Consider the following 144,179-nt stretch of genomic DNA (forward strand, 5'->3'; position numbering starts at 1 on the left):
GCCGTGTCAAATTGCAGAGTTACTTCTGAGCCATTGATATTGACGGTCAGAAACTTCCGCTTTGTTTCACTACTAAGTTGACTTATAGCAAAAACACCTTTTACCTTGAAATTCTTCTTCGATTTACATTTACTTTGGCTGAATAGCAACCACAGTAGCCTTTCTTGTGTCCGGTTTGCTTGCAGTCCTTACAGACCTGAGTCGAAAACGAACATTCGCGAACAAAATGCATACCGCCACATTGCCAACATGGTGTCCTTGGTATACTCGATTTACCACTTGCATAGGTTTTCGGTCCAGATGAATTCGGTTGAGTCTTCTTCTGCTTGATTGCACAGCTTTCCGACTTGTGTTTCTGTTCCACCATTGCAGTATCGAACTTGAGGTTCTGAAGACGTTGACATTACGTGACTAATGTTTCTAGCTTGCAATCTTCTTCGGTATTCGTTTCGAGCTTTGAGAGTAGTCTTGTGCGGATATCGGTGTCTTTTGATGAACAGAGTCCACAAATGAAACCAAGCTCTTGAATTGGTCTGCGGTTAGTTTTTAAAATACAAAGTCTTCACAATTCTTGTTGACTATTCCCGCATAAGTGACAACATCATCAACGTTATTCTTCGAAACTTGAAAACATTTGTAGCGTTTGCTCAACAGTGAAGTCCGAACACTGAACAGCTCCTTGAGTTTCTTTACGGTTTCTTCGAAGGTGAATTCCCGTGGGTGTTTCGGGAGCACGAAATTAACATACCGGTCGAAAACATTGACGCTGAGGCTTCTCAGGAGTAATCGTACCTCCGCTGCGTCGTCCAATTTCGCACCATCCTTCAGGAAGAGATCTTCATATTTTTGATACCACCGGTCGAAAACTTGGCCGTTATCTGGATCGTAGGAGAATTCTTGAATGTTGGACGCCAGAGATTCGATAATGAATTCCGGATTGCTTGAAGGTTAGCCAGATCCGGACCCTACTTGACTGCCGAAGCGTTCCAGGATGACCATTAGCCTTGCATTTTGTTCCGCCATTTGTTGATTCTGCCGTAAGATTTGCTGCATAAGATTTTCGCCAGTTTGACTATCTCCGCCGGGTGGTGCCATCATATCGATTCTTCCTTCTTGAGCGTGTGATTCGTAATGACCTCGTCGCCAATTGTTGCATTCTTCAGGAAAAGATTAAAACAGCTTCTATATTACTATAGGAGTTCTTTATTCTATGACTTCCTATTGAAATTGATGGAAGTTTATTTGAAATAAGTCTGTACAACTTGAGAGCTAGTTTGGGAATGCCATGAAAATTTTCTCCACGAGCGCTTGACAGCTTCTCAAGGCCTACTTCTTCACCCCCTCTCGATTGTGGAGTCCTATAATCCGCCGGAGATCCTCGAATCTTTCAACGTCCAACATCTTGGTAAAAATGTCCGCCAACTGATGTTCAGTCCGAACATGTTCTACTCGTATACGTCCTGCTGCAATGTGATCCCGAATGAAATGGTGTTTGATATCGATGTGCTTTGCTCGTTTGCACTCCAGGTTCTGAGCCATCCCAATGCAGCCACCGTTGTCTTCGTATATAGGTATCGGTTTCGTAATCTTTACACCAAGGTCGCCCAAGAGTGCAGTCAACCAAATTGCTTCTGTCACACCAGCACTCAACGCAACGTATTCGGCTTCGCTGGAGGAGGTAGCCACGGTTGTTTGCTTCTTGCTTGACCATGAGACCGTGTTGCCATAAACTTGGAATAAGAATCCACTCACCGATTTCCTATCCACAGTATCCGTCGCCCAGTCCGAGTCAGTGAATCCAACTAATGACTCCACGTCCTTGCCACGAGAGAACTCCAGAAACATGTCCTTCGTACCTTTCATGTAACGTACCACTCGTTTTAGGGCTGTCCAGTGTAGTTGTTCCGGTTCTTGCTGAAATCGTCCAAGGTATCTAACTGGGAAACAAATGTCCGGCCGAGTGGACATCATAACGTACATTAAGCTGCCTAGAACTTCTCGGTACGGTTCATCAACGGTTCCAGTATTACTGCAAGTCAGCTGTAATCCTTTCTCCATGGGTGTTCTTGTTGGGTTGCAATCATTCATACCAAATTTCTTCAGCACTTTTTCAATGCTAGCTCCTTGCGAAAACTGCATCTTTCCTGGTGTCCGATCGTACGCAATTTTCATGCCAAGGAAGTGTTGCATCTCACCACAATCTGTCATTTTGAAGAACTGAGACAACTTCTTTTTCACTTCTTCAACAGTCTTGATCCTTAATCCCATGATCAGCAGGTCATCGACGTATATGACTAGGTAGACATCATCGTTCCCCCTCTCGTCGATCCGGGTGTATAAGCAATAATCATGCTGTGATCTCTTGAATCCAAGCTTCAACAATACTTTATTGAGTTTTTCATTCCAGCACTTTGGAGCCTGCTTGAGACCATATAATGACTTCTGCAGCTGGCAAACTATATCAGGTTCCGCTTCAACACCATCGGGTATGGCCATGAAAATTTTCTCTTGAAGCTCACCATGCAAGAAAGCCGTCTTCACATCCATCTGGTGTATGAACATTCCTCTCTGCAACACAACAGCTAAGGCTACTCGAATCGTCGTCAGCTTATCTACTGGTGCATAGGTTTCGTGATAATCGAGGCCAGGTTTCTGGAGAAACCCTTTCACAACCAACCTAGCCTTATGTCTCACAGTATTTCCATCAGCATCTTCTTTAACGCAGAATACCCACTTCGGTTGTAATGGCTTCACTTTTGCTGGACGTTTCACCAGGCGCCACACGTGGTTGCTTTCCATGGATTTCAGCTCATCACGGACAGCCGCCAACCATTGGTCCTGATCATCACGCCCTTCGATCTCCGCGTAGGATGATGGTGGATCTGTAGAATTAAAATTTCCAGCAGCAGAGGTTGCTCTAAATCCAGTTAGAAAGTCAAGCAACTTACCTGGGAGCCTGCGCTCCCGTTCGCTATGCCTCGTGGTTGACTCCGGACAGTCGTCACTTCTTTGTTGCGAAGGGAGCGCCCCAGGGTTTACTTTTACTTCTCCTTCTTCCAAATCCTCGAACTCGTCTTCTTCATCAGTCCCGGAATCAGGAACTGCATCTAGTTCTTGAACAGAGTTCTTCAAAACGTCCCCCTCTGGTTCGTACAATGTGGGGATCACCAAGGGAACCTCAGATGCTTCATCGAATTGGTCTGCATACGGGAAGCATTCCTCATTGAACTTCACGTCTCTTGCAATCACTATTTTTCTTTTTGCTCTGTCCCATAGCCGATATCCATTCGGAGCGTAGCCAACCATTATCGTCTCGCGGCTTTTGGGATCCAACTTCTTCCTCTGTTGGTTTGGGATCCACGCCATGGCCTTGCACCCGAAAATTCCGATCTTGTTAAGGTCCGGTTTCACAGTCATCCATCTCTCAGCAGGAGTTTCGTTTCCATCCAACGCCACCGTGGGACAACGGTTCAAGAGGTACGTCGCCGTCAAAGCCGCTTCCGATCACATGTTTTTGGGAACTTTTGAATCAATTAACATTGATCTTACCTTTTCAACCAGGGTGCGGTTGAAACGTTCAGCTACCCCCTTTTGCTGAGGAGAATAAGCTACCGTTGGTTGAACTTGAATGCCTCGCTTCTTGTAGTATTTCAATTGTTCATTCGAAAAGAATTCACGGCCTTGATCCACGGTTAACTTGAAAATCCTTGTCTGCAACTGAGTAGTAGCCATAGCTTCAAACTCTTTGAAACACCGGAATACATCCGACTTTCGCTTGATTGTATAGATCACAGCAAAATGCGACCAGTCGTCAATGAACGACACGAAGTAATTTGATCCATCCCACGTCGGCGGATCAATGGGGCCACACACATCCGAATGAACCCTCTCCAGCGGACGTGTGGCACGTTCTCGTACACCATCGAACGGTTCTCGACACTGCTTCGCCATTACGCACGTATCGCAAAAACGAATCGACTCAACTTTCTTCACAAAACCCGTAGTCATTTCGTGCTTCGCCAGATTGTTCAACGCTTGCTGACTTGCATGACCCATACGACGATGCCACAACTTACTTGTTTCGGCCACAGTGATATTAGCTTTTCCCGTAGAACTGACATCCAATTCCAGTTGGTACAAGTTTCCACGAAGATATGCCACACCTATCAGTTCTCCGTTCTTCTTGAACTCCGCACGATCTTGACCTCCACGACCAGTGAAAAGAACATCGATTTCAGCCTGCAAGAGCTTCTTGACCGAGAGCAGGTTTTCTCGTAGATCCGGCAACAGTACAACGTTCTGTATATGAAATTCAATCCCTTTGTTGGACATACCTTTAATTTCTCCAGCAAACTTCCCAACCAGTGTTACGTCGTTTTTAGCCACATCGATGATGAACGGATCTTTCAATTTTCGCACGGACTGCAGATGACTTGCATCGTTCACGAGATGATCGCTACATCCCGAATCCACGCAGAAGTGAATCTTCCTGGCTTCAGACTTTCTCTGGTCACCGTATGCCATGAATGCAACTGCCTTACTACCGACCGCAGCATTTGCGCTGCCTTTCGGTTTCTTTGAACGACAATCCTTTTTCATGTGTCCGGGCTTTCCGCAGCGGTGACACTTACCAGAAAACTTCTTCTGGTTCTGATTCTGGTTTTTTTTCCTACCGCCGACAAACGCCGCACCATTATCTTCACTCGAGTCATCCAGACGATCTGCCCGTTTGCTCTCTTCAGCCAGCAGCCGCTGCTTGACTGTCTCCAGCTTCAGGTCCTTCTCCGCCAGATTCTCGAGTGCCGTCACCAGAGGGTCGTAACTATCAGGCAGAGTTAAAAATAATTGCGCCACCAAATCACCTTCTTCCATTTTGGCTCCTGCGAACTTGAGTTGCCTGACAAGGTCATCGAAAACAGTAAAATGAGCTCGCATGGACGATCCTTCCTTCTTACGTAGCCGCGCCAACTGCTTCCTGAGCAACGTCTGGCTTGATACCGACCGTTTCGCGAAAGTTTCTTCCAGAGCCTTCCACATTTCAGCCGCTGTTTCCTTTTCCCGGACAACTTCAAGAACATCATCCGCAATAAATCCCACAAGAACAGATTTGGCCTTCTTGTTCGTTAGCTCCCACTTCGCACGACCCTCAGCGCCTTCAGTCGGAACTGGTCCCGTCAGCACAGAAGATACTTCAACTGCGTCCATGTATAGCTTGACCCGGAAACACCAATTTTCATAGTTTGGTCCGGTCAACTGCGGGATTCCTTCCTTTGCTGGGCCCATAACCTATTGAAATTGATGGAAGTTTATTTGAAATACGTCTGTACAACTTGAGAGCTAGTTTGGGAATGCCATGAAAATTTTCTCCACGAGCGCTTGACAGCTTCTCAAGGCCTACTTCGCAAGGCCTACTTCTTCACTTCCAAATACAGAATGAATCGAAAATGATGATGATTTTGGATTAAAGAGGCTTTGAACTTTTCAGTTCATTCGCCTCTGAATCGAAAAGCGCTGGTGTCATCCTTTTATAGTCGTGGTTGCTCGGGTTGTCAGGTCTATCCATGCGTGGTTACCAGGGTGGTTGTCAACACCAAGACGGGTCTATGGTACTAGGTGAGGCCGTTTCGTCACTAAGTTGGTTAGGGGAGCGGTATATGAAAACAGTACGGAAGAAAGCAGAAGGGGATTTTTTTCCTTCGAGCATGAAAGAGATAGACTGATCACGAGCGAGCTTGGGCACAAGCGTATTGTGTTTTGTTTACAAACAAAACACAGTAGACTTCCAAGACGGCTGAAGAGTGGTTTTAGCAAGTTGGCCCACCTTAGGATATACTTCTACGCGCCTTGGTCAACATATCGAGACAGTGGTTGGTTGGCTACTATGTGATCAAGGAAAGTAGAGTGGAAGGTAAAACGTAATGTCAGAATTGCCGTTCAGACGTATCCCGTAAGTTTGAACTTATTTACATAGATGGTATCCAAACAACACTAAACATTGACTACAGTTTCGCCGGCACGGTTGATTGTCGTTATGAACCAGCACAAAAAACAAAGCTGCAAATTATGCGCCAGTGGCGGTACCACGATCAAAGCACTCCCTGAATCACATTAGCCGAGCCAGCTGGCGGAAGCATATGCATAAAGGTTACTAGGTTACTATTTTCAACGACAACTGTTTATTTATTATAATGCTTCAAGTACCTTCGACGAAATCAAATGTAACCATACCAACGTAAGTAATAACATAAACAAATCCAAGCTTTTCGTCTTGCCATTCCTCAAACGTCTTTTCTAAATAGTGTAAATTACGAGCCACCTGTTAACTCCACCATCTTGCTATGTGATTAGTGATCCCCGATAATCGTTCGATTAATCGATTAATCGAATACTTCCTACAGAAAACGATTATTAATCGAACGAATACTGCACAACCAATAATCGAAGCGAACGAATAATTTACGTCGATTAATCGATCCAAACCCAGAGAGAAAAAAAAGTACGGCCGCTGCAGTTTTATCCTGGAAATCAATTATTATCTTTGATGCTCAACTAAGTTCATAACGATGCTCAATAGCGTTAACGCGAATTAAGCTTCGTTTACGACTTTAGGGGAGCGTAAAAGATAATAATTGATTTTCAGGCGGAATGAACACTTTTTTGATTCCATATGGCTTTCTAGCAAATGAGAAATATTAGTCTAACTAATTATTACTCTCAGTGTGACGATTAATCGATTAATCGATTATTTGGGGCGATTAATCGTATAGAATAACAAACTGCTGAAAACTATTCGATTAGCTGATGAACGATTAATTTCAAAAATCGGAGATCACTATATGTGATATACAACAGTAGGTAAACCCCCTTTATAGATAAATATGTATTTATGGTGGCCAGAAAATTAGAAAATTCTCAAAAATGCAGTTTTGATTCATTTTTGAATACAGATGTGAATGTGTATTCCAAAAATATTTATTGAACCTGTCCACGTAGATATCTGCAAAACATAAATGCAGGACAGACTTAATTTTGAGTAAGTATATTTTTCTAGAATATTTATTTAACGCGTCCAAGTGGACCTTATCGTTTCATCTGTAGTTTCAAGAATTAACATACTCTATTTCTAAAAAATACCCTGCATTTACTAATTTCTCTTTGGATGTGATATTCCTATCATAGTAATCTTGAGTCGCACGATTCACCCCTCGGTAACAAATTGACAACTCGACTACAAAAATGACAGCCATCGCTTCAGTATTGGGTAACAGCTACATAAGTGTGCGTGAGATCTCTTCTTTTCCAAGTGCAGTCGCTTTTCACTAGCTAAATCGCTGCTCGCTCGCAGACTGGCTGAAGAAAACCAAAATGTGTGTGAAACAAAATGGAGGTGTTTTATAATGGTGCGTAGCTTTTCCCGTTTTGCCGCAAAATAGTGCTAGTAAAAGGGTCCAAAACCGCCGAAAAATATTGCGAACCGATGTCGGAAGTGAATTGCTACAGTCTGGCGATATTATTGGCTCGAAGTGGATAGTTTTTGGACCGAAAAAATGTGATTGAAAATCTGCAGTGAAAAGGGAGATTTTTTTTCTTCTGTCGTTCCCTTCATTGAATGCTGTGCTGAGGCTTCGGGCCCAGCAGTGGAGTGTCGAAGAACAAGAAGTGCTACGCGCGGCTTCTCGACTGCCTACGGGCATGAGCGAGAGAAGAAAGCAAAGAATGTGAAGAATACGAAAAAAAACAGGAGAAACCATTCGATTCGACATATTGAAACTAATCCGCGTATTAACGCAGTCGTTTTTGTTTTTTCCGAGATATTTGTTTAGACTGTTATATAGTTTTTGTGTTTATCAGTTGATGAGAATGTTAATGGAAGATCTCAGTGAAATTGTGTTCATGGGAATTGGGGTCGATTCGAAAGTTGAATGAAAAAAAAATGTTTGACAAGCAGACGGTTCTGGACCTAAGTGGATAGCAGCCGATCGTGAGTCGATGTATCGTGGCGGCTGCTACCGAAGCCCCTCTACTCACATGGAATCAACAATTACTCACAAAACTGGTATGTAAACCTTTGTAATTAAATTGTAATCATTCTTTTTTATGTAAAATGTAACTGAAGATTGATTTTTCATGCTAGGTATGTATCGGCGCCACTAGAAAAATATAAATGCATCAAACATTGAGAAAAGAGATTAAAATATGACGATCCGGAGTGTATGCATTCCTTGCGTTGTTTACATTCATAACTTTTGTTTACTACTGAAAAGTATTTAACTTCAACAAAAAAAAAAAATCGTTTCATTAATGAGCTACTTTTTTCGCCTTATCCTGATTGTGGTGACTGGATTAGTTTTATGTCGCATTCATACTTGTAATATTATGTAATGTTTACGTAGATGCTTGAGTTAAGGAGAATCAGCTTTCTTTTTTACCCCATTCGCTTTGCTTTATTCTTTCAGGTTCATTCTAGAAAAATTTCAATTGAGTTGAATAACTTCTATTTTGTGAGCAGAATGTAAACAGACAATAAAAATTGTAATAATGCGATATCTATCGTTGTGTAAATGAGATATTATTTTTACTTGTCGATAGATTCAGCGTTGTCGCTACGACTGTATGTATGAATATTCCGTATGGATAGCAGCCAATATGATAATTTATTTTATTTGGTTTTTGCCCTGCACCGATGTGTTGCCAGCTTGACAGGTTTCTCTCGTGATAGCGAATCAGTATAACACATTTCAAAGTTTAATTGGAATCCAAGAGAAGAACGATCGTTTTGTTTAGATTAAAAGCATTTGCCAACCATTCCTCCGCGCGGTTCGGTTTCCTTCAGACACCCTCAGACCGATGAAACCTATGCGCGCCTCGTTATGTATTTGTTCAATTGCTTACTCTTCGAATCAAAAATCACACCAACACACATTTGTATGGTGGTCGCGAAGGCAGTGGAGAAAACCAAAAGTAGCGAAAAACGACCCCATAGAAGCAGCAGCATAAGTATGAACCGTCATTAAATTTGAGACGAAACCATCCTCCTCTTCGGGGAGTTGACAAAAAAGTAACAACTACAAAAAACGACCCGTACAAATTAACCGTAAAGGAAAGGAATAAGAGCATGAGTCTTGTTCTCTGAGGCAAAGAAATACTTGTTGGTACAGTTAATCTGATTGTTGAAAAATTACATATGAAAAAATATACATTGGGTGTTAGTATTATACCAACTCGAGTTGTGTGGTGATGTTACCGAAAAAAGTAATATTATGATCGCTTTTGAGTTGAAGAAAAATGAAAGTTTCAATGTATATTTTCAATTTTGAATACCTACAGAGTAAGGTGTCTCTGTACCCCTGTTTTATGCATCAGAGTAAAATCAATACGCATAGACCGATCCCAATCAATAAACAATCAATATCAATAAGTGCTCGAATCGCTTTTGCAACGAAACTAGAAAAGGTAGGAGTTGTGTATTGGAGAATGAATTGTAGAGATTAGAGAGTTATAATTTTCTTAGCGGAGAAAAATTAAGTAAATCATGCGTTTTTGGTAAAATAATTATAAAAACATCTTAGAAAATACTTTTAAATGAGGGCAACATAATCGTTCTAAGTATAGCGTAAATACAACTTTGCAAATGTCGTCTCTGTTTTTTTTAACTTCTCGTCTAACGCCATTCCTCTTCTCTAATAAAATTATCCCACGCCTGTTGGGCCAAACATATTTTTAAAATATTTTACACATTTACTTAATCCCTTGCGTAGCTCAGAATCAAAAGAACAGTTCAGAACCATTCCACAGTTGATATTTCTGTCCCTTCTGGTTGAGTACTGTTTCTTTATCTGCCACGCTTTGAATAAGACTAACGTATTATTTAAAATTTATTATTGGAGCTGATATCGACTCTGGTCACAAGCGATTACTTTTCTCCTTGAATACGTTTAAAGACGTTTTGGCTTTAGTTCCTTAGTGAAGGGCTTATCATTTCAACGTTAAAGGGAATATGGTTACCTACAGAGACGCGAACGTTGAAGGAATTAACTACGTGAATGAATAATTGATTCACGTTTATGTTCCGTTTCTCACCGTTTACCTTTATAATTTTCACGTTTAAATCTCTTTCATTAGCGTTAATTTCTTTGGATTTTATGTCAATTTCGTTATAGTTTACCTTTTATTTATTTTTTTAATTGTTTTCCTTGACATATACATTTTTTGATGTTCATTATTTACGTATATTTCTAATGGTTATGTCCTATTTCTTGCTATCGTTTGCGATTCGCGTTTGTGTTAGAACAAGATACTCGTACCTTAATTGTGTCAACGAAAACGTCAATGAAAGAGAGAAAAACTTGAAAAAATTCCAAAAACAAAAAAATATCCGTTTCATTGTTTTTTTGCATTTCTTCAAGTTTTCTTTTTTTTTAACGTTTTAGTGATCATCATCAACGTATGGATTTCTTCATCTAAAGTTTTTTTTTGTTCAAATTGAGTCATTCAGATAATTCCAAATCCATCAACGTGGTCTACATAACAAGCTCAAAGTGAATACCAAGAGATTTTGGATTTAGGTGATGATCAACGAAAAGAGTTGGATTTACTCTCTACTATATTCGACACATATCGAGACATCTGATACTGGATGTTACTGATCTGTTCCGGTCGCAGTTTAGCTAAGTTTTCGTCAGCGAAAATTGATCTAGAAATCTTATCTCATCTGAAGCTATTGAGGTCCCTCTACATCAGGGATGGCCAAACGGTAGTCCGCGGGCAACCGTCGCCCGCGTAGGTATTCCTAGGTGCCCGCCAGCTGGTCTAGGATAGCGTCACCTCCAAATACAATGGAACAAATATATGAAGCCCAGAAAAATTGTACTTTCCAGAGCATTTATTGTGTACTGTTATGGAATCATTTTATTAAAAAAAAATAATTGAAAATTATTATTAGAAATGCAACAACTGATATTCATCTAGAACAGAACTGTCATCCCATGAAATCCCATAAAATCCAACCGTGCCATACGTCTGGCATTTAGTCGGATTCTTGGTAGAACTCTCAGTTCTAGAAAAGAACACTCCAGCTGGATCTAATGTCATGATCCGATTTCGTCACAATTTTCACTGTCAACCGAGTGAATGGGAATATAACTTATATTTACTTGTTTTTTAATGACCAAACATACAAAATTGCTTACAAACTGCTGCTTGTCAGGTGGTTTTTGATAAGATTAATCGTTAGAGTATATTTTGTGAGAATATGCCAAACATGTGGATGAGTTTGAGTATATTTAGAAAAACTTTAGCTAAAAGGGGGCACTTTGAAACCATTTCTTAAATCCATCGAAAAAAAGATGAGCATTCATCGATAGTATCTAGATTTTTTCAATTTGTATCCCCATTATATTTCCGAAAGACGAAATCGTTTGCTAAAGGAGCGCTATCCTCCGCACTCGAACGGTCAAAATCAATGTTCCCTGAAAAACAAATTTACAAAAGGGTTTCTACGTTCAAAAATATCGAAAAGATCGATTTTTTTACTACAAAGAATCGATCCAAAAAATCGGAAATCGGAGAGGAAAACATCGATCTTCTGAATATCGATGCAAGATCGCCCAATCCTAGTTCAAACTTTGTTTTATTGTTTTATTTTCGATACAGTTAACGTTGGTAGACCGCAGCCTAACATTTGAACAATTAGTCGCCCGTAATGCCGAAAAGTTTGGCCACCACTGCTCTACATCATGGCATTAGATTGTATCAGTCAATTTTGGATGGACGTACGGAAAGCTATCCTTCGTCTCAAAAATAATCTGTCGTTCAGCACAGACAGAATACTTTCGATTGTCATTAAGTCGCCTGCATTGAAGCAGTCTTTAACCCTTTCACTACGGCAGTGTGCTCCGCCGGAGTGCTACCGCGGAGTACTGCGCTGAAAAGTATGCATATCGTGCTGGTGTAATCGATGTGCAGTATCACTCTGATGTCGTCTAGTCGTCTATACCGACGCTCGTACACACAGGTCATCGTGCGGATGTCGCCTATAAACAACGCTCCTAGCGAAAGGGTTAATCTATTTGAACTGTTGGTGCTGAAGTTTGAACTTTAGCTTGAATGGATTGTACACTTCGTAGTTGTTCTTCGTAATTAACTTGAATCAGGGAAATTGCACAAAGAATACACCGAATGGCATTTGGGAGTATTAAATCATTTTCATTGTGCAAGTTTCGGTGAGCTTTAAATAGTCAATAACGACGCCGGAAACGTCCTTACAGTCACCAGGGGAAAGTAAGGAATGTTTGTATGATATTTGCCTCTATAGCGTGGTTCAAGAAATGGATAGTTGCTAGAGGGGGGAGGTAAGAATCAGTATTCTCTGTGGTGAGTGATGTGATTAGGAAGACTCCAAAAAAATCGCGAAAATCGAACGAAACGCGAAATTCTCGGTTAAAGACTAATAGTACGGTTGGATTTTATGGGATTATTAGTTGATCTGGCAAACTTCGTTCCGCCCAAAATAGGAATAAAAAAGGGGAAGGTATTAATAACAAAAAAATCAATTTATTCATTAAACATTTATATTTCGCACCTTAAAACTTCAGTCTTTTAATGTTGCATTGTTAAATTGCAAATTGCTTGATTAGTTCTTGAGATATGCAGAAATTTGTATTTCATTTGTATGGTAGATAGCCCCCCCCAACTCAAAGAGAGGGGAGGAGTGTTGCATCACCATAAAAAAAAACAAAATAGAGTTACATTTTATGCAAATTTATTTTATCTCCTTTCAAATATGATTCATCTGAAGCAACGCACATGGCCTTTAGCTCCCTCGTTGCATTCTCTTTGATCTTCTCGATTGACTGAAATCTCTTTCCACGAAGTGGCAACTTTGGGAAACAAAATAACGGGCCATATCAGGTGAATACGGTGCTTGCTCGATGGTATTTACTTGACGTTTGATCAAATCATTCAGTACAATTCAGAGCCCGAAACGGAGAAACAGATCAATGCAAAATCCAAGAATTGTCCGCCCACATTTCCGGCAGACAGACACTAATAATCGGATGGCACTAAAACCTGACAGATGTGCGTCTTAAGTTCGTACCAACATAAGAAAAAAATAAACCGGTTCCCGCGTGCACGGTACGTTTAAATTAAAAGATTCCCGGTACTTTCTGCGCATAGTGTATGTCTATATCAAGGAATGGTGCAACAACTCGATAATAATCAAATCTGTGATATTCTAAAGTCAATTCTAGGAAATAAAATGCCTCAGAGCTATCTCTGCATCGAACAACAAACGGATACACAATAGGCAAATGACAAAGTATATATTATCGAGAGATTGTCGCAATCCAAGGACAATGATCTTTATGATTCGAAATCACATGTAGCCATTGGAAATCTACGGAAAACTTTCTAACATTGATCCATTCTTCGAATCAGTATCGAGAATATTAGCAAATTATAAAGCGATTATAGAACTTCAATTTAAAATGGAAGCAATAGAATCGTCCTTACGTACTTGTTGAAGTAGAGAAAGTTTGAAGCAAACAGAGCCCGAAACGGAGAAACAGATCAATGACTTGTTGAAATTCGAACATATGCGTTGAAAAATTTTTCCTTCAAATATGGTCTTCTATTACCTCCTAAAAGAGTTCGGATTTTTGTGTGGGTGTATGCTACTCCTGTACATGCGGGACAAAACCTCGTGAAGTCAAAGCCGAAGAAAGTATGCAATGTGATAAAAAGTATACTTTAAAATTATTAAGGTAGACACTTGCTGCTGCAACTGTCAACAATGTCAAAATTGACCATCTCAATGACGTTTTTAAATGCTTTTCCCGCACCTCTTGTGGACAGTGTGACAATTTTATTCCTATCCTAATCGGTGGTTTCACTGAGATATGACAGTTGTAGCAGCGTGTAGCATATATTCTATTCCGTGACAGTCGAGAGCGACCTAACTCTCTGTGTGTGATACATTTCACAGCGGGCGCAATGAACACCACTTCCCGACCCGATAGTACACACCAACATATCGAAGCAAGTCGCCGCTGTCGCTGTCGCTGCTGGTAAGAGAGATAGAGTCAGGTAGTGCGCGTTTGCTGTCGAATACGCTGATATCCGATGCAAATGCTTCACGCACACCACCGTAGCCCTGTGCTGCTTCTGAATGGGTTAGGAGATGTTATTCAACCTCATCATAGCCTCTCATACATACATCGGCAACATCAGCTAGAAGCACAAGCAGCAGACCAATCGTGTTCCCTTCCGTTTGTATGTGTGTTGGTAGCGCTTTGGTCGGATAATAATTATTGAATTGAAAGTTTTTTTTTCGCCACACTCGTTTCTCAAAGAGGTACAGAGAAACAATGATGTCGGCGTATGTTTTAATTTTAATTGTGACTTGAAAAACTGAATTTACCTTTACGCGAAGAAAAGTTGCACGAAACCGGATGAAACTATCGCTAAAAGTGAGCTGAGTGTGGTCTGCTGGTCGGAAATATGGAATTTGGCCGATTTTAGGCGAGTCTCGATCGAAAAAGTGACGATGAAAATTAATCAATGAGACAGCTCCGAGAGCTTTTCCCATTCGCCATCATTCGGGTATGTTAATGGTGGCACGAAAAGCAGTGGTAGAAAAATCTGTTCATTTGTTCAAATGTGAAATCGCATTTATGTGCAGTGTGTGTGCGATGGGCCTCGTCCTGAATCTTCATTGATTTTCTTCTACTATCGGGTATGGTTTTTGTAATTCAAAGTTCATTGTGATAAAAAATTTCCACCTTCAATTAACGAAGAATAATAGAATATTTCATCTACCGAAATGGTAAACTTTTTTTGTGAAAACATACAAAACAAAATAATCGAAGAAAAAATCGTCTGAAAACAAAACATACATTTCCTTTTTGCTGTTATTTTCGCTGACGGCTGCTGTCAGTGTTGAGTTGTTTTTGTTCCGTTTATTTTTCACACGTTTTCGCAGTCTGAGGGAAAACCGATGTGAAGAAAAATTCCATCGTCACCACCTAGAGGAAAATCAATAGCATACGAGAGTGACATTTTTAATTGGAAACGAGAGTTGTGAGGTTAGAATCATCGAGAAGAGCTGTCTTCAAGGTGTTAACCGCAGCAGCAGCGCAAACACAGTTGGTGAAGCCAAAAGAAGAACGAAAACATCATGCACCGAAGAGCGTGTGCCTCTTTATTCTTTTTTTTCCTACCGAGGTTGTATTAATGAATTATTGTAAGAGAAAATATATTTGCTCAAGTGTGGTTATGGAATTAAAGAAATAACATAAATGAGTCCGATGTCGAAAAGCGGTCTAAGGCAGGGCCCTTCTGTCGACTGATATTACGTGGTGACGATGTGAAATTTCATCTCTCGTGAGGAAACGAATGCAAAATGAGACGAGCATAGAAAACAACTAAACAAAAGAGGCACAAAACTCGAGATGTCAAAGAGAAGAGTAGCAATAACATTAATGGAACGCGTAACGACAGTGCGATAACGATGATGGGGAAGAAGTTGGAATTTAGAACTGTGCGTGAGGCTGAAAACCAATAGCCTGGGGTGGGTTGCAGAGTGAACTTTCAAACCCCCTGAATGTTGAGAAAAAAAGTACGGCAAAAAAAAGCCATAAGCGCGTGAGAGCAGTTGGTGAAGGAAAATAAAAAAAACGCTGTCGGCCTGAGCAGCATGGAACAATACGAATAAAAATGGACCGAAATGTTGCAATCGAAACACGCGATGATCACTCGAATCCGTTCGGAGCGCCAATACGTGTACAGGTCGAACGAGGCGCAATCGTGACTATCGAAAAAGATTCCATTTTGTTTAATCAATTGCCTGCCTGTGAGATTTGAGATGTGGCAAATTAGTGTATGAGAAATATAGGGCGATAGTCATGGATGTAACATATGATTTGACAATCGCTTTGGGATAAAAGTTTTTCATATTTTTATGATGGAATCGTAAAAGTTATTAATAGTAACTTCTGTTCTGACTCCAGTACCCAAGTGATTAGCGGGGCTAATCATGCTCATAATAGTGAGTGGTTCGAGTTTAATTCATTTCTTTTCCGACAAAAATAATAATTGATTGTATTGAAGGCAAATTATTTCGTATATCATTTCAGTTCTTCATTTCTGGAACCACACTAAAAATGCGTTGCCATTTGACGATTTCTAGAATGTACGGGGTGTCAAACATATTCTAGGAATCGTCAAATACGCATATTTGAATTCAATACGCATATACAGTAAGTTGCTCCCGTGGCCGAGTGGTTGCCGTGCCACACTATCATGCCGGGGGTTCGGGTTCGATTCCCGTTCTGACCGGGGTATTTTTCGTCAGAAGAAAATTCTTCCGACTTGAACTGTGGTCACACGTATTCTAGAGCTTACCACTCCAGAGTACATTCAAGAAGTGTTATTCGGCATGGAAAACTCAACCAAGTACTACTAATAAAAATGACGCAAGTAGTGCTACGTTGAGAAGGCAAAAGTTCCACTGGAACGTTAGTGCCATCCAAGAAGACGCATATACAGTACTCGTTCGCTAACTAGAGCAGCCCTGTTATCAAATTCCATTGGCTAACTGCAGGGGGGTCCTGTGCGGCCATCTTTTTGTAGCCAGCATAGGAAATCAAGAGCATAGAAATCATAACTTGAAATCAAAAATGAAGTGCTCCGCGCGATACTGCAGGAGTGATTTTAATTGAAAATCGGATTCTAAAGATCGCCCAAACCTATTGTACAGTAGCTTAATGGTTCTACTTGCATTTTCTCAGCGTTAAATATTGTGAAAATGGATACACTAAAGTTTACGAATGACCCTCACATATTTCGACAGTATATGAATATGTCGTCCATTATTGATACTTAACTGCTTTTTAACTGGGTTACAGTCCAGTTGATGCTTGTCCAGTTGAAGAGCAGTCTAGTTCTGGGTTAGTTAGAACTTTTCACTACATTTGATAGAACATACAGTGTCGGATAAAACATTAAGACCACTGTTCGAGCAAAAAAAGAAAGTGACAAAACTTTGAGAAAAAATAATCCAATCCAGTGATTCAATTCATTTATAATTATTTATTAGCATTGTTTGAAATTACAACATCTGTAGTTAGCTGTTGAATACTGTCGTTTTCATAATGAATCAAAATTTCTATTGAACGTGCAACTTAATTCGCTCTGTTTCCACGAGATTTCTCTAGCAGCATAAATAGTCAACGACGTCAGTTGATTTTTGCTGATTCGTGTAATGTCGACATCTGTTAAACAAACATTGATTACATGTCTTTGAGTTTGAGAGCACAACACGTTCAATTTTTACTGTGTTGAAAATGTCGAGTTTCGTTGCAAACAAGCACCATTTGCGGGAAGTTTTGATTTTCTATTTTCATTGGAAGAAAAGTACAGCTGTATCGCACCGAATGCTTGAGGAAACTTATTGAAGAAGTTGAAGACAACAAGCGTTTGGATCAACCGATAAAGTTTGAACACGAAGAATTAGAGACATTACTCGTACAAGATTCGTGTCAAACGCAAACATAGCTTGCAGAATTGGGAGTGACTCGGTAAGCAAAACCGCAGGATACATCCGAAAGCAAGGAAATTATGTACCATACGAATTGAAAGCGAGAGGTGTCGAACGGCGATTTTGCATATCCCAAATGTTGTTTAAACGGCACCGAATGCAAAACGGCACCGATGCAAAACAGAATCGAATCGTTACTGGGGACGGATTCACTACGACAATCCAAGACGCAAAATACCGATATGCTGGCGCCGAATATCCACGGTGCCAAAGTATTGTTCTGTTTTTGGTGGGATCGAAAGAATGTGATCCACTGTGAGCAGCTAAAACCTGGTCAAACGATCATTGGAGCCTCCAATTGGCAACAATCGATTCATTTAAAGCGAGCTATAGATGAAAAATGTCCAGAATATGCGACCAGACACGAAGATTCGATAATATCGCATCGTGACAGCGCTCGACCTCCTGTTGTTTTTCGAGTTAAAAACTATTTCAAAAATGGCGGAGGCGGAGATTCTGGCCCATACCTTGACCTTCCGACTATCATTTGTTTCGATCGATGCAGAATGCTTTGAGCGGATTACACTTTACTCCAGAAAAGGCTTTTTAACAATAATCGCTTTTTGAAAAATAAAAAAATTGAGATATCAGAAAGCGGCTACATAAAACAGAGGCGACGTGTGACCAAGTAATTTACCTGTTCAGTCAAAAATGTTGAGAAAATGTTGTTTTCTATCGTTTCCATCGACTCCGTTCAGCAGAAAACATTGAACCTCAAATGTTATTTTTCCGTAAGACGGCGCATTAGTAGTAGTGATCGCTTCATACACAGCTGACTGCGTTTGCCCTGTCGCGCTTGAACATGTAGAAAAGTGTTTGAATGACGGCGGGTTCAGATGGAAAGTTTCAACCCGGTAGTCATTATTGCTTATTTCGTAGTGTTGCGTTGCGTGCGGGTTGTGTGATATACATTGCGTTTCATAATTATAGAACCACTTCATATTTCTGAGTTTCCAGAGATATGTCGACTGAATTGAAGTATATAATAAATCTCTTCATTTGTAAGACTGGCTGGACTGGCCTGGGCTGGGCTGGCCTGGACTCACCTTTATTGTTGTGTTCAGACGCGAAACATTCAAAAAACTAAAATTCCAGTACAGTCATACCTCGATATAAGGCAACCTTAACATAAAGTAACCTCGATATAACGTAACTTTTACCTCGATACAACGTAACTTTTTAAAAATAAACAATTCAGAGATTTTTTTTGTAGTATAAATTATTTCGAATAAATGTTTCTAGTAAGTTTTCAAACAAATAAGTACCTTCAAATGGGGTAGTATTGGTAGTTTTTGTTTTTTATTTCAATTTTATTTTTTGATAAAAAGGAGCTTGTGGAAAAGCAATGTACGGATTGTTTTGTACATTGCTTTTGAAAATTTGTCCACGACAATTTCCCTAATGAAATACGCATGCCTTCAACCTGATATTCATGGGCGGTCTTTCCACTTGGTATATACCAATTTATGGAATTAAGTTAAGTAAGTCAAACATAGAAATTATAAAATAAACATTGATACTAGAGATGAAACGGATATCCGGCCTATCCGGCCAATATTTGCTATGTGGCTGGATACCGGATATTGGAAAAAACACAATTTCTCATAACATAAATAACAGACAGCACCAGTGGTTGTGTGGTTGGCGTAACAGCCTCACAATCCGATTGCCCTGGGTTCCCAGCTGGCGTCGTTGAGATTTTCTGAGGCGAAAAATCTCTGATTACATCTTCATCCGGAAGGGAAGTAAAGGAAGTTGGTTTGGCTCATGAGTTGATGAGTCTGATAGGTAGGAATAGGTGGAGTCGCCTCCCTGATGTAGGTGATTGGCACTAAAGTGGCGGAAATAGGCCGACAAAAAAAGAAGAAGATAAAAAACAGCATAGATCATCACAAAATAACACATTAGCTAGCTAACATAGCATAGCAAAACCATTTATCCATAATTAAATACAAGGTTCATTACAGATTAAATTAATATTTACTCAAAATATTAATTCATGAACAGTACTCAAAATTACCCAGTGGTTATTATTATGATGAATAAATAATAAATTTTCGGAAGTTGATGATGACAACCAATTACGCTTTGCTTCGTAAACCAGGCTAACTTCAGAGAACATTCTTCGCTGTAATACTACTGCAAGGAGCTGAAAAATGAACTCTAGCAATCCTTGCCCTCGATTGACTGCTTAGATTTCAATGACCACCAAATTTAGAATCAATCGCAAACGTCATTCATATTTCGTCGATTTCGCTAGCAACGGGATTTTTTCCTGAACGCGACTCTTATTTTCATTTGCCACTTCGTTGAAACAGTCCTAAAAGTTGTGTTGTGAGTTTCGTGTAAAGGTTTGATTTAGTTTCGTCTCTTTTGTTTCATTTACAGGTCTTGAAGACGACGATGAGCTGTTACTCTCAGAAGATTCGTCGCAAGATATTTTATGTACTCCAATAACATTTGCCAGCAAGACTGTTTACGTTTCAAGAACTCGTAAAGAGTCTGGCTTGATCCTCGCGTCTAAAAAGGTTGCAATTAAGTGATTCTGATTCTCTCTTAAGTAGTTGAATCCTTATCAGAAAAAAAACCCTGTTGAAAATTACTTGTAGAAAACTTGAATATCTATTAAAGAATTTCCACGAAAACGGGAAATTTATCCATAGTTCATTATTTTTATGTAAAAATGTGTTTATTTCTTCTAAAATGTAATCCTTTATTCGCTCCATGCTCGAATGCAGTGTCATCTAGTTTCGTATTCACAAATTAAAAAAGCCGAATATCCGGCTATCAGGCCTTGAAGCTATCCGGTATCCGGCCAAACTACTATCCGTTTCATCACTAATTAATACCAATTTCACTTCAATTTTTTCAGACCTTTTCCTATGCCTAAAACTGATCATGTTTGTGTACAAAACTGATCTTAAATGGGCATAAGAAAGGTTTATAAATACTACTGGGTGATAGAATATTATTTTTTGCGCATTTTTGAGTAATCATGAACAGTTTTGCATCTATCAAATAATTTTTTTTTGCTTCGATATAACGTAACGAGAAAAGAAATAAAGTTGCCTCATACCGAGGTATAACTGTATTTCATAACTATAGAACCAGATGGAAAAACTCTTACTCCTTTACAAGATTAACGTCAATTTCACATGAATTACAATGAGTTTCAATGAGATACACAAGAGAATTACTTCAGTTCAACCGACTTCTTACATATCTCTAGAAACTTAGAAAAATTGAGTGGTTCTATAGTTATGAAACGCAGTGTCGTCAAAAAAAAAAATTCTTCACGGTGGAAAAGTTTTACCCACACATAAAAGAAAATAAGGATATTCGGAATATAATGGAAATTACGAATAAATTACCTTCGATGATTTCTCATCCATGCTACAAATGTGAAATAATATTTTTTTGAGATTGTGTACCTGTCATATAAACGGCTTGAACAGTCACCAGCATTTGTTCAATAGAAATAAGTTATTGCTTTTAGTAGAGCTTATTACTTCATTGGAAAATTGATTAGAAAAAATAAATTAATGTAATTTATTTTATGATTTATTTATAGTTGACAATAAACATGTGCGACTATCATCTTCTCGTATAGAACTAGCTGTTTGACCAAGTTATTAACATTCTTCGTTGAAAAGAATGCTGCTGCATCTTTTTGTGAATGAGTAGCGATCCTTAAACCGTTCTTTCAGTTTTCTTTTTAGTATACCGAAGAGTCTCTCGGATCGAAAATCATTGCTCCATGCTTTCGAGGGATATGCAACTCCTTCAATAAGAAATTTCATCGTTAACTTTTGATCCGTCATGGACATGGGTTTGTGAAATACAAATATTTGTTTTAATTCTTGACTTTTTTTTTTATCAACAGCTAAGTACTATGATTGACACTACACTAAATTGATACAACAGTAACTATCAGTCACATTAATTCAATATGTCACAGATGTTATAGTTTTGGTATGATATTGAATGTGATGAAAAAGTGTCCGGATTAAAAAATATAGGAGGTTGTGCCCAAGACACGACCGCATTGTTGACGTGGAACTACGCTGTAATTTAATTCAAGTCGCCTGTTCATAACTTCGGATATTATTGTATAATGCTACGAAATTTTAGAAATAACTGTTTAGTAGAATGGTTTGGTTGCCCTGAAATGTTTTTTTTATTGTAAATTCAGTTGACGATTGATTGATGATTTATTCTTGTCCTCGCAGAACAATACATTAGCTGATCGTATGTTGCAATTTGTTCATGTCAATGCATTGACAATTTACCTAGAACGCTATTCCGGTGGCCTTTTTCGCAATTTACATACACTCGGCTACAGTCGAGTATATACTTGTTGCACCAGTCCCTCTATTCCACATCTCATACTACATCAATCTATCCTTGGCACCGCATGGGAATAACAACAATGGCAATACTTGCAGGTATCAAATATTATGCTACATGTTATTTAGTATTGCATCAGTGGAATCGCACCTCTAGACACCGTTCGTACAAACTAAACTAACCAGTACCATATAAACTTTCAGTATTAGCATGCATACAGAGTCATACATTGGTGGCTTGAAGCGACTAGGAATATAAACACTTCTCATCATTCTGTGCTACTTCAAAAGAAACGTAATATGCAGCATATCAAACAAATCTTAGAGAATTTCCGGTTCGTTTGATATGTAAATCGCCAAAATCCGTTCGCGCCAGAAATAGTTATTAACCCCTTCGCGTACGATTTAATTTTCAAAGAAAACGGACCAAATACGAACGCTTCGATGGGTCACGCACCGAGTAATTTAACTACTCTGCTGAGCGTCTTAGCTCCTTGTGTTATGTAAGCGTACCACGAGAGAGACTCGATGTTATACGTTTTGGCATAATCATTCCAGATCGAGCGAGACTCGATGTTGTACGTGAAAGGGTTAACGTGAACTTTATTTCATAAAAACGTGACCTGTTTTCTGATTTGGTTCCCTTAATGAGAGACTCTTCTACGTCAAAAGTCGTCCGGATTCTAAAACTTTACGGTACTCATCATCTAACGTTTCCAAAGCCAAATTTACCTCAAAACAAAGATTATTTGCTATACAATTAAGATAAGTAGTTTTATAATAAATAATGGTTGAGACTAGTATCTATTTTCTTGGACAAGGATGGAGCTAGGGAAGTTTTTGATAAGATAAGGTCTTGAGAAGAGGGATCAAACAGGGAAATCTTTTTTTTTCGAGAAACATAAATTAAGAACATAGTGTTGAGATCGCAACTAGCTAAGATGTCTCTTCTAACCAATAAATCAGATTGTGTTCTTAGTACACTAAGTAATTCTAATAAATGAGTCCTGGCAAAATGGGAAATTTATATATTTAGGATTATATGAATTTGTAATGGTATCAAACACCTTAAACGCAGAGATTGCTGTCAACGATATCAAAACCATACGGTTGTGCATCTAACAAGTCAAGATAAGACTGGACGTTAGGCAAATTAAATCTCAACCTACATTCAATACCTTGAACTTTTATAATACCAAGATTCTACCAATTTTTGAACCCCATAAGAGATGTTAATGTCAAAGTAACATGTTTCAAGACAAATGACATGATCGTGGCCTTATGTCGAATGATGTAGGAACACATTGTTATGTTTCAATAATTAAAAATATACAAGGTGCACCAGTAAATTTATCGATTTTTTTATGGGAAATGTCATTTTCTTTTGTTTAGTTTATTTTTATCCAGGCTTTTGAGTTAAATTATGTGTTTGGCATATTCCAGCCGTATGGCACCCACCATGTTTTTGATGCCAACATCTCACACGTCAGAAGTATTTGTTTTCTTCAAAACAGCGATCCGCGTTGACGGCAGTGAGCTTTGTTTACTAGTTTAGGGGAGCGTCAAAGAACAGCTGATTTTCAGTCGGAGTGAACGTTTTCAAAATTAAAATTATGAATGAAAATTAGCTTTCCCATATCAAATTAGTATTCTGTTCAAATTAAAAACATTTTTGTTTGCAGGTGGGGAAAAAGTCTCATACGAAAATTGTTTATGAAGACAACTTTATATTATAAAGAAAAAAATTAGCAACAATGTTGGAATTGTATGACCATATGGTTGAATGAAAGTCAGAAATTCGTAATTAAATAACATAATGTGAAAATTTTCATTCAAATTTTAAAATTTGAAAACCGGCTTCGTGTCTTCTAATCTGGTAGAGATTACACTAACGATTTTGGGACCCAAATTATTACTCTAACTTGAAGTCGCCACCAGACGTCGACGTTTTCGCGAATTGCCAATTTACCACCATCTGACATATCGTGATGTCGATGATAAACTTTTACAGCAGAGGGATAGTGAGATAGGCGGTGACGGTAGGTAGAGTGAGATAGCGATAATCGTGTCATACACCTGGCATATTCGAATACTTTCTTTGGCATGAGTTCTTGGGTGAAAGTCCGGGCTGTTGGATAGCCATAAATCTTTCGATCAAAACTCCATGCTTTTCCATCATCCAGCGTTGAACGCCAACAACCTTTTCTGAGACATCTTAAAATTTTTTATCTGTAAGTTTGTTGGGTGAATTAATGCTGACAAATTTTTAATTCAAGAAAAGGATTATCGTGATCTTTTTTTACAGCAAAGATAACAACCTCTTCAATCGAGACCTTCAACTTCCCTATGTGTTATGTAGCGCTTTACTCTGGCTCTGGTAGGAATATTGGAGTAGGAACTGGTAGGAGCATTTCTGATGGAATGTACCGGATTACGTTAAATATTGGATTTCACTAATCGAATCACGTCTCAATATCTATCATACCGTAGAGATTTTTTGATGCGGTAGATTATGGCCAAGTTGCATCCAGCAACTCCCGCGATCTCCCTTTGCGTTTTTGGGCAAGCAAAAGCTGGTAATCTTGGTCATCGTACATTTTCAGAAAATTACAATAAAATGTTGCGCGATACTACAAACAATTGACTGACAAGTGCACTGTGAGAAGAAAAAAAACTGAATAAAAGATTGATTTAGCCATTAGATTTCGTTTGCATTGGTTTCACAAGAGCAAAATTTACAACACAGTTAAGTAATATATTACTATTTTTCTTTCTTCTAAGTTAGTTAGTCCTTAGAAACTAACGGTAATCTAAATCATGAAGTGTTCACATGACACAATCAATGATTAAACAATGAAATATGGATGGCGACAATCATTTGTCAACCACACACTAAAAAAATGGGAAACTGTACACTTTGACGTCGTGGCCGTCTCGCAGTCGTTGTTTTAGGTGAGCAATTACATTATTATTCACCAAGAAGTTCGAGCTTCCAGTTATAGCGCGCGAGAGCAAAGGGACAGAGAGAAAGAGTGAGTGAGCAAAAACAGAAATAGAAACGAGAGGGAGCGAGCAAAAGGTATCACGAAATAAGACAATTGGAAAAGAGTGCACCAAATGTGTGCGCCCTTCCGCCGCCTAGCCTAGCATGTGCTTACTCCCCTCGTTGTGCCCTACGTTCTCTGGTGTGTTCTGTTAATGATGATTTGATTCCGTTTTCTTATTTCGTATTTGTGTACATTTGAAATGAAGTTACACATGTACAAACACTGACAATGAGCGGCGGCTAAGTAGAAGAAATCCCTTGTGGCAGCATCAAATCGATGAAGATGGATTCGACATTTTCTCTGCGTGGAACTTCTGCTGGTGCGATATGTGAGGCAATAAAGTTTCCTCACATCACAAAGTTTTGCATTTGTTGGTGGTGACCGATTGCTGGTGTGTATTTGTGATGACTTTTTTGTGTACAGTTATCGCAACAGCGTCAGCCGGATACATACACTTCACGTCTCAATGGACGTCTTTTTTCCCTTGCTTGCACAGCTTCAAATTTCATCACGAATGTCTAACTCAAAAATTCGTCGATGACCTAGTCTGCCCGTATCGCAACGCGTGGCCAGCAGCATCTCTTGCGATTAAACTCGACATCGACAACAAATGCTGCTGGCCAGCATTATCACCATTTTCATTTGGTTTTTACGCTCTCATCTCGTTACCTCTCGTCGCGCGTCCTCTCGGCGTCCATTTTACAGAGCCTCAAATTCAGCGGTTTTGACTCGAAACAAAAATCGTTTTCAAATCCAATTGCTGCCGCCGTGTGAGAGGTGTGTGTATGTATCGCTTGCTCAAATATTCGCAAACGCTGAACACACGAGGTCGTTGCCACGGTTTTTTCCCCCTGAGCATGAAAGAAAACACCTTCCGCAAGTAAAAGTAACCATTCAAAACATTGTTCGCCGTCGTGGGCAGCCATCTTAGTTTTCATAATCGCATCAAGCACCTGCTGCTGTTGCTGTGGCTGCCGATAGGATGAAACGCTAACTGTGTGGGATGATAATACATCAATTCGACATTCTCGCGACATTTTTTTTCTGTCACCCAGCTTCCGTCTCCCTGTCTTGTATTTATCAGCAAGACAACCTAGCTCCTTCTTCATATTCACACCAGCCACCGTTCTTGTGTGTATATCTTCATCGATGGAAAGTGGGGACCGCGCTCAGCTGATTTTAAATCGATTCTGTAGTCGTAATAGAGACGCTATACGAGACCCAACACAACATCAGCGCCGCTGCCGTCATTATTGCCAACCTCTGCGTTCCATTACCACCCCCGACTACGCTGGGTAGCGTCATCCCGTTTACCGCTGCGGCCTGTCAACTTCTCGTTACACCACCGTCGTTGTCGTCATCACGCAGTAATCGCAGCCCCTGTCGATCCTTGTAGGCGGTGGTGGGTGCAGCATTCTCCCGATTTTACGCCCAACAGCGGTGTTGTCTGTGGCTCAATACCTTCTTCGGCTGCCTTGCTTCCTTTCCACTTCTGTTTTTCTGCCTGTGTGCAATAATGTATGGAAATATTTCGAAAAAGTTGAAGTTGCTTCCACGCCGGCTGCTATTTTCACCATACACACCATCATCATCTGCATCACCGGCAGCAGTAGCGCGTTCCATCGTCCGGGTATGCGACGGTCCCCGGGTATTTTCGAGGCAGGGGCTCCGCCGTCACTATCATTTCTCGGGTCTTCCCGAGTGCCGCCAACGAACGGCGTTATAGCTGCTCTTTCGTGTTTTATACATATGTACGTGTGCTCTCGAAGGGTACGTATACATAATGGCTGCCAGGCTGGTTGGTCTTCGTCGTCGTCGTCGTGGTCGTCGCGCCAGCAGCAACAGCAGCAGCAGCGCCACACATATTTTCAGAAAATTTTGTTTTCATTCCGTGCCGTAGCGAAGCCGGTGCCGGCGTCCGCTGTGCTTTTGCCTTGCTCACCTACCTACTACAACACGGACGGACGGACGTACCGACTGGCTGACTTGAATGTGGCTGAGAGGTTCGTCGGAAGGTTCGGTATGGTTTGGTTTGGCGCTGGCTGGTTCGTTGGTTTGTTGATTGGTTCACTGACGGAGTGACTAAACATTTGTGACGTCAGACGAATTGTGTCAGGGAATCTCCCGGCGTCGACATGGTGTATAGGTTGTGTCGTCGTGTGTTGTGTTGTTGTTCTCGCTGCTGGGTAGGTTTGTTTTTGTTTTGTTACTCTCGTGATTCTATTACTCTGCCGTGGGGGGAGTGAGAGGTGCGCAGCCTTTGAGCGGGGCGGTGCACGCAGCTGACGTTGATAGCAGCACCACCAGAGTGCGCTGCGGGGTTCGGAACGAAACTCGAGGGGGAGTTCTAGAGCAACACAGTTTCATGCGTGTTCGTTGAGGATGGTCTCTGAGGTCAAGGACGTTTCAGGTCGTTGAGCTTTTATGTGATCTTCGTGCAAACAATTTTCCCCGGAAATTTCGCCTTTTAGAACCGTTTGATTTTAAGATCTTGGAGAATAAAGTCAAGATGCACTTTGAGTTAGGAGCAATCATACACCATAAGCAGTAGTGGCGTGTTGATTTAGAGCATCAGGCGTCACTCACACCATTCCGACATTTGGCTTTTGTGGAAGACATTGGGGATAGCGACGACAACGACGACGACGACGACGTTGATGATGATGGCTTTTCGTTCGATAGAGCAAAGTGAAGCATTGGTATTACATACACATACACACACCTTTTGAATGAGAAACCGCGCAGTGAGCACCGACTGACTGTACGAGTGCGAATTAAAATGGAGGAAATGAAAGTTTACGTTCGTGTTTAAAATGTTTTATTTTTCGTAAGCACTTAGTGTTTTTGCCTCTGCTGAGCGTTTGATGGGGTTGAATAGTGACGGGGCGGGTATTATGAGTAGTGGTAGATCTGGTTAGGTTACCCTGTATTGGGTTCATTTTGTTGAGCGTCTCTCGGTTTTTTGTTACGTAAAACTAGTCGGTTGAAATTAATATATCCGTGCAACTATTCTAATCGATTGACTATGCTAACCTCGTATTTTGTGCAATACCCTGTGAGAAAGATAATCGGAACGCCACGTTCAGCATAGCGTTTTTTTTCACTAGCAGCTCTCGGAAGAAACAAATTTATCGATTTGACTGTTGGCAATTGTTTCATTCTCGAGTGTTTAGTGTTACCACATAGCATTTTTGCTGCTTTCCTCATACGCTCTCGCTTATTTGCGGGTCCGCTGTTAGCCCGAGCTCCTCTTATACACATACTACAGAATTGTGACGACGACGGCGGTAAGAGCATTTTTTCTTCTCTTTTCTCATCTTGTATTCCTATAGATCCAAGTCTCCGATAAGGGGACACGAACAGGGTAGAAACACGACGCAGCCCAATGAAAATGGCTTTTAGGCTTTCGATTAGGACGATTGCTACTTGAAACACGGCAGGAGGGGGCGATGGGCTACATAGGGAAAGAGAAGGAGAAGAGGGCGTTGAACAATGATGGCAATGATGAATCAAAGGCGAATCTGAGCTCCTCTGCCCTAATTTAAACGGATCGATCTGCTACGTCCCGCGGCGGCCGGGCTGCTGCTGCTATTCCCAGCCAGTCGTAATCAAACTGGCTCGGAATTGTGTGGTAAGCCATAGGAAGCGGATGGGATGGCTAGTATCGACATCGGTTTGGAATCGTTGTGGCATGGAAGTTGAGCAATGTCGATTTCATTATTTATTCTGAGCCTGCTCTCTGTGTGCCGTTCTCGAAAAGATGACGATGACTATGCTGCTGTCAATGATGGTTTGGGAGAAGCGAATCCCGAATCCGGTCATTTTACCCTTTTGATTGGGTAATTTTTGGTTTGTCCTTTTTCTCTTGAAATGATGATGGGTGGGTGTCTCACTTGTTTCGTGATGGTGTCCTTTCGCTACTCGGGATAAAGAACCTGTATCTTTGATATATCCAAGCTAGATTTGTTGAAGAGAAAAATATGGAAAACAGAAAAATCTGGAAATTTATTTCGATACTGTAAGGGGAAGATGATGATGGAAGTGTAGAGGGGGTACATATAAATTATTGTTTTGTTAATTTTTAAGCATGCGCATCAGTGTCATACTTCCTGTGGGTTGGTGGTGATGATTTTCGAGGATGGTTTCAATATCATCGTCCCAAAACCATTCTTCGTGTGTATGAAAATCCAAGCGTGTGCTTTCTCAGTTATGGATTTTAGTCCTCCTCAGCCAACGTTTTTATTACTTGCGTTGACGTCCTACGTCAACTCGGTTTGTTCTATGTTGCGAATCCGATTGAAAAACTAATGAACAGATTTAATGAAAATCGATTTTTTGTTGTATTAAACAGGTCAGACTCGATTATATGTGATTGAATTATATACAATATTGGACTCGAATATATACAGTTTGATTTTTTTATATATTTAAAATTTGACTTATTTTTGCTTGAATTTTCACCAGGAATTGTTGATATCGATATTGCAGCGAAATGAAGATAGATAGATGTTGGGTGTCAAAGAACAAATTATAGAGCGATTAGAGAGCTTTAATCAAATTAATAGAAACAATAAAGTTCAATATGAATTTTTAGGATAAAATTAATAATATCACAATAAAATTACTAACTTTGAAGTTTTTCACTTCCAAAATGTCTTTTAAATCCACTAATTGTGATGTTTCGCTAGGGTTTTTTTTGACATTTCGGACATTTTTTTTGATAACTGTGAATAATGGCGTGTCATGCAATTTTAAGACATTTGGCATCAACAAATTTCGTTAAAAACCCCGATTTCCGGTGATTTTTCGGTTTTAAAAAAACTCAAATTTTAACGTGTGTGACACCAGTAAATGAAGTCCGAATGAGCTAATATTTTGCATAGGGTTAATAATCGTGCAAATCAACATTTCGTAGCAAGTTCCGAATGAAAAATCGAGATAACTATTTTTATTGGCACCCAAAACCATACTTTTCGTTTCGTACTCCGAAAAAAAACTCCGTACTTTTCGTACTCCGAACAAATGCCCAGAATGCCGATTTTTGACAAAAGTTTTTTTTCGGGATGACACTAGATCTCGACGTTTTTTATGGGGTAACTTTTTAAAATTTTAGAGGCGATTTTTTCCCATACATTCATTGGTACCCTAGTATTTATGCTTCAAACTAAAATATGAATTTGATTTAGATCTACAGAATTCAAATTAAATATCTGTGCTTACAATTCAGTAACCTCTTCTATTCTAGCCCTTTCAACTGGCCTGTCCAACTTCTGTTTCGTTTATGCCCTAAATATTAGTATGATGAATTAGGTTCCATTTTTCATCTAATGACAAATTCATTTTCTTACCTTCACAAAACAGTAAGTTGGTTTACAAAGTAAAAGGTTTAGATTTATAACAAGAATAACTTAAATATTGTATCACATAAAAAGCCTTCTGCACGTTAGAGACAATTTTCCAGAACGTCAGATTTTTTCACTCCAGTTTGCTGCGATCGTATGCAAATGATTGATCAAAGGTAACTAGATCGATGGTACCGTAACACACAAATTTAATTATATCTTATTTGAAGTAAAAAATGGCGCTGGAACAACATTATACACCTTAAATTTCCTCATGGAATATCACTGTATTAATAGACATTTTACCCTGTGCCTGAAACTAGAAATGTCATAAGTTTGTAATCAAGTTTTACAACGCTTCAATATTTTGGATGGATTATTATTTACCGAAAACAATCTTGGAAACAATAAATCAGGGTTTCCAGGAAACCAGGAAAACTATAGAAGCAAAAGTGACTTCAGTTCTCGGATATAACAATAAATTTTGTATAAAGGCTGAGGATGTAACATAACATATATTGAGTTCATCAATTCTTAAAATCATCCTTTTCGGCGAATAGGAGAAATAAAAAAACGATATAACACGGAAAGAATCCCCTTTTAAATTTTCATACTTTAGAGAAAATTATACGATGCAGTCGTCTTGGTATTCTTAGTACGCAATATGATCACCGTTAGTTTCAACATGCTCTCCATCAGGCTCGCTACAATGCTTGTGAAGTACGTGTTCTTTTTTGTAGCCCACAGATTCTCCATACGGTATGGATATGCTACTTGCGCAATTTTCTATTTTGTTTCCACCTCAGCCACTACACAGTACTATCCGAACGCTCACTGCTCCAATATATCTGTTCTAATGTTATTGTTTTTATGATCAAATATTTTGTTTCATTATTGTGGTGAATTATGATGATTGTCAATAAATGACGTAGTTGCTCCAATATTGTCGTACATGTCGTGATACACATGATCATTGGATAAGGCCAACATTGCTCGACAAGATCAATTATGTCGTAAAAAGAGACACTTCATTAAGCAAGAACCATTGATTTGTAGCATGTAGCAAGTTGGACAGATGGAATTTCGCTTTTAGATGCGAAAAATATCTTGGATTTCTTGGAAATATGCTTCGAATCAGTAGCGTAGTGTGCGGGCGGCAAACCCACCAAAATAATGAATTTTCGTGATTTTTTTTCCCAAATGTTAGGAATAAAGTGTAATATTCGAGTATTTTGGTTATTGTGCGAATAACTGTGATCTTAGTGCACGAAGATCACATCACTAAGAAGATGCTAGTTGGAATTCATTTTACCGTTCGAATAATCCTGATTCTCTGATTGAAATATTGAATGAAAATCTTTTAATTTTTCATGATTTTTGTGTTCTTGTAAAGTTGTACAAGCGTTAAAAATTCAACCTATGCATACATTGCATACAGATGTTGGAAAAGGAGCAAACCTCTGTTCGATGAAGCACATTACAACAGGCTAAGAAATAGAGTAGTATCAAAGATTAAAATAGCTAAACAGAACTATGATAAACGATCGTACGATGCTAGTGTTTCTAGTAAACAGATGTGGAAGAATATAAAAAAGGTAGGTGTTTCCTCTAAGGACCCAACATTGCCTAGCATCAATGCAAATGCTGATACTTTTAATGACTATTTTTCTTCCAATTTTACAATGGGTGATGATGAATTTCCCACTTATTTACCTGAAAATGCTGATGGCTTTCGTTTCAGTAATGTACAAGATTACAAAATCATAAATGCGATTTTGTCCATTGATTCAAATGCAACGGGATTGGATGGTATACCAATGAAGTTCATAAAAATTTCGTTGCCGTATGCCCTTCCGTTGATCAATAACCTATTTAATTCCATAATTTTAACGTCCATCTTTCCTCAAGCATGGAAAATGGTAAAAATAATTCCAATAAAAAAGTCTGTGAACTGCTCCGATGTTTCGAATCTTAGACCAATTAGCATTCTTAGTGTTCTGTCGAAAGCAATCGAAAAGCTTATCAAATCTCAGATGTCTGATTTATAAGTGATATGAGACTACTAAGTGATGTTCAATCTGGGTTCCGGAAAGGACATAACACTGAAACGGCATTATTGAAGGTACATGACGACATCGCTCGTGTTGTCGACAAAAAAGGAGTTGCAATGTTATTGTTGATTGATTTTGCCAAAGCATTTGATCAAGTTTCCCACGCTAAACACCTTAAAAGCTTTCTTATAAGTTTGGTTTCTCTCGGTCTGCCATAAGATTGATTAAATCATACCTGTGATAGAAATCAAGCTGTGTTCTATAATGAAGTATTGTCTTCCCTCAAGCCAATATGCTCCGGTGTTCCCCAGGGCTCCGTTCTGGGGCCGCTTCTTTTTTCGCTCTTTATTCATGATTTGCCGGCGGTTTTGAAATATTGTAGTATACATCTTTATGCTGATGATGTTTAAACTTATTTCTGTAATATTGATCCTTTTTGTGTGGACGATATTTCTATGAAGATTAACGAAGATCTCCATCGAATTTATTATCCAAAACTAAAGCAATGTTTATATCTAAGTTGAGAAATCATCTGGCTTATCTGTGCTAGCTATCAATAACGAACCAATCCAATTTGTTAACAAATTTACCAATCTTGGTGTAATTTTTACTTCTAATTTAAGTTGGGAATCGCATATCAACTCTCAAGTTGGTAAAATTTTCGGTGTGCTTAAACAGTTGAATTAAGTTACCAAATATTTCGACATCAAAGCCAAACGCTTTTCAAAGCGTTAGTTTTTCTTCATTTTATGTATGGTGACTTTGTATACACCAATGCCACTCAACAATCAATGAACTGACTAAAAGTAGCTTTGAACTGTTGCATAAGGTATGTTTTCTAGGAATAAAAAATGCCCTTACAAAAACAATTATTGGGATGCCCATTCAACCAATTCTTTAAGTACCGAGTTTGTTCTATCTTGTTTCGTTTGATAACGACTAAAGTTCCTAACTACCTATTTTCTAAGTTAATTCCATTCCGTAATACACGAGTAAATCACTTTTTAATACCATTTCATCCATCGCACTATTATAATCAGTCGCTGTTCTCTAGAGGCATAGTACAGGGTTTTCCAACTTTTAATTCCGAAAGTAAATTGAAATAAAACACACTTATTTTTTTTTATATATTTTATTTCAAATTAAAGTTTGGTTTATGCCATTATGTGTGAAATACAACATCATTCAAATGTCCACCTAGGGCTTCCTCGCACACCTTGATCCGGAACAGGTAATTTTCGATGACTTTTCGGCACATATGGGGCGGTATCTCGGTCATAACTTCACGTCTTTCAAATGTTCAAGAGTTGGCATAGACACGGTTTTTCGCATAACCCCACAAAAAAAGTCTAGCGGGTTCAAATCGCATGATCTGGACGGCCAATTGGCATCACCAAAACGCGAAATTATGCGTCCCTCAAATTTCGTTCGCAATATGGCCACGTTTGGTCGTGTTGTGTGGCACGTGGCGCCGTCCTGCTGAAACCACATGTCATCCGTATCCATATCTTCAATTTGTGGCAAAAAAAATCGGTTAACATGCGGTTATAGCGCTCACCATTCACAGTTACCGTCTCGCCGTCCTCATTTTCAAAGAAATACGGCCCGATGACTCCACCAGACCAGATTGCGCACCAAACAGTGACTTTTGGCGGATGCAATGGCCTCTCAACAATCACGTGTGGATTTTCTGAGCCCCATATACGGAAATTTTGGGTGTTCACATAGCCACCGAGCTCGAAATGTGCCTCATCGCTGAAGAAAATTTGATGCGAAGATTCAGCATTTTGCTGCTGTTGTTCGTTCACCCAATCGACTTATGGCCGACGCATTCCATGGTCACCACGCTCTAATTTTTGTACCAGTTGGGCTTTATATGGATGTAGATGCAAGTCCAAATGCAAAATTCGCCACAATTATGTGTTTGACAAGCCCAATTGCTGAGCACGCCGTGGAATCGAAACATTCGGGTCATCCTCCACACTGGCAGCAACAGCAGCAATATTTTCGGCCGAACGCACATTACGATGATGCACAGGTTTCACAATATCCGCTACGGATCCAGTTTGTTCGAATTTACGCACTACATTAGCGATTGTGTGCTCTTTAGGCCGTCCATGACGACCAAAATCCGTCCGTAATGCTCGAAAAACATTTGCCGGTTTTTCATCATTTTTATAGTATAATTTAACAAAATCAACACGTTGTGCGATGCTAAAACGATCCATAGAGGTAGAGGGTTAAAAGAACAATATAGGAGACGAGATTTTCAATTCTAAAATATTGCGACTGAATCAACAGATTAAAACAATTGAATACGATTTAATACGAATGCAGATTAAATACGATTTAATACGAATGCAGATTAAATTTCTTTGTTACGAAATGAGTTCGACAGAAAATTTTAAAACATTTAAAAAATAATATAATTCACAATATAATTCATATCATTTCCATTCAATGATGGGATCAACATAGAAAAAATGTAAAAAAAAATAAAAATACATTGATTGAAAATGAAATCTTCAATTTTCATGGCGATATAATTTTTAAATCAAGAGAGATGATGCTCTTGATTTCAAAAGTATGTCAATTTTGGAAATATTTTTATACTTACTACTTATTGGAATTTACTTCGTGAGGAAATGTGTTGTTGATAACTTTTTTCGGATATACTTATATATTTAATCAGTAACAGTGTTTTGGAATCGAAACCAGTTGTCTTGGAAAGATACTAGACCAGAAAAATAGCATTGAGACCGTTTCGAATTCTGCATGAATCTTTTCACTGTTGTTCGAGCATTCTCTAACACTTTCGATGCTTGGTCCAAAAAACCGTCCCTGTGATGCTCTTTCAAGTTCCTCCTTCTTCCAACGTTGTCTGTCCATCCTTTTTTTGTAATTTAGCGACATCTGAAATCAATTCAACCAAAGAAAAGCTTCAAACCTGTAGGACCAATTCACCCCACAGAAACGTATCCATGTCTCCCCACAAAACATGAAAAAAATCAAATGCAATTAATTACATTCATTGTTATCATACTTATAGTTTTGCTGAATCAAATGGTTCCTCCTCTGTAGGTGAACAGAACACACGAAAAGTTTGGTTAATCAGCGGAAAAAAACCTTTAAACCACGATTGAAAAGTTCAGCGAAGGCGAGCCATTGGTAGGCCTTGTTGTGTTAATGGTACCGTTGCCTCCTACTTCTGAAATTTTACCATTTTTTTACGTTAGGTACATACGGTTCAACAATAGAAGGAGATGACATAAAAAATACAAGTTGAGCTGTACTTTTTAAGATATAGGGGTGGTCCAAATTACCCCGTGTTACCCTACTTGTTAACGGTGACTTAAAAACATATAAACATATAATATAACATATTGTATTGGTAGGAAGAGGTGGTGAGTAGTTTGGTCACCCCTGCTACATCCGCTAGCATCAGTTTTTCATTTATAACGAGAGACTGGCTAACATATATGAGCATGGATCAATTGGATCAGGATCATGAATCAGATGTTGAAACAGAGGAATTTGTATCAGAGATGGAAGTGTTTAAGACGCAGATGAAGGACCTATTCCCTGACCTGAACTCTTTGATACCTTTAGGCATCTTCGAGACGGCGCTACGAATTTTACTGACGCTCCCCCTTTACCCAGCTCCCATCCTGCGAGTGCAGTTCAATTGATTGAAAATTATCTTATTAAATATTATTATCAGGTCAGCTATGTTCAGAGCGATACATTGTGCATCATAACACAAAAATACATATTTGCCCGAAGACATCACATGCGCATATGATGCGTATGTTTTTACGTTTTTTAAAGGCCAATTTCAAGTGTTACACTTCAAATATCGCGTATTGTCAGTTGTATAAGTATATTAATACATAAAGGACCGCTCACGAGCTTTCTCGTGTCTCGGGTTCTGTTTGTTGTTGATCATGAAATAACCCGTGTTTCCTACACGCTGTCTTTGGATGCTACCTTCTTTGATACATTGCACTCTACTTTGTGTATTTAAGTATTTACATCAACAGCCCATGTAATAAACTTGATGGTTAAATCCTTGGTCTGCCAAGAATCTAACAAGGCTACCAATGGCTCGCCTTCGTCTCATCTACGCCGAAGGAAACGATTTCATTCGTGAAAACCGAACAAATGAAGCTACGAAAAACTGTGTAAATGCTGTATGTTTGCCTAAAAACATGCGGTCCCAAGCGTATGTCTTACAGATTTCTTTGCGGCTCTTAAGGGGGTATTCTAGTGTAGCGACACGAATTTCGAATTTCGAGTTCTGTAAAAGCAAAACGAAGAGTATTTTTACAATCCGTTATATCATTATTTGTTTATCTATCTTTTGACAATAAAACAAAAATTGAACGGAGAAAAAATATCCATAACTAGAAACGTTACAAGCTGATGAAGGGTTTCAAAAAAAGTTCTGGTATCTGAAACAAAAAAAATCGAACAGATTCTGAATCAGTGGAGATGCCGCTATCGCATGAACCTCGGACAAGTCAAAAACATCTTTTTTGACAAAATGGCGGCCGTTTAAAGAACAAAATGCGGTTTTAAACCTTTCTGCTTACGTTTCCCGATTTTTTTTAAATAGTGAAATTTGAAAAAATATCTTTTTTTAAAGGTACATGCGATAGAGAGATGCATACAGATTGTATTCATATAAATTCGACATGAATCGATTGAATCGTTTGTGCCAGTTTGAAGAAAACTAGTTTCGAGAAAAACGCGTTTAAAGTTTGTTATGGTTTGTCATTGTTATGGCCGTACTAGGTACCGCATCACTAAAATGGCTCTAACTCGGGATAATGGGATTTTCGATAAGTCCTTTCTGGGATACATTCTTCAATCAATGCCGTGAAACTACAAAAATGTGAAGGGAAAATATTTTTTTTTTCAAATTGCTAGACTAGAATACAGTCTTAATGGTTAAGGAAAACATTTTGATAAATTTTGATTAATGAATTCAACTAAATATTGTCCTCGCTTTTATACAGAATGAAGCAAGCGAATGGAGAGCGGAAATTGATTGATTTTATTCGACGTGTGGTCATTGTAATCATTCGTTAATTTTATGTAGTGTCAGAAGATCGGTGAAATGTGATTGAATGTTAACCCTTTGCGGACGGAACCGCTCGAAGGGCGAGAGTCGCTGTAGACGACAGGTATTGGAGCGCACAGTAAAGAGAATATTCTGGTCGCATGTTCGCGTCATCTATATAAATAAAAATGGAAGGCCAAATGTGTTGATAAGCGCAAAACACTAGGAAGGTATGGTTCTATTTGAGCCGTCTTTATTTTGTTGTATTCGTCTCTTCCCGTAGATTAATATAGCGGAGAGAAAAATCGAAAAACTCTGAAGGAAGGACGGAAAATTGAATTCCCATATGTTCTACATTTACATCATGATAAACGTTGTTAGTTCATTTGATGCTTGCGTTAACGCAATTGTTCTTTGTTCGCAAGTGGAAATTGATTTTCAGGTATAATACCGCGTGTTTTGACGTGTTTTAGGCATACATAACATAAAGGTAATAGACTTAATTGCTTAACAACACAGTATTTGTTGTCTGCCATCGCGAATTTATTGATTTATTTACTTTCTGTTATAGAATCTGTAAACTACAAAGTTCATTCGCCTCTTGAAAAAGACCAATTTGAAGATCATTTAACGAATGGGTCGGGAATTAAATACATGAATGTTTTATAAGAAAACGTCAATTTGGGCGGAAGGAAGTTTGTCGGGTCAACTAGTAAAAACATGAAAACAAATAACTTTTTCATAACATCCAACACGCGAAATTATCGCACACTCCACATTGCAATAAATGATTTTGTGTTTTTAAAAATAAATCTTTTATTTAAATGAAACCACGTTCAAGTGACTAATTGTTTCTGCAAATTATCAAAACGTTCGATTTCACTATACAACTTGAAACATGAGTATTTGAAAATTGTTTGTTTTGCGATCAACTTTCCAAAATAAACCGCCCGGATGCTCATCCGTTAGAGAACACATCATTCCGAAACCAGTATTTTGGAACTTCCATTCCGCTCGCTCATGTGAATGTAGGTTTATAGTCTAGTTGCCTGTGTTGTCTAATTTGTGGAATTCAGTTCAAGTTCATAAAAATTTTCCCATAATTTATCGATTTTAGTTGCAATCGATTATTAACAACACTAGCGTAACACGAGCTTCTTTATGCTGGATATCGCGAGCAGTTGTAGGAAAATAATTGAATCAATCAACTACTGGTCTTTTCCTTCAATATACATTCAGATGAAATGCAGAGTGAGCATACCTATAGGCATCGAACGGCGTTTGTGAGTGACAATAATTTCTGAATAAATTTACTTTATTTACTACGTAAATAAATTCCCATGTCTTACGACACTTGCGAGTGTCTTGCCTTGCCCTTATTATTTTGCTGATAGTACGTCATTCGTCGATGAACAAAGAGTGTTCAAAACGATGGTTGGTTACTCTTGATACGAAACAAAACGTGGATGACGTCGTATTTCGCTTCGAACTAAGAAAAGAAGAAGAAAGCTTCAGAGGCTTGAATATCCCACACTGAAGGAACCAAAAGTACCTACTTTGGATTTTTAATTCCAGTGAAACAAATAAGCCCAAAATAGAACTAGCCAGTTTCTACTTCAAACGTATACATAATGCAAAATCATCGAACGAGAGCCGTGTTTTTATGAGCCTGAAGAATGCTTTACTTTTTTCTTCGCCAATGTCGCCAAAGTCGACGATTGTTGGTTTGTATCACTGTAGCCGCTGACAAATGAACGGTAATATTCGCCATGTTACTTTTTCGGTTCGTTGTACCAATCCTCCTCCCCGTTGTAGCGGCGGCAGCTGCAACACACACCAATACAAAGCACCGCGCTAGCATTGGTGACGAGATCTTTTTCCTCTCTTTTTTAGTATTATCGAATTAGTTCCGTGTTTAATTATCCCCTCTCGTCGTATCAAAATTGGAGATGCCTTCCGTCGTACCTAGGTGGCGGTTTCGAGCATTCCAAATCAAGAGACTCGAAAGACTAAAAAGAAGCTACGCACTTGGTCTTAGGATTGAAGGGTTATCGGATCTGATAGTTTGCATGTTTTTTTTTTCGTTTTCGGGATGAAAATTGAAAAGTTGTTTTCTTTCAGAAAAGTTAATTTATTTGAATTTTTTAGGTCTTCCTTAATCTAATGGTTTGACAATTTTCGGAACGATGACGAAACCATTTGGTATCGGGCATTTCGGCATTTGAATTTGATTCTTCCAAATAAGAATAAAGTAACAGTAAAATCCTTCCTACATCTTGATCAATTTGTTCCTGTTTTGCAACTTTTTATAATGCTGCGGAATATATCCGCGAAAAATTGGAAATAAACATATTGAAAAACACATCCAATAACGAAAAATTAATCATTCCTCCAATCCAAAACCCAAAGAAAAACTACAAGGAATTTTAATGACCAACATTGTTATGACCAGCTTTGCTTTTTAAAGCCATTCCGGAATACTCTTCAAATGCTTATGTTTTATAAGAAAGAGTAATTTGACCTCAGATTTTATTTTTTAATAGGAGTAGACTCAGGTGTTTTTTACGCGGGGGATACGTACCTCGTAAAAAAACGAGTGAAAAAATCCGCGTTAATTGGAAAATCCGCGTACAAAAACCGTGTAATTGGAAAATCCGCATTAAAAACCGCGTGAAAACACCTCGTAGAAAACACGTTAAAAATCCCGCATAAAAAACCTAGGTGTATTTATAAATAAGATAATTTAGGTCAAATTGCTTTATTGTTGAACGGCACGTGTTGGTTTTAGAGACAAGGTTAACCCTTTCGTTACGAGTGTCGTCTATAGACGACACCAGGGCTTCTCAGCCATTTGAAGTACACTGTTAGAGCGCCGTCTCTAACATGTCGCAATAGACTTCCAATGAACCGGGAGGCCCACCTCGAAAAACCAAAAAGAGCTAGAGATTTCAGTGGATTGAATATTAGTAGGGTAACACGGGGTGATTTGGTCATATGGAGTGATTTGGACCACCCCTTTATCTCAAAAATTACGGCTCAACTTGGATTTTCTATAATGTCATTTCCTTCTATTGTTGAACCGTGTGTACCTAAAGTAAAAAAACTTTGGTAAAACTTTACAAGTAGAGGGAAACGGTAGCATAAATACATCAAGTACTTTAAGCGTAAAAAAATGTGAGTTTTCCGATCGTGGTTTTAAGGTTTTTCCCGCTGATTAAACAAACTTTTCGTGTATTGTGCAGTAAAGTTCTGTTCGCCTACAGAAGAGGAACAATTTGATGTAGCGAAACTGTAAGTTTGATAACAATAAATGAGATTAGTTGCATTTTAATTTTTGCATGTTGTGTGGGGTGACATGGACACGTTTCTGTGGGGTGAATTGGTCCTACAGGTTTGAGACTTTTCTTTGGTCTAATTGATTCCAGATGCCGCTGAATTACAAGAAGAGGATGGACAGACAACGTTGGAAGAAGGAGGAGCTTGAAACAGCAACGCAGGCCATCGAGAACGGATTTTCTTTGACCAAGCATCAAAAGTGTTTGAAAATGCTCGATCAACAGTGGAAAGATTCATGCAGAATTCGAGATGGTGTCAATCCAACTTTTCTGGTCTGGAATCTGGCCAAGACTCCTGGTATCGATCCCAAAACATTGGTACTGATTGTAACATTATCCCAAAATACTTTACATAAACATAAGTATGTTTTTTTCGATGAAACACACACTGGACCAAATCACCCCACAGACGGTCCAAATCACCCTGCATCAAAATTTAATGTCCAAAAATCACCTCTTTTATTTTATGATATATTTGGTAGATTGAAGCTTTATATAATGATTAAACATAATTTATTAATCCGGATTTTTAGATTCATATTCATGACTCAGATTAATATTTATTCAGATTTATTTAGATTCAGATTTGGATTTGAATGTGGATTCGCATTTGAATTACAGACTAAGATTCAGTTTTAGATTCAAATTCAGATTCAGATTTATGATTTAAATTTGGATTCAGATTCGTGATTAAGGTTTAGATTCACATTAATATTTGGATTTGAATGTGGATTTAGATTTGGACTCGCATTTGGATTTGAATTTGGATTCGGAGTTGGATTTGAATGTAGATTTAGATTTGGATTTGGATTTGCTTGAATTTGTTTGGATTTGGATTTGGATATGAATATGGATTTGGATTTGGATTTGGATTTGGATTTGGATATGGATATGGATATGGATATGGATTTGGATTTAAATTTGGATTTGGATTTGAATTTGAATTTGAATTTTTTTGGATTTTGGATTAATATTTATATTTCCATTCGGATTTGAATTTGGATTGGGATTAGGATTGCAATTGGGATTGAGATTGAAATTCGGGTTAGGATTCAGTTTTGATTCTGGAATTCCAAACAAAATTTAATTAAAGATTAAAGATTTTGCTTCGTGTTACTAATTATGGCTTCTATATTAATGATGAACGGATAATAGTTTGGCCGGATACCGGATATCCGGTAGCCGGAGGAAAATTTTATTGGAGTATCAAAATATCTTAGGAAGTCTTCGTAGCCACATTGGTTGCGCGTTCGCTCATTAAGTGATCGATCGTGAGTTCATAACTCAGGGCCCTCAATTGAGCAACTTTGTGTTGTTATAGAATAACTACGTCCAAGCAACTATCAGTGATGGTGATCGATCCACGGTGGAACAAAGATTGATCCATCCATACAACTGTTCTGCTCTGATAGAAACATCGAACTGTTGTGCTATTAATAACCCAACTATGATCAATATCAACTGTCTCCACTGTCCGATCTGCTAAACAATGGATGAAAGAATGAATACTCTTACGCCTAAATGGCTACTACTGAGTAATTTACCATAATGTAATGGAACAGAAAAAAATACTTTTACGCCCAAATGGTTACTAACTATTGTGTAATTTGCAATTTATAGAAATCTAAACATGTACACGATTCAAACCTGGCTCTGTTACTGCTAAAATTCTAATGAGCCTAAATAAATAAACAAAAAGGGATAAAAAAATATTTTCCGACGAATCTTTTGAGAATTAATACTCATCACCTGTTAAACGAAGTAGAATAAACGAAACTAAATTAAACAGTATACGCGAATCTTACGACACGTATTGGGACTGTTTCAACGAAATGGCAAATGAAAATAATACTCAGCGTCAGGAAAAAAATTCCATTGCAAATCGACTGTTATGTGAAAACATTTCGAATCGATCGTAATCACGATTCTTACATTTGGTGGTTATTAAACTCTAAGCAATACAAAGCAAGTTTTGAAAAAGTTTATCTTTCCACTCCTCGCAGTATTGTTTACAGAGAATGACTGTTTTCTGAAGCTTGTCTGGTGTACGAAGCGAAACGTAATCGGTTGTCAATATTAATTGCTGCAAATTTAATATTTTTTATGTATAAATTATGTTAATGAGCTATTTTGTTATGATTTATTCTGTGTTAACGAAAAAATAATTGCTCATTTTCTTAATATCCGGTATCCGGCCGGATAGCAAATTTTGGTCGGATAGGCCGGATACTGGATAGTTACCGAATATTCATTTCATCTCTACTCTATATCTCGATTCTAGCTAGACAAGTCAGATTCAGAATTCCGAATGAAAATTGGATTTGCAAACTTAGGCTCTGACATTGGTTGAATATTTCTGATTTCAATTCTGTCTCCAAATTTAATTTTTTTTGTATTCGTGTTTCGTAGTTGGTAGGATTATCAAGTTTTATTATCTTGTTTCACTTGTTTTGACGATTTTGTTTTGTAAATCTTGACTGACTCAAGTACATACCTAGCTCATCTTCAGAGCCCGAGTAACTTGATGATGAAGCAAAAAATTACAAATTGTAGATGCGATGATACCTGTAGACTGTTTTGTTTTTGTACATTGACTGCTCCGTATGCTTGCAACTTGGCAAAACAGGACGGACTCGGTTATATACAGTTTCGGGTTTATTTTCTCTGTATATAATCGAATCCTGTGTATAATCGAGTCAAGCTAAATTTTGTTTGAATCGTGTTTTATGTATATGTTATAGAGTGATAGAGGATAATATTCGATGAAAATAATCCTTCTACGCATATGTTCGAATTTCAACAATGAAAGAGCTATAGAACTTTTGATTTGTTTCGGACTCTATTGCCTCAAATTGGCGCTGGATTAAAAGAATACGCTACAGGAGATGATTCTGTTGCTTCCATTAGAAAGTGGAAATTAGTGGATTTAAATAACATTTTGGAAGTGAAAAACTTCAAAGTTAGTAATTTTTAATGTATTGTTATTAATTTTATCCTAAAAATTGATATTGAACTTAATTGTTTATATCAATTAAAGCTTTCCAACCGCTGTACAATTTGTTATTTGACACCCAACTTCAATCAATCTCAATTTCGTAATTCGCAACAATTCCTGGTGAAAATTCAAGCAAAATCTTCAAAATATCACGATTTTGACCCAAATGCCATAAACAATTTGACAATTTGGATTATTTTATTACTCGAAACGTTTTGTTGTACGGAAGCTACTTGTATTGTTTACAGTGAAATTAAAATTGTGCCACAGCGGAAAAAAAAATAAAGACGAGAACACTGTTGTGCGACTTTCACGACTTTTCGACGGTAATTATCAAGATAAGAGTGCGAGGATCGACTTGGTTTCACTTTTGACAATACCGCAGCACCAAACAAGACCAAACGAAAACTGTGCGTGAACCGATAATACAAGATCGACCTAGTGAAATTAACCCAACAAAAGTTGAGGTGTGGTACATACCCATTTATTTGTCAAAAGTATTCGGCCAAATAACGAAAAACAACTCAATACAATGAATCATTCTCCATCACGATAAAGGCAGCTCGCAATCGGTGAAAAATCGTTGACGCCCAATGACTTCTTTTTGTTTCCGAACATCAAGGATAAACTGGGTGGTTTACGATTTTTGATGCCAGCAAAAGCGCTTGATGCGTTAAAAACATATGTTTTGGAGGTACCCTTTCGGAGTTTGTTTGTTTATTCATTACTATCAACAGGCCTGAACATGAGTGCCCTAATGATACCTAATAAATTAACAACTTCAAATACTTAATCTACTTTAAACTATGCCTAACTGGAAAGAGCGGTCAAGAATGCCTTTCTTAAACTGGCGCGAAATAAGTGAAAGTCATAAGATAAGTAACAGCAGTTGAATACACGAGACATACTCGATACGGGTTCGTTGTAACCGTAGTTTGTGCGAGAGTGAGGAAGGCAGAGAAATGTATGTGAACGCAGGTTACGAGGGCGTATGTTAAAATCGATCGACTGAAGAAGATCAGCACAATCGATTTTCGAGGAAATTAGATCGGATATAAAAGTTGCCTTCGCTACATCTCTACGTAAGCTCAACAAATCGAGTCTGATCAATTTACAACGATCCTCATAGCTGGGTAAGTTCGAAGGATCGCTCCAGGGCAAGTTGCGTAGGGCGAAACGAACGAATTTCCGCTGGATCACCTCAATTCGCTGGACACTATTTTGGTAGTAGGGAGACCATACTATGCACGCATATTCAAGATTAGAACGCATTAAAGCACAATAAAGAGCTTTGATACAATGTGGGTCTTTGAATTGCTTTGTGATGCGAAAAATGAAACCTAACATCCTAGATGCCTTGGTGGTGATGTATGAGATATGGTCGCTGAACGTTAGCTTTGAGTCTAAGGCGATACCAAGATCCTTGATAGTTACAACACGTTTCAAAGAGATATTGCGTATTTTATACGAAAATGTTACAGGCGATCGTTTCCGCGTGAACGATATGACTGAACACTTTGCTGGATTTAAAACCATTCTATTGGTTTCGCACCAATCAGAGAAAATATCGAGTTGTTGCTGTAGGAATATCGCATCATCGACACTATTCACAGTGTAGAACAATTTAAAATCGTCCGCATATGCAAGTTTGGGACACTTTAGACAAAGATTAATATCATTGAGGTAAAGCAGGAATATATAAGGACCGAGATGACTTCCTTGAGGTACGCCCGATGTCACCCGAAAAGAAGATGAAACGGTATCGCCGATTTTCACTGACATCACACGATCAGTCAGATATGAGTGTAACCAGTTCAAAAGAAAACTATGGAAACCTAGACGCTCGAGTTTGGCGACAACGATATCGTGATTGATTTTGTCGAACGCGGCCGAAAAATCTGTATACACAGCATCGATCTGGTTACGAGACTGTAGAGAGCGGGCGATGAACGATGTGTACAGCACCAGATTTGTAGAAGTAGAGCTTCTGGGCACGAAACCGTGTTGTTGGTCGGAGATGTAACTATTGCAGGCGTGTGAGATGAAATCCAAAACTATTATCTCAAATAGTTTGGAGATAGAACAAAGGCAAGCGATACCTCTATAATTTTTGACGTCTTTTTTGCTGCCTTTTTTAAAAACGGGGTAAACGAATGAATTTTTCCATGCCTTCGGGAAAACTCCACAACGTAGTGAGCGACTGAACAATAGACTTAGCGGAGAAGAGAGTATGCTTGAACACTTTTTCAATACGATAGAAGGGATGCCATCTGGTCCAGGATTCGAAGATCTCTTAAGATCCAAACACGCAAGTTGTACTTTGCTGGAACTTATAGCAGGATTAATACAGATAGCAGGTAGGCATGGTACACTACTGGCGGCTTCATAAATTTGCTCATTGTGAAGTCTTTCGCTAACGAAAACGCAAACGGAGTTGTATGGATCCTATGATAAATGGTTGGTTTGAGGCCAATACAGAAGTGTAGAGGAAGTGTATATTATCATGGAGACTACTCTGGAAAACAATAAAATCTTATTTAATAACACATTATCGTGACGGCGCCAGTGGTTGTATGGTTAGCGTAACAGCCTCACAATCCGATCGGCCTGGGTTCAATCCCAGCTGGCGTCGTTGGGATTTTCTGAGGCGAAAAATCTCTGGTTACGTCTTCCTTCGGAGCGGAAGTAAAAGAAGTTGGCCCGGCTCATGAGTTGTTGAGTCTGATAGGTAGGAACAGGTGGAGTCGCCTCCCTGATGTCGGTGATTGGCACTAAAGTGGCGGAAATAGGCCGACGAAAAATAAGCGAAGATAAAAAAAAAAAAAAAAAAACACATTATCGTGTTTCCCTCACTAGTCGCAAAACTTACAGAGCAGTCCTCGTGTTCATAATGTAGCCAGATTATCATGAATGTCATCGAATAGTTCTAAACTGACTTTCCGCATCTGGGAAGTTGTATATCTCGATTGTTTTTTCATTTCTTGGTTCTTTAACTTTATTTTTTCTTCATGTGGCGCTTGTTCATGGTTGTGTATTCGTTAAATTTAATCTGAATTTTCACACGAATTACCGTCAAATAGCATACGAACATACAAAGTTGGCTTATTTCGAATCACACACAACACTCAACAGATCGATATTTTAATTATTTGCCATACACATCTGCTGGTTTTCTCGTGTCGCACACTGTTGCCAACCTCGGCACCGGTAGATATCGCAACGAAACGAGGCCAGCGAGCAGCGAGTCCGTTCCAGCTGGCCTGTTTGCTTTGCGCTCTCCATTATTGGGTTTTGGTGATATGTTTTGTGTATTTTTGTGGCATTAGTACTGAATCATTGATTAATGTCTGTACCGAACAACATATCAGGGGAGGCTCCCTGGTTCGTTTATGTGTGGGTGTATGTGCTCGGGTAAGGGTTTAAATGGGTTGATAAAAAATGCATTCTCTTATACAACATTTATCATAAATGTGTATTCTTTGGAAATAGTTGCATCCTGATCTGATGAAGCGTCGCTTCATTAGATAGGAAGGCTTATCACTCTCATTCATCGTAAGTGGAGATCTAATGAAAAACAATTATCACCAACGATTATTAATAATTATGATACCATCGATTTGCTGTGCCGTGAACATCATTAGATTATACATCTTTTTATTTTGGTAAACTCTGAAGGGGGAAATCCTGTACGCTGTATGTCTAAATTTAACTACCCATAAGCGTATAGCTTTTCCCATTCGGCGTTTGCTTGCGTTACATCGAGGTTAGAATAAAACAAAGGCAAATCGTCATTTTTTCATCGATACAAGAAAATAGCACAGCTCTGTCCACCTAATGGAAGGCATATAAGGGCGTGTCAAACAGTGGAATCGATCCAATCAAAAATAGTGTTCGAAGTGGGCTGATTACAATAATGGAAATTGAATTACCGTTCGAATGGTTCGCACCTTTAGACTCCGGTGGCAACACTGGTGGCACACAGTTGACACACCGCACACGTTCTCTCCGTTCGATTACATTCCATCTGTCTTTCCACTCCACTTCATCTTCTCGTGAGAGCGATTCAACCATTTCCGACTGATATGGAGACGGTCCCGGTTAGGCAATCCCAAATGAGAAGCCGAAAAGGAACGAAGACGGCAGCAGCATCAGCGTAATCAAAAGAAAGCACACTACTGCGCATATCATTGAAATTGCATTCATTTTTCACTCCGTCGCACCATACACCCACTACCATCCAACCATGAGCCGTCCAATGTCTCTTCCATGACGTACCTTTTCGTGTGTTTGTTACATCTGTCCATCTCCCAATGCTAAAACATATATATTTTCCACTTTCGTTCTTTTGTGAAACTGCACATTCATTAATCGGTTTTTTCTTCTCTCTATGATCTTCATTTCAGAGTTCCAGAATCGTCATTGGCCTGCCAACGGGATAACTTGTTATTCGTTTTTCTCTATCAAGTGACAAAAGTAATTCCCAGGTCACACAACCGCGTCAATTTCATTGAGATCGTTCAAAAACATTATCATCAAGCAAGAGGCTAACTAGCAAAAGCGAACTCAGCCATGTGTTGTTACATTTATGTTTTGGATCGATTTTTACCACAGGAAAAGCACCGACAACAGCAAATGAGTCAGTCAGCGAAAGCAAGTGAAAAAAACCGCTAGCATTTTTCAATAAAATTGCTAAACGTTTTGTACGCAGCAACAATAAAAAAACGGCAGAGCCAACATCTGCCAGAATACAAGTAGTGTTTATATTTAGGACAGCACTCGATAGTTGCGCGAGATTCTGCAATCGCAAACCAATTGCAAAATGTGAGTATCGAACGATGTTCGTCTTTGTAACCCATTATTTCTCGTATGAGATCTGTACATCCGTATGCAAATTAAGTTATTTTCGACTAGTTCGATTGCTTGCTCGCTCTGGTATTTCCGACTAAAATTATCGCTTAATTGAATCACTTCTGCCTCGTGAGATGTTAAAATATGGATTCCCATATTCCCACAGGGACGCCTACTATCGATACGATCCGACTGCTCCGCGCGGTATGGGACCGCCAGGAAATGCTGGGGGACCATACGCCCGGCATAGGGCTCCCCATCCGATGCAGCAGCAGCAGCCGCAGTCGCAGTATCCTACCTATCAGCCGGCAACGACCGATAATATGTACTCGATGCCGGATCATAATGCCGGGATGGCTGGCATGGGAGATGCGCTATGGGGCGCGCAGCCTCCGCCGCCACCTCAAGCGAATCCCTATGCCTCACCGATGGGCTACGGTCATCCACAGGGGCCGCAGCCCAATCAGCGGCAAACACCCACCAGGTATAATTTCTCACCTCATCTGCTTGCCGGAGATCTATCGTAACATCACCGTATTCTGCGATTGATTGAATTCACAAATAAATTAACGTTATTTTCAGCTACCGGCAACATATGAGCGGTTATCCCCAGCAAGATTCATCGAAGCTGCAATACCCGACACAGCAAGCGATGATGGGAGCTGGCATGCTGCCACAGCAGGGTTACGGATCGTTGAGTCAGCCCCAACAACCGTCTCAACAACAACAACAAACTCAACAACCCCAGCAGCAGCAACCGCAACGTGTTTCACAACACTATCCCCAGGCAGGTCATTCGATGTACCCGGGGGCTCCGGTTGTTCAACCACAAGCTGCTACGGCTCAGGCTGGATATGGTTCGTACGCACCTTCAATGCAACAGCACAGCAGTCGATCGGCGCAGCATGTTTATAACCAGCATCAGCTCGATCAGTCCGCATATGGGCAGCACATGAGCAGCGGCCAGGTGCCAACAAGTCTCCACCAGATGAGTACACCTCAGCAGCAACCGCCGGGACAACTGCCACAACATCCGCCCCAACAGTCACATTTGCCAATTCCTGGTCAAACACCACAATCGCAACAACAATTGCATGCCAGCCAATTGCAACCCGTTCAACAACAACAACAGCCAACTCAGCAGCAACCTTCCCATGGAGGTCAACCTTCTCACCCGCAGGGTCATCCACAACAGCATCCAGGGCTGACGGGATTGGGCCAACAAAGTCAGCAGCAGAATAGTTTGCTTCCCAATCAACACCCCGGAATGGTTCACTCGCAGCAGCCAAGCGGTGGCGGACTGATGCACGGAAGCAGCGCCCTGGGAGCCGGGATGACACAACCTCAAGGAAACCAACAACCAGGAAGCCATCACAGCACTAGTGCACTCGGAGGACATCAGATGTCTCACGGGGCGCTACCCAGCATGCCTGGCTACGGTACGACTGGTCCACAGCAGCAATCGTATCTGCCAAATGCAACGAAGCAGCAACCACAGCAGCACGGTAGCAGCCCCCAGTATCGGGCGCCTTTCCCGCAGCTATCCCCACAAATGTCACCACGGCCACCACAGATGTCCCCCCATACGCAGATGTCACCCCGACCGGTGATGTCTCCGGCCAAACCGCCCGGTAGTGTTGTTGCTTCTCAAGCACCCCAAACGACGCTTCCCACTTCAATGTCCCCCCATCCGCACATGGCCAGTTCCGGCGGAAACATACAAAGCCCCCGACCGCAGCAATCGATGCCAGTAACGAAACTGACGACGGCTTCCTCCTCTGGACCGGTCAACACTCTGCAGGCGTTGGAGCAAATGGTGATGCCACCGTCAGCGGCTGCCGCAGGTACGTTCGACTTATGATTCAAGGGAATTTAGTTTTGTAGGACTACCTTTAACATAAAAGGTATGGGGTGTAGAATGACAATCTAAAAACTAAATATGTACGAAATATGGAAAAAAGTCTTTGAAGGCGTATAACTCGACTCTTAATAGTCTTAATAGATCATAAAAATGTTCGCTTCAAATGATTGGAAATCCTTCTACGTTTCTTTCACAATCAAGAAAATTATATTTTTTTAGACAAATAATTGAGTAATTGTAAAATGTCAAGCATTCTAAGCATTATCTGAACGCGCCAAATCCTATGTTTTGTTGTTGGTCCAATTTGTGCTTCTCACATTGTACTGATCAAAAGGAGTGGCCAAAGTTGACAATAGTACTACGCTGCGAAAACAATCGTAGCTCTCTATCGTGCATATAATTCTATTTGAAGGAAATAAAAAATAAGAAAATGAAGCCACAATATAAATACAGTAGAAACGTAGCTTTAGTCAATAATATTTTGAATTGAACGGACGTGTTATTGTTGTTACTTCAGAATGCATTCTCAGAATATGCTCAAAGCAAGCATAGTGCAGAGCTTGCAGTGACGCGCAGAATCAAAGTAGATCCGAAACGTTATAAATTGCATTGAGCTTGGGTAGTTGCTCTTCGTGATTGACTTGAATCAGCAAAATTGCACGAAAAACACGCTTGGCGCTTGAAAGTGGCAATCCGTTCTCATTTTTTTTAAAGTTATAGTTTTTTCATGTTTTTTCCTATACAATACTTATTTTTTTCAAAACAATAACCTTATTCATTTACGGTTAAATGGAAATTGAACGCACTCACATCAACGTTATTCGCGTTGACGGCATTGAGCTTCGTATTACGAAATGGGGGAGTAGGCATGACAATATGGGTTTGCAGAAGAAATGAACGTACTTTTAAAATAAAAATTATGAATGAAATTTATTTTTACCAAACCAAATTAGTACTCTGTGTAAATGAAAATCACTTTTGCTTGCAAGTAGTGAAAAAATATAATACACAAATTGTGTCTAAAGATAATTATATTATATAGTAAGTTTTGGTGAAAATATCTGAAAATTCATAGAAAATAGTTTAAATTAGGGTCAGAACAACGTACTTCAAGTAGGTAAATAACGCCAAGAAAAAAAAATTAATATAAATTTTAGCAATTTGAAACTGCCTTAGGGTCGACTAATCTGATAGAGAATAGTTGGCCGCATACAAACTAATATCGTATCCAGATGTCGACACCATTCCGCCGTCAACACGAATTGTCAGTCTTATTCACGAAATTAATATAATTTATTATTGTTTTTAGGAACATTTTTCGTCTGTTGTGTACAATTTTAGTGTTGGACGCATCACTTCATCGAATGTCAACCACCAAGTGCGCTAAATAACTTTCGTTGAATGAAGGTCCAAGCTATTGCCACACGCGAGCACTCACTATACTTGTGGGTCTCCATCCCCACATTACAGTGGAGGCAGTTAGATCTTTAGATCTTCGGTGTTCCACTTTTTCATTCACGAAAAGGTACATTAGGCTTCTTTGACTCGAGGATAGCCATGTCGACGCTATATTTGTCCACACTCGTCGCTAGTTCGCTGCTAGTTAGTTTCTCTCCACTCTTGGGAGTTTTATTTTCTCGATAAAGAAACGATGGATATGCTCACTGGATGGGTTTTGTTGTAGTGGAAGTGGAAGGAGGAGTACTTGTTTTACTATCTCTCTTAGATAAGTCGTTCTTATTGTGCAAATTGCGGTAATTGAAATTTTGAATAGTCAATAACGCTGCTGGTCTCGTCTTTACAGTCACCAGGGAGAGGGAAGGAATGTTAGTATGATATTGAAAAATTGTATTTGCCAAAAACAGTCAGTCTTTTATTCACGATTCAATAGTCACCCAGCTAGCAACCAGTCGGCGACGGTGGCGACGACGTCCAAATCACCTCTCTCGATGCCGGGAGATGAGAGATTATGTTAAATTTTCGAAATTGGACTTTTTCAAGGCTAGATGCAAATGAACTGAAAAATTTAAATCCTCTTGAATTCAGACATCATAATCATTGTTTATTCTTCAGTCAGCATCAACTTCGAAGGGAGAGTAGTGAATGAAAGATGTCAAACCGAGTTGGAGACTAGAAAATTAAACATCCGAACAGAGTATCTTAGAATTCGAATTGCACTGCGTAAGCGCTCGTGCATTCGGGGTTAACTGTCGGCAAATATTCGTCGCACCCGCAAGTAAATCATCACTTTTCAAATTTTTAGGACAAAGATGTCGATCTGACGGGTTTGTGTTAAGTCGTTTACTTGTTTACCTCGCTCCGTTTGCGTGGTTGTACTGTTTTTCGGCGAAATGTTTTTAACATATTGGCGAATTCAATATTTTGTAGTCTTACGTTAACAATGCGGTAGTGCCCTAGACACCAACCTATTTGATTTTTTGGTAGTAAAACACGTAGAAAAATTTGTTATCAATGCTTTTTATATGTAAAGCTCGATTTACACGCGTACTCTCAGTTATTGAAAGATGAATTTTTCGATGTGAACAAAAATTGTACTTTAGGTTCACTTTAAGTAACGTTGTAGCTCCAGAATTTATTTTGAAATCGGGTAATTTCAAACAGTCTCTGCCTAAATGAGGTACGTCATATTTGTTAATTATTGAATTTTAATATAACTTTTAACAAGATATCTCCACGCCATACAAATGAAACACACATTTCTGCATTACTCGAGAATTAATCAAGTAAATGAAACCAAATTAGTCATATGGAGGTTTTAGGGTGCAGTAAATGTTTCTATGGTGGTGAGACACTCCACCTCCCTCAAAGGTGGGGGGGGGGGGTTGCCATACAAATGAAACACAAATTTCTGCATTACTCGAGAATTGATCAAGCAAATGAAACCAAATTAGTCATATCGAGGTTTTGAGATGCAATAAATGTTTCTATGATGGTAAGACATACTAAGACATAAACTAATCAAGCAAACGGAACCAAATTTAGCATGTGGAGGTTTTAGGGAGCAGTAAATGTTTTTTTAGTGTTTTGACACTCCTTTCACCTCTATAAAGAGAGGGGGAGTTCGCCGAACAAATCGAGAACTAATCAAGCAAATGGAATCAAACTTAGCATATAGAGCTTTTAGGGATCGATAAACGTTTCTATGGAAGTTCGACGTTCCTCCCCCCTCTCTTAAGGTGGGCTCCCATACAAATGAAACACAAATTTCTGCATAACTCGAGAACTAATCAAGCAAATCGAGTCATATTTGGCATGTGGAGGTTTTAGGGGACACGAAACGTTTCTATGATGGTTCGACACACCTACCCCCTCTCTAAGGGCATGGATCCTGCTGGACCCATGAACGTGCGCTTAGTAAGAAACCGTGGATGTGATAACCAAACATAAATTTTGGGCGAGACGAAGTTTGCCGGGCCAGCTAGTATAAAATAATAGTTTGCTTACAGGTGTATGAATATGAAACCGGATGTTTTTTTATTAGAAATACACGTTTATTATTTGTCTAGAACGGTTCCCAGAATAAATCGCCGCAGAAAACGACAACCACTCAGAAAATGTGTAGTAGGGAAGTATTGTGGCGCGGTATTGTATTTCAAAACAAAAATTAACCAAAAATGCACCAGGCAAACGTATGCCGTTCGACGGATAGTATCCTATGTTACAAACTAACCGGGTAATTAGTGGAACACAGGTTTGCGTGCGAGCCGCTTTCGCCGCCGCATTTATAAAAACAAATGATTATTGGAAGAGCTCAAGTCTGGTGAATATGCCGTATACGGTAGATGATCCTAATTTAGTAGTACTGTTTCCCTGACCGGTTTTTTAATGTGACGAAACATGGTCATTAAGAAAAATCACTTCGTGTTGTCTTTTACGTTTATTACGGTTGTTTTATAGCAAAAAATGGTTCAACTCAATCAATTGTTTGCGGTAAAGTTCGCTATTAACGCGTTCATCGTTCAGCGAGATTCGATTGAGTTTCTTGTGGTTCCCAAATTCGACTAACTGGAAAATAATCAGAGACATAAGCGAGAAAAAATTACAAGAAATAAAACAATAATAGAGGAATAGAACAATGGGTTCAGGATTGCTTTTCAAATGCGTATGACATAAAATTATTCAAACTGTGGTCCACTGAACCGTAAACATTCTCCGCGTAAGTATATCTAGAAGAGATACCAGCGAAAGATAGCATGTTGGCCTAACCAAACATATCCGCATTCATCTTGCGGATTTATTATTAAATGAAGATTGAAATTTGTTTGCCGACAATTTTCACATGATCTAGCAATATATTTTTTAAATTTTATTGACGCACGGTCATTGAAACCGACAACAAAAACATATATGGGTGATGATGACCCCCCCCCCCAGGAAACAAACCGGCCACTCAGACACGTGACGGGGCAACGAACGTGTTAACAGTTTCTTCGATTTTTAAAGGTCGTATCAGACCTCGTTGATCCTAGAAAACACACAATATTGTCCTTTTTCCGAAAAAGATTTGGATTTGCGGTTACGTTAAGGGAAAGCTAGGTTATGAATATGCTTAAAATATTAACATGCAAGTAATATCGTTATTTTGTTTTATTCAGGTTTGGAATACTCGCAAGCGGCAGCGTACCGAGGGCCACCACTCCAACAGCAGTTGCAAAACAATCCATTGTCACCGTTAGGACCGAGACTGCCGATGTCCCCACAGCATCATCAGCAGTGGCCTCCTATGGTACAACGACCTGGCAGTGGAGGCATCAACGGGAATGCCCATCTAGGTATCCCGCAGCAGTCGCCACAACAACAGCAACAGCTAGGAAGTCAGCATCTGCCCCCGATGCATTCCCACGCACCGCATTTACACGTATCACAAGCCTCTCATCCACCACCTCATGCTCAACAGATCTCGCAGCTAAACGATATCTCAAGTCTCATCCCGCCTGTGTCGCAAACGATGTCTGTGATACCACCGTCTCAAGTACCCCCAACGGGACTTCAGTACAGCAATCTGGATGATAAGAGCATTGTCGAGCCAATCCAACAGACGCAGCAACCTGCACCACAACCTGTACATAGTCTCCACCAGCCTCACCTGTCGCAACCTCAACAACCTCCCCAACAGCTTCCATCATTGCATCAGCCACATCAGCTTACTCCCCAGTCGCAGCAGCAGCAGCCCATGCTAACACAATTACAGCCACCAACACATCTCCAACAACTCCAATCACAGCAGTCACAACAATCGACTCAACATCAAACGCATCTAAGTTCGATGCAATCATCAATGGCCGCTCAACAACAACAGCAGCAGCAGCAGCAACAACAGCAACAACATCAGCAGCAACAGCAGCAACAGCAACAACAACAGCAACAACAGCACCAACAACAACAGCAACAGCATCAACAACATCAACAATCGCAGCAACATCAACAACCACCCCAAGGACTTACTACCCATTCGTCCCATTCGATATCGCAGCAGCTGCAATCGCCATCATTTAATGACGAAATGATGATGTCACCAAGCAGCCAATCACAGCAGCACCAACAACAACAACAACCACAGCACCAGCAGCACATATCCAGTGCTGGCGTTTCCGTTCCTACTTCGATTCCATCACCCATTGCTCCACCAACGAGTCAACAACATCAAGTACCAATCTCGCAACCCTCACATTTGAGTGACCTACCGTCAATGCAGCCAACGGTGGTATCAACACCACCGGCGCAACAGCAGCAACAGGAGCAGCAGCCGTCTCAAATTCAGCCCCAACAGCAAAGTTCGGCTTCCTCTGTAGAGCTTCCATCGATTGCAACTCTTTCAGTCGAACCAACGATCACCAGTATGGACAGTACTCCACCCACTAACACTAGCACTGAGCCTCAACAGCCATCGGCAGATCTCAGTTTGATCGACAGTCTAGCCTCGAGCAAAGCAAACGAGGCTCCGCCGAGTTTGGGTGCGGTAGGCTCGATTCCAGAATCGGCCATAAGTGAAACGGACAGCTTGCAGCAGCGTCACTCCGTGTCGGAGCAGAACAGTAGCAACGAGGAATCCCGGGATAGTATCGTTCCGGTTCCAGCGGAATCTAACACCGACGAGAGCAAATCCTCAAGTTCTCTAATGTCGGGAACCGACTTCGAAAATATGAATCAAACAGCCAGCGGAGCCACAAACTCCCTGTTGAATCCCGATACGGGACTAGACGAAACTATACGGGAGGGTCAAACTCTTGATTTGGATAGTGTAGCTATCGATCAAAGCGAGAAACGTGAAGATATTTACCATTCTGATAATTCAAATCAAGCGCCCACTATCATCGATGCTAAGAAGAACGAACATCAGATAGAAACTGCGATGTCTCCCGACCCAGTCACCTCGATCGTGTTGACTGAGTTACAAGCACCGGAAATTACAACGGCTACTACCACCACCACAAGTCCAGAGCAGACTCATTCGGTTCCGACCTCAACAACGACTCCAACCATGCCTTCGTCAGACATGTTGACATACCCTAATCAATTGCAGTCGGAGCAAATGCCAGGCGAACCAATCATCTCGACAAGTACGCCAGCTACGACGATTCCCACGAACACAACGCAACTGCCCCCGCAAATGCATTCACAAATGCATCAACAATACGGACCGATGGGTGGCGCTCCGATGATAGGTCCAGGTCAGGGGCAACCTCCCGCGATGTATGGTATGCATATGGCTCCGGGTGGTCCCATGATGCATGGACCTCATGGTCCTGGAATGCACGGCATGATGGGTCCGGATATGATGAATCCCTACCAAACGCCCTATCAATCACATGCCCAGGAGCGCGCAGCTATCCAGCAACAATTGCAGGAGATTTATAAACTCCCGATGGCTGATAATCAGGACAAAATCATGCGTATGCAGGAACGGATTGCGATCCTTCAACAGCATGAAACTGCCGACGGGTGTTTGGGAGGGCCACAGTGCATGATGCAAGGTCACTCTATGTACTCTTCGGCAATGATCGATAGTCCTCAAGTGACGAGCACAACGGGTCGTCGCGGAAGAACCCCTTCGAACAAGCCACGCAAACCACGTTTGAAGAAATCCGAGAAACTCGCTCAGGAGGCTATAGCAGCAGCAGCAGTTACCGTACCGTCAACTGTCACACCTGCCCTCGGACAGCAACCCCAGCCGTCGCAGCAACCTCAAATTACGTCCGGTGATGAAACTTCACAAGCGCCGACAGCCGTTACGACGCTCCCCGTTTCGGAGGATTCAGTTACGGCGGGAACGGGTTTGGCTGAGCTTACTTCGGAAACATTCAACGAAACAATGCACGAGACAGAATCTCAAGATAATCTCTCTTCGGGTGAGTTGGATACATCGACTGATGCCAGTGGCAAGAAGCTCAAAAAGCCGCGAAAACCACGCGAGCCCAAAAAACCTAAAGAAGCAAAAGAACCCAAGGAGAAGAAGGAGCCTAAGAAAAAAGATACGAAGGAACCTTCGAAGAAGAAGAAGAGCAAGAAGAGTTTGAATGTAATCGAAGGGGATAATTCGGTGTCTATGGACAACAATAGTCAAGATCACGATCAGGGCCTTTCGAAGGCAACCAGTGAAGCGGACGAGAATCAGACGCTAGCTTCGTTGATGCATTCACAGAACTCAACGGATGCTACTTCTGTCCCCGAGAAGGAACAAATTCTGGACGAATCGTTAATGGATGCTGAAGTTACCGATTTCGACGATATTCCAGTCTCGAAAATTCCCATCAAGACCTTGCTGGAGGAAAGTGAGAAAAAGGAACGAGAGCGCGAGAATGAAGAAAGCGCGCCCGATGCTGAAGAAACAACGGAGGGTGAAACTCCCAAAAAGAAAAAGAGTAGCAAGAAGAAAAATCCTGGTAGTGGCGAAAGCAAGAAGAAGAGTTCAAGTTCATCGAAAAGTAAAAAATCTAGCAGCAGCAGTGGTGGTGGTTCTAAAAGTCGAACACGCTATCGTGGACGCATGATGGCCGAATCCGATGGCGAAGGGGATGATCTAATGAGCACACCACCTCCATCTCCTCCACCGGATCCAGAAATTGATAGCTCCAAGCGTCGATCTGCCCGTAACACCCAGCGCAAGAAGTATGTGGACGATGTTATGCTACGTTTCTCGGACGATGAGTCGGGAATTATTTCGCCAACTCCCCCGACAAGGAGGGAGAGAAAGGCCGAATCGGAAAGAAAGGATGCTGAGAGTAACGGAGAAGGGGGCGTTGTGGCGAATTTGGGTGCCGATGGTGCCGTACCAAGCTCGAGTGGTATTGGTGTTGAAGGCGAGGAGAAAATAAGCACGACGGAAGAGAAAACGGACCTGAGCACCGATCCAAAGACCGATGATGCTAACAAACCTAATTATGTGTATGTGAACACTGGCGATGAAGATTCGATGGTAAGTAAAACTGAAATATGTGGAAGCATAATAATCACTATCATTGATTTGTTTTCAACAGGTGGTGCAATACGTTTTGGCCGTCCGTGTCGGGCGACGCGAATTGAAACCCGATCCACCACCGCCACCCCCAAAGGAGAAAACTCCTGAACCGGTGGAGGTGAAGACTGACGCTGCTGCGGAGGAAGAGAAAAAAGATGACGTCGACGAACAAAAGGAAGAGCAAGAAAATGAAACAAAGGCTGATGCAGAAGCTAGCAAGGATGATGCTAAACCTGAAGACAAGGAAGCAATGGATAGCAGTGACACGGAAGAGAGAAAAGAGGAAGACGACAAAACGGAAGTAGACCACAAGGAAGAGACGCTTGAACCTAATAAGAGTGAGAAGCCCCTGGACGATTCGAACAAGGAAAAAGACTCCGAGGAAATGGAGATCGATGATTCTGAAGAGACAATGGAAGTCAAAGGTGATACCGGCGAGAGTGGAGAAGATGATGCAGTTCAAGGGGATGATACAGATAAATTGAAGAATGGAGAAGAAACTTCCACGGCGGTGAAAAATGAATGCGAAGCGAAAACCACTGATAGTGGAGATGAGCCTGTACCAGATAACGTCGAAAAAGAGAAAGAAAATGAGAAGGAACCGGAGAAGCCAGAAGAGAAGAAGGAACCTGTTTACATTGACGTTGAGGAATATTTCGTCAAATATCGAAACTTTTCCTATCTGCATTGCGAGTGGCGAACCGAAGATGAGCTGTTTAAGGGCGACAAACGAGTGGGTAATAAAATTAAGCGCTTTCTGCAGAAACAACAGCAGCAGCTTAATATATTTGAAAGTTTGGACGAAGAGTCGTTCAACCCAGACTTTGTCGAAGTGGACCGAGTTCTGGATGTATCCGAGCATACCGACGATGACGGAAAAACCGTAAAACACTATCTTGTGAAGTGGAAAAGCTTACCCTACGAGGATTGCACCTGGGAGCTAGAGGATGATGTGGATCTTCCCAAGATTGAACAATATTACAAGTTTAATAAGATTCCACCTAAGAGCGAGTGGAAGACGAAGAAACGCCCGCATCCGGATCAGTGGAAGGCACTGGACGAAACTCCTACGTTCAAAGGGGGCAACCGTCTGCGTCCTTATCAGTTGGAGGGTCTCAATTGGTTACGCTATTCGTGGTACAAGGGAAATAATTGTATCCTAGCGGACGAAATGGGTCTGGGTAAAACCATTCAGAGTTTGACATTCGTTAATTCTGTGTATGAATATGGTATCCGGGGACCATTTCTGGTAATTGCCCCGCTATCAACCATTCCCAACTGGCAGCGTGAGTTTGAAGGATGGACGGAAATGAATGTCATAGTTTACCATGGTTCCGCCACGAGTCGACAAATGATTCAGGATTATGAAGTATACTATCGGTATGAGAATGGAAAGTATATAAAGGACATCAACAAATTCAATGTACTTATCACGACTTTCGAAATGATCGTAACCGACTACCAGGATCTGAAACCCTTCAATTGGAGAGCTTGCGTAATCGATGAAGCTCATCGTTTGAAGAACAGAAACTGCAAACTACTGGAAGGCCTTCGCCAGCTGAATCTCGAACATCGAGTGTTACTATCGGGAACTCCACTGCAGAACAACGTAAACGAACTGTTCTCATTGCTGAATTTCCTCGAACCTAGCCAGTTCTCTTCGAACGACGACTTCTTGAGAGAATTCGGTAGTCTCAAGACGGAGAGTGAAGTACTGAAACTGCAAGCGCTCTTGAAGCCGATGATGTTACGACGTCTCAAGGATGACGTGGAAAAATCCCTTGCGCCCAAAGAGGAGACCATCGTCGAGGTGGAGCTAACCAACATTCAGAAGAAGTACTATCGTGGGATTCTGGAGCAGAATTTCTCATTCCTGATGAAGGGAACAACCTCAGCCAACATTCCCAACCTGATGAACACTATGATGGAGCTGCGAAAATGTTGTATTCATCCGTATCTGTTGAACGGAGCCGAGGACCAGATTCAGTATGATTACCGCCAGCAGCACGGTGACAATGCGGAGGCATACTACAAAAATTTGATTGTTTCGTCGGGCAAAATGGTGCTCATTGATAAGCTCCTACCGAAGCTGAAGGCAAACGGCCATCGTGTGCTTATTTTCAGCCAGATGGTGCGGTGTTTAGACATCCTGGAGGACTATTTGATTTACAAGAAGTATCCATTCGAGCGTATCGACGGTCGAATTAGGGGAAATTTGCGACAGGCAGCTATCGATCGGTATTCAAAACCTGATTCGGATCGTTTTGTGTTCCTGCTGTGTACAAAAGCAGGAGGACTGGGTATTAATCTCACCGCTGCAGACACAGTTATCATTTATGACAGCGATTGGAATCCGCAGAACGATCTTCAGGCACAGGCCCGTTGTCATCGTATCGGACAGCAGAAAATGGTGAAGATTTATCGATTGCTGTGCCGTAACACATACGAACGAGAAATGTTTGACAAGGCTTCGCTGAAGCTGGGTTTAGATAAAGCTATCCTGCAGAGTATGAATACCGGTCAGGGCAAGGAAGGTACCAACAAGCAGCTGTCCAAGAAGGAGATTGAGGATTTGTTGAAAAAGGGAGCCTACGGGGCGGTGATGGACGACGATGCGGGGGATAAGTTCTGTGAGGAAGACATTGATTCGATTTTACTGCGAAGAACGCAAGTTATCACGATGGAGAGTGAGAAGGGATCCACATTCTCGAAGGCATCGTTCGCCGCTTCCGCTAACCGAAGTGACATCAACATCGATGATCCGGACTTTTGGAACAAGTGGGCCAAGAGAGCAGAAATAGATCCGCTGGCTTGCGAAAAGGATGAGACTGAAGATTTGGTTATAGCCGAGCCGAGGAAACGCACCCAGATAAAGCGCTACGGCCATGACGACGGTGTTATGGATATGTCGGATGAGTCGTCTGGCGAGCACGGAAGCGATGGCGAGGAAGGCAGTGGTGGTGGGTTGAAGACACGAAGCAAGCGGAACAGAGGGAAGGACAAGAGTAAGAAACCGATAACCGAGAGGGATAGAGATGATTATATACCGCGCGATAGAGACACCCTTGCGGCGCTCGGATTTGATGAGGTATCCTATGGGAACTGGGCTCGATCGGAGTGCTTCAAGGTGGAAAAAGGATTGTTGTCCCACGGGTGAGTTACGACTGGAAGTTATTGATTGGAGCGAGAAATTAGTTGCGTTTCTACTTTCAGATGGGCTCGCTGGACCGAGATTCTAGAACAAGGACAGTTTAAGCGCGGATGGCGCGAACAAGATGTGGAGGATTGTGCTCGTGTCATTGTAAGTTTCGAAAAAAAAATGGATGGGTTATATATATATATGATATAACCGAGAGTTTGACGTAGGACTACCGATGGCTTAGTAATCATTTGTTTGCAGCAGTCTACAGAATGCAACGCGGTGCTGATGTGTAATATGTTTCTTGCACCCAGTTGAACTCTCACTCCTTGTATACACATGCGCTCTGGCGAATGAGCAACTTTGAAAATCAGGTCAAGTGTTTTGTTGTCGGCACTGTTTTTGAACCGAGTATTGCGCCGTGGTTTCCGCCTAATTTTGCGCCGTATTTCTATATCTGTTAACATCGCACTTGGATCTGGTTTGCTTTCTCTGTTAAAATATTTTTCTTCACATAAGCTTATACGGTTGGTATGGAGGTGCGCTGTTGTTTTTATGCTTTGCTTAGAACGAACGAAAATAAAACGGGTACTAGAATTTGATGTGTGTGTATAAAATGAGACACGCATCACATAAGTGAGAAGCAATGTTCAGTATCTGAATTCTGCGCTGGGTTAATTTTACGTTCTTGGGTTTATGAGTTTCATACACTTCGTACCAAGACAGAATATGTGTTTGTAATGAACGCGCGCTGATGAAAATTAATTTCAAGTGCGTACGTTGCCGAATTCCGCAACTCTTGATTTTCATCCCCGACGCCAAATCACGCTGCTCGACCTCGCCAATTACATCCGGATTTCTGTGTCTGAGTCTTCGGTGCCACACGTGCAGACAGTCAGGGTTGTGGCTCTTACCACTCACCAACAACGATTTTTCAATCACGTTCAGTCGGTGCAGGCCACCCGCGTGATCTGGCGTCGCATTCATCAACCCGTCATACACCAACGAACACTGATTCGCATCGAATTCCGCACGTACACCTTTTTCTCAAGTTTTATCACTGAGATCAAGTTGCCTCCTAGTCTCGGAACAGAAATTACACCAGTCAACGTAACGGGCACTTTTTCATTGTGACCGATACTCTCATCGAGACGCACAAAGTCACTGCGATTTTTCGCCAAATGCGAAGTCGCGCCTGAGTCGATCACCTACGCATTAGAGTCAAAAACATGCTTATCGTACCGCACCTTAAACGTGAATGACTTTGCGTCGTTTTCGCGCACTGTTTTGGCCTTGGCCTCTTCCTTTTTCTGTTCTGCCTTACCGCTTTCCGCCAGAAACCTTTTGCAATTCCGCTTCCGATGCCCCGGCTTACCGCAATGACAGCAGACAGTACCTTTCTGCGACGCGCCGGATCCGCACATTCGCAGCGCTTGCTCGTCGAATCCGGAACGTCGCCGATGTTTATCCGCTTCGTCCAACAGTTTCATCTTGACGAGCTCTAGCGTAAGCTCATCCTCGTTCCTCGCTTCCAGAGCCGTTTTGAGAGAATTGAACGACTCCGGAAGGCCCCGAAGTATTAGCGCAACTTTGAGGCACTCTTTCATTTCAAATCCAGAACTATCCAGACGACCATACTGCTTCTCGATATCTGCCAAGTAGGTCTCCATGTTGTCCCCAATCTTCGGCCTGATTCTACGCGGCGTGTGAGGTGAGATGACAATTGTCACATCACCATCACGCAACTCTCCTCACTCTATTCCTACAGTCGTTTCGGATGCCGTGAGAGGTTCATTTGATGTATGTGAGAGGATGAACAGCAAGTGACAAGGCGTTCATTCTGCTGGTTGCCAAATCTGATCAAAGATGCCATATTCGCACATGTGTTCACGAATTTGCAGACATTTAACTTTTATCACAACCTTTTATTCCTGCTGCAGGCTATTTAAAATAGTGACAAAACATTATTGATTCCATATGATAAACGAAGCTGGTCAGTATGTCAGACATTAGCACATATTTACAAATATTTCAAATTTTTATCGCATATATTTGAGAAAAAACATCTGGCATCCCAGAATTTTATTTGTTTCGCTCAGAGAGGTCAGATATTTGTTTTGCTGCAGTCAGTACTCGGATTTAACCGAGCCTGTTGTTAGTGTATCAGGACATTCTGCCGAATTTGCAGGTATTTGATTTAGATTTGGTGAAACAGTTGATTGCATCCTGTAAAGTTTAGCATTTTTGTTTGTTTTGGTCGTAGTTGCTGCTGCTCTCTGCACTCTCAGTGTTAAATTGTTGCTCTGGCTCCGGCTCGGGCATATACCACGGCTTCTGAAATGGATATGCAGTTCGGTGACGATGACTCGCGGATAGATAGAAACACAAGATCCATGTGATAGATATATTTTAGAGAAAATAAATAGATTTCATGAAATGAAAATAATTTCGATGTGCTTATTCGTCCAATTGAGGAATAACAGACTCACTACCGCTTTCACAACAAAAAAAAAACAAACTACTTGCAATTTGTCTCTCGTACTGTGAAAATTGAAGATAAATTGAATTTATTGATACATATAATACCATTACTATCGATTCTATACGACCCAAAAAACACTTATTATTCCTCTTCAATTTTTCATTTGTTTTCATGCACTGTCGACACCTCAAGACATGTCGACGATTGTCACCTAGAAATCCCAGTTCATGTGACAATCGTCACGTATATTTGAGAGCGGGAATAAAGTGAGAGTTCATTCAAGTGAGATTTCTCACGGCATACGCCTGGTGGAATCGCGTGACATAAGTGACAATTGTCATCTCACCTCACACGCCACGCAGAATAAGGCCGCTTGAAATTCTGGTTTGTAATCAGCCGAAGGGTCAACCGCTGTCCCAGCGTGGTCTTCTCGTAGTGCGCCTTTCCGGTGCTGGAGGAGTACCTGGATCCACATGCTTCCAGAGCTGCTCCCTACGCAACAACGCTGTTCGCGCCACGTGTAGCGAGCGCTTACGTGTTCTGACATGTCAGGACAAATAAATTGAAATCCTCCATTTTGTCAGCAACAGAAATTTTCCATTCACTACCCGAAGCAATAGCTTTTTCATTTCATTCCATCGTATCACCCGCAACGTGCGAGAGCGAGATGAAATAAGTAGCAACATTACAAACGAACAGCACCCGAGCGAGCCGAGTCGAGCCGACAGGATAATCACCCCACCAACTTCCGATAAACATAAAAGCAACGCACAACGTGATTCATGATCCCAGTTATTTTCCTAACCGCCAACGACAAAGTGATTACCAAATGTTGTGTAATGAGTGAAATATAAAGAGAAAATTTGGACTCCAAAAACTTGTGTTTTTCAATTTCCACAGTGTGCTTAGCCAGAACCATCCAACCGCAGTTAGCCCGGTTTATGCGCTAACAAACGCCTTCACGAAAAACGACCATGCTTGGTAGTTTGAATTGGTCAACTTGACAATCTTCGCCCACTTCATCACTTCGAGAAAAAAACAGCAACTCTTCACGCTTCAATTTTCCGACTTCAGAAGCTTCCGGACAGGGCCCATAACCTGTCCGAGATTCAGGTACAGGGAAAGATTCTTCCAGAGGAAATAACGCCTAGTCGAGTTGACGGTTGAACTACTAATGAAAAATCTTTATCATTCTACAGTAGTTGCTACGTTAAATATATAGCAACGGAACGCTGTTGCATATGCGCAGGTTGCCTTGATGCTTCAACAGCTGTTTCATGATGCATGGAGAGGTTCGACATGTATATGTTAGAGGCAAAGAAGAAAATAAACTTTCTGCACCGAAAGCGTACATGACGGTTTTGCTTGAGTGCCGGAGTATCATGAAGTGCGAACCGAAGCAGAGTTGTCTCGTTCTATTTTGTGTCGTGATTTGAAGTACGTAAAAGCAAACGAATGCCACTGGGGGAAATGACTTCTGTGAGATTATATTTGCAGGAACGAAAGCGATTTATTTAGTAAAGGATCAATCGGCAAACACTGGTTGACACATTAAATTTCGTGCCATTTGAGTAACTGACTGGTATGCCTGATATGTGAATTGCCTATCTTCCTGGTTACTAATACAATCAAAGTTTGACACAACTAAAACCCGTGAATCTTCCTACCTGCTATTATCGCATTAATACCCCCGACTTGCATGTGTTTGTAATCCCGATTTCCCCAGACACCTTTGTTTTGAAGTCTATGTTTGCAATGCCGATTTCTCCAAGCACTTTGATTATGAGTCTGTCTTGGGGAAACCTCTGGTATACCTTTGTGATCTATCAAAAATGCTCGAGTTATAAGCATTCGTAATTTTTAATTTTTTCTACATGTTCAGTGTTTAAATTTTCATTTTACTCCCCATATATCTCTGCTAGACGTAGTCCTACGTCAAAACGATTTGATTTATGTGTATTTTTCTAATGATGATTGCTATGCTAATATTGAGGAAACTTTAGGTTTTCGCTGAGTAAAACAAAGTTAACTTCTCGACTTAGAACTGATTACCTCTATTTATCTGACGAACACATTTCTTCGTTATGAATGTGTTGTTGATCGAAAAAAATATTTATATCTTTCTAGCTGTTGTACTGTTTGGATCGCTATCAAGGTGATGAGAAGATCAAGAATTTCATCTGGGATTTAATTGCACCTTCGGAGGGAGGTGAACAGCGCGAGATCGCCCGTAACCACAGCGGTTTACACAATCTGGTTCCCAGAGGTCGAAACGCTAAAGGTCTGTCTGCTGATATTTGGCTGAATATTTTCTGTTATATTAACGTAATCTCCGTTGTTGTTAGTAGGTCGGAAATCAATGAATCCAGCATCGTCGACGGAAGTGAACGAAGACGGGTCTTCCAACTCATCTGGAACTGCACATCAACCAAAAGATCCAGCACAACAACCAAAGCCCACCAGATCGGGTTCGGATACGGGCGAATCCTGCTCGCCCGCCAATGATCCCCACCACTGGAGTAAGGACGAGAAATATGACGCAGATAATATGTTGGACATCAATTATAAGAAACATCTGACCAGACATGCCAACAAGTATGATATTTTTTACGAGAAGTGTTCATGTGGAAACCCATTTGATGATATTTTCTCTCATTTTAGAGTGTTGTTGCGTGTCCGAATGCTGTACTATATCAAACATGAAGTTCTCGGTGACTTAGTGACTCAGATTCACGAGGGTGCCAATGCGAGGTATATGCGTTAGCGCAGCTTTACTCAACTCTTTTTTTTTGCTAATCGTTACCTCAATCTCAGATTCATCCCCTCATTTCGTGCGCTCTATCTTTTTTCCCTGTTCTAATTGTGTTCTTCTACTTGATTCGATATATCTCTGTTTTTTTATATTGCAAGTAATTGTTCTACTGATTGTGGTTTAAATCTTTTTGAAATTGTAACTGTATTATCACGAATGGCACATGGTTAATCGTATCGATCCGGTCTATCGCAGGCTAGGGGAGCATAATCGCATCTAACCAAGTCGCAACCCATACTACAGCGAATCATTTAATCATTACCACCCACAGACACATAAACATTTAATATGTAGTTGTTTTTGTTTTTTCGTTGACCACTAGCATCTGCTTCTGACCCCAATGCCACTCTTTTCTAGACATTTGTCTGCATTTCCGTTTTTTTCCGTAGTCCACACACTTTCTTTTCGTTGCAAAAAATTAATATTACTGCACATTATCTGAATGTGCTTCGGGAGAGCTCAAAAGTGATTATGATCTCAGCAGTCATAACACTTTGTTACACTTTTTCAAGCGATCTACCGAAAATTTAAATGTTTTGTAAATATTTAGCTTCCTATCATTACAAATTTGGCAACGTTCAGCAGCAGCAGCAGCTCACAAAAACACAATTATCGCTTTGGTCATGGCTCATCAAAACATGGTGTAGTTTCGAAACATTCACCTGATGAGCAAACGCAGATGGCGAATCGGGGCGTTCCATGCTACAATGTCAAAATTGTTTGTACTAAATTCATTCAGTGTGATAATTTGACTGATTTGGCCAATCATCCGAACAACTTTGCGTTAGTACTCTTTCGTTACACTCTTCCTACCTTTGACAGTAGAGCAGTTTTCCGTTGAATTTCTTTTCCTAGTAATGTATATTTTTCAAACTGAAACAAACTTTCAGTATACAGTTGTTTTATTTTACTCTTGTATTGATTGATTAACGATTAGCAAAATTATATATTTCTCACATCTTAGACGAAGCAAAAACAAGTTTGATTATGTTTCTGATCAACCTCAAAATCCCCTCTGTTTTTTTCTCTCTACCTCTCTTTAAATCAAAACAAAAAAAACAAACACGGTTTCTTTCCCCGTTCACCAACAAATGTAGCGATCTCCCAATTCGCCCACCGCCGACGCCCGATCAGCTGCCGTGCTCATGGTGGAATCCAAATTGTTGCGATCGCAGCCTGTTAGTTGGCACGTACAAACACGGCTGCGAAAACTACCGTGTGATGCGAGCGGATCCAATGCTCTGCTTCCAGACCCACTGCGGTCCCGGCGACGGTATCGTCGAGGAGACGACTATTGTTAAAGAGTAAGTTGGTTTCTCTTACACTACTTTCTTTTGTTGTCAATTTTCCTTGTTCGATTATATTATGAGGGATTTCGCGCGCTGGTCGCTAATATTTACCCTGTACCACCTCAGAGCTAGAATGTGTGTTAGAATATCGATCCCAATTTTTCTTTTGAGTGTGAGTGTTTCACTTTTTCAATACACACTCCAAGACGCATAGAGTAAGTATATTTCACGGCAAGTTTCCCCTTTTTGTGGTTCCACTATGAAATGTTTTAGCATGACGCTTACGAATAACACAGTAACTATCGACGAGGATCGTCCTTTTTAAAGTCATTGAACATTTCGCATGGGAGTACTGCTCATTAACAATTCATTTGCTCCCAGGGATTAAACACTCAACACTCGCTATCAACAACAACAAAAACCACACAATCACACATGTCAAGATCATTGTAAAGCCCATATCACCACTTCTGGGCTAAATTTTTTGAACTTCCCTTTCCCGTAGGAACGACGACGATGTGAACTCCAAGCAGGGAGATAATGACGATGACCCCGAGGACGGCCCCTCGGAGGCCCGGTCCTCATCCGCCGGTGTTGAGTCGAAAGATGGTAAGTCCCTCACAAGTTCCCACTCCACTCCAACCACGCGTAGTCTTTGTAGTAGGTTTGTTTTGATAACCAATTGCTCAATAAACACTAATCTAGATGATGAAGAATCCACAGCTGGTACCGCCACTAGTGCCGCGCCCACACCCGCACCTTCGGAGGCGAACCAGGAGCTGATCTGGCCCACAATGCAGGATCTCAACACGCGGCTACGGCGGGTGATAACCTCCTACCAGCGCAACTACAAGAAAGAAGAGCTGAAGCAGCAGCAGAAAGCAAAGGTGAGTGCTTGTTTTGTGGTACACCATCATCGTTGATGTCGCACTTCATGCAGATCATTCACCATTTCTTGTCTTCGTATTGCGTTGAATCCCCAGCATGAATCTTTTCCCCGCCCCCCATTCATATAAACCACACAAATAGTTCAGAGCATGGTAACTGTAAAAGTTGATTTTGTCCACGTTTATTTGTATGTTACGTCCAGAACATGTACTTTGTTGATGTTATGTGTTTGTAGCATTCCACACTTTTTTTTTTGTTTCAAGAGTAAACTAGTAGCACTATTGTCAAACTGTTACTAGCAATCAGTAATCTTATACTAAACAATTCCAATAATGGGAAGCACCATTGTCACATATTGCTTATACACGAGGGAGGGGGAAAGGTTAGGCACATTTCAAAATATTGCAACAACAACAATGACGCAACATTGGACGAATAGTGTAGATTAGAGTTAGATTAGCGCAATAGAAATTAGTTAACGATTTGTAACTGTAATCCATAAGAGTTAGCCACAGAAACTGGTATGATTGAAGCAACAGTGCGTCGTGCTGAACGATCATACGTGTAATTTTTGATCCTGCAAGTTATCATAAACTTTTTTGATTTAATGATTTTCGTGAGGTGTGTACTATGATAAATGAAAAGGGGCATATTTAACGAAGTTATCGACCATTCAGTTTTTTCTACGATTTTTGATTTGTACTTCATCGCAGTACATAGGTAATGTGTCAGAGTTGATTTTCTTATCTGTACAAATGAATAGGCCGCTTATTGCAAAAATAAAAAGAATATAACGTGTTAAACCTAGTGAAGATTGTTGTCCACGGTCCAAAACAATTACGATAGCATTTTATTCTAAAGCATAATTTGTGGTTTGTTCGTAATTGGCAGTGCAAGTTTGAAAAAAGAGCCAGTTTTTGATTGAATTTTCCACTCCTTAAACTGATTATTTCCATCCTTCCGTCAAATGCAATATGTTGTGCATGACATAATTTCCAATGGCAACACAAGTTCCGATATACAGCTGAAAGCACAGCAAATTCCGGCGCGAAACCGAACAGACACGTTGCCCAACGTTGCTATTTCCTCTCGTCCTTCTTCAAATTTTTATTACAAAGCAATTAAGGGTGGCGCGATGTAAAAAAAGGCGAAAAAGTACGTTTGTCCCCATAGCTCTTATCGTGAACCATATAGGGATTCAAAAAAAGATACCAAAATTTCTTATTTGGTGTTCTATACAATATCTTGGTGCTAATGGCACTATTTAATAGGTTTGGGCACTTTTTACTCGCTTGCTTTTTACGTAATTTTCTTACGAATAAAAGGTGATATTGTATGCTCGTTATTGAATGTTTATCAGCGTAATCAAGGGTAATGTTATGTTCAAACGACAAAAATATTGGAAAAACTGGAAAACGGCGAAGGAATATAAACTTCGTCAAAAAATCACACCTGTTATACAATATTACGTCTGACAGAAACATATTTAATGGCACTTGTGTCTATTAAAGTAATAGTGTAGAAACGTTTACATATTTAACATTTTTGCTAGGTTTTGTTTTTTTTAGGTTATGTACTTTCCGCACATAGTTACTACAAACCTAATTTTCTGCCCGATAAAGTTATAAGAAATAAATATAATAGATGGTAGGCAGTAGCTAATAATTTAAGCTCCTTTAGCGCAAAAACATTATATGGTTGTTCTCCAAAGCCATAAAAAATTATCAAATTTGCTGTCTTCGAATACTTGGTACGCTACGGGTTAATCAGTTATTAACACATTAACGACCAAGCTGTAAACATTTTTTTTTAACGAAAGCCATCACCATTTTAATGATTGGCGTTACAGGAATCCCAAAATCCAAGAATTATATTTTTAAAATTATCAAAGTCACTGTTTGATTTTTCGAGCGCTTGGCTTCGTATTTGACGTACGAAGCGATGTCTGATTTTACAAATTAATCGTTCATCGTTCATTAACAGGGTTGCCATGATAAAATCTATGTTATTGACATTGGGGCAAGTTGGTCGAGTTCCGTTCCTTGGGTTCGTACGGTATCTGTTTTTCCTCGAGGTACGCCAACGTCTTCTTGGCGTAATGGAAAGACGCCTTCTTTGGCTAGAACACATACTTCCCATCAGAATGATGCTCCTTTAAGAACGGAATCAGAATCTTCTCCAGGCACTCCTCTCGGTACACCTTCTGGTTGATGGCAAGTCCGCTCGGCTTGTTAAACCAGACCTTTGAAACCTCTTTGTCGGAGGTTGCAATATGCAGCATAACTTTCTTCTTAAACTCATACTTATTTGTACTTCACCCCTTCGCTGGTATTGTACCGGTCATTGCCGGGAGTGTGGGACTTTGACAGCGGAAAATAACTCTCGTCGTCCAGCACGAACGACGTCCCGCGATAATTCTTTGTCATCCACCGGCACTGAGATTTCACGGTCACTATCTGCTCGTCCGTGTACTCTGAGTCCTAGTCTTCTTCCGATAGACGATGCCCTCCTGCTTGAGGGTTCTGTTGATGTAGAAATGAGAGCAGCGAAATTTCCGGCCGGCGTTGCGCAAACTTGTACCGTCCTTGTTGTCGAATAGCTTTCTCAGATATTCCTTCTTCTTTTTCGTCATGATCATTTTTCCGCACGGCCACCGGTCTTCCGCTCAACGTTCCGGGATATCAGGATTAGGTAAACACTGCTCACCGGCACATTTTCGTCCCGAAAGTGAACTGCTGTAAACTTTTTCCTTGACTTTCACGCGTTTCGAAGAACCGTACAACGCGCTCGCGAAGTGCTTGTGGTTTCGACGCCATTGAACTGATAGCACCCGAGCGAAAAGAAACGAACAACTTGTTTCTTGGGAGCCCACAGAGCAATTCTCTCGGTGAGAAAGAAATTTACGCTTTACTTTTTTTTACAGAAAGGTATTGAACCATTCTCATTTTATTTAACACCCGTTAGAAAACTAATTGTATTGTTTCAAGCGTTAGTTTAGAAACATAGTATTTTCAGCAAAGTTTAAAAAAATCAGTAGCTCCACAACTTAATTGAGTTTGAACTTGGGTAGACGGTACACTTCGTAGTTTCTCTTCGTGATTGATCTGAACACTGAATGACGCTTGGGAGTAACAAATCATTCTCATCTTGCAAGTTTCGATTATTAAAGCTTTAAAAACTCTCGAGCTAAATATATATTTTCAGTCATCACTCGTATTACATTTCAGTTTTTTTTAAACTGTAATAAAAATTAATCCCAGTGCTTCCCCCCTATCAGTATTATGTAAGAATGTCTGTAGCAAATCAGTAAAATAAAGAAAGAATACAAACGGTTTCCAAGTTATATTCGCAACGAATTTGATTTTATACTTGTATCTGATTACAAAAAATTACTGTCAAGCCAGTATGGCACTTGCGTCTGAACGTTTTCCGCCAAAATGGTAATTTTTGAGAACGTTGTCTAAAAGCACACCTCATGTCATCTTCGATATCCACTCTGTTACGGTGTTTGTTTCTATCAGCAGCATTATAGGAAATCCAGATTCACATGAATACTACGCAAAGACAACAACGCTCGTAACGGTTACTCCGCATATCAGGTTAAGAATCGATCATTTGTAGATCGATGAGCTTGTTCTGAATTTGATCCGAAACTTTCGTCACACGTTTTTTAATATAAGGAAAATTTGTTTCAAGTTTAACTTGTTGTAAAAAGTTATGACAAATGCTGTAAAATTTCCTTTTTTATGGTCTTCTGTACTGTTTCATCGTCTGTTTCGTCATCATTCAATGACTAAAGTCTTCAAAACATTATGAAGTTGTTCAATTGAACATTACAACATTACATTACTAGGGGAAATCCCCCACCGGTTGAAAATCAGTGGAATAGACGATATATTTATCAAACTGAGATGGTTACAGAATAATTTCTGGCTTGGGGGTTTATCCATTTCTTTCTTTGTAAAATAACCATGGATAACAGCTCTTACAACCATCCTTCTTCGGGAGTTTGGACCCTCTGCTATTGTTCTCAATAGTTTTAGGTTCTTTTTCGGACATGCTACTATAGAGAACCGTCATTTGTAGGCGGTGTTAGTGGAGTTAGAATTTTTAAGTGTAATCAAGAGTACATTAAATAGAATTAAGAATGCGTTTTCATTGAATGCGGGATAGCATCTCGAGCAACTTCTCTAAAGACACCTAGGCTTTAAAACGTCGGGATTGTGTATATCTCAGTTAAGAACTTTTTTAATGTACGCAAGTTCGTTATTCATAGTAATCGGAATCCTGGATGCTTCTTGATATGCAAATCAACAATCATCCATAATCTCGAGTTGAAAGTCTAATTGATTTCTCCTAAGCACTTGAAAATAAACTATCGCGTGCCAACACTATGGATACAATGAGATTCTCATACTATAGTCGGCCCTATTAGTGATCCCATTCCAGAGGAAAAATTTAACGTAATTATTTGCATTATAAAAAGCTCCATGTAAACAAGTTTAAATTTTCATACTTTTGCAAATTATTTTCATTGGAATTTGATACTATGACAATCATCAAAATCTAGGTAGAGTTCTTCTAAATGGACAAATACAATTGACATTCAATTTAGTTTTTATTAATCACTAGTGGAATGTTGAAATTGGAAATAAGCTTTCGTCGATTGCTCTGGGATATTTGCGCAACCTGCTCATTTCAGTTCCCGCCCACATCCAACTTTTTCCATCCATCATTTTCATTTTTATTGTGCGCTTCATCCGCAATTCGTTTTTCACGTGTATTATTGCCAAAAAAGCTTAGAATGACAAAAGTTCCCTTGTCTATCCCGTCTTCTTCAATGCATCTGCGCACAACCAAACGCAAACCCACACAAAACGAAATATCACAGCTCCAGGCGATAGTACCTCCGGGCGGCCAATCGTCCTCCACACCGTCGACGCCTTCCACCACGCCTGGACCGCCTGGACTGAGCGGAAGTCTGACCCCGCAGCATCAGCAGCAGCAATCGCAGTCCATGTCGTTTGGAGTGCAGCAGATGGGACAGCAGCAGGGCGCCGGAATGTCGGGAATGGTGGGAAGCGGTGGCTCCTCCACGTCCTACGCAAGCACTAGCGGATTGAGCAAGAGCCAACAGCAGCAGCAGGCCGGTTCGACCGGTTCTGGCAGTCTCTCGCTGTCCGGAATGACGTCCGCGGGTGGAATGCCCACGGCGGCCGATTTCAGTCTCATGCTGAGCCTGGGCCTTGGCCTCAATCCGGCTGATGCTTCGCAGCTGGCCAATCTTGATCTGCAAAAGTTGGCCATGTACTTGGTTAGTATGAAATGGTGGGATCGATGGTTGTTAACTATTCCAGATTTATTACCCTTATGTTTTTTTGCGATTGGCAAGAATATTCCATCTTAGTTTATAAGTTTGATCTCCTTTGGTGGCGGTTACTTAGTTTGTTTTAGACTTTTTGTTGTAGAGAATCAAAATTATACTGGTTTAGTCCTAAACTGCAATATACTGCAAATCAGATCGAGCTAACAAATTATCAATTGCAGAAAATGGAACGTCGCGAGAAAACAGAGCAGGTTATGCGTGAACGGGAACGCGTACGGTTGGAGCAGATTCCCAAGAAATGGACCCGACGTGAGGAGAACGAGTTCATTCGAGTTCTTACTGGTTATGGGATTGACTTGCTGTCGAACGCCGCCGTACCAACACCCGATTGGTCTAGGTATGTCTAGATAACATTGTCTTCATAACCTTAATCTAATCATATTCCTCCCAATTAACAAATAGATTCAAAGCATTCGCCAAGCTCGACAAAAAGTCTGATGAGAATCTGAGCGACTTCTACAAAGTGTTTATCGCGATGTGCAAACGCCAAGCCGGTGTTAAATTGAACGACGATGAGAAGGGTTTGGAAGGTCTTGTGGACGATATAACGGAAGACCACGCAAGGCTTATCCTCGACCGGCTAGAACTGCTTTCAAAGGCGCGTGAGATCATCAAGCATCCCAAGCTGGAGGATAACATCAAATTGTGCGAGAATAATCTCGACACGCCCGATTGGTGGGTTTCGGGCAAACATGACCGAGAACTTTTACGGGCGGTTTTGAAATATGGCATCTATCGCTCGGAGCAGTTGATTCTGGCCGATCCGGAGTTCCCCTTCTATGAGTCGGCGAAAAAATATCTACAAAATCTGGAGATACAAATTCAACTACAGAACCAACAGCTGATGAAAATGCAAGCTGCGAAGGCAGAGGCAGCTGAGAAAGCTGAGCTCGCGGTTAAGCTCGAGAAGAGTGAAGCAGCATCGCTTAAGATTGAGAAAGTGCCGATTAAAAGAGAATCTTTAGGTTCAACTGAAGAAAGAGACTCAACTGCTAAGGAAGAAGCGAGGGGCGCCGTCGAGCTTGAAGCCAAGGCTGAAGTCAAGACAGAAGACGACGATGTTAAAATGGAGAGTGAGGTGAAAACTGAAATCAAACACCCGGATGCCTCACCATCCAAAGAGGTTAAAGCGGAAGTTAAACACGAGACTTCTGACGAGAAAATATGTGACGATGAAGACGATGAACAGAAGATGGAAATAGATGAAGGTGCAGCCGAAGATGGCAAACGATCTGACGAAGACGCGAAAGACAAAGATGCCGAGGAGTCAGAAGGATTAAAAACATCTGAGCAAGAGTCGGAATCTATGGAGGTAGATACTGAGACTGAGCCAACCGGAGAACATCTGAAGAAAGATGTTGAGAAATCAAACGAGGAGAAGAAAGACCCAACTGGTGAAATAGAGCCATCCGAACAAGATATTAAATCATCGGATAACGAAGTCCCAACATCGGCTGAAGCCGTAGAATCGGCGTCAGTCAAGCAGGAGGATAAGGAATCAGCTAAAAAATCAGAATCGGAACGTGAATCGTCTCCGGATGTGATTATACTGGATGAACAGAGAATAGCGGCCGTGAAGCCGAAAGTTATGAGTGATGAAGAAAAATGCTCGAAACAAGCAGCGGAGCTGAAGGCTCGTTTCCCGGATCTTGAAGTGTTCCAACCACTGATGAAACTCAAGCAGTTGGATAACAGTGTTTCCAAGGAAGACTTCAAAAGTGAGTTTCGCATGCTAGGGATTAGTTTACAATCGTATTTTATCCCGTTTTGTGTTTACAGATATCAGCAACTTTGCTAGCATGATTGATACCTCTATGATCGTCAAATGGTTCCGAGACTTCGCGCTGGAGCGCCGTGTCGGTCATATCATATACTGCGTCGAGCACGGAGAATGGCCTGTCGGTAAATCGTACTCCGCATACACGGGATGTCTGGGAATTGATCTCGATATTCCACTTCATGAGACAATCAAGCGCATCATTCCAATCGATGCAGACACACGAAGGTCAACTTCGAGCACACCGGATGTGATAACGATCACTACCGATCACGCTGGTGCTAAACAAATAAACCAAGCCGCTTTATCCGCTCAGTCAGCAGCGGCTGCGGCGGCTGCCCTATCCGCCGCTGGTCTCGGTGGAAGTGGATCCGGACCAAGTGGCTCGCAGGGCTTAAGCCACAGTCAGATGGCAGCTGCAGCCGCTGCGGCTGCCGCCGCCGCCGGTGTTTCGCTCTCGTCAAGTAAGAAACGAAAGAGACACATTGCTATTGATGTTGAAACTGAAAGGGCCAAATTGCATGCTTTGTTGAATAATACTCAGAGTCCAGGTAAACATAATCAATTGGCTTACTCTTTATTCTTTCCTATTCTTCAGTTCCATTCTTGTTGATATACAGCCTTCTCGAAGAGAGCATCGAACATATACAGCAACTCAAACTCGAGTTCGTACACCACCATGCGGATCTCTTTTTTTTAACTGCTTTTGAAAATCATAACAAGCATTGTATTTTGATAAAGTCATAGTGTTTCATGAGGCCGTTTTGACTCATGTTCCGAACAGACTCAAATTCTGAACACTTCATTTTTAAATGTAAATTTACTGAACTGAACTTTACTGGACAGGCGAGTTGTGTGTTCTACTATCGTCTTCAGAATCCCTTCACCGGCTATATATAATATGAAACTTACAAAAGTTTTCGTGTACTATGTGCCTATGTGCCAGAAAAAACATCGTCTGGGAAGGTTCGCCGTTTTGTTGGTGTGACGCTCGATATGAAGCGTGATATGAGATAAAGCGAATTTAACCTTTTGTCAAACCCACTTGTCTTGACGTTGCGCTGACACATGAAATTGAGGTGCATGGGTGCGTTCTACGTCTAAAAATAGAGGATGGAGCTGTAAAAATGAGGATCTTCAGTCTTTCCGAAGATGTATGCAATTGAAAGATTGATCAATTTCTCAGTGTTTACAGAGAGGTCCTAACCATTCGAGAGGAGGTACGTGGCGAGAAGTATTTTCCCGGGTATTTTTTTTTATAGTTTTCCCTAACGACTAAATAACTTAAATCCACGCCGTTCACCGTTTGATTTCCTTCTGTTTCCTTGGTTTGCGATGGGACAGATTGTCTTTTTGATTGCGCGTGGCTGTGTTGTGCTTTAAGTTGCATGTCGAAGCTTGCTGTTAGAAACCATGCCATGCGCAACTTAGAGCATTTGATGGAAGGATGGGAATGATTTGAGAATTGGATAAGCATAACCAACCATCGAAAAAAACTAAATGGACGATAATTTCGTCAAATATGCTTCTTTTCATATACCGCACAAGAAAAGAAAATCGCACAAAAAAATTGCGCAAAAAAACCGCACAAAAACAGGTTTTCCTGTATGTGAATTGGAGTTCCATCTAAGAGTTGGTTTTTTGTATTCATTATGTAAATAGCTTTGACAAAACAAATTCTTGGTTAACAAAGCCGAGAGCCGGGTTTTAATCGTGTACATGTACATTAGGGTGGCAGCGAAAACGGTCATGTCAAATTTCAAAAACCGACCATGTACGTTTTGTTTATTGGCCCAAAAAAATGACCTGTGCAAAGTTTCAGCTCGATCGAAATGATTTAGGGGTGCCTCAAAGCGCTCAAAGTTTTGATTTTTTTTATCCTCGAAATCAAAATAAATAAAAAATCAAAACTTTGAGTGCTTTGAGTAACCCCTAAATCATGTTCGATTGAGCTGAAATTTTGCACAGGCCATTTTTGAAGCCAATGAACAAAATGTACATGGTCGGTTCTTTAAATTCGATAATAATTTTTTTCCATACCTACATCAGGCTAAGTCCCAAAAGATCGATTTTCGGCCAAAAATTTATTTTCGAGATTACACCAGATCTCGACGTTTCATTTTTAAGTCATTTGGCATAAAACAAAATTTCGATTTTTCAAATTTCCTTAACCCTGGTCATGCTTATCCAATTCTCAAATCATTCCCATCCTTCCATCAAATGCTCGGTTTGTGAAATTCGATGATGAATTTTTTTCTATACACCCTAATGTACATATGTTTTTATTTTTCTATAAATTGGAAATTACACAGCAGTAGTAGCCATTTAGGCGTTAGGTTTTCTGTTCCATTACATTATGGTAAATTACACAGTAGTAGCCATTTTGGCGTAAGGGTATTCTTTCTGTTCTTCCATTGTTCAGCAGACCGGACAGCGGAGACAGTTGATATTGATCATTGTTGGGTTATTAATAGAACAGCAGCCCGATGTTTCTTGCAGAGCAGAGCTGTGTTCCACCGTGGATCTCAATCATTGATGATGGTTGCGTGGACGTAGTTATTCTATAACAACAGAGCTTTGTTCCACCGTGGATCTCAATCATTGATGATGGTTGCGTGGACGTAGTTATTCTATAACAACACAAAGATGGTCAATTGAGGGCCCTGAGTTTGAACTCACGATCGATCGCTTAATAAGCGAACGCGTAACCAAGCGGCTACGAAGGCCCCCTGTTTCCTGGAATTGATCAATTCGTTCGAAATCGAATTGAAATTTCAACGTTTTATATGATAATGAATTTGGGTGAATTTCCATACACTCGCTAATCTACAACAATTCTTTTTATAAATAAGAATCATCTGAAAACAGACAGCAGGGTACACACTCGTGTGACATTATGACTTTATCTAAATAGAATGTTTCGAAAGCTTGTTCTCCACTTTTAAAAGTAATGAAAAGAGAGAGAGAGATCATGGTGCAAGGTGGTGTACGAATTCAAGTTTCAGTCACTGTATGCAAAATGCTCAGCCAAACACAATCGTGTGTTTTACATTCGCTTCGATAAGACAACGCTGATCAAAATTCTCTAATTAGTTGCATTTTTTTCTGTGACAAAAAGTACGAAATTGATGTCGTGAATCCCCTCTCCTCCCAGTTGAATTCATGAACCCAATGAACCTTACAATTTAATAAAAACTCATCTCAATGACCGCGTCGCTCCAATTGTAATTACAGTTCAAACAGGAGGTTCCAAGTCACACCATTCTAGTCTTCAAGCGGGAGCGCTTTCGTGGAATGACGACGATCTTGTGGATGCGCGTCGAAGCAGCTCCTCGAATCCGAATGCACCTCAACCACCACCCGCTCATCAGCATGGTTCGAGGAACCAAATGGCCTACACGAAACCGACCCTCATTCCGGGTACCTCAAGCACGCTGACCCCGATAGATTTGTCCTCGAGGTAAGTGGTCGGCGTTGGATGGAATTTGGGAAAAAGGAATTAATGTGATTGTTTGTATTTTTTTCAGCTATACTCTGCCGAAGGTAAATATGGCGGACATGCTCAAGAGCCCCATGGATCTGAGTGAAGTGCAAGACTTCTCGATTTCCAAGAAAAGCAAAGGCAATGATGGCAGTCGTGGATTGTCCTCCACCAGTATCAGTATCACCAGCGCTCATGGCGGTTCTTCGATGCCATCACCGTCGGCAGCTGTTGCGGCCGCTGCCGCAGCCGGTAAAGGCAAGCTGAACGATATGCTTTCGAAGCTAATGAAGAAGAACAACGTAAGTGTACCGATCGAGGAACCTCCCCTTGGGAAGGAAAAGAAACGCAGGAAGCTGGACGAAATAGTGCTTGGTTTGTCGGCGGCAAAGGAGCAAAAGACCATATTTGGGGATCCTACTCCGCCTGGAGGAAGCTTCTCAGGAAGCTCGATGAAGAAACCACAGATTCCGCCAAGTGTGTCGGTTACCCCGGCCAGTGCCCCATCATCGGTTAGTCAGCAACCACCGCAGAAGCCTTTCACCATCACCGTAACAAGTGTTCCGGGAAATTCGAAAAGTGGTCAAGGTTCATCTAGCTCCAGTTCGAATAGTGGATTGGCAGCGCTACAAAATATGTCCGGCATGGGCGCGCTGTCTACGAAGGACAGCTTGAATGCTTTGTTTGCCCAAGCAGCTCAGGCAGAGCAGCAAGCATTCCTGAAGCAACAACAAAAGTTGATACAGTCATTGCCAGCGAATTCACCCCAGCGGAAGGCCTATGAAGTGATGTTTGCCGAAATGAAGCAAGCAGCGGATTTGAGTTCGAAACTAGGCCAGTATGGATCAGCTGCTCACGATGCGAAGGTTAATAAGTGGCTAGCCGAACAAACTGCTGCCTTGACCGAACATGCGATGGGAATGGATTACATGTCCAGGTCGTCACGACGAGGTTCGTCTTCCTCGCAGTCCCAAACGTCGACTTCCACGTCGTCAAGGTCTACGAGGAATTCGAACACCAGTCTTCAACAGCAGCAACAACAACAGCAACAGCAGCAACAGCAGCAGCAGCAGCACCATCATTCTCAGCAACAAGCGGACAACAGTCCGATGGCATTCAACTGGAAGAATCTAACCGGTGAAGAATACGTATCGGTTATCAATAAGATCAACGGTAAACGACTAACCGGAAACAAAGCTCCGCAGTTGAAACGACTGACCCAATGGTTATCGGATAATCCGGCTTACGAAATTGACCCGAAATGGGCGGAGTCAATCACCCTTCCTGGTCCGTCCTCTCTGTCGAAGCAGTCTTCAGACACGGGTGGCCCTTCGGCGTCATCTTCGAAACAAATGCGTAATTCGGCATCCGCTTCGTCTGCGATGGCATCTGCGAGTGGTTCAAGTGGCCAGTATGGCAGTGGCCAACAGTCTTCAACGTCCTCGTCGAAAAAACATGGTGGCAATAACGCGACTAACATGCAGTTTCCTGGACTCGCTGGACTCAATGCAAATCTTCTGTCCAGCATTCCTGGACTTGGTAGTTTCGATCCGAAAACGAATCCACTGCTGATGCCCTTCGGTGGAATGCCTGGTCTTGCTGGGTTGGGTGGTCTTGGCAATCTGAACAACATGAATCTTTTCGCCAGCTTGGCTGGACTACCGGGCCTGTCGGGAATGGACGCACAAAGTTTAGCCACTATGATGGCGGCGGCCGGTTTAGATCCGGCAACTGCTTTGGCGGCAGCAACTGGTGGTACACCGACCAAGAGTGGAAATAGCAATGCAGGCAAATCGAGAAAGTCAGTCAACGATGGTTCAGGGTCCTCATCATCGCAACAGAGCTCAGGCAAGGGTTCAAACTCGCAGCAAGCAGCTGCCGCCGCTGCAGCTGCCGCAGCCGCCAACAGTCAGTTCCCATTCTTTTTCCCGAATCCAAGTCTCCTGTACACACCCCTCGGACTCGGGGGTTTGAATCCATACGGAATTCCAGGAGCCGGCATGGGAACAAGTGGTGTCACAACGAGCACCTCCTCATCCCCTACCACTTCCAGACAGTCCCAATCAAAGCAGGGTGGTTCAAGGGGTATGGGTGGAAACTCACAGCAATCGGCAGCCTCTCCCAGCAGCAAATCAAGTCGAAGCTCCAGTTTGACAAGCCAACAAGCCGCAGCTGCTCAGCAGGCAGCACTGGAAGCCGCCCACTTGCAGCAATTATTGCTACCACACGATAAGCACCTCTTGGATTCATTGACACGCTCCGCCGGTTTAGATATCTCTCAGAGCTCGAGGGGTAACAGTAGCTCGAGTGCTTCTGATAAGCGTGCACGAGAGAGTGCGGCTGCTCAGCAAGCTAACAAACAGGCATTGGAGAAATTAGAGCGAGAGAGGAGGAAAATTATTGAGACACTGTCCCAGGGAGCATTTCCCTCTGAATTAGCGGCTATGCAAGCATTCGCTACCGGCAAGATGCCAGGAACTTCATCTTCCGGTCACGGTTCATCCTCGAAGAGTAGCAACAGTAGTAGTGCTGCTGCAGCTAATGCGTCGGCAGCGGCAGCAGCAGCTGCTGCTGCGGCTATGAGTGCTAAGGATCTCCAATTACCACTGCCACCCGATTTCAGCCAGGCACTTTTTGCTGAAATGGCTGCCCAGGCCCTCAACGCAGGTGCTTCATCTGGAACAGGCTCATCAGCCTCATCTCCATCTACATCGAAGAAATCTCGCGACCAAGAGTTGAAGGATGCGTTCGAACAGCTGAGCAAAAATCCCATCGAACTGCTCGCAAGAAGTTTAGGTGTCGGCCCTGCAATATCATTGATTCCAACATCGTCAGCGTCGACCTCATCTTCGACGTCTGACTCCAAGAGGAGTGTCTCTTCGAGACAGCATGACGCACATCAACAACAACAGGCACAACAATTGCAGCACCACTTGTCGAAATTAGATCCGAAGTCAATGATGCTGGGTGGTAGTGGTGGATCCCAGCAAGAAGAAATGAAGAGTCCCAGAACACGATCTTCTACCGATTCGTTGGCTAGTTTAGATAAAGTCACACTGACCCCTGTAACACCAGCCAGCATAGCCGCATCGTTACCGTCGCAAACCACAATTTCTTTGGCATCTCCTGTGGGTTTATCGGGAGCATCTGCCAGCTCCATGAATCTCAGTGCAAAGAGCCCTGCGGCTTTATCGACATCCTCAACTAGCAGTATAGGTGAAAGAGATCGCGACAGAGAACGTGAGAGAGACCGCAGTGATCGAATGGAAAGATCTGAGCGAGGGGAGCGAGGCGAACGAAATCTCCGCTCTACGGATTTGGCTGCCGATTTGAGTAGCAGAAGTTTGTCCTCAGTATCCGCTACTGTAACATCAACTGCAGTTCCTGCATCACCCCAGAACCTGTCGACAACGCCTTCATCATCGAGCTCCGCTCCTCCAGCATCAGTAACTGTAGTAGACACTGCCCACAACCAGGAAATGGACTTGGAAGATTTAATAGCCCCATCGAAGCTGTCCAAATCAGGTAACGTTTTGAACGATGAAGACGATCCCCAAAAACAAATAATGTTGCTCAAACAGAAACAAAAGCTACTTCAACAGGAACAGATGAAGAAATTGCAAGAGGCGCAAGAAGCCCAACGATTGATTGAACAGCAGAGAATATCCGAACAGAAGAAACTCATGGAGGAACAACACCAACATCAGCATCTGCAACAACAACAACAGCAGCAGCAGCAAGAACATCAATTGGAACAACATGAGCAAGAGCAAGCGCACGCTCGTGAACTGCGCCACAAACGACGAAGAGAACGAGAAGATTCAGAACATGAACACAGACGGCCTGATATGGCCGAAGATGAACCCATCAATCTTCAACCTCAAATCGATCGGCAGGAAGAGGAGATTCACAAGCAGCAGCAACTAGAGATGCTGACTGAAGAACCTTCTCATCATCACCAACAACAGCAACAAGAAACACAACACGAGCAACAAACCGATCATCACCACCAACAACAACAGCTACAAACGCATCAACAAATAGACGAACTTGAAAGACACGAACGCAGGACTTTGCGTAGAAGTCACCATCATCCCACGGAACACCATGAGGACCTAAGCAAATCGGATCAGGAGAAAACCCCCGATTCAGCAACGATGTCCACACGAAAATCAACTCGTTCTAGCACCGATGCGGCGAACTCATCCGGTGGAGAATCGAGTAGTGCCCAACCGACCACACCCTTGACCGGAGGTAGGCGTGCCACACGCTCCAAGCGACAGCGCAGTGGAGATGATCTAGAGGTGGCCCTGGGAATGCCCGAGCGAAAACGAGAACTGCGCTCCAGTGCCGGACGACAAGCGGCAGCTGCAGCAGCACGGATGGCGGCCGAGGCCAAGGCAGCCGCCGCCGCCGCAGCTGCAGCAGCTGCTGCCGCACAGTCGTCCGCTGAGGGATCGCTCAATCTGTCCAAGGATCAGGACCACTCCGACAAGGAGGAACAGCAGCCTATTTGACTAAAAATGAGTAAATGACGCTTATAATTTTAGGTTGAAAGATATTTTTGTTCTATGTAGAAATTTTAGACACAGTTGATATTAAGCGAAAAAGAAAAGTTTGGTAGGAAATTCTGACGTGGGAACGAAAAAAATGTGAATTATGATTTATGATTGAGGGGAATACTAGATATTAGAGAAGTGAAATCATTAGTGTTAGGATATAGAATCGAAAGCCTGTGAAGCTGTTGGAGCTGTTGCATTTCTGGGAACAGAATTTTCTCAAGAGGAATTTCTTCAAAAAGTGCCTACGCTCATGCTGTGGAACATTTCGTATGTTATTTTTTCAAGATTTACCCTTTTTATAGGAAAATTTGATCCCGGTCCAACAATGCTCCACCAGCTTTAAAGCTTTTTACGATCTACCTTAAACGCTGTTATATGTGTATCATAACCCTTGTCTTAAAAGTATGTAATAATGAGCTAGATATAACTAGAGAGAACATAACAAAAAAAAACTGTGTAAAGTGAGAAATTGTCGGTCGGAGTAGTAGATAAATTAGCGTCCCGTTTTTATTATTTTGTATCGGTAATCATAACGTTCGGGTTTCGTTTGCAAAAAAAAAAAAACTAAGAAAATTCTATTGTATCAACAGTAGAGATCGCACTAAAATTGACTATCCATTTTATTTACCGCTCCTTCCTTGATAATCCTTCGTTTTATTAGGACATGATTTGAAAAAAAACGAAGGAGATCGAGAGGACTAGTGAAAAGTTGACTCATTCGATAACCTGAGAACCTTATACAAATATTAAAACTATAAATTTATTATAGATATGAAATATATATACTTGTAAACAAGTGTTAGCATAACTGATAGTAACTAAAACAAATCAAAGTATCTAATTTATTCTCAGACATACGTCATCAAAACATCTGTACATAGTAAAGTTATTTTAACGTGACTCTAGTGTATAAATCGATTAATCTCGATATAAACATGAATCTTCGGGAACGCAAGAGGATAAAAAACGATTCAGTAAACAATGTCAAACAAAATATATGAATTCAAAAGAGCACTTAATTTTTTTTCGCATTTATGAGAAATGATTTAGTGACTAATAGGAAAAGCGACTTGCTGTTAAATACTACCGGTGGCACCTTGATAATCGAAATTGGGTTCACGGTGGAGAGGGACTTTGTTTTCTTTTATTGCTGTGGAAAGATGACAAATTCCCTCATGCACTCGATTGACCCATTATTCGATACTAGCAAAATGAAACCAATTTGAAATGACCGATGGAGATATGCAAAAATAAGTTGGTGGGCACGCTACATGCATATTGCTGCGGGATCACGAAAACATGATAGACTGAAACCCGGAAAACTTCGTTACAGTTTTTTCGTTTAATTTTTCTTCGAAGGGGATGGTATTCGAGCATTTCGAAAATGCTCGTGTCGTTAGCTGTATCTGACCTGCAAAAAGCAGCGAACATGTTTCACTTCACAACGTGTGAGATGTGCGAACTTGTGTAAATGAGGGGAAATAGTGTAGATCATTGCTTATTTGACATTTCAATGCTGTGCTGCAAATGATTATTTCACAAAAAAAATTTGCTTTCTCTCATCGTTACGCAACATCAGTTGATCGCGAGACACTATTCGTACAAGTTTCGGCAGATAGGAAAAGATGTCGAGGCCAGAGTGAAAAAAATTGACTGCTGAGTTGGCCATAGCAAGGGTTGCAACTCTGACCTCAGAAAGGCGTATATAAAACATTGCGGGGAAACTGAGGAGCAACTACGCTCTCATTCTTAGGAAAAAAATGAAACAACAAAAACAGATGAAAAGTAAAATCTAGAAGTAGTAGTAATTTATCTCTAATATTGAAAAATAAAGTTTACAAAAGTATAAATAATATAACTAGCAAGAAAAATACGTGACAAGTATAAAAGAAAAACATTGCAAAAAAAACGTAAATAATGAAAATGATAGCTAACAGTTTTCATTCCATAGCGTGCCCTATGGTTTTCCGAAATCCTTAACAAATCCTTTTTTGTGGATGTCCATGACGCATTCTGTCATCTACATCCAAACCCGCTGGATGAACAAGATCATCATGGAGTGAGAGATCGATAGCACAGCTCGGAGTCCTAGGTGAGTCATTGGATCCTTTCGTTTGTCACAGATTCATCAACGGATCAGTGCCCATGAAGAATGACAAGTAAGTAAAACATTGACAAACAAAAAATTCAAAACGCGTAATTAGATTTTGTTGACGTCTTCAAAACAAATTTGGCATGTGTTTTGTTTTTGTTTGGTATGCGAGGTTTATGTACTTTCCGCACATAGTTGCTTCAAATCAAGTTTATTGCCCAAAATAAAGTTATACAAAATTGAATGAAATTGATGAGTGGCAGCTAATAGTCTGAGCTATTATTTGATGCAAATCCTTACCATATTGTTGCTTTCCAAAGCCTCGAAAATTTATCAAAGTTGCTGTTCGATCTTTCGTATGCTTGGTATAAAATGGTTTAATTAAGTACAGTCAATCCCAAAATTAAGTATACACATGCTACTTGACGATACTCTTCATTTATTTGGTACAAAATATTTTGTACACATTTCTTCTTTTGATGCATATTAATAACACATACATTTAACTTACTATGCGCACACGAAAATTTCGCGAAGAGTTTTTGCTTATTATTTATTAAAAAAAATTGTAAGGGGTTGCATCTAGGACACGACCGCATTTCAACGTAGAACTACGCAATTATATTATGCAGTCCACTTGTTTACCACATCGAATATTATTTTAGAATGCATCGAAATTTGTGTAATAGATTATGTTCTTCGTTACAAATAAAATTGATGAACGTCCTTTTACGTTTGATATGATGCCTTCTTCTTCTTGAATGGCGTTAACGTTCCCTTGTGGAGCTCTTGCCGTTTCAACGTATGCATTAACTAGCGTCATTTTATTAATACTTGGTTGAGATTTCTTAAGCCAAATAACACGCCTTGCATGTATTCCGAGGGGCAAGCTCTTGAATACGCGTGACCACAGTGCAAGTCGAAGGAAATTTCTCTGACGAAAAATCCCCCGCCAGTCAAACCATCATTGTATTTTACATTTCCCTCTGAAATTATTGCACATCTCATGTTGACGTAGTTCTCGAACCGCGAAAGTTTATTCACCTGAAATGACTATTTTCCCAGGCTTCTCAGTTTAAAAGTACGTTTTAGGGAAACATATTCCGGTTTGCACAACGACAAGCGAGTACAAAAGTACTCAACATCAAAAAATACCCCCGTCTTGCATGTATTTACAAAGCGGATTCCCTCAGGTACATTGATTTTGAAGTCCGTGTTAGGGAAACACAGCTCGGTGGGAACAAAAATACCCCCGACTTGCATGTATCTTTGCAGAGCGGAGTTCCACAGGTACATCGATTTTGAAGTCTGTGTTGGGAAAACTGCAAATGGGGCCAATCAAAACTTGGCAGTTTGGGCGTTTAGATAACGCTTGACAATTCACAGTTATTCAATTGTTCATCTCATGAAAAATAATATTTTATTAATTGTGATAGACGCGTAGAAATATTTCCTATCAATTGATGCAAACATCCTTCCGATCTGTTAAGAAATGTTCGAATTATAAGCATTCGAAATACGGATAAGGTTAGCACACAAATCGGCAGAACAAATGTATGGGAAGAAAGGAAGTTCCTCCAGTTTTCATGGATTTAAACCGTTTAGAGATTAGCGAATTGTAGTGTATAACATATCAAACAAATCTTAGAGAATTTCCGATTCGATTGGTATGCAAATCATGAGAATTCGTTTACAGTGAAAATAGTTATTAACGTTAACTTTGGCCCTAGTCACTGACGTCACTTCACGGTGAAAACGGAATGATTTTTATGCAAGGTTATATGCACTTCATTTCGTTTTCACCGTGAAGTGACGTTCGTGATCAGGCCTTTATTTCATAAAAACGTGACCTGTTTTTTGATTTGGCATCCTTCCTGAAAAATTGAAAAAAAATATTCTGAGCACCGCAAAATTGAATGTACACCTTCAATTTATCCGAACAAATTAGCCTTGTTAATAAGATCTTTGCGAATCAGCGAATTTTTTATTGTCAGTTTGTGACGTCAACACCAAAGCACTGCTTGGGCAGTGTTGGTTTTTGTTTTTTTTTGTAGAAAAAAGTATTTATCAAAACGGCAAGTAAGAGGAAAGAAATAGATATTGTTACACGTACAATGATAATAAGTAAGACTTGTCGAGGAAAGACATTCCGGGAAATAGCAGCTGATGTCAGAAGAACTCACTCTACAGTAGAGAAAATCATAAACAAGTGGAAATACGAACGAACCATGGAAAATCTCCAGGGTAGAGGACACAAACGGATCCTATCTTCTGATGATGAACGAGTAATTGTGAGAACATTGCAAAAGAATCCTTAAACTTTCCTAAATTGACTACCGAAGTAGCATTGGAAGAACTGTCAGTGCAGACACTGTCCGGAGAGAAGCATACAGGAACAATCTGGGAGGTAGTGTTGGCCGTGAAAAGTATGGCCTCAAAGGAGAAAATGAAAGAAACGACTACAGTTTGCTAAGGCATATGTAAACAGACCTAAGAAGTTCTGGAACAAGTTCTTTTATGCGGATGAGCCGGAAACCAATCTCTTTGAAGCGGATGGAAGACAGATAGTGTGGAGGAAACCACGATCGATGCTCTAGGTTCAGCATTTGGTTACCTCAGTAAAACACGGCGGCGGTAGTTAGTTGATGTATGGTACATTGGTGGCTTCTGGAACTGGAACCATGGAGTTTATCGATTCGAAGATTGACAAGATGGCTTGACCTTCCTGAAACGTAATCTACAGTATCCCGTTCAGAAATTGGGTATCCCTCGTTTTTACTACTTTCAACATAATAATGACCAGAAGCAAACTGACTTCATCGTGCGGGAATATCTGCTCTATAATGTTCCAATCAACTCAAAACACCTCCGCAATCACCGGACCTGAACACTATTGAGTATCTATGGTGGGAGATCAAGAATCATTTAAAGAACAAAAATCCAGAGACCAAGGCGAAACTCAAAACGACGATTACGAAGATCCTGGAGGCGGAAGTCTACAGCGACCAGAAATCTCGCCTCGGGGGCCATACCAAATACTAGGGGATTGATTTTTGTTATCTGTTAACATTTCTGATTTCTGATTTCAATTTTCTTTTAAACTTGAACTGTACACTCAATGTTGCCACATCTTAATTGGAGATATTTGTTTGTATTTTAAACATGAAGTAGAAATATGATCATTTTAATTTTTTTTCTTATCACTACTCGAGAGTAAAATGGATCGATTTTACGTTAAATATGGGTCACATTTAATTATTGACTTTTTAACACCGAAAAACTCAAAAATAGCAAAGGAGCACGAGGTGTATACTCGATTTCGGGATTGATTGTATATAAATTCATCATCCGCCATAAGCGCTGTTTTGTTTGTGATTAACAACTTTGACCACAGTTACGAAGTGTAAACGATTAAAAACGCTGAAAAATAATTAAAACTGAACGATACAAGTACACTGCTGTAATTCGTATGAGTAAAAAATAGCAGGGATTTGAAATATTGCATTGATTGAGAAGTTGACACTACAAAATATGTATTCAACTAGTCAGGTTCTTTGTGAATAATTACTTCAGTGCATGCTGTTTGCATTTGCAGCACATGTTGTTTGTTTGCCTATTATCTGTAAACTGTAAAAAGGAAGGCAAGGGGGTACGAAAATGTCCACGTGGACACGTTAAACCGATGTTTTTTTTTAAATACATTCAGATCTGTTCAAAGAAATGAAATCTTTTCTGCATTTTCCGCTCATTTCGGATACTCCATATTTATCCATAAAATGGTGATGTCGAATATTTTTCCATATCATCGAACTTCTTCGCTGAAATATGTATTCTGCATGAAAGTCACATAAACATTGAGCGATCAAGCTTCGAGTGGAGGATCTTTGTTTTCAACTTCTAAGCTACGTCATATTTGAGCATAAACTGAACTCTGTGTTCTAAATCCAGGTCTACGTGAGAGTAAATTTGACATAGCGAACTGCTGATACATTTGTATCTGCAGAGCATATGTGGGATGTTGATAATATGATGAAATGACCGGAATATTATTGGAATACTCCAAAAAAATTTAGAAGGACTTAACAAAACGAGTGCTATCCAAATTTTATAATACCAGCTCAAAAACAGAGTTCATATGCAGAACTCTGTACTGAAAAAAGCAGATTCAGTCCACCATTCATGTTGGGTAGCACCATCGCTCCCAAATATTTATGTTGGGTAGCACCATCGTTCCCAAATATTTATGTTGGGTAGCACCCTCGTTCCCAAATATTTCTCGAATTTTTAGCATCCATTTTGCGACGTTATCTGACGTTAATAACACATTGATACAGCTGCGTTAGGTATACTCAGCACAAAATATTAGTTTTTTAAGGATCACTTTGTCCTACCGATTGAAAGATTGTGATGTTACAAATGAAATTTCCGTTAATAAGCACATGTTATTACGACATTTGTGTTTTTTTCAGAGGGGCTTTGAATCTCTCAGCCAAGAGGAAAACCCTATCAATACGCTTTATGGAATAAAACATTCAAAATATTGTTTTCTTTGTTCTAATTTTTGCTTCAATATATGAACTAGTATCTCCCAGTCAAAGTTAGTAAAGCAGTATGCCTAAATCCATTGGTTGTTTCTTCATTTGAATTTGAATTTTCTTAAATAGTACCTCGATTAGCTTCAAATAAAACAACATTTAATTACACTAAACAATTGCAGAAGTCTTCAGAAAAACTCTTTTCGATAGACACCCGTTTCTCGGAGATAATCTGCAAGCGAATGATTTTATTATCAAATAAGTTTCTTCAGATGTTATTTCATGCTTAATTGTAAAAATATTCGCTTGATTGTGCAGTTTTACTGTTGTACTGTTGTTACTGTTTACTGTTCTATTGTTGTTATGTGCTGCAAATCACGACACAAAAGAGAACGAGACAACTCTGCATCGGCTCGCACTTCATTGCACACCAGCATGCAAGCAAAGCTATCATATACGCTTTCGGTGCAGAAAGCTTATTTTCTTCTTTGCCTCTAACATATGCATACCGACCTCTCCATGCATTATGAAACAGCAGGATCGTACGGACAACGCAAAGCGAAAGATTCATATTCAGCTAATGTAGCAGATCCTGATTTTTAAGTCTCAGAGAGTGCAAACTATATGATTATTTAGCTCGATAGAGGCTAAGGGAAGGGTAGTCAGATTATATTTTCCATTTTTAACGCCGGTATCCCTTGAAATGTGTATATTCATATAGACCGCATAGTTTTACTAGCAACACCGCTCCAGTGAGAAGGAAGGTAGGAAGGTCTTGTATTATAGAGACTTTAAACTTTTGCAGTTCATTCGTCTCTAGCCTTGAGAAAGGCCCTTTGAAAACTCTACTCTATTTACTCCAGCGCTACCACCTCCACCCTCTTGCCTTGAAAAAGGCACTCGATCCCTCGCCGTCCAGCTCGTCCAGCAACGATGTTGTCCAGTCGGTGTCCACACAAAGAATGCCAGTGAGAAGGAAGGAAGGTATTGTATTATAAAGACTTTAAACTTTTGCAGTTCATTCGTCTCTAGCCTTGAGAAAGGCCCTTGATAAAATGATGACGTAATTTTTCTTGTATCATTTACTGCTTTGCACTTGTCTGTGCAGTGGGTTTCGCTATAGTAAAATGGGACGATATATGTGGTTCAAACTTGTATGCAGGCTTCGAAAATGGTATGCGATGTTTGATACAGATCGGATATGCAATCAACAGTCTTCGTTCCTCTCTTAGTTTAATCACTAAATATTACACATGTGATTACTGACATTCATACAAGTATCTGAATGATCCTCTCATATTTGGTTAAATGTTCGTGAGAGTTTACTTGCATGACACATTGTGTATCATTTGATTTTGATCGAAATCCAAACACTGGTGTTGGTGCTGGTTCTGCCATACAAATGAAACACAAATTTCTGCATTACTCGAGAATTAATCGAACAAATGAAATGAAATTTGACATGTAACGTGTTATTTGCAAGTGGTTAAAAAATCTTAAACGAGAATTGTGTGTGAAAATAATCTGATATTATAATGTCGAGTTTTGGTAGAAGTACTAGGAATTTTATAGTAAAAGGTAATTTTAAAGGGCAGATTAGAAGATCAATCAATGAATAATTCTACGATTAGACCATGCACAGCGCTTAGTAAGAAAACGTAGATGTAATAACGAAAAATAAATTTTGGGACGAAGTTTGCCGGGTCAGCTAGTCAAAGAATAAAATAACAACCGTTACTACTAATAAAGCTCATTTGCATTACTTTTTTTTTCAAAAAAGGTTATTTGATTTTAGATTATAATCAGAATAGCACGATTTCAATGTAGCAGATCCCGAAAGTAAAGCAATTTACGTTGCATCGAAAGAAAGATGCACTGCCTGAGACGAGAATTGTCCAGTGTAATTTTGCCTCAGAATGGTCGCTGGGAATTTGTTAATAACACATATTTTCAAAGCGCTGGTGTTGTCTTAGTCGATTTATGGGATGGAACGCGTCCTCTGAAAATTCTTCAAACGATGACGAAAAAAGGTTTTGTATTGCGCTGACAACAACAGTTAAGTTGAGATACTGTAGCTGGATAAGGTACACTTAAGAAGCTTTCGAAATTTTGCCTACATCATTTTTTGAATATGTGATTTGCGGAGACGAAAAAAAAACATTTCTTTCTATTTATTTTAATTTTTTTCATTTATTTTCATTCCATTCAATAGACTTGTTTTTTATCATTGAAAAATACCAAATATAACATAACACTAATTTAAAATTGAATATAGGAACAATGAAATTATTTCCTTTTTTGCAATTACAATATATGGAAGAATGTCCACGTGGACAATAGGGGAGGGGTATAGTAAATGTCCACGCTTGTCCACGGAGAGGGAGGAGGGAATCTAAAAGCGTACTTTTTCTGTCCACGTGGTATGTGGACAGCCCCTAAGGTTAACTGCATGATCCAAAAATGTAAATTTCGTTTTTAGTTTGTAGCACAGTATTTCATGAGAGACACTGTCAAAAAAAATCTAAAAGAACAAGAACTACTGGCCTTCTGTTGTCAATCACAGCTCCAATATCATCAAATAGTTTGAGCATCGCTGTTTTAGTGCTGTGTTTCGCTCGATAACCGGACTGAAATGGACTGAGCAGGTTATATCTACTTATATAATTACTTATATTAGTTTTAATAATTTTTTCAAATACCTTTGATAATGAACAAAGGATGCTGACAGGCCTCAAGTTTTCCAATGAGTTAAATTGTGTTTTTTTTTCTTTATAGGTATAACTTTAGATTTTTTCCATGCATCAGGAAAAACGCTCGTTGAAACTATATGATTGAATAGATGCGTTATTGGTTCGATTAATATCGGACAGATAACCTTCAAAAACTTAATGGCAACATATCTAGCCCGAGAGCATTTGATTTTATTGAGTTCATAGCACAAAGAACGTCGACTTGGTTGATTCTATCAAAGTAAAACGGTTCACGCTCAACATTCGTTGATTCGCTAGAACTATGAATTATTGAGTTATTATCAGTAAAATTTCTGCAGAAAGAATTATTGATTTCATCGGCAGTGAACGTATTGACAATTTGTGTCTCAGGTGTATTTATTCCTAACTTCTTGACATTTTTCCATAGTTCTTTTATTGGTAGATTTGTATCCAGCCTGGCTGAAAAATAATTGCGTTTGGCTGATCGTATGAGCTCATTTACTTTGTTTCTTGCTCTTTTAAAATCCAAAAGATAATTAGGGTTTTTAAATTTTTTCCATCTTTTATATAATAAATCACGATTAACAATTTCTCTACTCATGGCAGAATCAAAAAAAGGATTGGCCTTCTTGTTAGAATGAATTGTACGAATGGGAACAAACATATCATGTAGATCTGTTAACAAATTGCCAATTTTTGATTAGAGTCATTTGAATATCTCCATTCTGCCGAGTAAAAAGCATTTACCAACGAGTCAAACTATATGGCATTATAATCATGAAACTGAAAATTCCTGAGATATATATATATTATGATTAAAATCAAGAGATGCAAATACAAGATCATGGTTTGATAGTACAGGAACTTCAATTTGATTGAATCTCAGAACTCTAGAAGCATCGTTGGTCAAAATCAAGTCCAACTGAGATGCACCGTTTCTGAAGAAAAACGTTGACTGGCTGCCTAAGGATTGTACCGAATGAGTAGATAGCACGTTACGTAATCTGTCCGATTTAGGTGAATTTACTAAAAGATTCGTATTAAAATCACCCAATAAATAAATAAAATTGTATGAACTTCCATAAGACAATAACAAATATTCGAGTGATTCAGAGCAATCTATTTCCGGTGGGTTCCATTCGGTAATTTGAAGAAAATTGTAGAATTTGAATCGTGCTTGCCAGGCGTAAATGTTCTGATTGAGCGAGTGTTTTTCGGACGTAAACAAAATCTAAACCACCGAAAAATCACAACTGAGTGCCGATACTCAGAAAGAAGGAAGGAAGGTCTTGAATTATAGAGACTTTAAACTTTTGCAGTTCATTCGTCTCTAGCCTTGAGAAAGGCCCTTTGAAAACTCTACTCTACTCTACTTCAGCGCTACCACCTCCGCCCTCTTGCCTTGAGAAAGGCACTCGATCCCTCGCCGTCCAGCCCGTCCAGCAACGATGTTGTCCAGTCGGTGTCCACACAAAGAATGATATAGTCGGAAAGAAATACGAAGGTCACTATTTATATTTCGGGAATTGGCAACACTGATGTCATGTGAGTCCATCTGACGGTTCCATCGTAAAGTTTGACATTTTTGACGATATACGTAAGGCTGATTTAGACGATGCCAGTCAGCGCTCTAGTTGAAGTATCCAGTGAATAGAGAACAGACACTCTGTTCCAGTTAGAGGTCAATTACTTGTTCGATACTGGTACAAATAACTTGAACAGAGTGTCTGTTCTCTGTTCACTGGATACTTCAACTAGAGCGCTGACTGGCATCGTCTAAATCAGCCTGTACTCAGAACATTTTGTCATACGGACGCTATTTGTTTATTTTATATTTAGTTGAAAGTTTGGTCTCGGCAAAAAAATGGAACTGAATCGTGAACATTTTCGTGCGATGATTTTTTACGACTTTCGACGTGGATTATCACAACAAGAGTGCGTCAATCAACTTAATTTGACTTTTGGCGATGAAGCTCCATCAAAAACCACTGTGTATCGCTGGTATAGTGAATTCAATCGTGGTCGTAGTTCGCTGTCCGACGAGTTTCGTGAAGGTCGTCCAAAATCGACTGTAGTGCCAGAAAACATCGATGCTGTGCACGATATGATTAAGCAAGATCGTCATGTAACCTATTGTGAGATTGAGGCATCCCTAAGCATTAGTTCCACCAGCATATATGCGATTTTGCATGAACACTTAGTTGTGCGAAAATTATGTTCACGTTGGATCCCACATAATTTGACAATTGCTCAAAAAAAGGCTCGTGTCGATTGCAATAAATGCTTTGAAAATTGGTTTAAGCGCATGCAAAAGTGTATCGATCATCGTGGCGAGTACTTTGAAAAACAATAAAAATATATTCGCAGCTTAACTATTTGTTTTTGTTCCTAGTCCCCAAAATATAAATAGTGACCCTCGTAATACTGATCAGTTTAGACTCGTTAAACTATGGTTTATGTTCACATAACGTATATACATAACGTTTTGTTTTTTGTGTCCCGCGTTAGACCTCTGACCATCTGGTCACTTTAAACTACGTGCAAATCCGGCGGAATGCAGAATCGAGGTGTTTATCTTTCTGGACACCCTTAACAAACTTCTTATTCAAGGAGTAATCTCCATCGCTCTATAAGCAACTTTGATATTTTCCAACCATCTTCGAGTGCAATACCTCAAAGAATACACGGTGCTCCCTAAATACGATCGCTAAAACTTCGTAACATTTTAAAATTCAACACTCCACACAAAAACAGTACACCTGTTGTCCAAAATTCAACATCCAACCGAAAACTTGCCATTCAATGGAATTTGCGTGGGCTTAGTAGGTCAATGGATGAAATTAAATTAATGTTAGCTGAGGAAAAACATCTCCCACTAACACTTGCATTCCAAGAAGCCAGAGTGACTAAGATTACACCCGATTTTAACCTTTCACTACAAGGTAAATACAAGTGGTACTTCCGTGAGGGACTTACCTCACGCCAGGGTGGAGTATGCCTCGCTGTTTTGAGCCATCTCCCACATACCCTCATCCAAATTTCATCACAGTTACAGATATGCGCAATCCAACTCACGGGACCGTTACGGTTAACCCTCGCTTCTATATACATTTCCCCAACGCATAGTAACAGTAATTTGGAAGCAGAAATGAACAATGCCATTCAACAATTACCACACCCTTTCATAATCATGGGTGATTTTAACGCCTACCATACTGTATGGGGTGGCCAAAGATGCAATTTAAGAGGTAAAATTATTTTAAAAATCGTTGAACAACTTAACCTCATCATCCTGAACGACTTCTAACATACTCGTATGGATGAACACTCTGGCTCTACTTCTTCAATTGATTTAACGATTACCTCATGGGACCTTGCGCCCAGAGTCAGATGGTGTGTCGATGATGATCTAAGAGGAAGTGATCATTTTCCCATTCACATCCGAACACTGACCAGTAATCCAAAAATCCCCCTGCGAAGGAGATGGTTGTACCAATTTGCCGACTGGGATGGTTTCGAATCAATCATTTCGCATTTGTTACCTGCACAGGGTAACTATTCAGTAGAGGAGTTTTCCCAAGCCGTTTTCGCAGCTGCGAAAGCTAATATACCCCGCACTAGTGGTATCTCCGGCCGGAAGGCAGTCCCATGGTGGAATAATGATGTCAAACAGGCCATTAAATCCAGAAGAAAAGCGCTAAGGAAGCTTAGAAGACAACTGGACGGTAGTGAGACAAAAGTACTTGCCCTAGCTGATTTTCAATCTACTAGAGCTGGAGCAAGGAAAATTATAGCGGAAGCTAAACAAAATAGCTGGCTTAAATTTCTTGATAGCTTTTGCCCTCAGACAACTTCTAGTGAACTGTGGAGCAAGGTTAATGCAATCAGTGGCAAAAAAAGATCGCGAGGCTATTCCATTATGATCAATGGTACCACTACCGATGATCCCGGAACCATTGCTGAACATTTAGCTGACCATTTTGCTAGTACTTCTGCCACCTCCAACTACAAAAGCGACTTCAAAGCTCGTAAAACTGCCGCGGAGACTACAGAGTTTCCCTCGGACTCAGGGGAACCTCATATTTACAATATCAGGTTCTCTATGAAAGAAATGTTGTGGTCCATTAGTAAGTCCAAAGGCAAATCAGCCGGACCAGACGAAATAGAATACAGCATGTTAAAACATTTACCTTTCCACGTCAAAACGTCGCTGCTCCAAATTTATAATAACCTTTGGGCTAGCAAATGTTTCCCCGACTCATGGAAGGAAGGGCTAGTCATCCCCATCCCTAAACCGATGGAGAAAAAACCACTAGCCACTAGTTTTCGTCCCATCACCCTTCTCAATTGCCTAGGTAAGGTCTTCGAGAGAATGATCAAACGGAGATTGATGACGAACCTTGAAGAACGTCATCTCCTGGATCCTCGACAACATGCTTTTCGTCAAGGCAATGGTACCAACACGTATTTCAGCCAACTTGATCAACACCTTCACGTGATCACGCGAGACCACCTCCACGGGGAACTCGCTCTGTTGGACATATCTAAAGCCTACGATACAACCTGGAGATATAATATCTTGGACCAACTCCATCAATGGGGTATCGAAGGTAATTTGTTCGAGATAATTCGCAGTTTTCTACAAAATCGTAGCTTCAAAGTTCTTCTCGGAGGAGTCACCTCCACCAGTAAACTGCAAGAAAATGGAGTGCCACAGGGTTCTGTGCTATCGGTTGCTCTTTTCCTGATAGCGATGCAATCATTATTTGATGCCATACCTCAAAATATTGACGCTTTGCTATACGCAGATGATATTCTGCTAATTTCAAAAAACCCATTCCCAGTACTAGCAAGAAGAAGACTTCAGGAGGGAATCTCGTCTGTTAATAACTGGGCGAATTCCGTGGGATTTAGGATCTCAGCTGAAAAATCTCAAGTTCTTCATTGCTGCAACAATAAGCGTCACAGGAAAAAACTACGTTCTTATCTTCTGAACGGTAGTTCCATTAAACGAGTCAATTCTGCACGAATTCTCGGTGTAATGGTGGACAAAAAACTCACGTTCAATAAACATATAAAGAGTACAATATCGGACATTAAAAACCGCCTTAACTTAGTTAGCGTTATAAGCGGTCGAAGCCGAACAGGATCCCGCAAAATTATCTTCAACATTGGAAGAAGCTTAGTCTATTCCAAACTTACTTACGGTATTGAACTCTTCAGCCGTGCCACCTGGAAAACGCTCGAAGAACTGAGGCCTAGCTATCAAAAGATAATAAGACTAGCATCAGGGGCCTTTAGAACTAGCCCAAGTAAAGCGTTACTCGCTGAGTCAGGCAATTTACCCTTCAAATTGTTCCTCACGAGATTCTACAGCACGCGCGCGATACGAACGCTCGAGAAACATCCAACATTTGAATCCTCTCTTGTGAGAGTGAATAACTGGTTACAGGATACATGCCGAACCACTCTTCCAACGATTGCACCAATTCCCATTATTAACCTTCGACCATGGTATAAACGGGAACCTCAGATTGATTGGTGAAAACAGCAGCATAGTTTTGGCCATTTTCAACAACCACATCCACAGTAAATACCTTTTTCACCACAAGATCTTTACAGATGGATCCTTTGATGGTTTACAAGTAGGTATCGGCATTTTTGCTAATAACCTGCAAGTTAAGTTCCAACTCCCAAATATCTGTTCGGTATTTTCAGCTGAATTAGCGGCACTTCTTATCGCTACATCAAAGTGCGAACACAACAGAAAGACGGTTATTTTCACCGATTCTGCTAGCGCGCTTCTTGCTCTTGAGAGCGGAAGTAGCAAACATCCATGGGTACTCGCAATTGAAGAGAAAACTGCCCAAAATGATATCACCTTCTGCTGGATCCCAGGTCACTGTGGAATCCGCGGTAACGAAGAGGCTGATCGCCTAGCCAAAGAAGGGAGAACATCCGAACTATGGAGCACAAGCGTCCCATCTGATGATATAACCAGATGGGTTAACTCATCTCTGATGACGTGCTGGGAGAACGAATGGAACATCTGCAGAGATACTTTTTTGAGAAAAATTAAAAACACTACCCATCCTTGGATGGATAGAAACCAAAGATCTTTTCAAGTATGTCTAACACGTCTTCGTATTGGACATACCAAATTAACGCACAGGTTCTTGGTTGAAAAAACCGAACCACCCATTTGTAATACCTGTAACGTCAGGCTGACCGTAGAACATTTTCTACTTGTCTGCCCACGTTACAACCTTATGAGAACTAAGTTTCAGATAGCTGACAACCCAAGGACAGCCCTAGCAAGAGATAACTTGGAGGAGGACAAATTACTGCATTTCCTGAAGGAGACGGATCTTTTGGAGCTTATTTAACCACTATACAATTATTTACTATATGTTACAGACTTAACCACATCATTCATACTAACACCTAATGCTTGTGAGCTAATATATGTGTTACCAACGTATTACATATGTTAGGTCACATACTTTTATTTACAAAAAAAAAAATTAATAAATATATAAAAAAAAACAAAAAACAAAAAAAAATTAGTTAGATATGTAGTTAGATATCACAAACCAAACACACCCACACACACACTTAGACACACACTCACAACAAAATACACAGATTTTGATTTTTTGTAAAAAAAAGGCTCTTTTCCGACATACGAATTCAAATTTTGCGTGGATGGCACACAAGTCAATTAACATCTTTTAATTACCATATAATTCACTTTCAGCTTCCTGGGCTAGACATCATTTCTCATTTTATTTTCTTTCAGCGTGTTTGATATAATTATTTCTTATTTCTACTACCAGGTGACCAAATATGCCTCCCATTACTAACGTACTTCTCTTCCAGCATATGTTATACAATTATTACACTATATACATGATTTAACGGAAACGAGAGCAGAGGAAGCATGCGCGAAATTTGATTTAAAAAAAAACCCAAGGCCTTTCTCAAGGCTAGAGGCGAATGAACTGAAAAGTTTAAAGCCTCTTTAATTCAACATCATCATCATCATCGTAACATTCATTCTTTGTGTGGACACCGACTGGACAACATCGTTGCTGGACGAGCTGGACGGCGAGGGATCGAGTGCCTTTCTCAAGGCAAGAGAGCGGAGGTGGTAGCGCTGGAGTAGAGTAGTAGAGTAGAGTAGAGTTTTCAAAAGGCCTTTCTCAAGGCTAGAGACGAATGAACTGCAAAAGTTTAAAGTCTCTATAATACAAGACCTTCCTTCCTTCGTAACATTCCAACCATCATTGAATGCACCTTGTTAAATATGCAACCCGATGCTTGGAAATCAAAGTTTTTTTTCTTCATTTTAAGAGTCCAGTTTCAGCACGTGAATCATGACCAGATTACGCTGGGGCCGTCCATATAGTGATCGATAATCGTTCGATTAATCGATTAATCGAATACTTCCTACAGAAATCGATTACTAAAACATGAGAAAGCTTGTTAGGGGCTGTCCACATACCACGTGGACAGAAAAAGCATGATTTTAGACACCCCCCTCCCCCTCCGTGGACAAGCGTGGACATTTCTTATACCCCTCCCCCTGTTGTCCACGTGGACATTCCTCCGGTTTTGAGGAAAAAATCAAGAAATTCTATTTTTTCGCTTAAATTTCATTTCAAGTTTGTTTCTATTTTCTATTCCATATGTCTATTGATAAACATTATAGCCTTACCAATGGTAACGATTTGTCTTGGAATCTTCGATGTTTTTCAACATTGTCCGGGAGCTCATTATTTTCTTCCGAATTCCATTCACGTTATCTCCATATCCATTTTAAAATACCCTTTGTGAGCTTATTCTCGAGTATTTTTATTAAAGCTGGCTGGCTGCTTGAGTTTTCAAAAAATCAGACAATGAAATCAACCACTTTGTTTGAAAGCAGAATTTTCTCGTCTAAACATCAATGACTTTCGCTTTTACAGGTTCGGTAGTACCTGATAGACCTAGAAACAAAACATCTGCAGTATCATCGTGATCGATGATTCCGTTGACCTACAACCCTTAATTGTTAAATCATGCTGAATAATGTCCTGAAAAATTCATGCCGATTCTAAGGAAAAAACCAAAAACACATTTTTGTAGGCATACATCTTTTCGATCATAGATGCACCGTTTTTTCCTGAATATTTCAGCATCCTTCATGCAATTTGAGAATTCCATCCTCTCAGAACTTATGTTATACAGTAAGTTGAAGTTCTTACAAGAATCTTAATAGTTAATAATCTGAAGATGCAATATCTGGTGTGTACGGCGGGTGGAGTTTTAGAAGTGCCCTAGAAGCGTTCTGAATCGTTGTTTTTCATAGTTCAGCTGCTAGCTGAACTATGAACTTGTTGGAATTCATCGAAACTAGTTGCTTGGTAGAAGCTCATGATACAGATTTTCTTCCAGTCCTACCAGACCCAGCCATAACCTTCTTCAAGTGAAAACCTGCTTCGGGGTTCCATTCACTTGCTAAGATTTTTTTTAACTCAACATTCTTGTAAATGATTTGCCCTTTACAATTCGCTACAAATATGTATTTTTGTCGCGTTTATGAAACGAATCGCAGATTGAGATAAGTCCCTTCAAGTGTTTTTCGGTAAAATAAACCCTTATTCCTGAATCCGGTCGGATTTGAAATTAGCACAATGTTGCGTTCTTTAAGAGGGTATTCTAGTCTAAAAATTTGAAAAAAAATCAATTTTTTTTCTTCATATTTCTCTAATTCAGACATTTAAGAATATACCATAGAAGAGACTTTTTGAAAATCTCATTATTTACCAAGTTATAGCCATTTTAGTGATGCGATATCTTATCTAGTACGGCTATAACAATTAACTTCAAACCAGACATCAATAACAATTAACAAATTACCAGACATCAATGAAGAACAACATCATTGCAAGAAAAAGATCTCCAGAGATACGGCCCGTACACTCATGGAAGAATTTGTTGTTCGTTTCAATGTTCAGAAATCCTTGAGAGTTCTCGAAAAAAACCAAACAGTTTTGTCATCAAGAGCAAAAGCTGAATTCAACTCGCACTTAAGTCGTGATATTTGATACTACAAAAACATCCAACATTCTTTGTGTTATTGGGTTTAGAGACGAATGAACTGAAAAAGTTTAAAGTCTCTATAATACAATACCATTACCATTGTGTTATTGGGTGTCTTTATCCTGACAGATTTAATGGCCCTCTATTACCGATTGGAATAAATTGATGGATCCTAGTTCATGTGCCTTCATGTTACCTTCAGAATATACATTTCAAGAAAGAGGTTCAGTCATATGAAAAATATGGATGTCCAAGCAACCAAGCAACACTCTCAAGCAGTTCAGTATTTTTTTACTGAGTACTCAGGGCGGGCGTGAACGGTAACGGTATTGAATTAAAGAGACTTTAAACTCAGAGAGTTCATTCGTCTCTAGAAGGGCGTGAAGTTCAAAAAATCGTGTAAATACAAAACAGATCTCATTCAATTTTGACTTCTAACTTGAATGTTCTACTTTAAAAAATACTTAAAGTTTCCACGTGGACAATATCATAACCCCCTCCCCCCTCACCGTGGACAAGCGTGGACATTTTTGTAACCCCTAATTTCCCACCAAAGGTTGTCCACGTGGTATGTGGACAGCCCCTAAGTTAGTTGAATGATATATTGTAAAGAGCATTTTTTTATAAACAGTGTTTGAACATAATGTGTAGCTTAACCATCTCCAATCAAATTAATTAGTGGCACTTTCTACTAGGAACTCACTCAATGTAACATAAAAAAGACTTGGTCTTAAGTTGCAAAATGTGAATAAATAAAAGAAAAGAAAGAAAGAAAGAAGGAATGCTCGAAAATTCCAATTCATTTTTCATCGATTTTGGTGTTAACGTATGCATTCAAAAAAATGGACTAATTTCGGATGGCGATGAAAGATAATTGATAGGAACAAATTTTCTTTAAATCTTACGTTTATTAAGTCTACAACAAAAATGATTCATGGCTGTTGATTCGCAGCAGCCACACTGTCAAGCAACTTGATGATTTTTCCATACTGCAAGCTCCGCCCCACAGCGAAGGAGTTGGACATCCTGAGGCACTTTGTGTCCGCCAGATGTAGCCGATCTGGTATTTACAATATCATCTCTTTGCCGCTCCTTGAGCCGGGAGATCGAAGCAACCGGCCAAACGGTGGAGAAGTATGTGGCCAAAATGGACATTTTTATGCGGAAGCGTCACCGACCGGCCGTATCTGAGCAGCAGGCAATCACCCAGAAGGAGTAGCTTGAGGTGTTGGTGGAAAACTTCTTTCCGGCGAAAGAAGTGAAAAACTTCTTTTCGTACTCGTAATGAAAGACGAGACGTACTTGATGCTAGAATTCAACGAATGACAAGGGACCTGGTGGTACTTTACGTTCCCCAGGTAAGCGATGACGTCGAATATATCATTCACATCAAATTCTTGAAGAAGGTCCTTCTCTGACAGACGTGAAGGGAATGTCCAAGGTGCTCTTCTTTCGAGTCATATGGTGAACGGGGAGATATATAGTATGAAGCGCTTGCCGGAGTTGGGAAGATGATGTGGTCTTTTTCATCAGCCATGTTTCAGGTTCCGGCCAACTTCCGTAAGACCGCCCAGCGCTTCATTTACGATACTTCATCAAACAACTCTGCCTCTTCCTGTCGAGTATACACTAGTTCTTCCGGCTCATTTAAAACGTTAAGCCCTGACCGAGCTAGGGGACTAAAGATGAACTTTTCGTCTGACTCACGTTGGTCCCTGCGAATCAATAGGGGACTTTTATAAAAATCATTTTCCAATTTTGTTGCTGTCGCTTCCAGTTGACACTCTCTAAACAAAAAGCCCAATGTCGGTGCGATGAAACCAGCTCAACGTATTAATCTTTGGATGCATTAGAAGCGCTCTTGAACATTCTGCCAAATAAAAGTTTTTTTGAGGTTCATCCATTTAAGAAAATCAACATGCTCAAATTGGGATATTGGAATATATTGATATATATATATATATATATATATATATATATATATATATATATATATATATATATATATATACATATATATATATATATATATATATATATATATATATATACATATATATATATATATATATATATATATATATATATATATATATATATATATATATATATATATATACTAGCTGACCCGGCAAACTTCGTCCCGCCCATTTACTTGATTAATTCTCGAGTAATGCAAAAAATTGTGTTTCATTTGTATGGCAGCCCCCTCTAAGAGAGGGGGAAGGAGTATCTTATCACCATAGAAACATTTATTGCATCCTAAAACCTCGACATGCCAAATTTGGTTTCATTTGCTTGATTAATTCTCGAGTAATGCAGAAATTTGTGTTTCATTTGTATGGCAGCCCCCCCTTAGAGAGGGGGGAGGGGTCTCAAAATATCACGAAAACCTTCCCCGGCCCCAAAAACCCCTACATACCTATTTTCATGTCGATCGGTTCAGTAGTTTCCGAGTCTATAATATATATATATATAGATAGATATATTTCATTTTCGTTTCTTTTGCCAAATGCGGGACTGTCCCGCGTAATGCGGGACGTCTGGTCAGTTTAACTTAGTTCGAGTTATAATTTCACATTCCCTATTTCGAACGTTTTGCCCATTTAATGTTCCAAGAGAAGCAGATCGAACGAGATGCTAAAAACAACTCGAAAAGCTTCAAATGTCTATAATGAATATTGTCATTATATTGTCATTTTGTTATTTGGAGAGTTTATCGGTGAGTATTTCTCCGTATGCATCCGCTAAACAAAATAACCTAAGTGACAAATTTAATTGAATTCAATGCTTTGCGCAGAATAAATCCCTTTTTTAAAGATACTTCTTCAAAAATTTAAAACAAGAAAAAAACATTTTTTTTCGTAATCTTTATCATCATTTTAACATGGCTCAAAAATTCTGTCCAAAGATATCGGCAAAAAAAATACAATCCTAATTAAAAAGAAAACGTTTTTCTAATCATTAACTTGGGTCGGTTGGAACAAAGTATTCGAAGTGTGTGGATGAAAGCTCACACAATAACACCATCATCGAACATCAACTTTCGTTCGTCAATTTTTCCTGCTTCTGTACCTTTAGGCTATCTACTTCATTATTACTTTCCAATTGTTTCTCCGCCTCGGTCAACGCTTTCGCCTTATCCCGGCGGGATCTGATGAAGATTTTGTGCCCCACACAATCTCGATTCTCGTGGAAGCACAAATTTTTGCAGCAAATGCGACACACTTGATGTTCGCATTTCAAGCCCTGCAAAAAAAAATGTCAGTCATCGAATTGAAGAACTAACGAAATTATACGTCCAACGCACCATAGGATTGGTACACTCAATTTTCTCGTTTTTACAAATTTCGTCAAATCGCCTCGCTTGTTCACGGTCCGGATCCCCTGGTAGAAGTCCGGCGCGATTTGGTCTTCTCTGTACACGTCGCATCTTCTTCATCTTCTTACGGGATATCTCATTGCCGTCCGTATCGTAGAACTGACGCTTCTCTCGGTTAGGATCCGCTGCCAGTCGGCTTGCTTCCTCTAGCTTTTGCTTGTGTACTTCCGGTGGGGCTCGGATGTATGGCTGACATAGCCATGGTGGCAAAGCTAGATTGTAGCTTGCGTCAAGCGAGGCTTCCCCTGTTGGAAGGTTTGATTCCTCGGCGATCCATTTTTGACGACCCTCGTGGAACGGCAGATATTTTTCCTCCAGAAGCTTCACGATGGCGCGAAATTCGTCCACCTTGTGGCAGACCGCCATCTGCTCGCGGTGCGATGCATTTGGTTTTAGGTTCATTCTAAAAATTTGCGAAGGTGGTTTAGTGTGATCGAAAAAGATTCGAAGGGTGTCAAATGATCTTACAAATGGTGGAACACTTTGAACAAATGCCCCCGAATGAACGAAATCGGAGCTGAATATTTTTCCACAATGTCTAAATATTCATAGGCTACACTCCATGCGGTCGGGTTGACACCTTCGAATAGAAACGGATTGTATAGGTTCCCTTCAGCAGTCATCACACCATTGACACCTGTCTCCCGAATACAGCGGTGGATGTCCTCGACGGACATTATGTTGCCATTGGACAAAACTGGTATTTTTAAAATTTCTCTGCAAATTAGAATAGTTGAGATTGTTTTTAGGTGATCGCTGTTATTTAATGAATGCATACTTCAAAACTTTCACATATCTCCAGTCGGCTATTCCTGTCAGTGGTCCTTTCTGTTCACGCGTTCTCCCGTGGACGGTAAGCATTTGGCAGCCGGCAGCTTCAAGCATTTTCGCGTAGCGGATTGTTTTGTCCATGTCTTCGAAGATACGTACTTTGCACGTAAGAGGCACACTGAGATGTTTATGGAGAGTACTCACTAAAAAAAAAGCATATTTCTATTAGATATAATGTATGGTTTATTTTCTGGATGAGTTAAAATATGTGATTATTTTCAAATCGAATTTCTGACTATTTTTTCTACAATAAATATCTTTGCGAGCTGGAACTGGATTTGATGTAGTGTAAGCGCTCTTGATGCGGGCTGAATGCAGCAATTCCAAATGAAATCGACAAATGACAAAATTTTTGATTCCAATGAAAGTGTGTATTCCGTTTGGGTTGGAGGAAATATGAGTTTTCCACAGCAATTGGGAATTTTTTGACTCAAGCGTAACTTTTGAGAAGGGCGTATCGATTTGAGTAAGAGAAATCTTTGATAATTTATATCTTAAAAACTATGAGCCGTACCGAAATAGTTATAGAGTATTGAGTTGAATATAAAAAAAAATGTACACTGAGAAAAAAAAGTAGTACTTTTATTTACAAAATAAAAATTCAATTTGCAATATCCAAAATACATATTTTTCATTTTTTTTTTAATTTTTCATACAAAATATAAGTCATGCAGAAAATTTAAAAAATGGGCCCAAGATGGTAAAACTTTTTTTTTTTTTTTTTTTTTATCTGTATTATAGTGATTTTCAACTCATTTGGCTGGTTCGTCACTTTTTACTTCCATTTTTGGAAGAATGTCGGGAGTGAGAATTGAACTCGTGACCTTTAGCGTGAGAGGCATGGATGTTACCACTACGCCAGATCGCCTCCACATGGTAAAACTATTTTTGACGAAATTTGTGGAACATCGAATTTTTAGGAATTTTTGAAATTTCGAATTTTTGTATGTTAGCAATCATTCTTAGCCACAAATTATAAATTCTGATGTGATTTAAAAAAAAAAGGTTATTATCAATCTCCTTCTAAATGCAACCATTCTCGAGATGTTTAAAAAAATATTTCTAATTTATAATCTTTTTTATAGTAAATAATCACTTTTAATATGTTTATCTCGATCGTGAGTTCATAACTCAGGGCCCTCATTGACCATCTTTGTGTTGTTACAGAATAGCTACGTCCACGCAACAATCATCAGCGATGGAGATCGATCCACGGTCGAAATAAGATCGATTCATCCATACAACTGCTCTGCTCTGCCAGACACATCGGGCTACTGTTCTATAAATAACTCAACAATGATCAATCAACTGTCTCCGCTGTCCGGTGGTCCAACTGGATAATGGAAGAACCGAAAGAATAACTCTTACGCCTAAATGGCTACTGTGTGAATGTACCATATGTAATGGTATAGAAGGAATACTGGCGAATGGCAACTGTGTAATGTGCTAATTATAGATATGATAACCATGTGACATATACACGATTAAAATTCGGCTCTGTTACAGCTAAAATGCTAATGAGCCTTAAATAAATAAAAAAAAAATATGTTTATCGTGTTATACCGTCATGTTCATGAAATTTTATGAATTTTCTTATAATTTCCAAAATTTTTTTTTATTGATTGAAGTTTGTATTAAGATAAAAAAGATGTTGCAGGTGTTGAAACATGTCTTCGAATGTTCCGTAACGTAACTCCTAAACATATGTCTTTACCATAACGACGTATTTGGAAAAGTTGTTGGAAATTATCAGCGAATTCATAAAATCTCATGAACATGATGGTATAACACGACAAACATATTTAAAGGGCCTATTTACTATTAAAAAGACAATAAATTACAAATATTTTTTTAAATATCTCGAGAATGGTTGCATTTAGAAGAAGATTGATAATAACCTTTATTGTCATCATGGGCCCATTTTTTGAATTTTATACATGACTTCTATTTTGTATGAAAAATTAAAAAAAAAAATTGAAAAATATGTATTTTGGATATTGCAAATTAAATTTTTATTTTGTAAATAAAAAAAAGAGTACTAATTTTTTTTTCTCAGTGTACATTTTTTTCATATTCAACCATCAATACTCTATAACTCTTTCTAAGACACTATTTCGGTACGACTCATAGTTTTTGAGATGTAAATTATCAAAGATTTCTCTTACTAAAATCGAAACGTCCTTTTCAAAAGTTACGCTTGAGTCAAAAAATTCCCAATTGCTGTGAAAAACTCATATTTCCTCCAACCCAAACGGAATACACACTTTCATTGGAATCAAAAATACAAGTTTTTAAAATCTGCATTTTTAGGACGATTTCATTTGGAATTGCTGAATGGAAACCACTGCAAGAACAGTGCGGGGTTCAACGTGTTGAATGACTCGAGCTATAAATCCATGTTCATCAATAACAAATTCCACTTGATACATTTCGTACAACTGGAAACATTTTCAACATTCAACCTTTTTCCAGTACAAGGCTTCGCTAACATCTGTAATGCACAATTCTGGGGTATGAACTGTCCAACTTCATTATCATCTCTTTTTTCTTTCTTTCTCTCTATCTCTCTCTAGTCCACCTCGCCTGTGTCCGTCAAGACGTGCATTGGTTACGAATTGCCTTCCAACTTGATGCGCAATCCGCCAAAACCACCCTCGCGGGGTTTCTCATCTGTTAAGACGTGAACGCTTTCTTCCTCTATCTCTCTCATTCTCTCTCTCTCTCTCTCTCTCTCTCTCTCTTCTTTTCTCTTTTCCTTTCTCTCTCTCTCTCTCTCTCTTCTTTTCCCTTTTCCTTTCTCTCTCTCCTTCGTCCTCTTTTTCTTACTTTCTCTTTCCCTCGCTTTTTATTCCCTCCCTTTTTATCCATTTTCTCTTCCTCTATTGAATTGTTTTTCAGTGTGAGCATTGTTCCGACTTCACAAACAAACGCTCAATAGTTATAAAGCAGGCAGTGCCGTTACCATCGCGCCTTCTACGGATCCGCTGGGCAATACCAACCTGCGAAAGTCCTCATCGAGAAAGCAGAAGGAGTGGGTGAGGAAACTTGTGTCCTCACCGCACTCCCCAGGTACCCTGTATTGTGTAGCTAATTGTCCATGTGCACATGTGATGTCCCGTTAGTTTAAGCGAAATCAATGTAACAATAAATGTAGAAATGTAGAGCTACAGTCCACCCTAAAAGCGGAAAGTTTGTCGTTTATTGTAATGTTCGTTAATAGTAAAAGTTGTGAATAGATGTGAGTCTGTGAACGATCAATGTATTTTTATTTAAGGTTTCACGTTATCCGTGTTTCGTGGTAAATATTTGGATTTGGTCTTTGATTTGGAGCCTGGGAAACAACCAGATGGCCGAGTCTGGAGGATAGTTGTTGATCATTGCCTGTGATGAGAAAGACTTGTTGCGGTTTTCTCCGTATTTGGGTGATTCTGAGTCGTTTGGTGGTTTTCTCGAAGCTCCCTACGGGTGTCTTCTGGAAGTCTTCTCTGGCTGGAATTCGTACAGCTCGTTCGCCGAAGCTTATAAAAGTATACAATTTAGGCCTGCGCGTCAGGTCTCTAGCTGGGCATTGAACGCAGCGATTGGGTCCTCGGAAGAGGTGGTGCTTGAGCCAATCGCTTAAGAGAGATCGGGTGGGAAACTTAACTCCTTAGTTTTCATCGAGCTAACGATTTTCGGTACGACTCAGTTTTTGAGATATAAATTATCAAAGATTTCTCTTACTAAAATCGATACGCCCTTTTCAAAAGTTACGCTTGAGTCGAAAAATTCCCGATTGCTGAGGAAAACTCATATTTTCTCTAACCCAAACGGAATACACACTTTCATTCGAATCAAAAATACTCATGTTTTGTCATTTGTCGATTTCATTTGGAATTACTCTATACATGGATTGTGTGCGAAAAATAAGTCCCCTGCTTTAGTGATTTTGAAATCAGTTGAGCTAGCTTGAAGCCGTGGTAAAAATTCACATGGGTCGAAGAAAAAAGTTGTTGCGTCATCTTTTTTTTTCGAAAGTGTAGTGAAAATGTATCGTTGCGCTCTCAACCGTCGCGTGCTCGTTTCGATGTGTGGTGTTTCTCTCGCCAACACGGCGAGCGGTTTGCTTGGCTTCATATGCCATATGAACGTATAAGTGTTTTTTCTTGTGTTTACGATTGCGAAGTTTGTGCGTCGTAGTGAACGTATCACAGGCTGGGAGCGAAGCCGAATTCAACAGAATGTGCTTAAAATTAATGGTTTCGGAAAATTTTACAAGAAGGCATTTCCGTTCGGCACCATTCGTATCAACAAGTGTAGTAATGACAGTGTGGTTCGTTTTGCCTGCTGTGTGTGTCAATTTTATTTACACGCGTGTGATACATTTGTATGTGTTTTCTCGATTCTCTTGGTGTAGGTTTGTGTCAATACAGTGAATTTTGTGCAGTATTGGTGGAACGTTCCGGATAGTGGGGTGAAAGAGAGAAGATCAAAATATGCTCTCAAGAAATTATTCTGTGTTGGATTCCTTTGGTGAGATTGTTCCATATCATCAGATTTAACAGATTAAGGAAAATGTAAACGTTAATGCCATCGTAAAAAAGATGGTGATAGCTGTAGAGTAGTGAAATATAATAGTTTCACTTACACACTTCACATGTTAACTTTTTTTTGATTCATTATTTATTTGTTTCTTTAGTTGTTTGTTCCCTTGATTATTCAATTCTTGAAGGAGTTCAAGAATTGAATAATTTGGGAGATAGATGGTTGAAGGGATGAATGAGTGATGAGTAATGAAATGTTTACTTTAATGGGTTCATAACCCATCGTTGTGATTAGAGTTAAATAATGAGTGCGCTTGGTGATGAACAGAAAATGACGATTGATGTCAGAGGAGTTCTCAGGTTTCCAAACGAAAACAATCGCGATTATTGTTCGATATAGAGTACGCGCAATAAATAAAGAAATGCATCACTGGTTGATTTGTGAGGAATTTTTCCGATTACGAAATTTATCGCCAGTCCGATTGGCTTGCAATAGAAGTTCTTTCGGTTACCTTCTCAGGTTTCCCAAAAGTTACTTTCCACAGTAGCCATTCGATTTATATGAAACGAACGGTCAACGAATAACGAAATATATCGTCGGGTTGATTGATTTTAGAAGAATTCTCTTGGCTAGCTTCTCAGCTTATCTCGCGATTGGGGTAGATTCTACGATGGAATAAAGAATACGCGCATTGAGCTGCGGAATATATCACCGGTTTCAGGTAACCCATGAATATTATCCGTCGTCGGATGTTTAAGAATGAATTAAGAATTAAGAAATTGAAGATCCCACGATACACTGAATCACGAAATATATTATAGGTATGTTTCATTGTAGAGATGTTTTCATGCCACCTTTTCAGGTGGTTCATGGTGTCATCTGTCGTCCGGTGTTCGAGAATGTCAAATTGAATCACGAAATTGATATTCGACTAGTATTGTAGTTGTGTTTTCCGGGTTACCTGTTCAGGTGGCCCATGGATACCATCCGTCGTGAGTGTTTAAGAATGTGTAAATTTGAAGGGTCCACGACCTATTGAATCGTATATTCTATGTGAAATGAATATGTAAAAAATAAAAATATTCATCTGTTTTTTAAATACATCGCAGGTCCGTTAGTCGAAATACATTCGATTTCGTAATTCTGTTTCGTCGATTGGTTGACAATCCGCGTTTACAGAATCATATCTCTTTCCACAGTGAATCCTGATTATTACCCCTTCCCACTAACAAACTATCTCTTCGATGACAAACGCTAGGGAACCACGCTATAGAGGCGACCCTTCTGGCCTTCGGGCGGCGAATATCATACTAACATTTCTTCTCTTCCCCTGGTGACTGTAAGGCCGTGGCCGGCGTCGTTATTGACCATTTAAAGCTCGAATCACCGAGAATTGCACAACGAGAATGTTTTGCTAGTCCCAAGCGTCATTCTGTGTGTTCTTTGTGCAATTTGGTTGGTTCAGGTCAATCACGGAGAGCAACTACGAATTGTACAGTCTACCTAAGCTCAAGCTCAAGCTCCTTAGTTTTCGTCGAGCTAACCGTAGGTTCCGGGTTGTCTTTTGGAAACCCGATCCGCTACAATACTATCATGTCCCGCGTCACAATTTCTTTCGAAATGCAATTCAAGCAGGCGAATGTAATGCACACATAAGCAGAACGACGGCAACCAAAAAGTTCGATAATCCCGACATAGCAGTAATGTGACACACTCATATTACATTGTCTCACAGTTATCACCAAGAACCTTTAGACTTGAACCCGCCTTCTCCATATTTTCTCTCTGTATGGATATTTCTTCTCTCTCTGTCTGATATCGATCGTCAGCGATCGTTTGCAAAACTAAGGTAAATGATGTTGGTTTGTCTGATTTTTGGTGTTTCCATACAACTAGTAAATGCAAATCTATTTTTCTTAGTGAAATTCACATGTAATCAAGATGAGTTTGGTTTTGTTGAAAAGCTCCTAGTCTCTCGTTACTTATACCATAAGGCGCTCAATTTTTTTAAATGTTTTTTAAAGATTATCTTCAAAGGGAAATTATAATCATGGTTTGTCCGAAAAATGACCATGGTTGGTCCGGTTTAAGATATCACCATTTTGAATGGAAAAAAAATCGAATTTTCGCATAGATGTTGCATTATTTATCGTTTGAGTTTACTGTAATCATATTGGTTCATTCATAATTTAGGCTTTCTTCAGAATATTGCCTTTTCTTGGGTATTTTAAAGGTGAACAATACTCAACACAGAGAAACTTTATTTCTGTTTCACGCGGCGGACAGCAAAACAAAACAAACAAACCGGAGCGCGCCAAGCGGTTGTCATAGTGATGATGTGGACAGGCCAACATCAGTGAATCGAACAAACAATTATCAGAATTGAGGTCATCGAGATGCATTAATTATGTGATTTAGATATATAAATCTGATACAAATGGTGTGCAAGCATGATGTTTACAATATTTGTAAGTGTTACAAAAGAAAAGGTCTGAATACGCACCAATTAAAAAAAAATGATTAAAAGTTAGCTCAAATGAGGGACGCGTTGACACTAATAGAAGGTGGATTTTATAAACCTCTAAAAGATATGAATCCATGAAAAAACATTTGAATCCATAAAAATATCCTATAAAACTACTTATTTATATGTTTGAAACATCGCTTCGACACAGGTGCGCTGAAGTATTCAAAAAATGGACAAACCAAGATCATATTTTCGACTCGACAAATCAACATCATTGACCTTACAAGAAAATGACGTCCAGCTATTTTTAGCGGAAACAAATGTAAATTATCGAACCTCAATAAAGCAACAGATGTATTTTAACCTTAGAAAAGGAAAGATCACTTTTATATCACACTTCGTAAATGAAAGCCCGAAAATATTCTATTACACACTCTCTCTTTTTCCCCTCTCTCTTTCACTCCCTCGGTCTCCTATTCTCTCTTTCTCTTTCCGTATCTCTATTTCATTCTCTCTTTTTCTTCCTCTCTACCTCTCTACGTTCATATCTGTCTCTTTTTTTCTTTCTCTCTCCCCCCATGATCTGAAGAAATATCCACACTTATACGAGGGCAGTCCAATAAGTACTTAGCCTCGCTGTCGTCACGGTCAAATTGGTCGAATTACACTACGAGCTGCTGCCCCATCCACCGTATTCTCCAGATTTGGCCTCGTGCGACTTTTTTTTTGTTTCCAAACTTGGAAAAGCCGGGCAGAATTTTGTGTCGAATGAGGAGCTCATCGCCGCCACGAAGGCCCTCTTTGCAGACCTCGAAAAAACGTATTTTTCAGATGGATTAAAGAAGTTGGAGCATCGCTGAGTCAAGTGTATCGAGCTTAACACTCCTATACTCGCGCATAGGTCTGTGAGACCGAGAAATCAATAATTCGTTCATTTCTCAGAAAATATCAGCACTACGACTTTCTTTTCGAAAATTGACCCGAAAACACGCTACAGCGGCATGATATGTAAGAAATATGTTTGTTTCGAGCATGCAGTTATGGTATGCTCTGATTCTCACACCAATGAAACCACAATCGGTTAGTACGTTTTTGACGTAGGACTACGTCTTTCATTTCTATACTTGGGTGTAAGTTCAAAGTTTCGAAAACGAAAGCGTTACGTCGGAGAACGAGACTTTCAGCGTTAATATCTCCTAAACAACTGAACGAAATGGTATGATAAACACTTCATTCGAAAGATAAAATATCTACGCGTGATATGCTTGTTATTTTAATTTTGTTTCAATAACCCTAAAATTGCTTTCAGAACAGGCTATTGAAATCACACCAATCGGTATATAAGCAAGTGCCACTCGGAAATCCACTCAGTTATGATTGCGCAACGATTGAGGTACGATCGCTGGAATGGATGGATGTTTCGCTAACACAGACTCCAAAACCATCGAGCCAGGGGAAATCGGCATTGCAAAATAGATGCAAGCAACGGGTACTTTTGTACTGGTTTGCGTTTCTGGAAATCGGAATGTTTCTCCAACACAGGCTTCAAAACCATGGAGCCTCTGGAAATCGGCATAACAAATTAGATGCAAGCAGCGGGTACCTTTGTACTCGTTTGCGTTTTTGCAAATTGGAATGTTTCCCTAACATAGATTTCAAAAACATGAAGCCTGGGGAAATTGGCATTACAGAATAGATGTAAACTACGGGTACTTTTGTACTCGTTTGCGTTTCAGAAAACCGGAATTTGTTTTCCCAATACAGATTCCGAAACCAAGAAGTGGGAAAATTGGCATTGCAGATACATTTCAGTCAGCAATACTTTTATACCCCTATGTATTTTTACACTCCGGAATTCGTTTTGCTAACACGGTCTACAAAAGAGGATACAAATGCAACGCTTTCGCTCGATTATTCAAGACTGCATTGGAAGATTTCTCACAGCACTTCTACGCATACCGTTCGATGATTAGGCAAAATGTTGATAACTATTTGCTGCGATAACTACTACCATAATGCATGAATTGGCTTCAATTGGGATTTGTTTGCAATTGAATTCGTAAATAGTTACATTCATTCACTAGTTTAATCAATAATTTAATCAATACACACAAAAGATAACTCTGCGCAGCGGCGATATCGTACCCAGTGAGGAACATCCGAGGTGGGATTATTGCTAATTAAAAAAATACAATTGATTACTAAGCCAACGGCAGTCCTACGTAAACCTTGAGGTTATATCATAGGTATAACCCATTCACAGTTTGATGTTATTTCCTAGCTCTTCATGAATTACTATACTGCTATACAAGTGAAAATTTCTGAATAACTCGAAAACTAATCAAACAAATAGAGCCAAATTCAGCATGTGAAGGTTTTAGGGGGCGATAAACGTTTCTATGGTAAATAGACACTCCTCCCCCCTTTCTAAGGGGAAACTATCGCTCAAATGAAGCATAAATGTCTGCATAACTCAAGAACTAATCAAGCAAATGGAATCAAACTTAGCATATGAAGGTTTTAAGGATCGATAAACCTTTCTATGGTGGTTCGACACTCCTCCCTCCTCTCTAATGGGAGGCGGTCATACAAATGAAGCATAAACATCTGCATAACTCGAAAACTAATCAAACAAATAGAGCCAAATTTAGCATGTGAAGGTTTTAGGAGGCAAGGAACGTTTCCAAGGCGGTCTCACAGAGAGGAGGTGGGGTGGGTTTTTGCATAACTCGAGAACTAATCAAGCGAATTGAACCAAAATTTGCATATGAAAGTTTTAGGGAGCAATACTAATTCTATGGTGGTTCGACTTACCTACACCCTCTCTAAGAGCAAGAAGGCTGCCATACAAATGAAACACAAACTTCTGCATAACTCGAGAACTTTTCAAGCAAATGGAAAACTCTGAAGGAGAATGGGAATATTCAAAAAATTCAATTCGCATGTGTTCTACAATTACAAGCGCTGTCGGTACATTTGACGTTTGCGCTAATGACATTGGTCTTCGTTCGAAGATTAATGGATTTTAATGTGATAAAACGCACTCCTATATCGACTTCTATCTATATAAATAAAAATGGATCACCGAATGTGTTGATAAGAGCAAAACTCGAGAAAGGAATTGTCCGATTTAGGGCTGTCTTTATTCTATCATATTTTCTGTATCAAACATTTCTTCCATGGAACGGAGAAACATGTTATTTGCAAGTGGTTGAAAAATCTTGAACGAGGATTGTGTCTGAAAATAATCTGATATTATAATTTTGGTAGAAAAACTAGGAATTTCATGGTAAAAGTTAATTTTAAAGGGGAGATAAGAAGATCAATCAATGAACAGTTCTGCGATTGGATCCATGAACGTGCGCTTAGTAAGAAAACGTGGATGTGATAACGAAAAATGAATTTTGGGCGGGACGAAGTTTGTCGGGTCAGCTAGTAATTTAGTAATTTATAAAAAATGGATCATAATAGGCGACATGCCACTGTAAAAGTAGTAATTATATCCGATTTTTTTTACAAAGAATTTGAAATGAAATCTAACTTGTGTAATTATGTCATAATAAGCAGTTGATCAATATAAACAAAGTTATAGTAAACGGATTTTACTGTATTTAAAAATAATTTTCGGAGTGATGAACAAATGAATTGAATTAGACTATTCCGTAGCCCTACGTGAACAATGCGTCCGAGACATCATCCACCATAGCTTCATTCATTCCTTCTACGATTCTACTTTTGTGTCAAAGCAGTAACACCAAGTTCACTGGTTTTTGCTTTGGAGTTATTCCATTCAATAGTCAATGGTGAGTCGTATGATTAAACGTTACTACGAAACTTTGAGCATCGAACGGAAATGCGATCAGAATGGATGTTCTATAAGTGATCAGGATCGCAAGCGTGTCGTGAAAGCATTTAAGCGGAATCCGATTGCTTCGTTGGCCAAAAAGTTGAATCTTTCCAAATTTTCCGTTCATAGAACCAAGGACCGGGAGGGGCTACATACATACAAAATGCAGAAGGCTCCAAATCGTGACGAACGGAAAAATACTGTGGGAAAGTCACGGGTCCGGAAACTGTACATCCAGATGCTGACGAAGTGTTATTGTCTCATCATGGATGGTGAAACTTACGTTAAGGCGAATTTCCGGCAGCTTCCAGGGCTACTGTTCTTCACCGCCCAGAGCAAGTTTGATGTTCCGGAGGAATTAAGGAAGCAGAAACTTCCAAAGTTTTCCAAGAAATACATGATTCGGCAAGCGATCTGCTCATGTGGCAAACGGAGTGCGCCGTTAGTAACTACCGGGACTGTAAACGGGCAGATCTACCTCAAGGAGTGTCTACAGAAGCCTCTGCTTCCTCTGTTGAAGCAACACGAGGGTCCTACGAACTTCTGGTTGGATCTAGATTCGTGCCACTATTCAAAGGAAGTTCCTGGAGTGGTACGAAGGCAACGGGGTCACTTTCGTATTCAAGGACATGAACCTCCGAACGCACCGGAACTAAAGCCCATCGAAAAATACGGGGCTATTATGAAGCAGACACTACGGAAGCATTCCGAGGAGGTCGAATCTGAGGAAGATAAAGTAAAAGTAGGGTTCCGTACAAGAGAAGCTGCAACCAAATGTTGTGGTGTTGAAGTTGAATGAAATAAATATGCTAGAAGCTTACTAATGGGTCATATTTTGTTGTCTGAATGATTGAAAAGGATCGGTGAACTAGGTAATTTTCTACAGCGTTTTTTCCATGATGCAATTTGATGTGGGACACCTTTTAAATCCACCACAATGAGGGTTTATACATCCATGACTTCCGCCGCATTAAATTAGAATATGCCAACGAATTAATTTGCTTTAATTAGTACTTTACAACATTCCCTATGTGATCCTAGAAAATCGGTAGTCAATGAGGCACACATCTCACTCCTCTGCGTTCAACAAGTTAAATTTGGATAATGTTTTTTCTCCACCCACCAACCGTACCAATCTCATTACTGTCTCTGTTCCACATTATATACAGTAGCACAGCAATAACGATTCAGAATCCCGTCACATTGCAGTATAAAAGTGTCAGCTGTCTGATATCGAAGTTATCTACTTAGTCCTTCCCACCCTTGCGCACATCTTCCGATTCAGCGCTCCCAGAGAGCGGGGAACTTTTGACTTTTCCGCATCGACATTCATTTTAGCATTCAAAGCTGTTCTTTTCTCCCGCCTCAGTCAGTCAAGTTTCCGTGTCTCCTCCTTAGCGTCATATTTGTTTCCTCCAGGCGTGGGAGTACGCGTCACTGGGTCGCTCCTCGACAGGGATGGGGATTACTTTTTGCCTTCACATCGCTCTGTTTATTATATCTTCTGAACACATACCCACAGAAGCGGTGAACATCAACCAAGGCAACAACGTCTTGGAGCCCATCTAATTCATTTATTTGTCTGGTAAAATATATGGTCGATGGGGACGCTGAGAGATGAATATCTTGCGAACAATCCCGTTATTTGTTGGTAAACAATCGGCGGACAAGGTCGCCCACATTGAGGGTTATCTGATCCGTCGTCTTTCTTGTAAATTGATGCCTGCGCTCTCCAATGATATGAAAACGTTCGATAGTTACAGTTTCAACGTATTAGAACGAGAAATATATATTAAAACTTCGATAAAAAAAAAGACGGGTGGGTTATGTCGGGGACATAACCGGAGTGACGTAGGACTATACAAAGGGGACAGCTTTTGTTAAATATATATTTTAAATATATTGTTTTATTTTCTTCTCCTACGTGAATACCTACCTATCTACCTGAAAAATGGATTAGTTTACTGTTTAATCACTCGATATTCCCATCTTGTTCGGTTAAACCTTCCTGTTTAGCTTTTGCGTTTGCCACACAGCTTTCACAGTTGGAAAATTTCTTCCCATCCAGCTTGTGACATGTTGTTCAGTAAATTACATTTAATACGACGTGCCGGAGAAACACTCAGTGTCGTATTTGAGGCAATTGAAACCTGTAATTGAACATTTCCGATGACAGTGGTACAGTGTCGACTTTCAATGTGGGGTCATAATTTGGACCCCGAACTCTATGTTTACAAAAATGTCGCATTACAGATCCATCCAATTAGCTCAATGTCGAGCTAAATATAAATTACTGTACTTTCAATCTAGAAGCAATTTAAGAATTGGTGAAAATTGAATAATCGGGAAAGTCCCCAACCATCAATAAGCTCAGAACAACTGCCAAATTCACATACTCATCATATCCTGGCAAACAAATTATGAAAAAATCAATTTGTGTTTTATTATTATTTTGGATATTGTTTTAGAAAGCATTAAACTGTATTTCGTAAACTCTTTTTTGAAAGGTTTAATGGCCCTGATAAGCGCCGTGTTTTTTGGAATGGTTCCAATTTAGAAAACTTAGTACTCGTGGTTTTGAAAAAAACCATTTCGAACGCCCTCGATGCCGCCTTGTTCTGGTTTTGCCACCAAAGCAGATTGTATAAAGAACAAACTTTTTTCTTCTGCTACCTGATGCCGTTTTGCTATTGCGTTTGCCACTCGCCACTCGCTGCAACTGCCTGTTGTGTTGTCTTGATGTCCACCGAACCGAATGTGGTCTGTTCTGAATGCGGGTTTTCTTATCGTCGCGAGCAGCTTTTCCACTTCGGCGGCCGAAACTATATAACGCCGGCTAGGTGGACTGATTCACTGGTACTAACGCGCTCGGCCTAGCTACCCTTGCGTGGAACTCCAGACTAACACGGTTCGGGCGGGATTTTGCCTTTCCCTTCACTTTTCCTTCTTTGCCATATCCAACCATGGCTTGTGTTGGTTTGTTGATGTGATGTCATGCGAAACGATGTGGTGTACGGTTCAGATGAGAATGATCGTTACGGTGGTGGTGGTGGTGGTTTTGTATTATAGAGACTTTAAACTTTTTAGTTCATTCGTCTCTAGCCTTGAGAAAGGCCCTTAAAACTCTACTCTAACTCCTTCATTACACCTCCGCCCCCATTGCCTTGAGAAAGGCACTCGATCCCTAGCCATCCAGCTCGTCCAGCAACGATGTTGTCCAGTCGGTGTCCACACAAAGAATGATCGCTACGGCAGCGGAGCGGGGATTTTTAAGCTGACTGGCTGGCTCGAGAATTACGCATGTGTGAGACTGCGACCAATGTTTCGTTCATTTTTTTCTTTTTCATTTCCAATCGTGCTTCATTCTATTTCGCTGCTGCTCTGGTTGCCCGTTTTGGTCGGTACGATTTGAGGAGCACAAAATGGACCAATCAAAAATGGGCACATAGTGCATTTTGACAATGTTTGATATTTCACAGTTATTCAATTATTTATCTCAAGAAAAATGAAATGTTATTCGTTATGATAGATGCGTAGATATATTTCCTATCAATTGATGCAAAAACCTTTGCGATCTATTGAGAAATGCTCGAGTTATAAGCGTTCCAAATCTTGCATTTTTTCCTACTTGTTCAGTGCCTAGATTTTCATTTCACCCCCTATATCTTCCGGTTAGACGTAGTCCTACGTCAAAAATAAAAAAAAGATAAAAGCCCCTTTTCATTCTTAGCATAAGTCTATGTATCTCCCCAAGTAAAGGGTGTGTCACATCAAATTGCATCACGGAAAAAACGCTGTAGAAATTCGCCCAGTAGACCGATCCTTTTGAAAATTTTAGACAGTAAAATAAAAACTATTAGACAACTTTTGGCATTTTCTTTTTATTTATACTTCGAGCCCAAGCCCGTATGCTCGCACCTTCCTCTTTACCCCGCCCATAAGGTTCTGTACAACGTCAGGTTGTAGTTTTTTTTGAACAGAAATCCATTTTGTCTTGAAGTCCGCCTCCGATTTGACAACTTTTGGGTTCTTTCGGAGGGCCTGCTTCATAATCGCCCAATATTTCTCTATTGGGCGAAGCTCCGGAACGTTGGGCGGGTTCATTTCCTTTGGCACGAAGGTGAACCCGTTGGCTTCGTACCACTCCAACACGTACTTTGAATAGTGGCACGAAGCGAGATCCGGCCAGAAGATGGTCGGGCCCTCGTGCTGCTTCAATAGTGGTAGTAAGCGCTTCTGTAGGCACTCCTTAAGGTAAACCTGCCCGTTTACCGTGCCGGTCATCACGAAGGGGGCGCTCCGCTTTCCGCAAGAGCAGATCGCTTGCCACACCATGTACTTTTTGGCGAACTTGGATAGTTTCTGCTTGCAAATCTCCTCCGGAACGCTGAATTTGTCCTCTGCGGAGAAGAACAACAGACCCGGCAGCTGACGAAAGTCCGCTTTGACGTAGGTTTCGTCGTCCATTACCAGGCAATGCGGCTTCGTCAGCATTTCGGTGTACAGCTTCCGGGCTCGCGTCTTCCCCACCATGTTTTGCCTTTCGTCGCGGTTAGGAGCCTTCTGAACCTTGTATGTACGCAGGCCCTCCCGCTGCTTGGTCCGCTGGACGAATGAACTTGACAAATTCAGCTTATTGGCGACATCCCGGACCGAACTTCTCGGATCACGTCTAAACTGCTTAACTACGCGCTTGTGATCTTTTTCACTGACGGAGCATCCATTTTTGCCGTTCTTCACCTTGGTCGATGGTTAGGTTCTCGAAGTATCGTTTTAGTACTCTGCTGACCGTGGATTGGACGATTCCCAGCATCTTATGGATGTCCCGATGTGACAACTCCGGATTCTCGAAATGAGTGCGCAGGATTAATTCACGACGCTCTTTTTCGTTCGACGACATTTTTCCAAATTTACGAAAAATTTACAGTGAAGCATGGCCAACGTGATCTATACACTCTTATCTGATTATAAGCGAAAGCTGAAGATATAATTCCTAAAAATTAAATTTCTACAGCGTTTTTTCCGTGATGCAATTTGATGTTACACACCCTTTATGCAATTATTACACAAACACAAATGAACCCATCTGGGCTCTCGAAATAATCCAATTCCGCTGATATGTTGTTGATAGGGAAAACCCTCTCCTTGAACGGAATACCACCAAACAGGGAACGAACGTGTTCCACAATGCGGTTTGTCCTATCTGTCACGACCGGACATATCGCCGGAGGGCAAATGGTAGAATCAAATTTCACACTTACCGATTTCACTAAGTAGATCCCATTCGTCCTGCAGGAAGGCACCATAATGGCCCCGTTTGGCAATCGCCTGCGGACACCCGAGGTTGATATCGATAGCGTCGCAGTGGTCCTGCGCTAGCAGCGCGGCTTCCAGTAGCACCTTCGGGTCGTTTCCACAGAACTGAAAGGACGGAGAGAAGGTAAAGTAAAATATGGACCAGCGGAGTGAACCAGCAAAAGAGCGCCCAGGAGAATAAAAGCTTATTGTTATTGGTTTTGTTAAATAGGGTGCTTGAAGGACGTGCCTCCGTAACGGAAGCGGGAGTTTTCTAAATCAGAATAAAGTTTTTACAATTCTCAATTAGAGGAGATGTGTCTAAAACGCGCCTACCGGGCAATTTGGCCCGTCTGATTTTCTCGTAAACCAGCAAGAATAGAAATGCAATGGATACAAGCAATCGTGCTAGTCACTGATAGAATCCCACCATGCAAGTTTTACATTTGTAACATGCTTTAAAAAAATAAGAAAAATCATTTTCTTTGGAAGCGATTTTCGATGTAATTTTTCTACATCATTTCTATAAGGTTTTTGTTGCTTGAAACCGATTCAGAGGCGATAACTGTAGATCATATTTATTGAGTCGAGTTCCCAGTGAATATCTCAGATGAAGAAAATGGTAAGAAAGGATTCATTTCCTTCACAATTTGATATTTTCCGCATCAGCTTACCATTGGGGCAATATGCTCGCTTTCGGCCGGATAACATTCTCACGAGAGAAATAGCTTGGATGTGAGGGATGCCAGATGATTTTTTCAAATATCTTTGCATGGCACGAATAAATGTCTTTAAATATAATCATAATGAACAATAATGAATAAACCATCACGATATTTCTAAATCATGTTCAATAAATCACACAAACAATTGTTTTCACATACTTTGAAATGACCTCAGTATGTTTTCACAAAATTAAATGTCTTCAAAACGAAAACATGACTTCACATTTGGCATCTATATTATGTGCTCAGAGAGAACACGCTCACCGGAGGAACGGTTTCTGCTCTTCGCTGGTGGGCATGAAGGGAATATATTGATGGAATCTTTCATTCATACAAGCTGTTCTCTGAGCTTTATAGTATCTGAGAGAAACAACTCATGGGCATATTACACTTCTGCTGAGCCATTTAACACCGTATATTTGGAAATTTAGAATTTAGGCGCCTTACAAAATAAAATTCGTAGCACTTTTGTTATTCAGTATCTAAAGTACAGAACGATTACAGATGACTGAGGTTAATTAATCTACATACTGACGTAGTTGTTATCTTAAATTTTAAGAGCACGGTCAAGATAAATCCATTCTCGCTTGAGGGGTGCGTATTACACACTTCTCCTATATGTTGGATGCCAGATATGATTTCCTTCGTGATAGGAAACAAATCGCAAAAGAAATAAGAGCAACAGAAGTTGCCGCAAAAAAGTGAAAGAAGTATAATTTTTATTATACAGTGCCCCCAAACCAAATCACCAGCTGTATGAAAAGTATTGTATAGGGTACTAAATAAAACATTTTGGCAGTAGTACCATATATTTGAGTCCTTATATGGTACACCGTAGGATCTATCCCACAAATGCATCTTTTCGTTTTTCTCACGCCATTCTCAATAGCTTTGAGATAAAAATAAGAAAAAAATACTGAAAGTACATCTAACTAAGGTGTATCGATGAATATCTTCAAACAAGTTTTTCATCAAAAATTCTAATTATAAAAAAAATTATATTCGCGGTACAAAAAAAAATCATATATTTTCTGGCACTTCGAAATTTTTGAAAAAAACATAACTTTGAGACCTACTTCTGCTCTAATTTTTATTTAAATGCGTTCGTATGTGTCTTCTTTTCTACATGTGAGTAATTTTTTCCTGAATTTTCAAGCGCATTGCGATTTTTATTATTATTTTCATGAAATCGTGGTTTTCAATTGTAAGATTAAAATTTAAAAAAATAATAATTTGAATTTAAGTGTTCTTCTCATTAATCCGAATGATCTTTCCACAAGGACTTTTTTGACGTAGAACTACGTCTTTTAGGAAGGGTGCCAAATCAGCTGCCATACAAATGAAACACAAATTTTTGCATTTCTCGAGAATTAACAAAGCAAATTAAATCAAATTAGGCATATGGAAACTTTAGGGTGCAATAAATCTTTCTATGGTGGTTGGATACCCCTACCCCCTCTCTTAGGGGGGCTGCCATACAAATGAAACACAAATTTCTGCATTACCTGAGAATTAATTAAGCAAATGAAACCAAATTAGGCATATGGAGGTTTAATGGTGCAATAAATGTTTCTATGGTGGTTAGACTCTTCACCCCCCTCTCTAAGGGGGTCTGCCATACAAATGAAACACAATATTCAGCATTACTCGAGGATTAATCAAGCAAATAAAACCAAATTTGGCATATGGAGGTTTAAGAGTGCAGTAAACGATTCTATGGTGGTTAGATACAGGGTGGGCCATTTAAAGTGGAAGGATTTGTTTTTGCAATAGCAAAGTAAAGAAGTGGAATTTTAAATATTTTTTTTTGAAATTCATTTATTTTGGTCCAAGGAGATTTGTTCTAACTACTTTTTGATTATGATATCTCGTAATGACCGCCTCTGGCCTTGACCGCAAAATGTGCCCTTTTTTCGGCATTTTCCATCACTTTGCCCAATGTTTCGGCCGATATGGCAGCAATTTCTTGTCGGATATTGTCTTTCAGCGCAGCCAGGGTCCTTGGTTTACCAGTGTATACCTTGGATTTTAAATATCCCCATAAAAAAAAGTCAGGAGGCGTCAAATCAGGTGATCTCGGTGGCCAGTCATAATCGCCGTTTTTCGATATTAATCTTCCGGGGAACATTTCGCGCAATAACTTGGTCGTGGCAGCCGCTGTATGGCATGTAGCGCCGTCCTGTTGGAACCAGTAATTGTCCAATTCATTTTCACGAACAAATGGCAATAAAAAGATGCCTAACTCTTGCGAACGATGGCGACCTGATGTCGATGGAGTCTCTGCAACACTGACTCGAACGGCATCAATATTCTCGTCGAAACGTCTTGGTCGTTGTCTGGGCAGATGACTGGCATTACCAACACTACCAGACGATATAAATTTGGCATATAATCGACGTATAGTGTTGTCTCCAGGCGATGTTTTAACTTTATTTTTATTTTTCCACGCACGTTTGGTTAACACAATTGAGAAGTTATTTTGAATGTACAGCTGAACAATTTCAGCGCGTTGTTTAGGTGTGTATTGTTCCATGGTTAAAATTGTACTGAAATGACGCTTCCAACGCGGTATGACATTTGTTAATCTGACATCTCTGTCAAAAGTTATGGGTTTGCCTGATGCTTCCACTTTAAATGGCCCACCCTGTAGTACTGGGTCTCTAAATTTAAAATAAATGAAAAATGCCTAAAGGCCAAAAATATGTTTTATTTCGTGCAATCCTCTTGAAAATTCAAGAAAAAATAACGCTGCATGTGCAAATAACCCATACGAACGCATTTAAATAAAAATTAGAGCAAAATTGGGTCTCAAAGTAATTTTTTTCTCCAAAATTTCGAAATGCCTGAAAATAAATACAATTTTTTTGTACCACGAAAATTATGAAAAAATCACATATACCTATACAGCGCGGGCTCGATTATATACAGGCTTCGATTTCATTTCATTGTATATAATCGAATTCTGTATATAATCGAGTCAATAAAAATATTTTATTATTCGTTTTTATGCATATATTTTTTATTCGTTCAAAATAGAAGAAGAATTTAATCTTTGATTCATCCCCTAGTCCTAAATACTCTAGCTCTACACTAAAAAGTACGCTGCGTAAGCCAATTCTGTTGCTTTCATTTGAAAGATGAGAAAATTAAGTTCAGGATATAGTGGTGGAACATCTAAATTAGTAGATTTAAATAATTTTTTGGAAGTGAAAATTTCAAAGTTGATAATTTTTAATGTGTAATTATTGATTTTATCCCAAAAATTTATATTGAACTTGATTGTTTATAACAATCAAATCAAAGCTCTAAAATTGCTCTACAATTTGTTCTTTGACACCCATCGTCTATCTTTCCTAATTTCGCTGCAATATCGATATAAACAATTCCTGGTGCAATTCAAGCAAAATCTTCAAAAATCACGATTTTTACCCCACTGTACATATATTATTCACCCCAATTCCACCTTAACGTTCAAAGGATACATTTTTTCTCGAAATAAGTCAGATTCGAAATGTAAAAAAAATAGTTTTTTCAAACTGTATATAATGGGTGTTAAATAAAAAATGAGAATTTTTTCAATCACATATAAAAAAAAAATATTTTTTTTTCATCGATTTCAGTATTTTTATTAATAACATAATGTATTTTCTTCAAAAAAATGTCAGTGAATGTTTGAGTAAGGGCCGTGGTCTGCTGTTCGACGCAACTTTGTCGCGATGCTCTCACAAGAACGTTGTACGGCACTTACGTCCATTTTCCGGATACAATTCCGGATTCTTGTAGTCAGTTGCTTCGTGTCCTTGGCCCTCCAATTGTTTTTATACACTAAGGCACTGAGTGAGCCAAAGAAATCCTCTATTGGGCGGCACTGGGGCAAGTTTGTTGGGTTACGACCTTTCGGCACGAACGGTATCTTTTTCTCCTCAAGATACGCCAGCGTCTTCTTGGCGTAATGGGAAGACGCCTTGTCCGGCCAGAAGACGTACTTCCCATCCGCGTGGTGCTCGTTCAGGAACGGCAGCAGGATTTTATCGAGGCACTCTTCTCGATAGGTTTGTTGGTTGATTGCCAGACCGCTCGGCTTAAACCAAGGCTTTGAAATGCCCCGGTCGGAAATGGCGATGTACAACATAACCTTTTTTTAAACTTGTGCTTGAACTTGTATTTCACTTCAGGCGGTGTGGATGACTTGTCGCTGGAGTAGTAATTATCATTTCCTGGAATATGCGTTTTGGACAGCGGAAAATAGCTTTCGTCGTCCAGAACGAAAGACGTCCCGCGGTATTTTTTGGTCATCCACCGACACTGTGATTTAACCGTCTCAATCTGCTCCTCCGTGTACTCCGGCGACCTCGTCTTCTTCCTGCAGACGATTCCTTCCATCTTGAGGGTCCGGTGGATCAATACGCCAGCCATATTTCCGACCGGCGTCACGCAGGCTGGTTGCGTCCTTGTTGTCAAACAGCTTCTTTAACGATGTTTTCCTCTGCTTCGTCATTATCGTCACCGGACGACCACTTCCGACCTTCCGCTCTACGTTCAGGGAACCCAGGATACGATATACCGTACTGACAGGTACATTTTCTTCCTTAAAATGTGCCACCGTGAACTTTTTTCCTTGCTGGAAATGCGTTTCGTAGAACCGTACAATGCGTTCGCGGAGCACGTGCTGTTTCGACGCCATCTTTGCTTTGACTAAATTCAAACTAGCAAAACCAAACACGCCTACTGTTTCTAGGGAGCCCAAAGAGCAATTTTCTTGGAGAAAGAAAATATTACGCTCTTTATTTGTGTTACTGAAAGGTATTGAAAAAATTCTCATTTTTTATTTAACACCCGTTAATCGAGACCAAAATTGTATATAATCGAATCACATATAATCGAGTCCGACCTGTAATAGACGTAGGAAGAAATTTAAATACAAACTAGAGTAGTACTGAATCTCAAAATAAAAAAAAAATAAGTTCAATATCAAATTAAAATAAAAATTAATTTAATTTTTTTTATTATTTGATTTTTTGATGGAAAAATTGTTTGAAAATATTGATCGATACACCTTAGCAAGATGTACTTTCAGTATTGTTTTTTCATATTTTTGTCTCAAAGCTATTGAGAATGGCGTGAAGAAGACGAAAAGGTGCATTTTTCACCATAGATCCTATGTTGTACCATATAAGAACTCAAATGTATGGTACTACTGTTAAAATTTCATATTTAGTACCCTGTACAATATATTTCATACAGCTGGTGATTTGGTTTGGGGACACTTTTTACTCCCGTACCAAGCCAGGCCCTTTTTTTTCCAATTCATTTATTTGTAAGGCTCAATCGCATAAGCTTTGCGGAGCCGCTAATTCAAGGTTTGTTTATACAAAGTTTCAACTAATTGCTATGTTTAGTAGGATTCGACCGAATACTCGCGGTTTACTCGAGGTTAAAAGGGCAACATTTTTGTGGGACGGGTCAGGTTAGGGATATGGATATGAGGTATCGTTGTCTCAACCGATAGTTGCCAGGCCCTTTGGAAATATAAAAAAAAATTGTTTTGTACCGCGCAACACTGAAAAAGCCGTAGGAACACATTTAAATATGAATTAGAGTAGTTCTGAATCTCTAAATCCTGAAATTTTTTTTTCAAAATTTCAATATTTTTTAGTATCTCAATTTTTGATGAAATTTTTTTTGATAATTTTTCTTGATACACCGTAGTGAGATGCACAATCAGTATTTTTTTTTTCAAATTTCTATCTCGAAGCTTTTGAGGATGGCGTGAATTAAACGAAAAAGTACGTTTTTCACTATAGATCCTATGTTAAACCACATAGGGGTACAAAAATACCGCCAAAATTTCTTATTTAAAATCCTATACAATATCTGCCATACAGCTTGTGATTTGGTTTGGGGGCACTTTTTACTCCCTTACCCGGCCGGGCCCTTTACTGTTGTAAATAACTGAATAATAAAAACCCTGACATTATCTGGAATAGAGGCTTCATTTTAACATCATTTATAGGTATCGATAAAGCCTATAATTTTGAGAACTTGTCAACTTTTGTCCAGCCTTTTTTGATATTGTAGTTCTGTAGATATTGCAGTTGTTGTTCTAACATGTTAAGAATGAAACTCGATTTCGGTCATATGACCACCACGAGCCCCTTTACAGCGATCGATTACCTCAGAGCTCCTCTAAAAGTGCTGGCTTGTTGGCATAGACTAGTGAGTTGACATACCCTTATAAAGAAAAATCCAATGGCGTCAAATCGCTTGAACGAGACGGCCAATTGACAGGTCCATTTCTCGAAATAACACGTTCACCAAATTTACTTTTCAAAAAAAAGTTTATGTAGTTGTTTTAACTATTTTGTTTGCTGTTTTCATGTTATGTGGTAAAAAATGGTAAGAATCTACTATAAATGAAAGGACAAATGATCTTTTATGCAGAAATCTTCATTAAAATATTTTAGTACACTGGAGTCGCTTTTTACGCGGGGATACGTGTCGTGTAAACAAAAACCGCGTAAATTCCAAAATCCATGTAAAAAAACCGCGTAAATTCCGAAATCCGCGTAAAAATAAAGCGGGAAAATTTCAAAATCCGTAAAAAAATCTAACAAACAGTGAATTATAAATTAAAAATGCGACCCATATTCTAACAATTGATTAACTGTTTTTTTTGAATGTTGCAATCATGATATCTGTATATTTTTTTATTTCTCAGCTACTAATCAGTGATACAATACACAGTTACTCCGTGAAAAGTCACATCAACAAGCATTTTGTACGCGGTTGATATGTGCTGCGTAAAAAAACCGCGTAAATGTTACAATCCGCATAAAAGAACCGCGTGAATTCCGAAATCCGCGTAAAAAACCTTGTAAATTGTGAAATCCGCGTAAAAATAAACCGCGTAAATTCCAAAAACCGCTTAAAAAAAGCCGCGTAAAATAAAACCGCGTATAAAAAAACCGCGTAAAAAGCGACCTCAGTATATTTAGTATTTCAGTAGTGTTCGGAATTTGAGTCAATTTTCGACGCATGATTCAAATGCCGAACAGTAGATACACTTTTTTCGGGCGAATGCAGCAATAGTTCACAAATTGGGATACAAGGACAGTTCAATTACATATACAAATTACAAGATACAAGGACATCGTGCTCCCGTGGCCGAGTGGTTAGCGTCAAAACCTAACATGCCGGGGGTTCGGGTTCGATTCCCGTTCTGGTCGGGGAAATTTTTCTTCAAAGAAATTTCCTCTGACTTGCACTGTGGTCACGCGTATTCTAGAGCTTGCCACTCAGAATACATTCAAGGCGTGTTATTTGGCATAGAAATCTCAACTAAGTACTAATGAAAATTACGCAAGTAATACTACGTTGAGACGGCGGAGTTCCTCTAGGAACGTTAGTGCCATATAAGAAGAAGAAGAAGACAGTTCAATTCTGGAGCAACAATATAAAAAGACCTAACACCACTTGTAAACAAATGTTTGTAAGAGAGAGCGAGAGTAAAAATTATTGTTTTGATCAGTTCAGCGTATTAGTCTCCTCTGTTCTATCCAGTATATCGGACCTCACGAAGGATTCTGGTCACTTGTTTCGAGAATATAAAAAATTAAAATGGAAAAATTTTTCATGAAATTTGCATTTTTGTTGAATGTGTATTGGTAAATCAATTTTACTGTAGCTAAAAAAAGCTTTTTTATATCCAAAAATCAAATTAATTTCGCGAAATAGTACCTATCATTTTAATTAATGAGACACTGTTTAATGGCCAACAAAGCTTAATTGCTCGAAATTTAAGACAAAACGGTATTTTTAGGTGTTATTGGTATCTATTTAAATGAAAGGAGGTAATTGAATGAAAAAACTTCTTAAAATATTTCTTCTTCATCTTCATTCAGTTTTATTCGCCATCCACAGCGCGAGTATAGGAGGGTTCATAATTAATAAAAAAATACAGTAGAAACCCGATCATCCGTGGAATAGTCTGGCAAAGTCAGTGCGGATAACGAAAATCGCGGATAACGCAATGAAGTACTAAAAATGAGGTTCTAACACGAAAAAACAAACTTTAGCATGAATGCTATGCTTTATCAATACGTAAATCATTAGTGTATCCATTTAGGCGTCGTGCACAAATTACGTAACTCGATAAGGGGGGGGGGGGAGGTGGGTTGGAGCGAGGTTGCGTTACTTTCTGTGTATTAGAGATAGGAACTTGCGTTACGTAGGGGGTGGAGGGGGTCCAAAATCCGGATTTTTAGCGTTACGTAATTTGTGCACGATACCTTATAAGCTCTTCTTCTTCTTTCTTTGTTTTTAAGAGGCTTTAAACTTTGCAGTTCATTCGCCTCTATATAAGCTCTTGTACACCAGTGTTCAGATAACGTGAAAGTTAACACCAAAACAAAATAGCAAGAGCCTACCACTCACTGGATAATTTCGAGAAGACCACGAGGATTACTAGGAAACTCGCTTCCGCGGATAATCCGATCACGGAAGGAAGGAAGGAAGGTATTGAATTAGAGAGACTTTAAACTCTGAGAGTTCATTCGTCTCTTACCCGATCACGGTTCATCCGCTCGCGGATAATCGAGGTTTCACTGCATTGCGCTTTTTTCTGTGTGGCAGAGTTTTTCCAGCCTACTTATGACATTAAGTTTTTTTTTATTTGCGCTTGTTTCTGTGGCTCTTAGCATTTCTTCGCACGAGCATAATCATCATAAAGCAAACTTCGTTGCCCCATCAGAAGCATGGCTAAATACTTCTCGAAACAGCGAAACCCACCTGTATGATGAGCGGCCGGTCCTCCGGACAGGTTTGCAGTGAATCTTTGCGATACTTGGGATCCCTGGTGAAACAGCTGCTGTGGAACATTGGCGAGTAGCAAAGTTGTGCACCGTGTCGTCGGCTCAGTAGGCGCCAAGCAAGTTCGCTGGCGTCAACCATTGGTGCCACCTAGAATAGGCAGGTGGATTTATTGATCCTACGTGTCTCTGTTAACCATGGGGGGAACCCGAAACCCTTTTTCTCTTACCACATATTTTGGTGAACCTATACTCTCGTAGAATTCAAAACCCGACAGCTTGGGCCTCGGCTTATTGCTATCATTTGTCACCGCTGAAAGTAGTGTTCCACTATCACCTGATGACACGGAGGAAGACGGAAGCGATGACACTTCGGGGATTTGGTGGGCGCTTGTGACTATGCTATCGCTATTGGTTTCCATCGTGGAGGGTGATGTTGGTGGTGGTGGAAAAGTTGTTTGATGTTCCTGGGACTGCCGATTGAAATTGTCCTCGTTGTTGTTAGTAACCATAATCTGTTGCCCCTTTGGGATGCGTCTATTTTCTTTCTACGTGAAACACGTAGTTCATTCAGGGCTTACGGTTTGCCGTTTCCAGGAAGCGTTTGTGGCTCTGCCCTTGTCAATGTTTACTTCCCCAATACGAAGTACAGAAGATGTTGCCTTCCGTGGGGAGATGTGGTTTTTTCTGCAAAATAAAAAAAAACAATAAGTGAACAGACGTAAAATGGGTGTAATAAGAAACTAAAACAGACCGCATACGATTCTAACGAAATCAATTCAAAGCGTAAAATCAAGATTTCAAAATTCAAACATTGAAGTACCGTACCGTAGGGGTGAGAATGGGTTAAAAAAGGTAGTTTTCGAGCTTTTTGTTGCATATTTATCGTGAACATTGTTTAGGATGTGATGCATTGGAAGTAGTAAAAATATGTCTCCTATTAAACGGCTCACAGCTTTCAAAAATACTCGCAATATTTGTCAAGATATTACTAATAGTAACTTTTTCCATTTTTGACCCATTCTCACCGTCATCGACGGTACTGCACAAAAAACCGCACAAGAACAGAAAATCGCACAAAAAAGATGCACAAAAAACGCACAAAAACAGGTTTTCCTGTAATCGAATAACTTGATGTAAAAATTTTCACTCGAAGTTCAACGTTTCAAAACTGCCTTCGAGCCTTCTTATCCGCTAGAGAACAGTTTGGGTCCCAAACTCGAGTGTCGCCACCAGTCGTCGACATTATACATTTGTCAGTGCGGATGGGAACTGACAAAACATTATTTCTAGAGATGTCCAATTTATCGATTAATTGCAGCAAAAAGGCAATTGACGCGAACGAATAATTTGCATTATTTGATCTGTCTGAAATTCAGAGCAAAACATTTTATGGCAAATCAGCATGTTTGAAAAATAAGTATAAATAAGAAATCAGAGGCGAACCAGCCCAGGAGGCTTAAAGCCTCTCAAATAAAGAATAAAAAAATATATATAAATAAGAAACTGTCAACTTTCAGTAATCAGATACGTAATTTAGAAACGCATATAACCCTTCCTCTGAAATGGCACCAAGGTTTCTAAAGAAACTACGCCTAAATTATTTTAATTGATTAAATTTTGTTCAGTAGAGTAAGTGTACCAATTATGGAGAAGATATGTAACCAACTTGCAGAAATTGGCGAATAAATCTATATATATATATAAAAATGGATTTCTGTCTGTCTGTCTGTCTGTCTGATTCTTATGGACTCGGAAACTACTGAACCGATCAACATGAAAATTGGTATGTAGGGGTTTTTGGGGCCGGGGAAGGTTTTCGTGATAGTTTGAGACCCCTCCCCCCTCTCTAAGGGGGGGGAGGGGGCTGCCATACAAATGAAACACAAATTTCTGCATTACTCGAGAATTATTTAAGCAAATGAAACCAAATTGGGCATATTGAGGTATTAGGGTGCAATAAATGTTTCTATGGTGGTTAGACTCTCCACCCCCCTCTCTTAGGGTGGGGGGGGAGTGACTGCCATACAAATGAAACACAAATTTCTGCATTACTTGAGAATTATTCAAGCAAATGAATCAAAGTTGAGCATATTGAGGTATTAGAGTACAATAAATGTTTCTATGATGGTAAGACTCTCCACCCCCCTCTCTAAGGGGGGGCTGCCATACAAATGAAACACAAATGTCTGCATTACTCGAGAATAAATCAAGCAAATGAAACCAAATTGGGCATATTGAGGTATTAGAGTGCAATAAATGTTTTTACGGTGGTTAGACACTCCACCTGCTCTCTACGGGTGGGCTCTATGGTGATAAGACTCTCCACCCCCCCTCTCTAAGTGGGGGCTGCCATACAAATGAAACACAAATTTCTGCATTACTCGAGAATTGTTCAAGCAAATGAAACCAAATTTGGCATGTGGATGCAAATTTGGGCATATTGAGGTATTAGAGTGCAATAAATGTTTTTATGGTGGTTAGATACCCCTTCCCCCTCTCTTAGGGGGGGCTGCCATACAAATAAAACACAAATTTCTGCATTACTCGAGAATTAATGAAGCAAATGAAACCAAATTTGGCATGTGGAGGTTTTAGGGTGCAATAAATGTTTTTACGGTGGTTAGACACTCCACACTCTACAGGTGGGCTGTCATACAAATGAAATACAAATTTCTTCATAACTCGAAAACTAATCAAGTGAATGGAGCCAAATTTGGCATTTAAAGGTTTTACGGGACACGAAACGTTTCTATGGTGAATACACTCATCCCCCCTCTCTAAGGTGGCCTTTTTTTATTCTTTATTATAGAGACTTTCAGCCGTAGGCTGGTTCATCTAGAACTAAGGGGGGCTGCCATACAAACGAAACACAAACTTCTGTATAACTCGAGAACTAATCAAGCACAATTTGGGATGTGAGGGTTTTTGGGTATGAGAAATGTTTCTATGATGGTATGACACCCCTCCAAACATGACAATTGAAAATTTTCGGAAAACTCTGAAGGAAAAAGGGAAAATTGGGAAATTTAAATTCCCATATGTTCTACAATTACATAGTGACGAGTGCTGTTAATCCATTTGATGTTTGCGCTAGTGAAATTGATCTTTGTTCGGAACTGGAAATGGATTTTAATATGATGAAACGTACTCCTATATCTTTTTCTATCTATACAAAAAAAAGGGTCGCCGGATGTCAAAAAACAAATTTTGGGCGGGACGAAGTTTGCCGGGTCAGCTAGTACTATATAATAGTTCAAAAGTTTACAAAAGTATACTTTTTCTTGCAGTTTGAACTCTGTTTTTGAAGATTCTCACTGATATTTCGATTATTAAATGGCTAAATTGTATATAAAACACGTTTGAATGTGTTTGAATGTCACTTCCATGTATCCATTAAGGTAATTGTGTTCCTGGAGTTTCGTAATAAGTGTACCTATTATGGTAATGGTCGGTGTCACATGGAAAAAGTGTTTATAGGATTCAAAAAATATTTCAATAAAAAATTAAGAAAAAAAATTGCCTCTAAATCTTATTCCTAGTATGCAATACTATGTCGTTGATTCTACACTCGAAAAGAATTATGGGAACGGAGCCCATCTTCATGCGTTGGTTTTGTAACTTGGTGTCAGGTATTAGAATATTTTACGTATATGTTTTCATCTTGGTGTGTAGGTGTAGTGGGCAACAACATCGGGAAGAAATGAAAAACCGATTTTCCTTTGTTTTTTTTAAGAATATTCTGGACTAACACAATTTTTTGCTAACCAACTCAACAGCAAATCCAACTAACCTTATCAACTAGCTTTTATTTGGTTCCAAGAACGTTCCTGTAGGACCTTCCCGCACAGAGATATTTTAGTTTGAATGAAAAATTACCCCTTCGTCTTTGATGATGAATAATTCAATAAACAACCATCGCACCGCAAATCGAAAGACAGATTTGAAAACTCCAATAAATCGATGCAAAAAATAACATAATTTTTTTTCGAATCGTCCAGTGGATCTTTTTTCCTTCTGTTGTCCAGCTACTGAAACAATATCATCATTGTAAAATTTTATCAAGTCAGGAACAATTTCAAATGCCTGCTTGACCAATGCAATCCGTGACGTGACACAATTGGACTCTGAACTGGCGTTTCCTCTTCTAGAAACTTTGTTAATGAGATCCGTTCTAGATTAGAAGACGTTCTAGAAGGGCGTTTCCTCTTCTAGAAACTTTGTTAATGAGATCCGTTCTAGATTAGAAGACGCCAAAGTCATCACTAATTGTGTCACGATAGCTGTTCTAGCATAAATTGAAATCTGACGTCAGTTTCATGAAGGGTGCATTTCTTCCGCAATAGCAGTTGAACAGCGACCAGAACAGGTTCGAGGGCATCAACCAATTCCTTTATCGTTGCCAATTCTTCATCGCTAGAGTTCATCTTGTGTTTCGTTTACCGATCGAGCAGCGATTTTTGAGCTGATGTCTGGAGGTTGTTGAATCGGCGCAACACTGCCAGTTGTGTTTTTTCGATCTTCTTTAATTTTCGAGCAATATTTAAAAACGGCATAAAGACAAATATTATTTATGGTGTAAAAACAAAAATTACCGAAATTATCGGTTATTAATTATAAAATTACCGGTAATTCGATAATGGAAAATGACCCGGTAACGGTAAAACCGGTTAACAATCCCTAATAGCAGCTCTGCTTTTCAGCTTTGCAGCGATTTCGTACAACCATAATAGGAACAAGGCAGCTTTCGATGTTGCGATAATTGGCACGCAGATGTAAAATTGTACCAATTATGGTAATGCAAAAATACATATTTATTTCTATAAAATCGCACAAATTGGTCGAATCACAATATCAAGAAGGTTGTAATGTGTCAACTTTGTGTTTGCATCAAAACAAAATTATTTGGATCGCATATTCCTTAGCAAAATGCTAAGAAGCAAGCATCAATGGGACACACTTTTTTCAAACATTTTTTTTCAACAAAAGAACAATGTTTCGCATGGAATCATGTACCAAAATCGATAAAGAAGAGATTTCTGATGTTTAAAAATCATATTAGAGCCTTGAAAAATAAGATATGTTTTCTAAACTAAAAAAAAACTCACTCGTATTGCCATAATAAGTACTATTGCGATGATAGGTACTTCTACCCTACTCATTTGAAAGTTTTATGCCAAATAACACGTTTTGATGGTGTTCTCGGAAGAACTTTCTTTGACGAACAATGTCGATTGTCGATTACTGATTATTGACATTTTGATCGTCTCGTGCCGGGCAAAATTTTTTCTTCGAGGAGAATGGGAATCTCAAACATCACCTATCATGTCTAAATCACTGCCGATGTGAAGGCCCAAAAAATATAACAAATGTTAAACTGTTGATACATATTATAAAATAGGTGATTTTTTTTAGGTTAGAGAGAGTAAAATAACTAAAATTAGGGCATTATAAATAGCTGAATGGGTAGGACTTGTGTTGGATGCTGCATAGATTACTCATAATGACAAATTATGTTTCGAGAGTGATGCTCATTGCTCCTAGAACACGATCCATGTTAACAGAAGAACTTTCAACTTTGAAAGTTTGCAAAGTTGTCAGTTGAAAAGTATACTCGTTTATCTTTTGTTTTTGTGCTTTTGTTCCATATCTGAAATGACTACCTTTAACCAAATGACTGCAAATGACATATTTTATTCTCTCGCATTACAATATTACAATAAATCGACATGTAAAATCTATCCGAGATTCAAAACCCAATCGACATATGCAAAAATGGCAACATTGCCTTGACGCGAAACAAAATTGCGTCTGATAATGATTTTATATTATTGATAAAGTTTTAGCGAAAATCCTAGGGAAGTTATAAAACAATAGTTGAGTTAGGGTTAGAAATACGTGTTCAAAATATTCGAATAACACCAATTTAAATAATTTGAAATTGCCTTTGAGCCTGCTAAACTGATAGAGTAAATGGTTTCGCGAAAGCAGATGAATAATTTTGACGTTTGTTCCGGAACCAGAACTCGATCGGATTTGATATTAGCACGATGTTGCATTCTGTAATCCGAATGAGATCGGGGATCTGCGGGATCTAAAAAGCAGTCGATGCAATTCGGGAACCACATGCTCCTAAATTAGTACGAAACAGCTTCTCTCGGAGAAATTACCAGCCCCTCCCGGTTAAGCTAATTACAAAGTAAGTTTCTGTCAGTGCTAATTACAATTAGTCTCTTTCTATTTCGGCAAATTGAAACAAAGAGAGCTGAAGTGAGAACGTGTAACACCACACCCAAACTCCCCGTTTGTTTCATCCTGCCAAGTTCCGTCCAGCATCGGGGGGTGAGTTTGATTTTAATGCGACTAGTTGAATTTTCGCAGATTGCGGAATATTTTCCCGTCGTATTAATTTCATTAGATCAGTTAAGTTGCGTTCACTTCGTTGTCTTCCCCAACTTTCCACGGTAAGCCCCCTTATTCTACGCGGCGAATGACGCGAGATGGCTCAAGTGACTGCATTCCCGTAGGCGAATGGCGTGGCTATAGTTCGTCACTAGGTGAGATTTGAAGTCGTGTCCTCATTTGTTATCGACTCGAGCGTCAAATAGAAGCTAAAAAGTAAAGTGGCTTCCAGAATAAAGTAGTAAACTTTGCAATTTCACGTCACTCGCCGCGCGGAATAGAGGGGAAGGTAAAATCTCGGACAGAGCGTTGAAATCACCAGGAAGAGTTTATTTAGTTTTCATAATTAAATTTCCTTGTTGGTATGGCAAAACCCGAGAAAAAAAGTTAGTTCTCGATGAAGGAATAGGTTTTCGGCATGGCGAGCAGCATCGTCCGTCTGGTTGCCACTGCGGTCAGTGCTTCCGGTTTCACCTGGTACGGGTCGTGTTCCGGCGTGCAGAGATACTGATATTTGGGCGTCGCCAGTTTCTTGGTCCGGTAGAGCGACAGCGGTTGGATGACCCGCTTGTTGATGCACATAACCTTTTTCATGGGAAAGCACCGGATAACCTCCTGATAGTTGAGCTTCGGCTGGCTTAATAGGTTGATCCGCTGGGTTGGCACGTAGCTTTTGGCTAGGGGCGAAATGGTGCGGAGGGGATCCGCCACATGGCAGTGGCAGCTCTGTGGGCCAAGTGGACAAACGTGCGATGTTTGATGCGAACCGAAGGTTGGCTTTGGACGTGCCAACGTATTCATGCGTGGTTTCAGCTGACTGAGGGGGACCTTTGGCAGAGTCTACCGAGGATTGCATAACTTTAGAAGGAGTGTTGACAATAATGGTGTGGATAGGATTTATACCGGTTGCTGGAAGGTTTTCTCGTTTTGCAGGTCTTTTTTCGGGACAGCCAGTTGCTCCAAATATTTACCGTGAATTTTCCATTCACGCTCGGTCCACGCTTTCTGCTTCGGTGGGCACTTTGGTTGCGTTGCTGGTCGGGCTTGTTTCTTGCTTTTGCCACCGAAACATCCCATACCGGAAATTTATTTATATTTTCGCTTTTTCTTCCCGAAATGAAAAATGTACTGACCGCCACGCAATGTTTTTTTTTGTGAGAATCTCAACGGTTACTGAGAAAAATGAATGAAAAATTAATGAATTAATGGTTCTCACTTCTCCCGAGGTACTTGTGTCATTTTTATTGTACTTAGTTTATGTTTCAGTGACAGATAATACACTTTGATTGCCTCCTAGGTGGCAAGTTCGAGAATATACGTGTACAAGTTGGGGGAAATTTTGTTGACGAAAAATCTCCCGACCTGAAAGACAATCGAAGTCGAAACTCCTGGCATTATATGTGCGACGTTTACTACTCGGCCACCGGAACCACTTCTAACCTAAAAATAAAACCATAAAAACGATTGGCACGTAGACACTCGAACACGCAGCCTGTCTTTCATTTCCGTGTTCATTTTTCATCTTGATGGCATCGAACAAAACTTCTGTGGAAAAACGTATTGGGAGTCTTCAGTTACACGTGTTCCCATTGTGGGTGCGGACGCAGACCAACGGAACCCATCAATCATTAGGCCTGCCCAGTATACAATGAGAGGGATGTCTTTATTGGTAATAAATGACAGTCCAACAACCACGATAAACGTTGCGTGTGTGTGCTTTGAGGGGAGTATCCTTTGCGTGATTGGATTAGTGCGAAATTTGGAACCTATACCTTTCCCCTCTTAGGATGAAATGAATTTATTTACTTGTAATCTTAAAATAGAAAGTAACAACTACGTCTGTAGGTTGATTACTTAACCATACTGTAAACCATTATGAACTTTAGTCACTGTGTGAAAAATGAAAGAAACAGTAGCATAATAAATCATTTTCGCGGCTACGAAACTGAGAGAAACAGAAGAAACCAGTCTGAGGACATCCACAGCATAGACAGCGTCAACGCCAGTCGCGAGAATTGTCGGCTTCAAAATGTCGTCTTGGTACAGTTAACATAATGAAAATTTGTTTGTTTCTATAAAAGTGAAGGTGGGTTTTGTTGTGGGACATAACCAGTGAGACCCACGACCATTTTTGTATCTCTTAGCAAAAATACATGTCTGACGCTCCCTAAAACGTAATTTTCAAGGAAACAATCCACAAATTATACCTTTCATGAAACGACTATAGAAAATTCGAATCGAATCGGTTGTGTGATGGTGGCGACGGCGACAACAACCAATGCGGAACAGATTTTCACCTACAGTTTTCAACCTAAAAACAGAGCTCTCACCGCAGTAAAATAACTTCTTCACATTTCGCTCATAGCGTGATGCACTTTGACGCTACTTTTAACCCGGGAACAATACTTGAATCCGGCAAAATTGATTTTTCGTACAAAAAAAGTCATAAATAAGTCATAATAAATAAGAAAACACTCCGAAACCCACAAAAGGCCTCTCCCGGCAAAAAATCATAAAAATGACTTTGATTTTCATCATTTCGGACATAACTTTGGGGTGTGCATTTTGAAAAAAAAATCTCTTTGGAGAAAGTTTTGGTGGCGACGAAAGGGGCTCTGGTTTTATAGAAGCAGTTAACAATATACAAGCTGGCCATATGTCGGAATTTGGGCCCCTATTGTCAATGCACACAGAATTTTCTGTCTTCTAGTTACACATACTGCAGCCACAGATGATTCTATATTTGTACCACCACCACCATCGATGACGCATAAAACGAAAAATGTTTACGTGTGATTCGATCATACATAAACACATACATACACATCTGACGGTATAAAAACCAACGCGAAAAATCTTTCGAAGTCCAAGATTTGAGTTTGGGCTTGGGTAGACTGTACACTTCGTAGTTGCTCTCCGTGATTGACCTGAACCAGCGAAATTGCACAAAGAACACACCGAATGAAGCTTGGGAGTAGCAAATCATTCTCATTGTGTAAGTTTCGGTGAATCAAGCTTCAAATAGTCAATAATGATGCCGGCCACGTCCTTACAGTCACCAGGGGAAGGGAAGGAATGTTAGTATAATATTTGTCGCCTGAAGGCCAGAAGGGTCACTTCTATAGCGTGGTTCCCTAGCGTTTATCAAAGGATAGTTGTTAGTGGAGGGAGGTAAGAATCAGGATTTACTGTGGTGCATTATGTGATTAGGAGTTTATCCATTTCTTTCTTTCCATAATAACCGTGGATAACAACTATTATGAAGTCTTCACCTAAGATTTTAGAACAAAAATTAAAAATGAGAGATCAAATCTTAAAAAATATAGGAGGCTTGTATCCAAGGCACGACTGCTTAGGAAGTAGGACGCATTCGTTTTATTTAATTTGTTTATTATTTCGGATATTATTTATAAATGGAAAGAAATTTCTTAAATCACTCTTTTAAATCACTCTCGGTGAGCCTGAAAAGAGTAACTCATTAACCCTTGGCTTTGTAGAAACAGTCCTTTTGTTCCTTTTACGTTTCTTTGTTTCAATGCACGCATTGCACTAAGTATTGATTGCGCTGCAGGGATTTGACACAGACACTCGGCCAAATGCGATTGAACAGTAACGTCTCGATTATATCACGTTTTTCGAAACATATGAAATAATATGCTAATTTCAATTCGTCGTTGAGTTATTGAATAAAAAATGAGGATTAGGCAGAAAAAATGATTTTTAATCCTTCATACCGCCTCCAGTGATCAGCCATGTTCACGTAGCTTACGAAAAGTTTTCTTACCGTGGGATTTGTAGCGAGTATTGTGCATTTTCCGTACTAAGGTAATGTTGATGTTGTTGGTTTGTCCGATTTAGGATGTTTTCACGCAACTAGTGAATGCAAATCGATTTTTCATTACTGACAAAACTGAATAACTAATCGATCGTGAGTTCAAAACTCAGGGCTCTCATTGACCATCTTTGTGTTGTTACAGAATAGCTACGTCCACGCAACAATCATCAGCGATGGAGATCGATCCACGGTCGAAAAAAGATCGATTCATCCATACAACTGCGCTCTGCTCTGCCAGACACATCGGGCTACTGTTCTATAAATAACTCAACAATGATCATACAACTGTCTCCGCTGTCCGGTGGTCCAACTGGATAATAGAAGAACAGAAAGAATACTCTTACGCCTAAATGACTACTGTGTGAATGTACCATATGTAATGGTATAGAAGGAATACTGGCGAATGGCAACTGTGTAATGTGCTAATTATAGATATGATAACCATGTGACATGTACACGATTAAAATTCGGCTCTGTTACAGCTAAAATGCTAATGAGCCTTAAATAAATAAATGGGATAAAAAAAAAAAACTGAATAACTTTCATATCGCGTTTCTATTTTTCTGATACTCCTAAACTGTCATTGATAATAATTGGAGGATAGAAAAATCTTCAATGTTCCAAAGATTTGTCTCTTCAAGTGTACTACCTAGGTTCTGCTGTTGCTTGGATGAATCGGCAAATATTTTGTGAATGGTTTCAAAATTAGTTTGCAACCAACTAAACTCTAAACTCTAAACTCGTTTCATTAATATGTTGGAAAACTGCACCATTGAGGGGATTAAATTTTCTCTGATGATAGATTAATATGATGTTTTTCTATAAATGCCGAATGCAGAATCTATTGCTCAACCAATGGACCAG

General features: G+C 39.9%; 3 protein-coding genes and 1 pseudogene across 17 annotated transcripts in view; 2 read left to right on the plus strand and 2 right to left on the minus strand.

The window, feature by feature from the left end:
* Positions 1–7,308: 7,308 nt before the first annotated feature.
* LOC129779955 (uncharacterized) lies at positions 7,309–86,705 on the plus strand. Of its 14 annotated transcripts, XM_055787764.1 has the most exons (20): positions 14,352–14,734; positions 48,178–48,595; positions 48,789–49,145; positions 49,205–50,466; positions 55,100–58,920; positions 58,982–62,115; positions 62,176–62,263; positions 66,711–66,864; positions 66,929–67,178; positions 67,245–67,334; positions 68,493–68,699; positions 69,190–69,293; positions 69,390–69,571; positions 74,464–74,886; positions 75,120–75,295; positions 75,361–76,676; positions 76,738–77,286; positions 79,970–80,195; positions 80,263–83,741; positions 83,807–84,020. In XM_055787764.1, coding segments are annotated over exons 2-20 (15,882 nt in total). In that variant the 5' UTR covers positions 14,352–14,734; positions 48,178–48,593; the 3' UTR covers positions 83,869–84,020. The 14 variants fall into 14 exon arrangements, with proteins under 14 accessions (XP_055643731.1, XP_055643729.1, XP_055643739.1 ...); XM_055787756.1 differs by lacking the exon at positions 14,352–14,734 and adding an exon at positions 7,309–7,400 and having other exon boundaries at positions 48,386–48,595; positions 80,263–86,705; XM_055787754.1 differs by lacking the exon at positions 14,352–14,734 and adding an exon at positions 7,809–8,056 and having other exon boundaries at positions 80,263–86,705.
* Positions 86,706–105,334: 18,629 nt separating this feature from the next.
* LOC129776503 (tRNA-dihydrouridine(16/17) synthase [NAD(P)(+)]-like) overlaps positions 105,335–144,179 on the minus strand; it is a 258,069-nt gene continuing 219,224 nt past the window's right edge. For both annotated transcript variants that reach the window (XM_055782183.1, XM_055782184.1), the window contains exons 4-10: positions 133,309–133,765; positions 133,059–133,229; positions 123,513–123,672; positions 107,361–107,556; positions 107,051–107,299; positions 106,511–106,985; positions 105,335–106,449 (exon numbers count right to left, since the gene is read on the minus strand). In XM_055782183.1, coding sequence (XP_055638158.1) covers positions 106,240–106,449; positions 106,511–106,985; positions 107,051–107,299; positions 107,361–107,556; positions 123,513–123,672; positions 133,059–133,229; positions 133,309–133,590 — 1,743 coding nt within the window. In that variant the 5' untranslated portion in view covers positions 133,591–133,765 and the 3' untranslated portion in view covers positions 105,335–106,239. The remainder of the gene's footprint in view (positions 106,450–106,510; positions 106,986–107,050; positions 107,300–107,360; positions 107,557–123,512; positions 123,673–133,058; positions 133,230–133,308; positions 133,766–144,179) is intronic.
* Positions 116,524–116,606, plus strand: LOC129781006 (U4 spliceosomal RNA; annotated as a pseudogene).
* Positions 139,790–140,632, minus strand: LOC129776504 (uncharacterized). The gene is made up of 2 exons (XM_055782185.1): positions 140,384–140,632; positions 139,790–140,320 (listed from the first exon to the last, which is right to left on the minus strand). The coding sequence occupies exons 1-2, from the start codon at positions 140,555–140,557 to the stop codon at positions 139,868–139,870; spliced, it is 627 nt and encodes a 208-aa protein (XP_055638160.1). The 5' UTR covers positions 140,558–140,632; the 3' UTR covers positions 139,790–139,867.

Source organism: Toxorhynchites rutilus, chromosome 3, assembly GCF_029784135.1.
Source record: "Toxorhynchites rutilus septentrionalis strain SRP chromosome 3, ASM2978413v1, whole genome shotgun sequence".
In the NCBI taxonomy this organism is placed as follows: Eukaryota; Metazoa; Arthropoda; class Insecta; order Diptera; family Culicidae; genus Toxorhynchites; species Toxorhynchites rutilus.

Bases quoted from the DNA above. Each gene is read 5' to 3' on its own strand.
- LOC129779955 (XM_055787756.1), top strand. The intron at 50,467-55,099 runs GTACGTTCGACT...TGTTTTATTCAG, and splicing joins ACCGTCAGCGGCTGCCGCAG to GTTTGGAATACTCGCAAGCG. The intron at 58,921-58,981 runs GTAAGTAAAACT...TGTTTTCAACAG, and splicing joins CTGGCGATGAAGATTCGATG to GTGGTGCAATACGTTTTGGC.
- LOC129776504 (XM_055782185.1), bottom strand. From the start codon at position 140,557: ATGGGATGTTTCGGTGGCAAAAGCAAGAAACAAGCCCGACCAGCAACG. The intron at 140,321-140,383 runs GTATAAATCCTA...AATCCTCGGTAG, and splicing joins AGAAAACCTTCCAGCAACCG to ACTCTGCCAAAGGTCCCCCT.